Raw genomic sequence first — 138284 nt, forward strand, 5'->3', positions numbered from 1 at the left:
GTCCGCATCCTTTTTGTAGTGAGGGGCCCAAAACTGGACACAATACTCCAGATGTCACCTCTCACAGAGCTTGAGCACCTGCACTTCCCTTCTATGTCCAACCATAGCTCCCTCACCCACAGGAATGTTGGATGCTCTTACTCCATAGGCTGGTGTGTTTGCCTGGGCCAGAGGGAAGCCGCTGCAGCCCCAGGGTTTGCAGGGTGTGGGACAGCCACGTGTGGGGAGCCAGAGCAGGGAGCCAGCAGGGGACTAAAGGGGGCAGGGCTGTGAGAGCCAGAGGGCAGTGAAGGGGGAGCAGGGGATGGGAGGGGCCGTGGGGTGCTAGAGAGAGGCAGGAACACACAAGAATCGGGACTGGGGGAGCAGAACTGGGACAGGGGAAAACTGACACACACACACACATGAATGAAATTAGTTCCTTCTCACCTTTGGTATTTCAAGTTCCCAGATGTGGTATCCCCTGTAAAGAGGGTCTGCACTTAGCTACCCCACCCCCCCCAACCACCTTGTGTCAAAGCATCCTTTATGTAACTGTATTAAAGGTCTCGACCTTATATGGACCTTAGACTCATCACCCCCTTTCCGGGTGTAAGACCCCAAACGTCTGCATGCAAACTTTGCCTTAGCTCAGGGTACAGAATGTGGCCAACATGTCCCTGGCATTACAGCCAGAACTGCTCTAATACACATTTACAAACCTTTTAGAACCTATTGCAACAAAACAAACAGTGAAACATAAAGAAATAGCCCTACTATGGGCTACGGTCCCCTGTATCCGGCACAGCTATCTATCTACCCCACACACCACTACTTGCCAGCCCTGGGGCAAAGGCTGGAGAAAGGCAGAGGGGGGGAAACTACAACAGACGACCCCCCCACCCCACCCTACCCTACCCTACCCTACCCTACCCTAGTAGCCCTGGGCCAGACAATCCGGGGAGAGGCGCCAAACCGGGATAGGACTGTCCCAGCCCGCCCAGATCACTGCCCTGGGGCTTTAGGGCGGGGACAGGCAGAAGCAGCAAATTGCAGGAGGCAGCCAAGGAGGAGGCAGGTGTGAGAGCAGCTCCCAGCAGCAAACGGCAGAAGGGTGAAGGGGGGAGAACTGGAGGGTTTTCCCTACAGCCCCCACAAATATCCAGAGGAGCTGGAGCCATCGCCCTGGCAGCTGCGTGGCCCGCAGGAGGGGAGCAGCCCGCGCAGCTCAGGGCGGGGCTCGCAGCAGGGACACGCGTGGGGGGCAAAGAGCCCCAGATACGACGCAGGCGCTAGGACCCAGGGGGCGCCGGGCGGAGCAGCCCTGTTCCCGCAGCCTGGCCGCAGGGCTCCGCCCCCAGGCAGCCCCGGAGCTGGTGAGCCCCGCCCCCAAGGCGCTGCTCCCTGCAGCCGGTGCGCGGGCCAGAGGGGAGCTGCAGCCCCAGGATCTGCAGGGGGCGGGGCAGCCACGTGGTGAGCCAGAGCTGGGGGGAGAATTCTGGTGCTGGGGGGGGCAGAGCTGGGACACGGGGACACTCGGGAGGGGGGGGGGAGAAGCGGAGGGGCTGTGGGGAGGTTGGAGGGGTAACATGGGACAAGGGCAACCTGGCTGGGGAGAGGAGGAAGGGGGGGATCCAGTAGCAGGAGGAGAGGGGGAGGGGGCTGCTTCACCCAGTCTTCCCTACAACTGGCCAAACAAGCATGGGGGTGGGGGGGACAGTGTCAGGGGAATTCTGCCCTGGGGCTCAGAAATTACAAGGCAAATTCCACCCCCCTCCCTCCCCGTTCCCCCTCCCACTCCCTTATAGCCTCTGCCCTCCCCCTCCCCCCAAACACTGCCCAGCCCTCACAATTCACTCTGTGATTTACAGTCTCCTGCTTTTAGGCTCTGACCCCTCTGTTCAGTGCATGGGGCAGAGCAGGGGCCTGCCCTGGTTCCTGGGCAGGATTCGGTGTCACACCAGAGTCACTGGGAGCAGCAGCAGGGAAGGAATCGAGCGGGCCCGTGTGTATTATTCATTGGTTCCGTTCAGTTCGCCTTTGGTCAATTAAACAACGTTATGAATCGGGTCCAGCTCCACACCGAGTGCAGAGGACCAATGAGCTCAGCATGAGCTGGGCTGACTGAGGGCTGGAGGGGCAGCACAGGGGGGGTGGGTGACTGGCTGCCCCCGGCAGAGGGCTCTGGTCATTGCTAAGGCCGAGGGGGCCGGTGTCAGTCTCTGTGCTCAGGACACTGGCACCTTAGAGCCAACACGCAAGGCCCCTTTGTGATCAGGGGGCCTGGGCTGAGCATCTGCTGCCCCGCAGGGTTTGTGTTGGGAGCTACTCTGGGCAAGCCCCAGCTCTGCCATGGACTCCAAGTGAGGAGAGAGAGCTGGGGGTAAGTGCTGGGGCAGGGCAGGGAAGCCACTCTGCACAAACCTCCTTGCCCCGGCTCTGTTCCCAGATGTCTGTGAGTCCCAGAGCTACTGGCCTGGGTGCATCCTGTCTCTCACTCCTGTGAGCTGGGACAGTCGCTAGAGGAGGGGAAATGCCCCAGAAATGACAGGGCAGTAACCAGATCTTCCCTGCAGGAGTGAGAAGGGGAGAGCCTGGCAAGGGCAGGACTTTAGAACAACCAGACCAAAGGTCCATCTCGCCCAGTATCCTGTCTGCTGACACGCAACAGATAATCATCACCTGTTCCCTCTCCTGTCATCCATTTCCAGAGAAACAGAGGCTAGGGACACCTTTTCTACCCATCCTGGCTAATAGGCACTGATGGACCTCCATAAATCTATCTAGCTCTTTTGAACCCTGTTAAAGTTTTAGTCTTCACCACATCCTCTGGCAAGGAGTTCCACAGGTTGACGGTACACTGAGTGAAGAAAATCTTCATTTTGTTTGTTTTAAACCTGTTGCCTATTCATTTCATATGGTGACCTGCCAAATTTCATTTGGCAGCAGGCATAATAAGTAGGAAGAGAGGTTCCCAGTTCTACCCACTCCACCCAGCTCCATTCCCTGCAGCCCCTTTCCTCGAGCAGATTGACTGTCCTGGGAAGAAGAGAGAGGAAAATCCAGTTCCTGTTGCGCTGGGGAATGGGGTGCTCTGGCAAGGAACTGTCAGGGGATCCCCCAAAGTGGCTCCATTGGTTCTGCCCCTTTCTAGGGTGTGGTTCAGAGATTGTTCCTGGCAGGGTTTGAAAACGTCTCCTGAGAGTATTCCCAGCAGGAGGAGACCGGTCTTGGTTGTTCTGAATCACTGAGGGTTTCCCAGCATGGCGGAGGCTAGAGTGTCTGTCTTCAGGGAAAGCGCCTGGGGGGACCTGGAGTGTGACATGGACTCAGGCTAATTACGACCCCATTTTACTCCAGAAGAATAACGACCAGAAGAATAACGACCCCATTTTATTCCAGATCTTCCCATCTCCCCAGGGAAATGGCTGTGCTGGAGCTGACTCAGGTAGGGGGGTTCTGGAGGGATCTTCTGGGGAGGGTTGCTGTAGAGGGGGAGGGGCAGAAAATACCCAGGGAGGGGACAGGGAGTGATAAACCTGCGGAGACATGCTCAGCCTAGGGCTGTGGTTCTCAACTGGTGGTCCATGGTGACTTTTTCGGTGGTCCCCAGGAACATTGTCCAAAGTCACACGGCGTGAGCAGGCGCCACCATTAATCTGCTTTACGCCGTGTTCACAAGCACGTGGCACGTCCTCCTTAGCGTCACCTGCAAGAAGAATTCTTAGACCTGAAAAATGATTTTGTGGCTCAAGACGTGTACCAGCAGTCTACCATAGAGAAATTTTGGGTCAGCATGACCGAGCGGGAGTTACCCAAATCTGTCAGCACACGCAGTCAGATTTCTTTTGCCATTTGCATCAGCTTATGCAAACACTGGATTTCCGTGTCTGTTGCACATTCAGTCCAAAGAGAGGAATCGGCTTGCAGTGGAAAGCGGTACCACTCCAAACACTGAAAAGCTTGTCAGCGAGAAGAGAATCCAAAAATCTCTTAGTAAGAAATAAATTTCAAACCAAAATGTTTATTGTCTGCTCTTTTTTATCATGTCTCAAAAAGAAGGTGGTCCACGAACATTTTTTGATTGGCCTGGTGATCCGTGGACTGAAACAAGTTGAGAACCACTGGCCCAGGGCCTGATTTATGAACAGATCCAAAGGGGGAGGGGAGGGAGGAGTGAACATCCCGCCCCCATTTCCCAATCGAGAAACAACGACACTGGGTAGAGCAGGGAAAACGGACCAGAGCACTGGAGCTTGAACCCGCTACCTGGAATGGGGAGATGCTGGGATCCCTCTCCCCTGCCCAGAGCTCTGCTTCCCACAGCTAGTATTGGTGGCAAATAGGATTAGCTCCGGCTGCTGGGTGGGACAAGGAGCTCTCCCTTTTCTTTGTTCCCTGCAGTCCCCTGGGCTCTCTGAGCAAGGTGGGGCTGGCTCTTCTGACCTCCTAGAGCTGCCCTATCTTTGTGCTGCTTCCCCCATGACTGGGGGTTGTAGCTGGGGGGACAGGTACTGAGTGGGGGTCCTTGTTGTTTCAGATGCGGGTGACCTTCGAGGAGGTGGCTGTGTATTTCACCGCAGGGCAGGGGGCTCTGCTGGACCCCGCTCAGAGAGCCCTCTACAGGGACGTCATGCAGGAGAACTACGAGACTGTGGCCTCACTGGGTAAGGATTCCTGTCCCCTCAGCTAGCAAAGCCCTGGGGCCGGCATTTCTGTATCTGGTCAGGTTCTTTCCTGGTCAGTTACATGAGAGGGAGGGTGGGTCACAGTCTACAGCCCCAGTGTGTGAGAGCCATTCACCTCCATGCCTCCTTCAGCAGGATAGGAGAGTCATGGACCTAATAGACATGTTAATTCATCCCCTTCCCTCTCCTCCAGCTGTTCCTGGGGCCGGAGCAGTGTATGATCCTCTCTGCGTTAATTGTCACGCGCGCACACAAGATCTCGGTGCATCTTCCTTCCTGGGACTGGCTCCATCTGTGGGGAGAGCTCTGGGGGTTCTGGCATAGGCAGAGTTTTAACTGCAGAGCTGTGTGTGCCTCAGCCAGTCCCCTGCACATGCAGATCCTGACAATTCCTCCCCCCCTCCCCCCCACAGACATCCCCTCTCCCACAACCCTCAGGAAAGTCACGGGGTGAGTTTAAACTCCAGCTATGCCCTTTGAGAAATAGAGCCCCAGGCTTCAGTCCCCTCAGCTCAGGCCTGATTTCATCCCCGAGCAGGACTCCCCGTTCCCAAACCTGCCCTGATCGCCCGGCTGGAAGCAGGGGAAGAGCTGTGGGTCCCGGATCTCCAGACCTCCGAGGAAAGGAAGATCCCAAGAGGCTCCAGTGAGGCAGGTGAGGGGTCAGTGACACTGACACAAAAAGTATCCGACAAATGGAGGAAAAAGCTGAAATTCCCCCACGCGTGGTGTGAATCCCCTGAGCTCTGACCTCCTCTTGCCCAGGTCAGGTTGTGAGCAGCAGGGGCCAATCCTTGCTTCCTAGCCCCCTGTTTACTGTCAGGAGTTTTCTCCTTGTCTTCACTTTCTTGGGAGGGTTTGGGTGGGATGTGAAGGCAGAATTGAATATCTCAGTTTCCCCTACAGTGACTGTTGTGCTTCCCCCTTTGCTATTCCCCTTTCTGTCCTTTGTACCAACCCAGACAATGACACCTTGCTTGGATTAATTCTTTCCCCCAGCAGGTGATGAGACCATGAGTGAGAATAAGGAGAATAATCCACAGCAGGAAGGTGCTAAAAAACACAGGTCAGAGAGGAAACTGGGAAAGTGTGCATGGAAGAAAGTGGCCCAATCAACTGAATGTAGTGGAAGAGGCAAGGATCCCAAAGAATCCACAGCTCAGCAGGCAAATCCCAAGGAAAAGAAATCTTATAAATGCTTTGACTGTGGCAGTCTCTTCAGTTACCCCTCAGTCCTCAATAATCATAGGAGAATCCATACAGGGGAGAGACCTTTTAAATGCCTTGAGTGCGGGAAAAGCTTCAATCACAACTCAAATCTTATTACCCACCAGAAAGTGCACACAGGGGAGAGACCCTATAAATGTTTGGACTGTGGGATTAGCTTCAGTTACCGTTCAGTCTTTCTTAAGCACAGGAGAATCCATACAGGGGAGAGACCTTATAAATGCCTAGAGTGTGGGAAAAGTTACAGACGAAGTTCATATCTTTCTACACATCAGAGAGTGCACACGGGAGAGAGACCCTATAAATGCTTGGAGTGTGGGAAAACCTTCAGTGTGAGCACAAATCTTAACAGGCATCAGAGAGAGCACACGGGAAAGAGACCGTATACATGCCTTGACTGTGGGAAAAGCTTCAGTCGGCGCTCAAGTCTTAATAGACATCGGATATTGCACATGGAAGAGAGAGCCTAGAAATGCTGAGCGTGTGAGATGAAAGCTCACTACACCTCAAAGAATCTAGACACTAGAGAAATAAAAGTATACATTTATGGATTTTTAAATGCCTTGAGACTGGAACAAGTTCCATGCAATGATCAAATCTTGGTTCAGAAGAGACAAGCTACAGACTGGAGAGAGCCCAGACCTGCTTGGATTGTGGGAAAGACTTCAGTAACTGCTGGAAGAGACACAGTCAGAGATCCTGATGGGTACGTCTACACTGCATGCTTAATTCAGAATAAGCTATTCCAGAAAAAATACTCTGAAATAGCATATTTCGAAATAGCACATCTACACTACAAGGAAGCCTCGAAATTAGTGCAAGGCTGGCTCCCCTCATGTGGACTTGCTACCTCGATGTAGAGCCCCAGGAAGCATTAGAGAGTAATTACTGTGAATGGCCCTTAGGAGGAGCTATTCTGAAATAGCAGTAGTATGGATGCTCCACTGCTTCTATTTCAAAATAGCTATTTCAGAAGAGGTCTTACTCCTCGGGGAATGAGGTGTCCAGAAGTTGGAATAAGCCATCCGTTATTTTGGATCTGTTTTGAAATAACAGAAGTGCTGTGTAGTTGTTGGCTGCCTGGGGGCGAAGGGAGCCCCATTGGTCTGCGGGCAAGCGCCCCCCCGCCCTTGCTCTTTTCTTCAAGATGGATTGTGCTGACTGGTCCTAATTCCTGTAACAAGAAATCTGGGCTACGCTGTGTCCCTGTGAACCAATAAACGTCTGTTCTACCTGCCGGCTGAGAATCACATGTGACTGTGGATGTGGGTGCAGGGCCCGGTGGCTCCCCTGCACTCCGTGACCAGGGTGCGGGTGGGAAACTCACTCCCAGGGCCAGGCAGAACAGGGGAGCTGGGGAACACGCTCCTAGAGCTGGGTGGGGGTGGGGAGGGGACTGGGGAACACACTCCAAGGGTCTGGCTGGATGAGGAGCTGGATGAGGAGCTAGGGAACACACTCCAAAGGCCAGGTGTGTGTGTGGCAGGGGGCTAGGAACACACTCCAAGGGCCGGGTGGGAGACTGGGAACATACCCCCAGGGCCAGGCAGGGCTGGGGGGGAAGGGGAGCTGGGCTGGGAAACACACAACCAGGGCCAGGTGGGGGCTGGGGAACACACTCCCAGGGCCAGGCTAGGTGGGAGAGGGGGTGGGGAGGGCTGGAAACCTACTCCCAGGGCCAGGTTAGGACAGGAAACTGGGAAGACACTCCCAGGGTCAGACTGGGGGGGGTGTATGTGTGAGGAAATGGAGAGTTTTGGGGCGTTCAAAGGGGGGGCTGCATGCGGTGGGGGGGGGGGCACTCAGTGCCCCAGGATGTTACTGGTTTAATGTGACAAGGGGAGAGAGACTTTGTTATTGCAGGGAACAGCAGAGAACTGACGCCCCGGCGTCTGGTGCCCTGGTGACCGGCAGACCCGCTCAGAGAACACAACTGGTTCTGGTCAGAGGACGGAGAGGAGAGCCCCGTGCCCTGCCCAGCTGGTTCCAGCCGAGAGGCGGAGAAGAGAGGGGCCCAGGCGACCTGGTTACCTGGAGAGAAGACAATGGACAGGGATGGGCTGTTGCTGGTGATATGGGAAGCGCTGTTGGAAGACAGAGCTTCTGATCTGGAGCAGAGCAGGCAAAGCCCATTGGGCTGCAGGGGAAACTCAGACGTGAGGGCCCAGACCTGAGAGATCCTTTGCTGCGTTCAAAGCGGAAACCCTCCTGTTTGGAACCAGCTGATAGTCTAGACCGGCTCTGGTCTAGAGAACAGGGTGGCACTTTTCCCTCCAGGAGCGGAGGCCCCGGGGGTCGAGAGGGAGTGGACCCCCGAAGGGGCTCACAGCGGAGGCGGAAGGGCAGACTCCCCCAGGTGAGAGAAGGCACCCCAAGAGAGGGTGGACCCTCCGAGAAAGGGCTGTTTTGCTGCTGCTGGACTGGAGTGGGCTACCCAGGAAGAGGCTGCTGCAACGGAGAGGGGGATCCTGCCCAGGGACCCACGGGGCACGTGGGGGCACGGCCTGTAAGTCATGACACACCCTCCCGCGGGGTTCTTGCTGGGAGATACTGATCGTTTTCATTAGTCGAACACAGGCTCATGACCGAGGGAAAGGAGATTTGGGGATAGGCAGCTCCAGCTCCCCCCACCCCACCCCTCCACCATTGGGTAGGGTTGAGGCCAGGTCAACCCAGGCTTCCCCCTGCCCCCCCCCCCCCCCCCCGCACACACATACTTGTACTTCGATTTGAAGGAAGGGCCAGATCAGAGCCCTAGGCAGGCTGTGCCACTTCCCAGCAGCTGGTAGGATTGAACTAATTCCCGCGCTGGATGGGCGCGGGTCCTAGGGGCTGCTCTGCTCCCCCCCCCAAGTGTCACTGGCAGCTGGTTAGGCCTCCCTAACTGCTTGCGGGTACAGCCAGTGCTAGGCTGGGGAATTCACAGCAACATCCTGCAAAGTGTGGGGCCCAAGGCCACAGCCTCGCCCTAAGGCCAGGCCTGGCGGAGCGCCTGGGGCAAGGCGTAGGGTTGCCAGGGGTCCGGTTTTGAACAGGACAGTCCAGGAGTCCAGCTTTCTGTTGGGGAAACAAAGGGAGACAATGGAAACCAGACAATGGAAATGTTCTGAACGTTCTAAATAGGCTGTAAGGGAGATTGTGATGTCACGGCGAGTGTGTCCCCTATTTGTGTTGAAATCCGCTGGCAACCCCAGGCCAGGGGCTGCAGCCCACGAGTGTTTATTTCACGGACCCCCCCCCCGCAGGAAGGCAGAGCGAACGCTCAGGCGGGGGCCCGGCCGGGGCGCGCAGCGGCCACAGCGAGGGGCGCGGAGCCCGCAGGCGGGCCTGGAACGGGACAGCAGCAGCAGCAGGCGCCGGGCGGGCGGACCCGGGCCAGGCGCGGCCCGCGCTAGGACCCAACGGAGCCAGCCCCGCTCCCGCAGCCCGGCTGCAGGAAGTGAGTGAAACGCGAGCGCTGCAGGGACACGGGCCGGGGCGCCCCTCGCTGCCCCCCGGGCTCCGCTGCGCTCCGAGCGGGACAGGCTCCCAGCGCGGGGCCCTTCCCGCTGCGCCCCAGAGACTCCCCCGCCCCCCAGCGCGCCCCCCGCCCCCCGCCGGGAGAAGGTGAGACCCGGCCCCAGGGAGCCCCCCGGCTGCTCCCCGGGGGGCTGCGGCCAGCCCCTGCCCGGGGCGGAGGGAAGCGGCTGCAGCCCCAGGACTTGCAGGGGGTGGGGCAGCCACGTGTGGGGAGACCGTAGGGGGCGGGGCTGTGGGAGCCAGGGGGCAGGTAGTGGGGATCGGGGCTGTGGGGAACACGCAGGGATCGGGGCGGGGGGGGGGGGGCAGAGCCGGGACAGGGGGACACTGAGTGGGAGGGATGAAGAGAAGCAAAGAGGCGGGGGGGGGGGGAGAGTCTGGAAGAGGAACATGGGACAAGTGCAGCCTGTGGGGGAGGGGGAGCCAAGGGGCAGGCGAGGGAGATGGGGAGAGAGACACTGGCCCCTCCCCCAGGCTGTGGGGTAAGAGAGGAGGGTGCTGCCGATGGTGGCCATTGGCAGGGGACTTCTGAGGGCTCTGAATTTACAAGGCAAAAATCTCCCCCCCCGCCCCCCACACCCACTCTCACACATACATCCTGTTCCCTGCTCACAATTCAGTCTTTATCAGAGGGGTAGCCGTGTTAGTCTGAATCTGCAGAAGCAACGAGGAGTCCTGTGGCATCTTATAGACTAACTGAAGTGTGGGAGCATAAGCTTTCGTGGGCAAAGACCCACTTCATCAGATGCATGTAGTCATCTAAGTTATCTTCAGTTAGTCTATAAGGTGCCACAGGACTTAATTCAGTCTGTGATTTACTTAAGACAGACCCAGGGATGTTCAGTGTCTGGGGCTGAGGAGGGTCCTGCCTTATTCTTGTGCGGGGGATTCTGCATCCAGCCAGGGCCATGGAGAGCAGCAGGGAAGGGGTACAACCGATGTTTAGTTTGAGGGGGCATTTTTCCCTGTGCGGGTTCAGTTGGTGCGGATTTACGGCTCAGGTTTGGTTCTGGTTCAAGTACAAAACCCTGTGTGAACTGGGTCTCTAGGTCCACACCGAGTGCAGCGAGTAAGTGAGCTCAGCATGGGCCAGGGGCTGCACAGGGCAGCTGGGTCACTGGCTGCTCCCGGCAGAGGGCTCTGGTCATTGCTAAGGCTGAGGGGACCAGTGTCAGTCTCTGTGCTCAGGGCACTGAAGCCCAAGAGCCAGCTGGGCGCCTGGGGCAGAGGCTGCTGCCTCCATTGTGGTCTGGGGGCCACGGCTGAGCAGCTGCTGCCCAGCTGGGTCTGTGCTGGGACAAACCATCACTAATTCTGTCCCCAGCTGGGGGAGGGAGGTGGCTTTCTGTTGTGTCTGGAGTCAGGATGCTGGGTCAGCCGCAGGCAGGCTGCCGGTGATGAGAGCTAGAACTTGGGGAAAGTGCTGGGGCCAGACCCCATCTCTGCTCCCAGGAGTCTTAGAGCTGCTCCCTCCCCCATAGGCAGGCTCCCACAATGGGGAGGAAATGCCTCCAGGACAGTAACCAGTTCGTTCAGGCAGAAGCAGACAGGGGAGGCTGCTTGGAGCAGCAGGAGCAGTCAGTGGCGAGGGAGGTTCCCAGCTGGCTGTCCTCCCTGCAGCTCCATTCCCTGCAGTCTCCAGGGCACAGTGCCGGCAGATTGAGGGTCCTGGGGAGAAGGGGAGGGGCAGGGAGAGGAAAAGCCAGTTTCTGTCTCTGCCTTGTCCCCTGCATCACTGGGGGAATGTGCGGCCCTGGGAGCAAGGGTGGTCCAGAAAAGCGACTCCTTCAGTTGTGCTCCTTTCTGGCATTCGGCTCAGAGGCTCTGTTGCTGGGAGGGATTGTCTTGTGTGTTTAGTCCCAAAGCCAGGGGGCAAGTCTGTGATGTATAATGGTCCCTGAGGGTTTCCCAGCATGGGGGAGGCTAGAGCATCTGTCTGCAGGGAAAGAGCCTGTGGGGAATCGGGTATGACATGGACGACAGCTAAATCAGAAACTTCCCCAGTTGCCCTTCTCACCCGTTTTGTTCCAGATCACCAACGTGCAGACCGTTGTGTTCCAGATCAGCCCATCTCCCCAGGGGGCCGGGCAGGGAAATGGCTGTGCTGGAGCCAGCTCAGGTAGGGTTGTTTGGGGAGCTTCTGGGGGAGGCTGTGGGAGAGGCTGCAGCCCTTTTTATATGTAAAGTAAATTGTGTAAAGGAGTGTTACATCACTGTGGGCTCTACACCCTGGGAAGCGACAGGTTCAAGCAGAGTGAAAGTTTTGTTACTTGCTTCCAATTTAGAGTATCTCAGAGGGGTAGCTGTGTTACTCTGTAACTTAAAAAAAAAAAAAGAGTAGTTAGTCTCTAGGGTGCTACAGGACTACTCATTTTTTTAGAGTCTCTAGGAAGACATAAAGAGCAAAGGGAGTGGCCACGCAGAGGTTCACCAGTGCAAGGGTTAGTCTATTTTATGTTTCATTAAAGTCCTGGTTATCCAAGCCTGTAAAAATTCCCTAGGCCCAGGTTACAAATGTAGTTGTACTCACATTCCTGACGTTTGTGTCAGCAGCTGATGGGTCTCTCCTGGGTTGATCATCAGCGCTTCTCACTGGAGTCTCACAGAGGGAACCCAGTTTTCTCACACTGGGCACCCCCTTTTCATACCAAGTATCAGAGGGGTAGCCCTGTTAGTCTGGATCTACAAAAGCGACAAGGAGTTCCGTGGCACCTTATAGACTAACAGATTTATTGGAGCATAAGCTTTCGTGGGCAAAGACCCACTGGCAAAGACCCACTGCCACAGGACTCCTCGCCCCTTTTCATACCTTAATTCTGTCTATACCTACATTCTACACTAGGGATGGGAGATCCCAGTTAATTAAATGGGAGTGGGAGAGGGGCTGAAGATCTCCCTGCCCATGGTACAGTGGGCCCTGCAAGGCTAGAGCAGCCCCCTACCCGTGGCTGGTTAACCATAACCATCACCCAGTAAGAGTATAATACTTGTGGTTAACCATTCTCATCCCTACTCTGCATGTGTCCATAAAAATGTCCGCGGCTTTTCTCTTACTGGATTGTGTCCCTGGAAACTTAAGGGACCCCAATTTTTTATAGGGTGAGTACGTCCCCTTATTAGCATTGATATCATGATTGAGACTCCTGTGTGAAGCTTTGTTTACATGTGCAAGGTCAGAGCGGTCTTGTGAAGGGTGTCGCTAACCGTGCATTGGCACTTCAGAATGCTGATACCTGCATCGCTGAAGTGTTTTTTCACACCCCCGAACAAGAAAGTTTCTGCTCTGTAAAAAGCCAGTGTACACAAGGCCTGAGACATACTGTTAAAGTGCCTCTTTTTATAACTTAATATTAACTTTCTGGATAATATTTTGCAATATTATTACTTTGTACTTCTTGTCCCATAATTTTAGGGCACTGGATAATTTCCAGTCACTTATGTCATTATTTCTTGTCTTCAAGACCTAAAAATAACTAAGCTAGTCTTGAGGTCTTAACCTGGGGGTTCTTATGTTTCAGCTTTTGTTACTTACAACTAATGCATGTGTGGTATTTAGAGGAACTACTTTATACTTTTTTAATCCCACAAATTAACTCGTTTTACATAGTGACTGTGTCTAGACTGGCAAGTTTTTCCGCAAAATCATCTGCTTTTGCGGAAAAACTTGCCAGCTGTCTACACTGGCCTCTTGAATTTCCAGAAAAGCACTGACAATCTCATGTAAGATCGTCAGTGCTTTTCTGGAAATACTATGCTGCTCCCATTCGGGCAAAAGTCTTTTTCCAAAAGACTTTTGTGCAAAAGGGCCAGTGTAGACAGCATAGTGCTGTTTTCCGCAAAAAAGCCCCGATTGCGAAAATGGCGATCGGGGCTTTTTTGCGGAAAACCGCGTCTAGATTGGCCACGGACGCTTTTCCTCAAAAAGTGCTTTTGAGGAAAAGCGTCCTGCCAATCTAGATGTGCTTTTCCAAAAATGCTTTTAACAGAAAGCTTTTCCGTTAAAAGCATTTTCGGAAAATCATGCCAGTGTAGATGTAGCCACAGTGTATATACAGATTGGACTTCCCTGGGCTGGCCCCCTTGGGACCTGGTCGGTCCTGGATGAGGAATTTTGCCAGACCAGGGCTGGTAATTTCTGGCCCCCCTGCAACCACCCCCTCCCCAGCCCTAGCCCTGCCTGCCTGCTGGGCAGCTGCTACACACCTGGGCTCTCGACCCCAGCGGACCTCTGCTGCTGTGGTTCCCAGCCCTGCTGGGCAGCACAGCTACTGCATGCTCAGCAGCCCTGCCAGCAGCTCCCTGCTGCTGGTGCTCCACCAGGACTTCCTGGTCCTGCAACATCCATGGATTTTTCCAGACCGGAGAGTCCTGGTTTAGAGTGTTAAGCTGTATATTATAACCATCACACATAATATAAACATCAGAAAATGAAAAATAACAAAAAATAATTGTCTAGAAGTGGCAGGTGCAAGAATCATAGAACACTAGAACTGGAAGAGACCTTGAGAGGTCATCGAGACCAGACCCCTGCCTTCACGGCAGGACCCAGTACTGTCTAGATCATCCCTGATGGATGTCTGTCTAACCTACTCTTAAATATCTCCAGAGATGGAGATTCCACAACCTCCCTAGGCAATTTATTCCAGTGTTTAACCACTCAGACAGTTAGGAAGTTTTTCCTAATGTCCAACCTAAACTTACCTTGCTGCAGTTTAAGGCCCTTGCTTCTTCTTCTATCCTCAGAGACCAAGGAGAACAATTTTTTTCCTCCTTCTTGTGACACCCTTTTAGATACCTGAAAACTGCTATCATGTCCCCTCTCAGTCTTCTCTTTTCCAAACTAAACAAGCCCAATTCTTTCAGTTTTCCTTCGTAGGTCATGTTCTTTAGACCTTCAATGATTCTTGTTGCTCTTCTCTAGACCTCCAATTTCTCCACATCTTTCTTGAAATGCGGTGCCCAGGACTGGATACAATACTCCAATTGAGGCCTAATCAGCACAGAGTAGAGTGGAAGAACGACTTCTCGTGTCTTGCTCACAACACTCCTGTTAATGCAGCCCAGAATCATGTTTGCTTTTTTTCCTACAGCATCACACTGTTGGCTCATATTTAGCTTGTGGTCCACTACGAACCTTAGATCCCTTTCTGCATTACAGGCAGTCCCCGGGTTACGTACAAGATAGGGACTGGACTGTAGGTTTGTTCTTAAGTTGAATTTGTATGTAAGTCGGAACTGGTACATATTGTAGGGGAAACTCTAGCCAAACATTTCTCCAGAGCTCAGTTTTATTCTCCCACACCTCACTTCCCTCAGTCCTTTATTCTGAAGCTGAGGTGTCTGCTGAGAAAAGCCGCTCCGCGTCTCCCTGGTCTGCTTTGGGGGGGCGCTAACTTCGCGTCTCCCTGGTCTGCTGGGGGGAAGCAGCTAGTGCAGGGTTGCCTCACCCCGTTTGTAAGTAGGGATTCGATGTAAGTCGGATCCATGTAACCCGGGGACTGCCTGTACTCTTTCCTAGACAGTTACTTCCCATTCTGTATGTGTGACATGGATTGTTCCTTTCTAAGTGGAGTACTTTTTATTTGTCCTTATTAAACTTCATCCTGTTACCTCAGACCATTTCTCCAGTTTGTCCAGATCATTTTGAATTATGACCCAGAGCAGTTGCAACCTCTCTCAGCTTGGTATCATCTGCAAACTTAATAAGCGCCCTCTCTATGCCGAGATCTAAATCGTTGAAGAAGATATCAGACAGAGCTGGTCCCAAAAAGAAATACACGAGGATGAGCCAGGGATGGGTTGTGTTAAACCTTCTGGGGTACGCTCAGCCTAGGGGCTGTTTTATGAACAGGTACATTGGTGCAGGTGTATGAAGGGGGTGTGGTGAACATTCCCTTGTTTCTGAAACTGGAAACAGCCCCCTGGGCAAACAGACCAGAATGCAGGGGCCTGAACCTCCCACCAGAGGCTGGGCTGAGATACAAAGGGGAGGTGCTGGGATGCCTGTCCCTGTTGCCTGCCCAGAGCTCTGCTTCCCATATCAGCCTGTGGCTGGCAGGTGGGTGACTGAGAAGACCCTGCCCGGCTCTGTCTGCTGGGAGGCACGAGGAGCTCTCCCCTTCCCTCTGCTCCCTGGAGCCTTCTGGCCGCTCTGAGGAGGGTGGGGGGGTGGGATTCTGCTCCTCCGCTCCTCCCAGAGCTGCCCTGTTTTTATGGTGCTTCCCCCATGACTAGGGGGGGTTGTGGCTGGGGCGGCAGGCACTGAATGGGGGACCCCTGTTGTTTCAGATGCGGGTGACCTTCGAGGAGGTGGCTGTGTATTTCACCGCAGGGCAGGGGGCTCTGCTGGACCCCGCTCAGAGAGCCCTCTACAGGGACGTCATGCAGGAGAACTACGAGACTGTGGCCTCGCTGGGTAAGGATTCCTGTCCCCTCAGCTAGCCAAGCCCTGGGGCAGGCATTTTTGTATTGGATCAGGTTTTTCCCTGGTCACTGAGATAACAGGAGAGTGGGTCTCACAGCCCACAGCTCCAGTGTTTGAGCCGCTAACGTCCATACCATCTTCAGCAGGCAAGGGGGGCTATGAACATGATGGATGTGCTAATTCAACCCAGTCCCTCCAGCTGTTCCTGAGGCAGGTGCAGAGTATGACCCCCTCTGCGTTAATTCTCACACACAAGAGCTCTGTGCACCTCCCTTCCTGGGACTAGCTCCATCTGTGGGGAGGGCTCGGGGCTCTTGAGGCTTAGACGTAGGGAAGGGTTGAATCCCAGACCTGTGTGCGCCTCAAGACCCCCAGAGCCTACAGATCGGGGTGGGCAAAAGGGCCCGGGAGCCTTGCAAAGTTTCCTCCCACCCTGCCAGGAGTGCGTGGCACTTCTAAGCACCGTGTGCTCCTTGCAGGGCGAAGGAAACTTTGTGCCCTGCTCCTGCCCCCAGACTCTGGCCTGGGGGTGAAGGGGGAGCATGCAAAGTCTCCTCCCACCCCAGGGGAATGGGCGCCTGGGGGGAACCTCAGTGGGGGGCAAAGACTTAACATGCTCCCACACCCCCAGACTAATCATGGTCTGTGGATGGGAAAGCAGGGAAGCATCCGGGGCCCGCCCCTTTCCAGTGTGGCCTGGGGCCACTTCAAACATTTTTGAAGTGGCTCCTGGCAAAAAATTATTGCCTACCCCTGCTATAGATCCTGGTGATCATGTGACAGGTTTCCCTTCCCCAGATATCAGCCTCTCCCGAGAGAGCTCAGTGACCATGTTCTCATTTGTTCATATCTGAGGAAATTCACAGGAGTGAGTTTAAACTCCAGCTGTGCCCTTTGTGAGAAATAGAGCCCCCAGCCTCAGTGCCCTCAGCTCAGGCCTGATTTCACCTTCCAGCAGGACTCCCCATTCCCAAACCTGCCCTGATCGTCCGGCTGGATGCAGGGGAAGAGCCATGGGTCCCGGATCTCCAGGCCTCCGAGGAAAGGAAGATCCCAAGAGGCTCCAATGAAGCAGGTGAGGGGTCAGTGACACTGACACAGAAAGTATCCAGCAAACGGAGGAAAAAAGTTTAAAATCCCCGACGTGTGGTGTGAGACCCCTGAGCTCTGCCTCCTCTCACCCTGGACAGACTGTGGGCAGCAGGTGCCATGTCATCATGGCAAGTATCACTATACTTACCCACTTCTCATGGCAGGGATCACTTACGGCTTCTCACCCTCCTTGTTTTCTGTCAGGATTTTTCTCCCCAACTTCACTTCCCAGGGAGTGTCTGGGTGGGATGTGGGGACAGAATTCACTTTCTCAGTCTCCCCAAAGTGTCTGTGTTGTGTTTTCCCTCTTTGCGATTCCCCTTTCGGTCCTTTGTACCAGTCCAGACCATGATTCCTGCCTGGATTCTCTCCCTCCTCCAGCAGGTCAGGACACCACGCACGAGAGCGAGGAGATTAATCTACGGAAGGGAGGTGCCGAACAAGTGGAACTGCAGGGGGCTTGTTTGAGAAGAGCTGAATTGTTTTATCGCCATTGCTTGAAACAGGAAAAAACCTGGAGTGATGGGCATAGGTCAGAGAGGAAGCTGGGAAACCGTACAAGGAAGAAAGCAGATGAATCAGTTGAATGTAGTGGAGGAGGCAAGGATCCCAAAGAAACCAAAGCCCAGCAGGCAAATCATAATAAAAAGAAACCCTACAAATGCTTGGACTGTGGGAAGAGCTTCAGGTACCCCTCAGCCCTCGTTAACCATGGGAGAATCCACACAGGAGACAAGCCATATAAATGCCTTGAGTGTGGGAAAAGCTACCGTCAGAGCTCCCATCTTATTACACATCGAACTGTGCACACAGGAGAGAAACCATATAAATGTTTGGACTGCGGGAAAAGCTTCACTCAGCGCTCAGCCCTTATTACCCATGAGAAAATCCACACAGGGGAGAGACCTTATAAATGCCTTGACTGTGGGAAAAGCTACCATCGGAGCTCACACCTCATTGCACATCAGAGAGTGCACACAGGAGTGAGACCCTATAAATGTTTGGACTGTGGAAAGAGCTTCACTCAGCGCTCAGCTCTTGTTACCCATGAGAAAATCCACACAGGGGAGAGACCTTATAAATGCCTTGACTGTGGGAAAAGCTACCATCGGAGCTCACACCTTATTGCACATCAGAGTGTGCACACAGGAGAGAGACCATATAAATGTTTGGACTGTGGAAAAAGCTTCAGTCAGCGTTCAGCCCTTATTACCCATAGGAGAATCCACACGGGGGAGAGACCCTACAAATGCCTTGAGTGTGGGAAGAACTTTAGTGTGAGCTCACATCTTACTACGCACCGGAGAGTGCACACAGGAGAGAGACCGTATAAATGCTTGGACTGTGGGAAAATCTTTAGTCGAAGCTCACATCTTACTACACATCGGAGACAGCACACAGGGGAGAGACCCTACAAATGCTTGGACTGTGGGAAAAGCTTCAGTCAGCAGTCAGTCCTTATTAACCATGGGAGAATCCACACAGGGGAGAGACCCTATAAATGCCTGGATTGTGGAAAAAGCTTTAGCGTGAGCTCACAACTTATTACCCATCGGAGAGTGCACACAGGAGAGAGACCGTATAAATGCTTTGACTGTGGGAAAAGCTTCAATCATAGCTCACATCTTACTAAACACCGGAGAGTGCACACGGGAGAGAGACCATATAAATGCCTTCAGTGTGGGAAAAGCTTCAGTCAAAGCTCAAGTCTGAATAAACATTGGAGACTGCACAAGGGAGAGAGAGCCTAGAAGTGTCTTGTATGTGGGGAAAAACTTCAGTGATGGATCAAACCCATAACTACCTGGATGATGGGAAAAACTTAAGTTCCAGCTCACATCTTTCTAAACGTCAGACAGTATCTGTAGATGCTTTCACGGTGGAAAGAGTTTCATTCAAAGATCAAAACTTGATTTGCATCAGGCAAACGACACAAAGTAGAGAGCCCATACATGCTTGAGTTGCGGGAAAAGCTTCAATCACCGCAGGAAGAGATACAGTCTGAGCTCACACATGACTCCCAGTCCAGTGATTCACACAAGAAAGAGCTTGAACGTGGGGGGTATCTTCATTTGCTGCTCGTGTGGCATCAAGCACCAGCAAATCCACACGTCCTCAGCATGGAAAATGCTTCAGTTGGTGCAAACACCACATTTTCCATTGGAGACTGCTCCATGCAGGAGAGTAAAGCTCTCGGTGCCCTGGCTAGGGCTGGCCGTAGCAAAAACTCAGTTTCCCAATTCCCACACACACTGGTAGCATTTCGCTCCTAGATCTCCCGCTGTCTATGGCTGGAGCAGGATTCCAGCAGTAGGAGTTCCCAAACTGTGGGTCAGGCCCCAAAGTGATTCACCATGACCCCATGTTAATGGAATTCCAGGGCTGGCGTTAGACCTACTGGAGCCCGTGGCCAAAGGTGGCAGAGCCACTTCAGCCCTTGTTGACAGAGCTCAGGTTACAGGCCCCCTGCCTGGGGCTGATGTCCTTGGGCTTTGGCCCCCAGACCTGCGGCAGTGGGTTCAAGCGGGCATCAGAAGGGGTTTGAGAACCCTTGGCCTAAGCAAACCCCTTGCAGAGGAGAAGTTCCCATCAGCCCCTCCCTCTCCTGCAGCCCTGGCTGCTGAACTGATGGGCTGCCAGCCCTCTCTTCACCTGCTGGAGGAGGGAGAGAGAAATTCCTGCAGAAACCCCCCCTGCCTGGATGTAGTTCTCCCATCGCCCTTCCCTTCCCAGGTGGGATCCTCCTGCCATGGGACCAGAAGAGGGATCCTTGGGTCAGGCACCCCCTTCACTTTGGACACCTGAACCGATCCTTCATGTTCCAGCTGCCCATGGGCTGGGATCTCCCCCCCGCCCCTCCCCCGTGCTAGGCCCTGCAGGCTGAGTGTCGCTGGGGCTAGCAGCTCCTCCATTCTCCAAATCCATGAGCTGCCAGGCTTGGGGGAGTGAGTGTGAGGGGCCCAGGAGGGGTGGGTTTAAGGAGGACACTGGGGGATTGACTGGCTGGGTATGGTGGAAGCAGGAGGTGCTGCTGTGGAAATCAAGTGCTAATGGCCATGGGATGAGGGAGGGAAGCACGGAGAGAGAGGTGCTGCCTCTTATCGCTCACTTCCTCTGCATCCAGACAGCACACGCTGCTGGGCGTCATGTGGGAGGCCCAAAGACCTCGGCTCCCATCTCTGCCCCTGCAGCATCAGCCTCCAGGGGCCGTGTATGGTGGGAAAAGTGGCTGAGATTAGCCAGCAAATCTCCTCTCACCCTCCCCCACTTTTCCTAGTCTAGACTGACCCCAACCATCTTATCTATGCTGCTCCATCCCCCCCGCCCGCCTTCCCTGTAGCAGAGTGATTGTGAGAGTCCCTGAGTTCCCCTTTGGGGAGAGATTCTCTCATTCCCACAGAGTCTCACCTGCTCCGGGTTATGCCACACTCATTTATTTGTTGTGCATTGACGCCCTTAGAGACGGGAATTACATAGATTCTAAACATGCTGGAGCAGGCCTATGAAAATGTGGGGTTTGGGGCCTGTGTGATTTGAGGGTGAAGGGGTGAGTTGGAGGGATTCCCTCCTATCCCTTCACTGTCACACTCCACCCCCACATAGCAGCCTCTGCCAGAGCGTAGGAGAGTTTATCCTCTCTCCCTTCTTCCCCTCCCCACAACACCTGGGTCTTGCCACAATGTTCCTTGCTCTCCATGCTTAGGAATCTCTCTGATCCTGATTCAAACTCCTGAGGGCTAGAGATAAATGTGTCCCAGAGCAGGAGAGGGAATTGAAATGAAGCCCAAACCTCTGAGTTGTGTGAGCCTAAATCTCTATTCCCATCTGTTGATAAAACGGCTTTAGAATTTTTTCCAGCCAAATCCAGATCATTTGTAACTTGGTAGATGTTACCTTTGGTTTGTTTTTATTTCTTTTTTGCAGTAGGACAATGAGGGCAGGTTTTTTTTGTTGGTTTGTTTTTTGTATATGACCCAACCAAGTAACGAGGAGGTGCTGAGTACATCAGGTTTAGCCGGTTCAGAAGCAAATGGTCCATGAGTTTTCTTTCTTTTTGAAGTTATGATTCTGTGGGGTTTCACTATGAACCTGGAAGCGGTTTATAGCTCATCTTGTAGTTAGTGTTGCCTTTTCTTTCTGAAGAGTATAAGAATCCTTTTTTAAATTTCATTTTAACTGTAATTGTGGATAATAGCTTTTTCTGTGGCCATCATCTGCTTCTCCGCTACATAGCAGCTGCTCTTTCAAACTGGATGCAGAAAGTCTCATCCTTTCCTCACATTTTATCTAAATTACATTAATGTAGTGTTATATCAGGCTGTAATATCCCAGTGGCACCTGCTATCACCATATGAAGAAATAGATCTTAAGATGGTTAAGAAAACTTGGTTGGTCAGCATTTTGTCTGGCAAGAAACTACTTATCAAGAATTGGGATTGTGAAATCCTCATTTCTTTACTGTTTTATCATTATGGTCACCACTTCCTTATTTTGTCTGTATGATCGCTGTCTGATTCTTTAATTGCTTGTCTGCAGTTTGATTAATTTTTGTTAGGTTTAAATCAATTAAGGTGGTGGGGTTTGATTGGCTAGATAATTCTGTTACGGTATGTTAGGATTTGTTAGTAAAATACTTGGCAAAGGTAGAGCTAAAGCAGGACTCCTGTTTCACTATATAAACTGGGGCCCAAAAGGAAGTGCTTTGGGAACCCATTCCAGGATACAGCTCCAAGATCAGAGCTGCCAGACTTCAAGCTTGTGCCAATGACACTGTGCTGAAACTGGAGACCCCCAGAGGGACCTGATCCTGACGGGCCAGCAAGACAAGTTCAGCTGTCTCATTGGGAGTGGTGAACACCCTGGCGTGGGTGCTCTGCTTTGGGTGATTGTTAATAAATAGAAGGCAAGAAAGACATTGCCACAAAAGGTTTTTTTGACTGGTAAACACCCCACAGACTTGCAGAGCGTAAGCTTACGCCTGGGCCCTAGGAACGGGTAAGGTTGGGTGCCACTAAAGCAGTGTTACTTAAACTTTTTAAGACCAAGGAACACCAAACAATAATTTTTTTTATGAGGAACACCAAGGATTTTTTAGTGCAAAAAAAAAAAAAGTCACCTGCCCCTTTAAGGGTCGCCATTTTGAACTCTGTTCTCCATGGCACACCGGTGTTCCTGGGAACACAGTTTAAGAAACACTGCACTAAAGTATGCGAGTGACACAGAATATTGTGCAAGTAACATCTTTCTTTATCCCTTCATCATGAGATTTTTTTTTGGTATGTTTGCACAATGACAAATTATCAGTATCTCTCTGTATGAACACAGAGGGTGGGAGCTAGATTTGTGCACTGAGACGACGTGGGACATGGAATTCCTGCCTGGTCCTTGCAGAGATGTCAGATGAGGGAGAGGATGGGGAATCAGAGCGGGGAAACCACAGGGCTTTCTCTTGAGAGCTGGACAGCTGGGGCTGAGAGCAGTGAACTTGCTGCCCCAGAGCCGGAGAGAGGCGGGAATTTCCCTGTGAGTGCTGGGGGAAGCCACCCCTGGAGTCTGAACGGCTACAAATGATGCTCTGAGAGGAATGCAGAAGGGAGCTGACAGCAGAGATGAGGGAAACAGAGGAAGTCAACCGGCCTGCCTTGAAACCAGTCTGACCCCATCATAAACGTAAGAGGGAGATGAGGAGCCTGACAGCCCAGCTGGCCACCCCTCCCCATGGATCCGTGTTGTCTTTGGGGGATGACAAGAGACTGCCCTGTTCACCCCACCCTGTCCCCCTCTGGTCTCAGCTCCTTGGATTCCCTGCCCTCTGGGTTTGCTTTGTGCCTGGCCTCAGCATCTCCCACAGGCACTCTCCATTTCCCTACCAGTGGGTAAATGTTGCTCTGTGGCTGGTGCTTGGGGAATTTGGGTCCAGCCTTGGGCTGGGGGTGGGGGGGCAGAGTCTGTGTTCGTGCTTTGGAACAATAAAGTAGAATTTAGTTTCTCACACGCCAGGTGTGGTTTGTTTTGCATTAAATACCCGGCAGATACAGAGTGGCCGCTGCCAAGTCTGAGATGTAATCTCTTGCGTCTCAGTCATCTGCCTCTCAGCTCTCATCAAAAGCTTCATGCAGATGCTCTGCCACCTTTCTCCTCAGATGATCTGGCAGCGCAAACGTGGTATTTGGCCCCTGAAGATGGACATTCCCTCCCCTTTGTGCCATCCTCGGGGTGGTGGGGGGACCATGGCTGCACAAAGACAAGCTGGCTACGTCTACACTGGCATGATTTTCTGGAAATGCTTTTAACAGAAAAGTTTTCCGTTAAAAGCATTTTCGGAAAAGCTCGTCTAGATTGGCAGGACGCTTTTCCGCAAAAGCACTTTTTGCGGAAAAGCGCCCATGGCCAATCTAGACGCACTTTTCCACAAAAAAGCCCCGATCGCCATTTTCGCGATCGGGGCTTTTTTGCGGAAAACAAATCTCTGCTGTCTACACGGGCCCTTTTGCGCAAAAGTTTTTCGGAAAAAGACTTTTGCCCGAATGAGAGCAGCATAGTATTTCCGCAAAAGCACTGACAATCTTACATGAGATCGTCAGTGATTTTGCAGAAATTCAAGCGGCCAGTGTAGACAGCTGGCAAGTTTTTCTGCAGAAGCAGATGATTTTGCGGAAAAACTTGCCAGTCTAGACACAGCCACTGTGTATAGTCCCAGGTGGAATCTGCAGTCTAGTAAAAGACCCTTCTTGACTTCCCTGCTCACCCGAAGCAGTGAAATGTCTCCCAGGGAGCACTCAGCCTGTGGAAGTGAGTGGCCATCAATAGCACTTTGGCTTCCCTTCCCAGTTCTCCCCTGCCCAGAACGCAGTATGGCCATGCACAAATGATAATCCCTGCTCTCTGGCATGGTTCTGCAGCAAGGGGTTCCCCTGCCGGACTGCACAAAGGGGCACCCCCCAAACATGCCACCACACCAAGTGTTTTCTCGCCTTTTCCCCCGGGCCGCTGCATCTAGGGTTTCCCTGAGTGGTGAACTCACCATTGTGGGGTTCACGTATGTTTGCTCACCAGACAGTACCAGGTGCATGGAGGACCTCCAAGGATCACAATGGGCGCTTCCATTTCCCTCCCTGGGGGTGAGCTTTTAGTCCTGGAAGAAAGTCCCCACTCACAGTTCCCTGAACAGGCCAGGCATCGTGCACCTCTCCAGAGCAGCCTGTGTTAATGGCCATGAAACGCCCATGGGGTACGTCTAAACTACATGCCTCCGTCGACGGAGGCATGTAGATTAGACAGATCGGCAGAGGGAAATGAAGCCGCGATTAAAATAATCGCGGCTTCATTTAAATTTAAATGGCTGCCCCGCTCTGCCGATCAGCTGTTTGTCGGCAGATCGGGGCAGTCTGGACGCGCCGCATCGACAAAGAAGCCTTTCTTGATCGGCACAGGTAAACCGGCATGTAGTCTAGACACACCCATGGTGATCTCCAAGCTCCGGCAGCCCCTTGGAGAAATACCCCTGGCCGTTAATGTTCTCAGAGGCTGGGTGGTCTGTGTAGTCAGGAGGATTTACTGCCGTGGTGTCCTCACAGGTCTCTGGCTCCGTCAGTGATGATAAGCAGAAAGCTGCTTGCGTGTGTGCTCAGTGATGTGGGCCCAATGACCACCGCAGACCCTGAGAGGGCCTCCAAAGACCACATGTCAGATGAGAATCGAAGGCGCCCAGCCAGGTTTATTGTTACATGAAGTACAGTCATAGACTCTGTTGAACCACTACGCACATGTATTTACAACAATGGCCTCAGCTCAACTAGTGGGAAACCCCCATTGCCCCCCCAAGACACCACTTTATATACAGGTACAAACAAGTTACACAGGTTACCACCCTCTTACACTTCCTGGACAGCACCCATCGCCCTGTACCTCGTGAGCTGATTAGATCCTTTCCTGAATCTGGGTCAGTATCTGTGGGGGAGTGAGTACCAAGGTCATCTTTAATGCCCTGGTGGTGTCATGTGCTTTCCACTTATGACCAGTAGCAATGACTGTTCTACAGCTGGGTCTATTACCAAGTGAGTGAACACTCCCAGGCTACGTGTACACTAGCGGCTGTTCTTCCACAGAGTGTCCACACTCCCCACCCGCTCTTGCGCAAGAAGGTTTACAGTAGGGCGTAGGAAGAGAGGACTTCTTGCGCAAGAGCAATGCTCTTTTGACAGGTATAAGCCCTCTTGCACAGGAGCTCTTGCGCAAGAAGGCAATGTGGATGCGTGGCTCTCAGAACTAAAATGGCCATCAGAACTTTCTTGCACAAGCGAGCGTCCACACTGCCATGGGTGCTCTTGTGTAAAAGCACATGGCAAGTGTGGACGTGTTCTTGCGCAAGAGTTTTTGCACAAGAACCCTTGTGCAAGATGTTCTTGCGCAAGAACCTGTGGCTGTGTCTACACTGGCCACTTATTCCGGAAAGTCAGCCGCTTTTCCGGAATAACTTGCCAGCTGTCTACACTGGCCGCTTGATTTTCCGGAAAAGCAATGACGATCTACTGTACGAAATCAGCCGCTTTTCCGGAAAAGCTTTGCCGCTCCCGTTCGGGCAAAAGTCCTTTTTCCGGAAAAACTCCACGGGGCCAGGACACAGACCAGTGCTTACAATACTGGAGGGGGGACCCTACTCCAGGGGCAGTCCTCCTTGCAAACATACAACACGGGGGGCAGGGCGGGAACCGAGTGGGCCCAAGCCACACAACTGTGGGGTCACCTGGGCTCAGGGGTGGAGGGCATGAGGTGTGGGGACAGTGGACAGCCTGCCTGACTGACCAGTCCTTTCTTCTCTTCCCTGCAGCGGGACCGAGCACCAGACCCCCCGCTCCGGCAGCAGCGGCACCCCCAGCTGGCCAACCCCGGAGGCGCAGGCTGCGACAGAGGGACCAGCTTCTGCGCCGCCATGTCAATGCCGTGGAGGCAATCCAGGCCTCCATTGCCAAGCGGGTGCAGGGGGACCTGCAGTGGCGGCAGGAGGGCTGGGCTGCCTTCCTCACAGAGTGCCGAGGGATGCGCAGCTCAATGGACATCCTCACGGCACATTTAGTGCACGCCATCCATTATGGCATGGCCGGACCCCATGTCCCCGCCATCCCTCCCGTAGCACAGCCCAGGCCCCCTCCTATCCCAGCTCCTGCCCCTGCCGCCCCTGCTCCTATGCCCCCAGCTCCTGCCCCTGCCGCCCCTGCTCCTATGCCCCCAGCTCCTGCCCCTGCTCCTGCCACCCCTGCTCCTATGACCCCTGCTCCTGCCCACCTCCCCGTGCGGCCTGCCCTGATGCGGCCTGCCCCGCATGTGCAGGTCCGCCCCCGAAGGAGTGCTCGCAGGGGACACCCATCCCAGTAGCTCCCCCCACTCCCTGTCCCAGTTGAAGGTTTCCCCCCCCGTCCCCGTCCCAGTTGAAGGTCTCCTCCCCCTCCCCCTTGTAAATAAAAAGTCTATTTTTCAGTTGATTCTTGTGTTGGTTATTATGTTACTCGAGGAAACTGTAAGAAATGATTTGAGATGCCAATTAGCCACCTAAATTTAAAAGGGTGACAAACTGTGGACACCAAATTCTGTATTCTATCACCGGGGGTCCCTTTTTAAGTGGTCATTGGTTTGTGGCGCATAAATAAATACTGAGACTTTTCAGTAAAATTTAAACCACAAACTATATTTAACATAGCTAACAAACAAGCAAGAACGGTTAAAAGACACACACTAAAGATTATGTAACATAGTCTAGGCGCAGGGAGGACGATTGTTGGTGTTGCTGGCAACCTCAATCTTTTGGTCCTTCCGGGCCTCGGGAGAGGAACAGCCAGGAGATCCCTCGACGGAAGATGACGGCGAAGCTGGCAACCTCAATCCTTTGGTCCTTCCGGGCCTTGGGAGAGGAACAGCCAGGAGATCCCTCGACTGGAATCAGGTACGCTGACTTGAGCCTTCCACACGAACCCCGAATCCTCTTCCCTGTTCTTCGGGACAGGTGATGGTGGCCTAAACCCTAGCCTAAACTAAAAAGAAAACCCTAACTACATCCGACGCACCCAATGAACAGTCACGATGACGGCCGATGTGCTTTACAATTGGGGGGAGGTAAGGGTAGTGGGTGGGGAAGGGTAGGGGATGGGAGGGAGTAGTCTGGGGAGGCCCAGGTGACCCTACTACGGGGCTTGGGCAAACATGTCCACCAGGGCCTCTCTGATGCGCACCCCATCCTGGCACGCCTGGCAGAAGGCAGCTGTGTGGGGCTGGTCGAACGTCTGTGCCTCGGCTGCCATCCATGCAGGGAGGAGGGCCACCATGGCCTCCCTGGTGAGGGAATCCAATGCGATCTCTGCCTCCTGGTCCATGAACAGCAGGCCACCGGCCTGCAGCACGAGCTGCAGGCACTTGTACATCTCCAACAGGGGCCCGAGCAGGCACATGGCCACCCACGGCTCCATGGCAGACAGGGCAGGGCAGAAGAAACAAAACGCAGGAAAAAGCAGTTGGGGGCCAAAGGGCGGTGTCCCCAAAAGTCAGAGGGCAACCACCAAACCTGCTAAGGGCGTCAGTCCCTGCCAGAGGTCCCAACACACGGGAGCACGAGACAAATGGCTGTCTGGCGAGACCCCTTTAAGCACGTGTCTGAACGGAGCCCCGCCCCCGCCCCCGCCCCCGGAAAGGTTTGGTGGCCTTTGCCCTGCTTCAAAATGGTTCCGGGCTTCTGCTTTTCCGAAAAAGCGTGCTGCCAATCTAGACGCGCTTTTCCAGCTCCTGACTCAGAGCTGCCCTCCCTGTTGAACCCCAGAAAGAAGCTTTGAAGTCATGCGTGCCTTTCCCAGGGCCCATCAGCGTCTCTCACACCCACAGCCGCTCACTAAGGAGAGTCTGCACCATAAGGCCCCAGCAGGAAAAGCCCAGGACCAAATGGCTGCCCGGCCTACCTAGGAAGGCATGGCTGGTAACACTCTACAGCTGCGTCTAGACTACATCCCTTTTTCAGAAAAGGGATGTAAATTAGACGTATCGCAATTGCTAATGAAGCGGGGATTTAAATCTCCCCCGCTTCATTAGCATAAAAATGGCTGCCGCTTTTTTTCAGCACGGAGCTTTGCCGGAGACAAGTGCCAGTCTAGACGCTGATCTTTCGAAAAATAAAGCCTTTTCCGAAAGATCCCTTATCCCTCTTGATATAAGGGATAAGGGATCTTTCTGAAAAGGCTTTATTTTTCGAAAGATCAGCATCTAGATTGGCGCTTTTCTCCGGCAAAGCTCCGTGCCGAAAAAAAGCGGCAGCCATTTTTATGCTAATGAGATTTAAATCCCCGCTTCATTAGCCATTGCGATACGTCTAATTTACATCCCTTTTCCGGAAAAGGGATGTAGTCTAGACGTAGCCTAGGAAGCTGGAGGGAAATCATCCACTGTAGGTGTTTCGGCTCCCTTGCACTTCTAACTGGAACTTTTTGGCAACGATATTCCCCAAGGGTACTGACACACACATGTGGCACCACTCACAATGTAGCGAGCGTGCTGACACATGCACACTGTCAACCATCACCTCAGTTCCTTCTCACCTGCTCCTGGTTCGGTCAGAACAGAGCAGCGCTCCGTGATAGAACAGCTAGAGTTGATAGATTTGTGTTGGCTGTTAGTTATTAGCGTAGAGTTTATTCACGTTCCCCCTCCCCACTAGTGTTAGTTTAAAAAAAAAAACCTTTTTTATTCAATCGTTCTAAGAGTTTAGATATGCCAGGTTCACCAGGCTTCAACAGATGCCTCAGCTGCAGGATGTCCATTCCTATTATCTCGGATGGACAGGCCCAGTACATCGGATGCCTGGGTAATGACCATTCACCAAAATCCTGCCACCACTAGCCAAGTTGCTTCAAAGCAAGAGAGCTCCGGCTTAAGCTGCTTTCTGTGGAAAAGACTGGAAGACCAATGTCAGAACCGCCTTCAACTACATCGCCGCTTTGTACATCTGCAACAGCGGTATCAGACCAGGATCCGGCACTGAGGGACAAGCCCTCCAAAAAAATGGCATTTAGAACATTCTGGCCGTGCCAGTAGCACCCCTAAGAAAATCAGGAATAGTAATCATCCCTTACCTGGATGATTGCCTGAGAGTAGCTCCAATGGAACAGCAGGCCAAACAGTCCACAGAGGCCACAATCAGACTTTTTATGGAGCTGGAGCTACACCTCAGGTGAAGGGACCTCTTGGGGGTTGGATGTGTCTGGGGCAGGCAGGAGGGGCACTGAAGCAGGGTCATAGTTAGCAGAGGGGACAGGAGGAGGGGCCATGGGCATCACTTGGGGAGGGGGCAGAGGCATAGCAGGGTGGGTGGACAAATGGGCAATGGCCATAGGAGTGGGGGCAGGAGGGTGGAAGGCAGGACCAGTGGCATCAGGCGAATGTTCCCCCACAAGGGACAGGAAGTTGCACATGGTAGCACACCGCACCATCATGTCGGTCCAGGCACATTCCCGCCATTTCAGGGCGATATTCAGCCTGTGCGACAGGGTCTCGTGGATGTTGCGCAGGATGCTGATGTGTTGCCACATGAGGTCCTCCGGCACGCTGGCTCGTCTGCGGGTTCCCCAGACTCTGGCAGGTGGTGTGGCTGGACCCTTCCTCCTGGCTGTTCCGGCTGTGGACAACACACTAGAGGGAGAGGCCATCAGTCATCCCTGCACACACATTCCCTGAGGCCATGCCATCGTCTGTGAGTGGAGACTGCACCAATCCGCGGTCCACAGGAGGGGGATGTCCCAGGTGCAAGGCCATGTGTGGCCTGTACTGCGCACCCTCTGTCACAGGGGCCCTGATGTGGCCAGAGGACTGTGGTGCCCTCTTTTCCCTCCTTTTCCCCCCATACACACACCACAGCCAAGCAGGCAAGAGAAGTGTGCCGCCACAGTGGGATCCCCTCATGGGCGGCAGAGGAGCCATGAGCAGCCTGGCCCTCCCTGGGATCTGCACACACAGCTGCGGCTCGCTGGGCTATCTGTGGGAGTGGCTGCTGCCTCACACATGCAGGCAGGCCCGTGTGCTGTGCGCAGTGCCCCAGTGTGTGTGTGGGGGAGGGTGGGGGGATTGTGCCTGCACCCTTGCAGCTAGCCTGCTTACAGCTGGATGCGCCCCCTTCTCCTCTGGGGGCAGAACGTGTGTGCCCAGGCATGAGGCTGGCAGCAGGATCCTGGCCATGTTCAGGGGCTGCCTGCTGTGCCCGTGTGCCACACCCTCCTGCTGCACGTGGTTGCATGTGCACAGACTGCAGCAGCATGTGCTGGCCGAGGTGTCCAAGCTACAATGTGCCCCTGCTCCCTGTGCGCCCGACTCCCCTGCCCTGTGTGTGTGAGAAAGCGAGACCACTCACCTGGAGATTTCCTGGCTGGCGGGGAATGGCTCAAGGGACAGGGTGATGGTCCCTGGATCCTGCTCCTCCTTCTCCTCTGTCTGGGGCTGGACCTGTCCCTCCAGCTCCTCCTCAGGGGTGACCTCTGGGCAGACGACCACCGGAGTTTCTAGCCCTTAGTCCATCACGACGGGGGGGGGGGGGGATTTTCCTCACCCCGCAAGATGTGGTGGAACTTGCTGTAGTAAGGCCATGTGTGGGGTCCTGCCCCTGAGCACGCACTATGCTCGGTGGCCCTGTCGTACCCCTGACGGAGCCCCTTCCCCTTTGCCCAGACTTGCCCCATGGTCTAGGCAGGCTGACCTTGCTCCGCCAGGGACATGGCCATATGAGAGAAGATCTCCACATTGTGGTGCTTGGCCCGGGGACCCTACAGCGACTCCTCCATGCACCACAACTCGAAAAGGGTCATGATTCCAGGGCCACTCCAGGTGGGGGGACACATTTTTATCCCCCTGCGATGGTCCTGGGACCCCTGGGGCTGCTCCCTGGAAGGGTCAGGGAGGGTCTCAGGTAGCTCGCTGGGATGCCATTTGTGGCAGAAGCAGAGCCACAAGGTGAAGGCACCTGCTCCCTGCCAACTTCCTGCCATGAGGCTTATCATAGAACCATAGAACCACAGAGCTGGAAGAGACCTCAGAAGGTCGTCAAGTCCAGCCCCCTGCCCTAGGCAGGACCAATCCCATCTAAATCAACCCAGCCAGGGCTTTGTCAAGCTGAGACTTAAACACCTCTAGGGATGGAGACTCCACTACTTCCCTAGGTAACCCATTCCAGTGCTTCACCACCCTCCTAGTGAAATAGTTTTCCCCTAATCATTTTGGTTGCCCTCTGCTGGACCCTCTCCAATGCATCCACCTCCCTTTTGTAGTGGGGGGCCCAGAACTTGACACAATACTCCAGATATGGCCTCACCAGAGCCGAATAAAGGGGAATAATCACTTCTCTGGATCTGCTGGCAATGGTCCTCTTAATGCAACCTAATAGGCCATTAGTTGGCTACAAGGGCACACTGTTGACTCATATCCAGCTTCTCATCCACTGTAACCCCCAGGTCCTTTTCTACAGAACTACTACTTAGCTGGTTGGTCCCCAGCCTGTAACAATGCTTGGGATTCTTCCGTCCCAAGTGCAGGACTCTGCATTTTTCCTTGTTGAACCTCATCAGATTTCTTGTGGCCCAATCCTCCAATTTGTCTAAGTCACTCTGGACCCTATCCCTGCCCTCCAGTGTATCTACCTCTCCCCCTAGCTTAGTGCCATCTGCAAACTTGCTGAGGGTGCAATCCATCCCCTCATCCAGGTCCTTAATAAAGATATTGAACAAAACCGGTCCTAGAACCGAACCTTGGGGCACTTCGCTAGAAACCAACCGCCATCCTAACATTGAGCCGTTGATCACTACCCGCTGGGCTTGGCCTTCTAGCCAGCTTTCTATCCATCTTACCATCCATTTATCCAATCCATATTCCCTTAACTTGCTGGCAAGAATATTGTGGGAGACAGAATCAAAAGCCTTGCTAAAGTCAAGGTATATCACATCCACCGACTTTCCCATGTCCACTCAGGGCCTTGGTGCTTTCTGTAAATTGCCAGATGAAAATAATTCACCCCTCACTCCTCTGGAACCTCTGCTTCTCATGGGATGTCCATTCTCATGCTCGGCTTTGCCTCCAGACAGATCCTGCTCTGTCCTAGCCGCCTCACTCGCTCTGTCTGATGCCCTCCTGGGCCTTCTGGAGCAAATGCTGCCCTGCACGTTCAGCCTAACACCTTACTAGGGCACACAAGAGCCAGCCCAGACACAGAAATTCCTTCTTCCAAATGCACATTCTTCACCTCTTCGGTGCCATTCAAAAGTTGTGGGTTCACATTCCACCAGAGTCACTTTAGCTAATCACCAATTACCAGGGCAGCTTTTACAAAAGAGGCAACCCTTTGATTGTGGCCACATGGGCTCAACATAAGGGAAGAAAGACAGAGCTGGCCACCAGGAGCTACAAGTCTCTGCACAACAGGAAGGTTCGCCAAGGCCCTTGGCCTGACGTTCAAACTCACCATGGCTACGTCTAGACTGGTATGATTTTCCAAAAATGCTTTTAACGGAAAAGTTTTCCATTAAAAGCATTTTTGGAAAAGCACGTCTAGATTGGCAGGATGCTTTTCCGCAAAAGCACTTTTTGTGGAAAAGCGTCCGTGGCCAATCTAGACGCACTTTTCCGCAAAAAAGCCCCGATCGCCATTTTCGCAATTGGGGCTTTTTTGCAGAAAACAGTACTATGCTGTCTACACTGGCCCTTTTGCGCAAAAGTCTTTCGGAAAAAAAAAACTTTTGCCCGAACGGGAGCAGCATAGTATTTCCGGAAAAGCACTGATGATTTTACAGGAGATCGTCAGTGCTTTTCCAGAAATTCAAGCGGCCAGTGTAGACAGCTGGCAAGTTTTTCGGCAAAATAAAATGATTTTGCGGAAAAACTTGCCAGTCTAGACACAGCCCATCAGTCTGGAGTTTCACAACCTCACTGATCAGAATAAAGTGTCTCAAATGAGCTACAGACCCACAGCCCTGCCTAGGGATTGCTCAGCCAATAGTTTAGAAGCACTAGAGCAGTAGAGAGACTCAGGGACTGCTCAGAGACAACCAATGGCGAGAAGCAGAACAATTCCCCAAGCAGACATTTGATTCTGGCTCATTTGCTGGGCCTTAAAGAGAACAACAAAGTCCTGAGTCTCCTCCCTGTGATTGGCCCCTAAGTTCAGCCAATCAGCACTCTGAGGAGCAGGCTGCTGTAGGTTCCCCCCCCCATACACAAATATGGCCCAAGGATGGTTCAGGTCACCACTGGGGGTCACTCTCAGAGCATCTGCCTATCCCATCTCCTTGTGCAGCCCTCTCTCCTCTAGGCTACGTCTACACTGGCCCCTTTTCCGGAAGGGGCATGTAAATTTCAGCAGTCGTCGTAGGGAAATCCGCGGGGGATTTAAATATCCCCCGCGGCATTTAAATAAAAATGTCCGCCGCTTTTTTCCGGCTTTTAAAAAAGCCGGAAAAGAGCGTCTACACTGGCCCCGATCCTCCGGAAAAAGTGCCCTTTTCCGGAGGCTCTTATTCTTATTTCAAAGTAAGAATAAGAGCCTCCGGAAAAGGGCACTCTTTCCGGAGGATCGGGGCCAGTCTAGACGCTCTTTTCCGGCTTTTTTAAAAGCCGGAAAAAAGCGGCGGACATTTTTATTTAAATGCCGCGGGGGATATTTAAATCCCCCGCGGATTTCCCTACGACGACTGCTGAAATTTACATGCCCCTTCCGGAAAAGGGGCCAGTGTAGACGTAGCCCTAGTGTGAAGCATGAAAAAGGGAAACCAAAGAGACAAATCCCAATGTCCCTAATGAGAATAAGGGACAAAGGTCTAGGTGGGAAAATATAACTCCCGATCTAGTTTAGTGTTTCCCAGGCCTTGCATTTGGCCTGCCCCAGGTGGGTCAGTCTTTGTTGGCACCAAAGCTCTTGGAGGCTCCTACCTTCTCCCCAAGGACAACTGTCTTCTAGCTCAATTAGTCATGAGAAAGGAGAAAGCTCCTAAGAAGCATCACCTCATGCTCACGTACATGCCCCTGAATTCTCTCTCTCTGGCCTCAAGGGCAGATTTCAAGAAGGAGACTCCCTGTGACAAAGCCACAGGGGCTCTGAGACGGCCTCTGCTCTGCCACCTGGCCATTGTCATGGACTCTCTATGAGGTCACTGTCTCTCATCCTCCATTAGCCAATAAGCTGAGGCACTGCAAAAGGCTTTGTGATGTCACTGCTACACACACCCCTGCCCTGCAGGGCTACGGTCCTGCCCCTGACAGCCCCTTTTGAATGGTTGCTGCTCCCAGGGGTGAAAATAACACATTTCTTACAGGTACTGACATATTGGGCACCATTCCTTGGGCAGGGGAGAGTCTCAAAGCAGGAGTTTGGGCGTGGAGGGGGATTGTGATAGGACAGTACTTGTAAGAAATTAAAGTGTGGAGTGGTGTGTGGGAGGCTCAGGGTAGGGGGTCAGGATGTGGGCGGGTACAGAAGTCAGGGCATGGGATTCGGGAGGGTGGGGGCGTGGCCCTGGGGTTGTATGTGTGTTGTGGGGTCAATGGCTCTAGAATCCGAGCCTCCTCTGCTCTGGGCTCCCTGAGGCCTTTAACAAACAGGGGCTTTCTCTGCAGGGCACCGAAGAAAGAAACCTCTGAGCCAGTGACACGGACTGACCTGGGTGCAAGCAAATGAGAGGGTTAACAAAGCTAGATATATGTAGATCTATCTAGCAATGACAGCCAACTAGAGAGAGGCGGACTTTAGCCAAGGAAGCAGTAACTCTGAGGAAGAGCTGGTGGTTAATCTGATGTAACCCTTCTGCCGGGTAGGCCTGGCAGTAACCAGGGCTGGGTTCAATATCTTGGGGTCCATCTCACATAGAACTGGCTTGAGCCCCCACCCAGTAATCTGGGAAATTCATGCACCCCTGGGCGCCTCTGAGAGGCAATGCTTCCCCACTCGCAAGCACTGAGTCTGAGTGTAGGAAAGAAACATTTAATGAAACAGAGAGAGAAGTCATACGGCATTAACTTGGGGAAAATACCACAAACAGAGTTCATAACCCAAACATGAGCCAAGCCCTCCCCAGCCAAGAATCGCCTGAATTCCAAAGAGTCTGACACCCCAAAAGTCTCTGTCCCTGGTCTGTGCCACCCAGAGTCCCAAAGTTCACCTGAAGGGTTTCGCCTCCCAACCTGGGTAGAAATGGGGGGATAGATAGGGGGCACCTTATACAAAACTCTGCCACGCTCCACCAGCTGTCTCGTCCCATGCCACTGGACGCTCCTTGTCTGCTGCCACCTCTGGTCACCACTCCCCACCTGCCACCGCTCCACGCCACGCTGCCGATGGCCGTTCCTCGCCTGCCACCACTCCACGCCACACTGTGGCACCACCTCTTCACTGGCTGCAATAGGCCTGGCTCTCAGCCAAACCAGTGATTTCAGCTCTCAGTGATTTCAACTCTTTAGCCACCAACTGGACTGGCAAATGAATTGAGCTTTCACTGGACTAGCAAAAGAAAAGACTCCTCAGGGAGTCTACTTTAGGGCTGTCCTTAAAACAAAGGGGAAAAGGTGCAAGCCAAGCCAAGCCAATCCAATCCAATCCAATCCAATCCAATCTTAGAGCTCACACCTGGCAGGTGTGAAGCAGGCTGACTCAAGCCCTTTAGCCCTTCCCCCCAGCTCAGTTCACTCAACTCTGGAAGGGGGGAGGCTTGTTCTTCCGAGACCTCTAACCATGATGGTGGTGTCTTTCCTGCAAGCACTGGTGGCCTGTTTTACAGTTCCCACATTTAGGGGTAGCATGATTAGTGACCCCCACAACAGTCCCAAATTATATACAATTCTCCACATTCCATTCCAACACTGACCCTCCATCAGCCCTGGCTGAATGGGATTTACATAGCCACACCTTGGATTCTCTCCTGAGCTGTATTTACATATCAACAGTTAACTACCTTGCAGAGCTAAACAACTGTAGTGGGCACACCCACCCCTCCTTTTAGCTGGCTGATAGCAAGCAACAGTTCAGCCCCTGCTTACACTGGCATTCACAGTGTCTAAGGAAGATACACAAACATCTCAAGGGGAGCAGGCAGGAGCCTGCTTTACCTAGTCACATACCAAAGCCTGGGCTTGAACCAGGAACCTTTAGAGCATCAGTCCCATCAGCTTCCAACCAAGCTACTTCAGCTGCACCAAAGAGCTTTTCTTGGCCTATAATTCTTTGCCCGAGAATGTTGGCAGCTGTGCCACAAAAAGGATGTTGTTGTGCACTGCCTAGGAAGGCAAGACCAGTGTTTCCTGCCAGTCACGTTTTGGCTTGCTTCCTCCCCCCATTCCTGCCTTAGCTCATGGGTTGACTTAGTGGCTGAACTAGATGGAGGCCCAGCATCATGGGGAGGAAGCTAGACAGCAAGGCTACATCTACACTGGCCCCTTTTTCAAAAGGGGCATGCTAATTTTAAACTTCGGAATAGGGAAATCCGCGGGGGATTTAAATATCCCCCGCGGGATTTAAATAAAGATGTCCGTCGCTTTTTTCCGGCTTGGGGAAAAGCCGGAAAAAAGCGTCTAGACTGGCCCGATCCTCCGGAATAAAGCCCTTTTCCGGAGGATCTCTTATTCCTACTTCAAAGGAATTCCCTATTCCGAAGTTTAAAATTAGCATGCCCCCCTTTCAAAAAAGGGGCCAGTGTAGATGTAGCCCAAGACCCTGGTGGCAAGAGTCATGGTGCTACCTGCTTCCCAGCCCCTTGGAGCCCCTCACTCCCCACCTGCAGCCCCCTGCTTCATGTCTAGGCACCTCTCAGGTCAATGGTGCTCTGACTCCTGTTGTGCAGCTCCTGCCAGCTTGGCCCTGTGGTGCCCCTTACTTCCAGGTTGCAGCGCCTGCTACCTGTCTGTGTATCTCCCAGCACCACAGTGCCCCTCACTCCCAACCCAGAGCCCAAGTTCTTTCTAACTGTGTGGCAGCCCCACCCAGCCAGGGACTCCGGACTGTGAACTGCCTGGTTGGAGGAGGGACACTTCTCCCTCAGCTATGTCAGCAAAACTCTCCCAGACAGCTGGACTCTCTTGCCAGCTGGGGCTCACTGCCCATTCCCTTCCCTCCACCCATAGAGCTAGCCAGCCCACAGGAAACAGCCTCACAAGTGGCTCTTTCAGAAAGGTGCTTTGGGCAGGTGCAGGGAGGTTGTGGCCTCTGGAACAAGGTGGGTGGCTCAGGAGAGCTAGTCACAGATGGGGGAATTAGCTCAAGTGGCAGAGTGCTCACTTAGCATGCAAGAGGCAATGGGATCAATACCTACCTTCTCCAGTAATTGGGGAGACCTTGTTTTTCTTTTCACAGGCAGAACCAGCCAGGGGGCTAAGGGCCTCCAGTTGCCTCTCCCTCTTCCCTACTTACTCTGCCCAAAAGCCAGCCCTCCTGTGCCTGGCAGTGGCAGGAGCACTGGAGACAGGTTGCCTGAGGATGGGAGAGGAGACAAGAGGCCTCATCTCTCACATACTTTCCCTTTACTTTCATGCCAGGAATCACAGGTGACAGGGAGCTCCCTGGCCAGCCTCAGCCACTTCCTGCTTCATGGCCTAGGCCCAGGCAGCCCATCGGGGGTCTCTGTGTGGCCCCCCAGAACTTTTGTTTGCCGTTGCCCTCCCACAACACTTACACGGCTCACAGGTGGATGCTGGCTTGATACTTAACCCCACGGCTCAGCAATGAGCCCCCCAAATTCCCCCTGTGCTCTGGGAGCCAGGTTTGCTGTTTGAATTCTGTGAAGCAGTTAACGTCAGGCCTGGGATAATTGACCGATTTCCCTAGCCCTGGAGCACTGTTGCACTCACAGCTGTGATGGCCAAATGGTGAAGGGAGTGGATTTGAACATTCAATATGGGTTCCCTGTGCAGGTTCAAATGCTGCTCACAAGGAGGCCTGTGTTTTTCCCCTCCCCCACCAAGCTCCAGCAACACAGCTACATAACCCCTGAGACACACTCCACCCACCCATCTCTGTAAATCCCCTTCTGCTCCTTTCAGAGAGATGCCTGAGATGATCCCTCACGCTGGGTCATTCAGGTCTCAGCACCTGCCACTCACCCAGCACCCCATGGCTCAGCCCTACCGCTGGGGCTGTTCCATTTTAGAGTGGGACAGAAGCTGAGCAAGAGGCCCTTCATGCAGGGGTGGAGAGGAGCCAGCAGCAAGGACAATCTGGGGGGAAGGGGGCGAATAACCAGAGAGGAACAAGGGGCAGGCGGGGAACTTTTGGAGGGCAAAGGGAGGGAGGAAATACAAGATGGCTACATCTACACTAGCATGATTTTCCGGAAATGCTTTTAACGGAAAAGTTTTCCGTTAAAAGCATTTTCAGAAAATTTTTCCGTTAAAAGCATTTTCGGAAAAGAGCGTCTAGATTGGCAGGACACTTTTCCGCAAAAGCACTTTTTGCGGAAAAGCGTCCGTGGCCAATCTAGACGCGCTTTTCAGCAAAAAAGCCCCGATCGCCATTTTCGCGATCGGGGCTTTTTTGCGGAAAACAGTACTGTGCTGTCTACACTGTCCCTTTTGTGCAAAAGTCTTTTGGAAAAAGACTTTTGCCCGAACGGGAGCAGCATAGTATTTCTGGAAAAGCACTGACAATCTTACATGAGATCATCAGTGCTTTTCCGGAAATTCAAGCAGCCAGTGTAGACAGCTGGCAAGTTTTTCCACAAAAGCAGATGATTTTGCAGAAAAACTTGCCAGTCTAGACACAGCCGATGGGTGAGGCCTCAGGGTAGGCAGCAGTAAGAGCCACAGTGTGGGCGGGGCCTCAGGGGAAGAACGTTCCTGGAGGGGGTGAGGCATGTTAAGACAATAGCGGCCAGAGGAGAGAACTGAGCAGCCTTTCTTTACAGCTCTATTCACACGCAGGGCGGCTCTGAGTGATCTGAGCCAGGGATTGTCCGAGGAGCCTCCTGGTGATATTCCAATGTCCCTACAGCACAGAGATTCCCTACATGAAATTTTAGCAATAACCATTGTTTTTCTAATCCACTGTGAACTTTTTAGCAGCTGGAATTTCTGGAATCTTCTTCGTGACAGGAGTTAGGGTTTTGTCTCTAGGGAAATATAAGAGTCTTCAGAGCAAAAAGAAATATAAGAGTCTTCAGAGCAAAAAGACTGGATTCAGGGATCCTCCTACATGGGTGCCCTAACTGTGGGTCTTTCCCTCTCTGTCCTCACCGAATGACTTAGGATTTATACACAATGGAACTGTTTCACTAGCAGACTGAGGAACCCACATCAGATCAGCTGATAGCTGTGAGGCTCAGGTACTCTCCTGAGGGGTGGTAGAACTCTGTTCTAAACCCTTAGCTTCATTAAAGGGAGAGGAAGGGCAGACATAAAATAGTCTCCCACATCCTGGGTGAGTATCCTGATGACTGGCCAAAAGGTTATAAAGAGCCCCACACTGCAGAGTTCGGCAGCCTCTAAGAACATCTACTGGACTGGGCCCTGTTGTCAGAGGATCATTTCGCTTCCATGATTCATGAGTTGGAAAAATTATGCACCTATTTCCATAAAAGGGGCAGGGCTTAGGACATGCCACAGTAGCTATTTTACATGGTTCCCCATGTAATGTGGAGATTTAGAGATCCAAGTTAAGGCACCTGTCCCTCCTCATTCATTTAATAAGGAACATTGTCACATTATTCAGTCTTTATTGATCCACTGCCATTTTCCTGATATTGTATGAACAAAAACATGGGGCATGTCAGTGTCATAAAACCACTATCAGAGAGGAATGAGAAATCACGGCAGACAAGAAAAAGATGGGCTTAGGTGTGTAACATCAAATGTAAATAAAGTGACCGAACACAAAACATTCAGATTTCCCAACAACTTATACTCAAGTCCTGTCATAATGTGGGAATCTTATCTCAGCCTCTCGCTCTGCATGGCTCTGTTCTTGGAAGAACATTTCATCTCCAGTTTTAATAATGCTGCATGTCCTCACTACACAGCCAAAGTAGGCGTGCTGGACTCTTAGATTTGTTGGAAGAAGGAAGAATTATATTCTCTTGGCCCATCCCTAGCCAGCACATTTCTCCTGTGTGCGTCTTGAGTGGATGTGCTTACATCTCAGGAGGGATAAGCAGCGCTAGAAGGCTTTCCAGCACACTTTCCATCTCTGTAGATTCTCTGTTTATTAAGAGCTGTGCTCTCACTGAATATGGCACATTTAAAGGATTCTTTCCTGTGTGGATTCTCTAGTGGACAACAAGGATTGACCTCCAACAGAGGCCTTTCCTGTCCTTAGAAAATCATAGTCTCTTTCTCATCTTTGGGTTCTCTAATGTGATAGAATGTGTGACCACTGACTAATTTTTTTTTTATTGCACTGCATGTGTCACGTTTCTCTCCTGACAGATGTTGAATGAGGTGTCAGCTCCAAGTGATCTTAAGCCCGCCATCAGTGCAGTTACAGGGGTTTTGTCTTGTGTGAACTGTCTGATGTACAATAGAGTGTGAGTGTTCACTGAAGCGTCTCACAGAGCAGCTTTACACAGTGTTCTATACAATTTTTCCCACACAGGTGCAGAATGAATTTTGTTATGGGCACCAAGAGGGAGGGAATGTGACACACATCATCTCCATATTGGTGCACAGAACAAAAATCATGTGGTAGGGGTGGGGCTCAGAGGTTTGGATTGTGGGAAGGGAGCTCAAGGGTGGGGCAAAGTGTTGGATAGCAGGGGTCAAGTTGGGAGTGTGGGCCCTCAGGTGGCAAAATGGGCTTTAGGTGCAGGCCACTCAAGGACTGAAGCAAGGGGAGAAGACTCCCATGAGTTCTCTCTTCCCCAGCTCAAGTGCTGCTGGGAATAGGGGGGAAAGGCATCTCTCCCTGCCATAGCAGCTTTGGGGTTGGGGCTGCAGGACTGTCCCCCAGCCATGGCAAGTCTGAGCCAGCATTGAGATAGTGTGTACAGGTATCTCCCCCCCCCGACCATAGCCCTAAGCTCCTGTATGGCATTTAATAGGCTGCTGCATGGCCACATGACCACACAACTTAAAGGGAACTTAGGTCATAGGATTTCTCTCCACATTAATTATTTGATGTTCAATGAGGGTTTTGTCCATAGTCAGAGCCGTTGAAGAGGGTCTCGTCAATGTGGATTCTCTGATGTTTAATCAAGTGTGCGTTCTGACTGAAGCTTTTGCCACAGCGAGAGCAGATGTAGGGTTTCTCTCCGGTGTGAATTCTCTGATGACTAATCAGATGTGAACGCTGATTGAAGCTTTTCCCACAGTCAGAGCAGTCAAAGGGTTTCTCCCCTGTATGGATTCTCTGATGTTTAATTAGGTTTGCGCGTTGACAGAAGCTTTTCCCACACTCAGAGCAGATGTAGGGCTTCTCTCCTGTGTGGGTTCTCTGATGATTAATAAGACTTGAACGCCCACTGAAGCTTTTCCCACAGTCAGAGCAGTAAAAGGGTTTCTCCCCTGTGTGGGTTCTCTGATGTATAACCAGGTGTGCATTCATAGAGAAGCTTTTCCCACAATCAGAACAGTGAAAGGGTTTCTCTCCTGTGTGGGTTCTCTGATGTATAACCAAGTATCCATTCCCACTGAAGCTTTTCCCACAGTGAGAGCAGTTGAAAGGTTTCTCTCTTGTGTGGATTCTCCCATGTCTAACAAAGTCTGTCCTCTGACTGAAGCTTCTCCCACAGTCAGAACAATTAAAGGGTTTCTCCCCTGTGTGAATTCTCCTATGTGTAACCAGGTTTGAGCGACGAGAGAAGCTTTTCCCACAGTCAGAGCAGTTGAACGGCTTCTCTCCGGTGTGGATTCTCCTATGTCTAACAAAGTCTGTCCTCTGACTGAAGTTCTTCCCACAGTCAGAGCAGTTAAAGGGTTTCTCTCCTGTGTGGATTCTCTTATGTGTAACCAGGTTTGAATGATGACAGAAACTTTTCCCACAGTCAGAGCAGTTAAATGGCTTCTCTCCTGTGTGGATTCTCTGGTGTAAATTAAAGGCCTGTCTCCGTTGGAAGACTTTCCCACAGTCACTGCAAGTGTAGGGTGTCTCTGGATGGGAGATTTTCTGTTGAACAGTTTCTGTGTTTCTTTTCACTCCCCTGCTTCTGTGACTGGATTTATCTTGTCCCTCCACTGGACAGTTTCCCTGGACAGTTTCCCTTTCTTGGCTACACTGATTCTCACAGGTCTTGCCCTGCTCAGGTCTCTGGGAAACTTGCCCTTCAGATCTTTCCAATAACAGCCCACATGGAGGCACTTGCTCCTGCAGAAGACTCTTCTCATTGTTCTCACTCAGCGTCCCATCACCTACTGGAGCAGAGAGAAAATCGAGACAGGAGTCATTCTCTCTGCTGAGCTAAAAGGAAAACTCTGAAAGAGGAACAGAAAAGGGAGAACACATCCAATACTGGCTGAAAAGGTTGAATAATCATGAGCTGAGTTCATCCTCTTTCCTCACAACCCTTCCCAAGGTGACATATCCAGCCTCCCCCGCCCACCTTGTGACTGGAGTTGAAGAGTCAGACTTGATGAAACTGCACAAGTGACACTTGCTATGAGGACACAGAAATTAGTTTCTGAGTCAGGCTAGTCGAATGCTCAGCTGTGTGGGTGTCACTGATGAACCCCCCTTACGGTCTGTGCCATTACTGCTTCCAGAGCCAGGATCTGAGTTGCCCACCCAAAGAGGATCCTTCCCCACCTTGCACAGACTGGGCTCTGGCTGGTAGAAGATCCCAGGACACACCCACCTGCAGTAAAGGTGCATCCCCCCTGCATCAGGAATGGCCCAGGTGATTTATCAGGGGAGCTGAACACTCTGCTGAGCTCTCTAGGGTACAACTCAGTCTCCTTCATGACCCATTCCATCCCCCCATCCCAGGGCCAGACAGGAACACACTGCTCAGAAGAGGAGCTCTAGTGAGGGCTGGCAGGTGTGACAGTGAGGCCCTCAGGCAGGGCTCAGATGGCAGCAGCCACATGGCAGGTCACTAGAACTTGGAGAGAAAAGACCCAGCAGAGCTCTAGCTTCCCAAGGGTTCTGTCCACAAAACTCCTGGCTGGAGGGCTCGGCTCACCCTGCTCTTTGGCTCAGGTGCTCTTCTTCAGTGTTTCTTAAACTTTTTAAGACTGAGGAACACCAAACACACCAAAAAATATTTTTTTTTATGAGAAACACTATTTTTTTTTTTGAGAAAAAAAAATCAAACCCAAAACCAAAATGTTGCCTGCCCCTTTAAGGGCAGCCATTTTGAACTCTATTGTTCTCTGCAGCACACCTTCGACTGTCTCACGGCACAGTGGTGTGCCATGGAACAGTTTAAGAAACACTGCTCTATTTGAACCAGAAGGAGGCAGAGGAAGTTGTCTAAGCAGCTAAGTTAGGGCTACTCAACACATGGCCCGTGAATTGGAGCCAAAAAAAAAAGCCATCAATATAACGGTCTTCTGTTGATATGCATTTTAGTAGTTAAATTCCTGCCCTGTCATTGCTCATTAAAAGTGCTGTCATATGGGTAGAAATCGGGTAAATATTGATTTTTATTAATATCAGCAGAACTGACTTAAATGGGGCTTGCATGTTGTGTAGTCCTGCCTTAATCTGTGTATTCATGCCTATCAGTGTGACAGAAGCTATTTGCATATATTTGCACATATATTTGCATGTATATGCAAACACACTTAAGTTGAGGCCCTCGCCAAGTGCTGAGAGTATCACTGTGGCCCCCGGGACTTTCAAAGTTGAGTAGCTCTGAACTAAGTGAATCCTTGGTGGCTGTTTCAGACTCTGCCTACGTTCCACACCCCTGACACCAACTGCCTGTTCTTTGGTGGGTCCTGTCAGTTGCCCACAATAACTGCTGCTCCTGAGGCTGGCCCTGGTGGTGTTGGGCTGTGCTGCTTTTTCAGGGTGTGTGGTCAATACTGCACCTGAGCGCTCTGTCTGCTGCCTTGATTCTACTCTGCCAGCAGCAGCAGCTGCTTTGTGTGGTTTCCCCACCTTCCTCTTGTGGCCAGCCTGGCCTCCCGTATATTCTCCCTCCTTCCTCCCCAGCTCAGCTGCACAGAATCTGCCATTCACATTTTCCCATCTTGTGGGCGCATTCCTGACATCTACAGCCAGACCCCTGCTGGGACCGACATTTAGTGCTGGGAAGATCCCTCTGTGATGTTATAAGATTAAAATATGACCATGTAGGTCATTGTGCTACCACAGTTACACAACTGCAATAAACCTTGTGCAAAGTGTATCACACGCGATGTCAGTGGGAATGTTCTGATGTGGCGACTGTGATCATCCCTGTCTGTATGTGGACATCATTTTTGTAAATCACGTTATGAATATGGACCATACACCTGAATTTCAAATATGGCTGCTGCTGTGGAAACACCCACAAGGTAGTTTTCATCCAGGCCAGCCAGCACACTGCGAATGGAGCAGTCAGAGTGATGGTCCAACAACAAAACCCACGGCCCATGGAAATCTCATCGCACCAACCGGACTTTCCTATGGACTTTCAGCCAGACAGTGGGCAATGCCAGGGCTCATCAGAGCAGGCAAGGGCATGTGACCAGCTCATGTGACACAAAACTCCATCTCGCCCCTGTGCTTTTCAGCTCACAGTGCTAGAGGCTTTGCTTGGAACAATGAGCTCCCTGTAAGCTGTGCAGACGTGCGGCTGCACAGGAGAGATTCACACCTCGCCCAGCAGATCAGCACCGCGTGCACAGCTGGCAGCAGGTGCCCCTCCCCCCTCTTGCACTATCCTGCCGCTGCTCCTAGGAGGGACCCTCCTGCTAGCTGGGGGGGGGGGGTGGCAGCGCTGACGTCAGGATGTCCCCCTGCACCTGTACCCCAACTCCGCAGAGCAGGGCAGAGGGGACACAGCCTGGCTCCAGAGACCACTGAACGGTGACAGGCTGCCTCTCTGACAGAGGCAGTGCTCTGCGTGTGCAATGTCCCCAGCAGCCACTTCAAACGGCCTATCACACACACACACACACACACACACACACACACACACACACACACACACACACACAGTGAGTGACACACAAAAACACACACCCTGTGTCATACACACACCTTCCCCCCCCCCTCGCTCTTGTGCCACATCTGCACAGGGGTCAGGGACAGGGCAGGACAGCTTGCTGTGCCTTAAAGAGACAGCGCATGGGGTTTCCCAGAAACTGGCCCCACAGGAGCCATCACACACACAGACTTTGCCCCCCTTCCCTCTCACACACACACACAACTGATCTGAGTCACTGACAAACACAGCTATGATGCCACACATACACAACACTGTTTCTGTGTCACACACACAGTCATGACTTTTTAAAAATAGGTATTAATCCTAGGGTGTTTTGTTTCTACTGGTGGTGCACAAGAGCACGTGCCAGTGGCCACAACAACATGTTTCCTACACATGGGCGGAAAAAATGAAGGGAACCCTGCCATCCACATGCCAGAGAGCTATACGCCATTTGGCCTCTTCCCTGCTTTGATCTCCATCCGTATTTGATTTCTTTCCCCACTTGTAACTCCTACCTCTTTCTCTTCACTTCCATACAAACCGTGAAAGAATTGGTAACTGTGTGACTCTGGGGTTCAGATCTGAGTTATTTATTGGCCTGGGTGTGTGGCTGGTCCTTTGGCATCAGGAGAAGCCTTTGGTTAATGAAACTTGTTTTAAAACACCGCTCCTCATTAAGTCGAGTGTCTGGGCACTGAAACAAGGCCTGGAATATTACGGAGGCTGCATTCCTGACTTGTGGTTAGCCAGTGTGGTGAGACAGAAGAATATATTTGTTGCTGGCAGAATGCATCTTATGGGAGAACCACCACTAGGTTTGTGGTATGTCTGCCCGATTTCTCAGCAAACTGTCCTGAGCGTGGTATTCCCAGATGTGACCCACTGAGGCACAGTGACACCCCTGCGAGCTGAGCAGCTCAGGCCGGCTTGCTTGCGTTGTAAGAATGCCCTGTAGGAGGATGTTGGCTTTGTGGAGTCCTTCGGGTGGTGGGCTGGGCTGGCGAGGAGAGGCACATCTTCCCTCGGCTCAGAGATGGGGACGGACAGAGAAGGCGTGTGCCACACAGTACTCCTGCACCTACCCCAGCCCTGCAGCTGCTCCTGCCCAGCACTCCTGCCCCCTAACCAGTGGGCCAGGCTGCCTGCTGCCCTGCCAGTTTTTAAGCCCAGTAGCAACAGTAGCTGAGTGCATGTGGCCATGGCCTGGCTGCCTCATTGCCTAATCAAGTCATGGGGGTTGAAAGATACGTGGCTCCCGATCCTGAACGTCTCTGTCTCCACAGCGAGTGCTGCGAGAAATGGGAAGTACCTTGGGGTCCTGCACAAACCCTGAGCCCATGTTGCTTTTGTCAAGTGATGGATGAAACACCTGAGGGGATGCGGTGTGCCTCCTGCTTCTTGTGAGCTTTGGAGAATAGGAAGAGAAAAGTCACCTGTCTCCTAGCAGAGGACAGCACCGCTCTTATGGCCCTAGAGCAGATGAGATAAAGGGCGAGAGTTTTCTATAGCAGCCTTTTCTCTCCACACTGACCAATCTCTGAGTGGCCCTAATGGAGAGCATGGGTGCCCAAGCTCTGGCCAAGCTCTCAGAAGGGCTCTGTGTGATGCCCACGAACCAATCTGCAGGCACCAACAGCTGATCCCGCAGCTCTACCTCACGTTCTGGGATGTCCTGGCCCCGGGCCTTGCCATGAACTGGGCAGAGCCCCATGGCAGTGTGTGACTCCTCTCACAGAGGGGCCCTGTGCACCCTGCTGCTGGAGAAGCGGGACCTCCATGCCCTGAGGAATTGGTGCTCAGCGTCGCTACTGACCATGGACTCTATGGGCGCAGCCAGTCACAGAGCTGTGACGCACCAGTGTAAAGGCGCCCCCGGTGCTGTGAGCTGCTCCCCTCCTGGAGGTGGTTCGTCGAGAGCTCACCGCACCACTGATGAGGAATAAATGGGCCATGGCAGAATGGAGAGGGGCAAGTAGAGGAATCCTCCAGGGCCACTTCCATAGTCTTGTGGTCTTACACCTGCCTCCACTGCCTGCCAGTTTTCTGATACCACTAGCAGCTTGCTGTGCTCCCTCTGAGGTGTTTCCTCTGAAATCACTCAGAGCTGCAGAGATCTCCTCAGCTCCTGAAAGCTGATCTCTGCAACCAGATCTGCCCCATGACCCATGCGTGGAGCCCTCCTGTCCGAACTCCTCTTGCACAGCTCCCATTTTGTGGAGGTTCCTCAGTTGCCACAGAGGCTGGTCTGGTGTCACCAAAGTCAATGACCTCCTGGACGATGGTTGGCAGCCCCACTGGGTGGATGGTGGATCCCACTATGATTGCCCAGTACATAGCGCTGCCGACCCGACGTCCTCCACTCTGTGCTCCAAGAAGTAAAGCCTGCCTTGCCCCTGCCACTGTGGCTCTTCTCAGGCAAGGTGTTCCCCACCTGCCCGTGTCACCCAGCTCGCTGGCGCCGGATAGGCCCCTGCACATCAGCTCCCACCCATCGCTCAGAACCTCTCATTTCAGCTGACTCATATTGAGAATCTCTGTGTCATCCCCAGAGAAGCTCTGCATACTCACATTGCCCTAGTCATCCCCTTGGACTCGTGTCCTGCCCAGACACACACTGGCTGGACGTGCAGCCTCCTCTTCAGGATGAGGCACTCTCGGGGGCCAGCCTGTGTTCTGCCTTCATCCCACGGCCCAGCAGGAATTAGAGTTGGCTGGGCTCTGCCATGGAGCACGGGCATGTTGCTGACTCCATTTTCAGCCTTCCCTGGTGCTTCGTTTGTTCTGGGTGACAGGGAGGCCCAGGCCTGTCTGTATCTAGAGTGTGGCAGGGTTACAGCCCCTTTTCTGTCTCCTCTGGAACCCCTTGCTGAGACTCTTCCTGCACTTTTGTCTTCACATTTGTATTGACTCACTGCCCACATAAGGCCCCACAAGTCTTCAGGCCTCCTCGTTGGCCACCGGTAAAGGCAGCCACACGTCACTGCAGGACAAGGGCATGGCAGGGGTGTGTTCTGTGATTTGGGTCAGTACGATTGTATCTTGAGGCCCATGTTACCCCCAAACCATCCTGCTCAGTGTCCAGTCACCAACACTCAGTCCTGACAAAGCAACATTGGATAACTGAAAACAGTGGCAGAAATAACTGTCCACAGACAGCATGAGGTAACGTGGAAATCACCGGACACAGGGGGCATGAATGTCCGGAGGGATGAAGCAAAATGCCCAAGAAGCAATGTTTATCCTGGTGCGTATTTTCAGTTCATGCTTTTCCAGGATGACAAGTAAAAACCCTCCAGTAAAAACAAGAAGGGGAAGGGAGGCCCTCGGTATAACAGTACTGATCAATGGCTGGGAACCAGAACAGGCCGGGCCTTGGCAGAATGGTAGCACACTAGGTCCCAACTAACCATGTAAGCACATTCCAGATGGGGAAAGAGGATAGAAAACACACTGATCTCTGCAGTAACTACAAACACACACTCCTAAGAGATGGCAGAGGAACACACTGACGCCCTATGCAAACCAGGGGAGATAAGGGTATAATAGATATGGATATTTTTTTCAAATGAGCAGGTACAAAGATAGGGGGTAACAACACAATAAATCTGGCTGAGCGCCTTAGCCCCCAAATGCAGCCTGGGTCATTCTTTGGCTACGACCCTGAACTGTGCTATATGGGCAAGCCGGATGCTCTAACTCCAGAGACAGACACCCTGAGTAGCTGTAATGACTCTCTTTGACACTAGCAGCAATTCACATGGCACTGCAGCTGCTATGGGAAGCAAAGATTATCAGTTACAGCAGTACCTAGGATCTCCGGTATCAATCAAGACCCCACTGGGCTATAGGGGTGCTTATATGGAGCTGAGCATCTCTCCTATTTAATGTATTTATCCTTCTCCAACCCTGTGAAACAGGAACATACTATAATAGCTATTGCAGAGACCGGGGACTGGACACAGTCTAAGAGACTTTACCAATATCACAGCAGAGCAGGAAATTGAATGCAAGTCTCCTGAAGCCAGACACTCACATAGGAAGAAAAAGTCCGTATCCAAATATATTTCACTCTAGTCAGACGACAAGACAGTTGACGTGATTATCTCCATTGCACACAGAGGCAAGTGAGCCCCAGATAGAATAAAGCTGGACTTTTCAAAGAACACAGGCCCTGTGCATGCAAAGCATGTTTATCTACTACAGAGCTACTCCACCACCCCCACCACAGAGCGTGAACTGCCTCATCCATCCTCCCTCAGCCCCAGAATCCAGCCCCTCTCACGGGCAGGAACCAGCATGTCACAGAGATCAGCCACAGGCAGGCAAGGACTCCAGGAACCGCACCCTCCTTCCAAGTGGCTCAGCCCAGTGGCACAAGGAGGACCCCGTAGGCACTAACAGCAGCTGCACTCAGACCCAGAACTCTGGTACCTTCTGTTCCTGTCTGGACCCTTCCACTGACACCTCCGGCCAAGGTACAACATGGGCAAGATGGTGGGGAAGCACATTGAGACCTTGGCTGTAGGAAGAGCCGCACCATTATGTCATGTCTCTGAACCTGCTTCCCCTGGGAGGGGGCGTGGAGGGGACAGTCTCTCACATGGGAGCCAGGATTATTGGGGCTGATACTCCTGACACTAGCGTACAGGGGGAAAGGCGGGACTCTGAACCAAACCCACCTCAGCTGCTCTAGAGCCCACCTAGCCTCTGATACCCACAGGAACAGGAATCCTTACCCAGCCAGCTCACAGCCTCATAATTCTCCTGCATCACATCCCAGTAGAGGGCTCTCTGGTCCGGGTCCAGTAGAGCCCATTCCTCCTCAGAGAAATACACAGCTACCTCCTCGAAGGTCACCGTCTCTGCCACAGCCATTTCCTTTCCCTGGTTCTGCAGGCCATGGGCTGCGCTGGAGTAAGACCTGGGTGTTCTGCAGCCTGTCAGGGGGAGAAGGGCAATTGGAGACATTTCAGAAGGAGCTTTAATCCTTTCCACACCCCCATTCTCCTCAGACTCTGTCCGTAGTGACACACATGCTAGACCCTGGCATTTGGGGCAAATGCTTGAGTCTAGATATCCATAAACAGCACACACCAGTTAGATCCCAAATCTATATTCATTTCTCCGAATACCTGGCTTGAGTTATAACATTACTGCACCTGCAACGATGGGATTCATTCCAGTGTATCCAGTGTTTCTGATGAACAAGACATTTATTCACCTGGATGTAGGTGTCTAAATTCAGGCGCCCATCTTTAAAGCCCCCTAGTCTTCATGATTTTATTTGTAGCACAGACCTAGGCACTCTCATCAGGACTAATCTGACAGAGATTTTATAATCCCTCTCCACAACAGAAATTAAGTGAAGTGAATACGACTATGCAGATGCTTATTATTAAACACACGTGCTGAGTGTTTGCAGGATGAGATCCTAAAATTCATGGATTCAGAAGATATCACGCAGTCATATCCCCTCTGCGGCACAGGCCATTACACTTAGCCCAGTTACCCACACACAAAGCTCTGTTTCCCCAGAGCATGTTTTCTAGAGTCACACAGTGTTGATATGAAGACATCAAGGCTGTGTCTAGACTGGCAAGTTTTTCCACAAAAGCACCTGCTTTTGAGGAAAGACTTGCCAGCTGTCTACACTGACCACTTGAATTTCTGCAAGAACACTGACGATCTAATGTAAGAAATCAGTGCTTCGTGCGGAAATACTATGCTGCTCCCATTCGGGCAAAAGTCCTTTTGTGCAAAAGCTTTTGCGCAAAAGGGCCAGTGTAGACAGCTTAGATTTGTTTTGCACAAAAAAGCCCAATTGTGAAAATGGCGATTGGGGCTTTTTTGCGCAAAAGCGCGTCTAGATTGGCCACGGATGCTTTTGCGCAAAAGTGCGTTTGCGGAAAAGCACCTGTGCCAATCTAGATGCTCTTTTCCTCAAATGCTTTTAACGGAAAACTTTTCCGTTAAAAGCATTTGCGGAACATCATGCCAGTCTAGACGTAGCCCAAGAGATGGCGAATCCACCGTCTCCTCTGGCCATTTGTTTCAGTGGCTAATCCTCTTCCCTATGGAACATTTGTGCCTCCTTTCTAGCCTGAAATTGTCTGGCTTCACATTGGTGGTTCTCACTGAGCTGTATCCACTAGACTGAAGAGCCCTTGGGGATCCAGCAGTTTCTCTCCATGAGCAGACTGATACAGTGGAAGCCAGTCAGCTCTCAGCCTATTTATTGGTTTAGACCAACCCCACATTGAAACTGAACTGACAGAGCAGTGAAATAGACAAGATTGAAGGTGCTTTACATTGTGTGCTTTAACTTCACACCCCATAGACAACCCCTTACTGCAGACAGGGAGTTGCAGGCATACAAATGCAAATACCTGTCACAGCAAAGCAGCAGTGTCAGGGGGGATATAGAAGGAGCAGGGGGCCACTGGACACTGCTACCTGGGTAGCAGGTTTAAAACTAATAAAAGGAAGTTCTTCTTCACACAGCGTGTTGTCAACCTGTGGAACTCCTTGCCAGAGGAGGCGGTGAAGGCTAGGACTATAATAGAGTTTAAAGAGAAGCTGGATAAATTCATGGAGGTTAGGTCCATAAAAGGCTATTAGCCAGTGGATAAAATGGTGTCCTTGGCCTCTGTTTGTCAGAGGCTGGAGAGGGATGGCAGGAGACAAATCGCTTGATCATTGTCTTCGGTCAATCCTCTCTGGGGTACCTGGTGCTGGCCACTGTCGGTAGACAGGATACTGGGCTAGATGGACCTTTGGTCTGACCCAGTACGGCCGTTCTTATGTTCTTATGACACTCCACTCCCTGCTGGCAAACAGGGATCTGGAAGCAGCCGGACCCCCCCAGCACTGATGGAGACAGAAAACACGGGACAACTTGCCTGCTTTTAAGAACAAGGCAGGATCTTGCAGCAGGGCTTAAACCCAGTCCTGTCCCTTCCGCCCGGGGCGCTGCTCGCCCTGGCCGAGGTGCTGGGCAGGAGGAAAACAGCAGCTCCCCAGCCACGGACTCTCACCTGCTTTGGCAGCGCCTCCCGGCTCCCAGCGGTACCTGCTGCAGGCACCGGCCCAGCCCTAGGAAGTGGGCGCTGCTGCACCCCCATCCTGGTAGTGGGGAAACTGCTCTGCCCCCTCTACCGTGCAAACGCGGGGAAACTGCTCTGCCCCCCCTACCGTGCAAACGCTCCCCCCACGGGGGTAGTTTTGTTTGCGCCGTGCCCAGACTCTGTTCTCGACCCCGCTGCCTGCCCCTGGCTTTGCCCCTGGGCCCCGCAACCAGCTGCGCGATCTCCCCGCCCAGGCGCAGACTTTGCCCCCCTGCGATTTCATGCATCAATGTCCTGCCCCACAAGCTCCACGCGCCAGAGCCCGAAGGGGGGGGGGGGGGTGTTGCACAGACCCCCCCTGCGAGATGCCCGGGCTGCGAACCCCCCATCAGGCCCGGTTTGCAGGGGATGCTCCGGCCCCGCCCCCAGCAGCTGCTGCCCGGCCCGGCCCTTTGCCCGGGGCGCGCCCCGCACCTGCAGCCTGTAGCGCGGGTCCCTGCCCCGGGGAGCCCAACCCCGCTGGGCGGGGGCGTGGCCAGGCAGCTCCCGGTCTGAGCTACGCCCTGGAGCTGACCCCGGACCGGAGTCACAGCGCACGCGCAGTCTGACCCCCCCTCCGCCATTCCGCTTCGCCCCGGCCGGGTTTTCAGTGCGTCACCCTCCCGCACTAGTCACTTCCTGCCCCTCCTCCGGCCCCGCCCACTAGGGACGAGGCCGCCGTAGCGCCTGATTCTGCGCGCGGGCAGAGGGAGGTAGCAGCTCTTCCTCCCCCCCCCCCCCCGCGCTAGCGCCGCGCGCCCCGAGACGAGAATTCTGAGGGAGCCGTTAGTGTCGTTACTCGCCGCGCTGCGGCTTCCGCTTCCGGTCCCCGTCAGCGCCGGGGGTGGGGAGAAATCGGAGGAGCCGAGGTGAGACGGGGGAGGCAGGGCAGGTGAAGTGTCAGACGGGGGGGGGGGCGATAAGGGGCTGTGGGGACTTGGGGGGGGTTGATAAATCGCTGGGGGAGGGTAATGGGGGAGGGGAGGTTTTGCCCTGGGACCCAAATCACTGGCTGCGTGTGGGGGTATGGGGGGGGGGGGGGGGGGGGGCGGCTCCTTGTCACACGTGTGTGTGTGTGTGTGTGTGTGTCAGAGATCACGTGACACCGTCTCCAGCCTGGTGACGCGGTGGGCGGGGCGATGACGTTTGCTGAGGGGGGAGGGCGATGACGTTTGTTGGGAGGGCGATGACGTTTGCTGAGGGGGGGAGGGCGATGACGTTTGTTGGGAGGGCGATGACGTTTGCTGGGGGGGGGCTCCCGAATTTTTGCCACAGCTGGGATGCTCTTTCCATTCCATCAGACCATGCACCTGCCTAAGGGCACATCCAGGCCACCTGGGCTGCACCCTGGGCCTGAGGTGCCCCACCCCCGGCTAAGGGCTTCCCCAAACGTCCAGGTTCACTCTTCTGGGGCTCAGGGCTGATAACAGATGTTGTGGTACATTCGGCTCTGGGGCTTGGTAAAAACTAAAGGGTTCGGTGAGCTGTAAGCAGCCATTGGAGAGCAGGCTGGAGTAGGGGCGTGGGGTTTGCCAGGCTGGGGTGGGGATGTGCAGGGGTGGGATGTCAGGGTGCAGGAGCGGGCTTGGGGTAGTGGAGATTCAGGATCTGGCTGGGGCATAGGGTACAAGATCAGGGTGAAGGTGGGTGGTCTGGGCAGGAATTGGGGTTCAAGAGCGGGCTGCGGGTGGAGGTGCAGGGTCTGGGAGGGTGTGGGTCTGCAAGGTCTGGTCAGCATGGGATAGGGGACTGATTACCTGGGACACCTCCCAGAGGTGTGCAAATGGATGTATATTAGGGAGATAAACTCCGGATAAAATGTAAGCATGTGACTGTTAAAAATCCTACCAGTTACACAGCTACATGCACTGCAGATTGTGCAGCTTTGTACTGCGGAGCCTGCAGCACGTTGGGCTGCCCTGGAGCAGGGTTGGGAGCTGCAAGCCGGTGCACGCTGAGAGTGCTCTCTAAGTACGCACCAGCTCCTAACTGTGGGACCCGCTCCTGATGCTGGTTGACGGCGGGCTCTGCAGTATGAGCTATATACGACAGCACGCAGCACAGGATCCAGCCCATGAAGCTCAGGGTCCTTGGCCCCCTGCAGCAGGACAAGATGTGCTGGTGCTCCAGCCACAAGGGGTAGAGACGGCAACAAGCCTCAGAGCCCCTCCCCAGCATGGCTTGAGCACCGGTGCCAAGTTGCCCTGTTGCAGGGGGCGGGAGGGAGTCCAAAGCAGCCCAGCCTGTGGGTCGTAGGTTCTCCATCACTGCCTTAGAGAGACCTCATAATTCAATTAGACAGCTTTAGTATTTTGGATATGGTAGAGGATTTTTTCCCTAGAATTAGCCTGATAGTGATTTGGATGCGAGTAGGCAAGGGGTCATTACCATCTGGAGCAGGGATTTCCCATCAGGCCATGCTACCCTGCTTTCTGTGTCCCAGAGTTCAGTGCAGTTCTTGTGTTGGACTTTGTGTTCTTCATTCTGTATATGAATAGAATGATGCACATGAGGCTCTGGGAGCTTTTTTTAGGGGGGGGGGTTAGGTGTGCCTTCCCCCTTCTCTGATGATTGGCTTTGATTCAAGCAGACACTGGAAGGGAGGATAGTGGGAAGGTTTTTCATTAGTGTGCATGGCTGGATATTTTGCCCTCAAGAAGGCAGGGCTATAACAATAAAAAATAAAAGGTTGCAAACGCTATAAGAGAATCACAGAAAAAATTGCTAAAATCTGTAACTACTATGTACTTATGTGTTTCTGAGCATTAGCTATTAAAACCAAAACAAATAGTACATGACAAGCATTGCACAGAGTAATAAAAGTAATAGAAATAACATTTGCAAAGGAGCAAAGCTTAGGTACAATTCAAATGGGATACAGTGATGGGAGTGTGGTTCAGTGATTCATGGACAGCAGAAAAGACAAATCTGTGAAATGTTATGAGACTTCATGTTCTCTCTTTAGCCCCCTTTTTTCCATTTTTAACCCCCTGTAAAATGTAGTTAGCAGAAACTTATCCATAGTAGGGCTTGCTGGTTTTTTTTATTTTATTTTTTATTTTTTGTAAATTAAAACAAAATCGGGTTTAAACAAATTTAAAAAGCCCCTCTGCCACAGTCACACTTTGGTGCCTCATTCCCACTAGGGTTATTGTTTTTACCCCTTCTGCTCTACGTGTACTGGTGCTTTGCCCTCTGTTTTGCTGCAGCAGCGGAGTTTACCTGCTACTTCTCCCCCCCCCTCCCCAGCAGCCTTAAGGAGTGAAATCTGAGACCAGTGGCTCATGTCGCTACAGCCCTGTATGTGAGGGGCAATGGTGGGAGGGAGGGCTGTTCAGGGGTCAAATGGGGCAGAGGGGATGGAAGTGACAGGGTAGGGGGAGGAGCCATCTGCAGTGTTTGCAAAACCAGCAAGTGGGGCAGGTGTGGAGTGTTTCCCATTTCCAGGGTATCTCAGGGCCTCTTCCCAGGGCTGTGATCTGAATGGCACAATGTCCCCCAGGTACTGGCTTCCCTGCTGCATAAGGTGGATTTGCCTGTGTCATGGCTCCTTCCCCACTCTGGCATGATAAATGCAGAAGTGGGGGTCAGCAAGTGTACCCCAAAGCCTTATCTACCAGGCTTTGGTATAAAACTTCTCCCAAAATCTTAAAAACCTAGATTTTGGGAATAAAACTTCTGCTGCCACCACCCACATATTAATAACAAGATTAGGGGAAAGATCATTTGGGAAATCTCACCCCTATTATAAAAATCAGGACACACAAGTAACCAAAGCCAGGTTAATGAAAAGAAAAGAGAAAACTTTTATTATTACAACAATATTCCTGTTGCAAGCATAAGGATCAGATGGAAAGGTAACAAAATATACTCATGAAGGAATTACACCATGAGCTAGAACTTAGTTAAAAAGAAAAGCCAAGCATCTCTTAAGCAGTGCCAGATATCAGATCCCATACCCAACAATAAAGCCTAACGAAACTACCTAAACTTTACCCTACTTACAGAAAGTGAAGAATTGTTTCTTGGAGAGAGAGAGACATGCTTGTCCCTCCCTATAGCTGCAGAGGACTCTCCCCAAGAGACAAAAGAGGAAAAAATCCAAGTTCCTTTGTCCCAGTTTGAAAGTCCTACCTACATTCCTATTGGCCACTCCACCTGGCTAGGTGTAGTTAATCATGACAGCCTGCTAAAGGGGTGAATGCAGGGAAATGTTTTAGATAACAGCCCCTTCCACACATGGCCATAGCTAGACCTGGTTTTAGGATCTAAAGAATCCTTGATCCGCTTCTGTGTCTGTGTAAAGCTGCCTGTCTCACTATAAAGCAGAGGTGGGTAACTTCAGGCCTGGGGGCTGGAGGTGTCCCCAGCTTGCCTGGATCTAGACCCCGAAGTTCAGAGACCCTTCCCCTCAGCATTGGGGAGCCTGCACTGGCTTTCTAGCCCCCCGCCACTCCCCGTGGGGCTGGAACACACAAAATCTACCAGGTTGGGCCTCCCTAAGCTCTGGTGTGTGAGGGGAATATGGGGAGTGTCTGCATTTCAGTCAGGGGCCACGTCAGTGAGGGGTTATTTATTCATTTGTTTCTCACTTGTGTGCAACCCCTGACTGATTTTTCTGTGGGTCATTGGCCCCCAATCCAAAAAAAGGTTCCCCACCCCCAAGTTTATCAAAGGAAATTGATGCATGAAATCGCAGGGGAGGCAAACTCTATGCAGGGGCCAAACTGACTGTATGGGGAGGCAGATCACACAACTGGCTGCAGGGCCAAGACGGGGGCCACAGGGTGAAATTGGGACAGGCAGTGGAGTTAAGAACAGAATCTGGGCACTTCCAAAAACGTACCCCAGTGGGGGCAGCATTTGCAGTGTTTGTAAAAATATGGATGGGGGGAGGGAGAGGGTTTTTTCCCTCCCTGCCAGGATAGGGGGTGGCAGTGCCCACTTGCCAGGGCTGTGTGGGTGGCCAGTGCCTGGAGAAGGTGCCTTTTCCCTACCTGAGAGGCAGGACTCTGCAACAGGGGGTGAGATTCAGTGGCTAAGGGCTGCCTGTGCTAGCTGCTGTTTTGCCATGTGCCCAACACCCTAGTGAGGATGAGCAGATGCCCCAGATTAAAGCCCTGCTGCAGCATGTTGACTCTTTCTTAAAAATGGGCAAATTGTCCTGTATTTTCTGTCTCCCTCCTCATCAGTGCTGGCAGGTCCTGCTGCCGCCGCCACATGGCCACTCACCAGCTGCCCACCCATCAACAGGGAGTAGGGGGGTCCAGTGGCTGCTCCCCCAGTTGGTCCATCAGCACAGCCTGTGCTTTATGTCAGCATCAGCCAGCAGGAGGGCCCCTCCACATCCCCTTCCTGTTGTGTGCTAACTGCACTGCCAGCTGCAATGGCTGGTCAGTGTGACCAGGAACGAGATGGCAGCTGCCCACCCATTGGTCCTTTCCATTCTCCCCCTCTTGCTGCCTTCTCCCTGCTTGGCCCCTTCATGCCTCATAGCCCCCCTGTTCCTTCATCTCCCCCTGTGGAGTATGGCCCTGCCCATGTATTACCTCAGAGAGATGTGATTCCAGGTACCAGGAGAGGGAAGTGTGTCCTCCCTCCTTACCAGACTGGGCTCAGAGGAGAGCTCCAGGGTCAGTTCTATCAGACACCTCGGTCGTGTGAGAGAGGTGTAAGTAGGGGGTGTCCCCCACTCCCTTTTGAACCCTAAAGCCTTAAAGATAAGAAGGCTCCAGCTAAACAGTAATTGGGCTCGTCTACACTGGCCCCTTTTCTGAAAGGGGCATGTTAATTTCACAGATCGCAATAGGGAAATCCGCGGGGGATTTAAATATCCCCCGCGGCATTTAAATAAAATGTCCCCCGCTTTTTTCCGGCTTTTAGAAAAGCCGGAAAAGAGCGTCTACACTGGCCCCGATCCTTCAAAGTAGGAATAAGATCCTCCGGAAAAGGGCTTTTTTTCCGGAGGATCGGGGCCAGTGTAGATGCTCTTTTCCGGCTTTTCTAAAAGCCGGAAAAAAGCGGCGGACATTTTTATTTAAATGCCGCGGGGGATATTTAAATCCCCCGCGGATTTCCCTATTGCGATCTGTGAAATTAACATGCCCCTTTCGGAAAAGGGGCCAGTGTAGACGTAGCCATTATGTTTAACAGGGATTTGCTGTTAATTTGAATCTGTGTACTGCTTGGTTCTGATTGATTTCCATTGAGCTCTCTTGAATATAAACAGTTTTACCAGGTGTCCAGTATTCAACAAAGGGAAATATGGTCACTGTAACCCTAGTGCTTTTTCACATCACTTGCCACTTGGGTAGGTTTTGCTTTCTGAATATTTACTACAGGTTAGATGATTAAATGTCAAACCACTGAGATATTGTTGAAAATAATTTTGTACTTGAAAACTTCTATATTTCTATAAGTAATTCCCCATCCTACAAACACTGAAGTACACACTTACATTTTCTGTTACTTTTTTTATTGCATATATAAATATTTGGATTTATACTCATATACTTGTACTTCAAACCACATATTTCAGTTTCATAGCTTTTCTGTGCGCTACATCTATTGTAAGAATACATTCCAATGGTGCTCTTCACTCTGACAGCCCTACTGTTCTGTGTTACCAAATTCCAGGGTTTTTAAAATAAATTATCTTTTTTGAAAGGGTCCAGGATACTGTGCTGACCTCACCAGAGGTATCTCCCCCCTGGTTCTCTGCAGGGGAACAGCTAATGCATGTTCACCTATGTTTGTAAAACACACAGCTTAGCAGTGGCCCAGGTCACAATGCTTCCCCGGTTCCCCTTGGCTGTAAACAGCTAACCGCAGCCAATGGGAGCTGTGAGACTCTATGGCTGTGGAGCCAGTAAGTAAACAACCTGGAGCGACCCATTAGTGAGTTTCTCAGAGTGAGTCCCTGAACCACTTTGAGAAACACTGGTATATGGGGTATAATGCTAAAGGTGTGAAGGTAAAGCACACAATGTAAAGCACCTTCAGTCTTGGCTATTTCACTGCTCTGTCAGTTCAGTTTCAACATGGGGTTAGTTTAATTTAAAACAATAAATAGGCTGAGAGCTGACTGGCTTCCACTGTATCAGTCTATTCATGGAGAGAAACTGCTGGATCCCCAAGGGCTCCTGAGTCTAATGAAGACAGCTCAGCGAGAACCAATAACTGAAAGCTGAAGCCAGACAATTTCAGGTTAGAAAGGAGGCACAAATGTTTGATGGGGAAGAGGATTAGTCACTGAAACCAATGGTCACAGGATATTGTGGATTCTCCATCTTTTGATGTCTTCAAATCAACACTGGACGACTCTTTAGAAAACATTCTTTGGGGAAACAGAGCTTTGTGCCTAGATAGCTGGGTTAAGTTTAATGGCTTGTGCCACAGAGGAGGTCCGACTGCATGACTAAGGATATCTTCTGATCCCATGAATCCATGAATTTTAGGATCTCAGCCTGCAAACACTTAGTGCACATGTTTAAAAATAAGCATCTGCATAGTCTTATTATCGTCACTTAATTTCTGTTGGGGAGAGGATTTATAATTTGCCTGTCAGATGAAAGAACCAAGCTCTGTGCTGCAAATAAATGGATGAAGATTAGGGGTTTTAAATACAGCAGCCTAAATTTAAACAACTACAACTCAGACATGTGAATATGCAGCTTGTTTATAAGAAACACTGGATACACCAGACTGAATCCCATTGTTGCAGGTGCAGTAATGTTATAATTCAAGCCAGGTATTGAGATAAATGAATGTGGTTTTGGGATCTAACTTGTATGCGCTGTTTATGGAATATCTAGACTCAAACATTTGCCCAAAATGTCCAGTACTAGTATGCCTGTCACCAGGGACAGAGTCTGGGGAGAATGGTGGTATGGAAAGGATTAAAGCCCCTTCTGAAATGTCTCCAATTGCCCTTCTCCCCCTGACAGGCTACAGAACAGCTATATTTGTCTCCAGCTCAGCCCATGGCCTGCAAAGCCAGGGAAAGGAAATGGCTGTGGTGGAGCCAGTGACCTTCGAGGAGGTGGCTGTGTATTTCTCTGAGGAGGAATGGGCTCTGCTGGACCCAGGTCAGAGAGCCCTCTATTGGGATGTGATGCAGGAGAATTATGAGGCCGTGAGCTGGCTGGGTAAGGATTCCTGTCCCCTCAGGTATCAGAAGCTGGGTGGGCTCTGGAGCAGCTGGGTTAGGTTTGGTTCAGGCCCCTCAATGTTCTCTTCCCCGCCAATATCAGGAGTATGAGCCCCAGTGATCCTGGCTCCTGTGTGAGAGACTGTCCCCTCCATGGTCCCTCCCAGGGGAAGCAGGTTCAGGATCATAACAATGGTGCTGCTCTTCCCACAGCCAATGTGCTTTCCCTCCATCTTGCACATTTTCTGTCTTGGTGAAGGTGTCAGTGGAAGAGCCCAAGCAAGAACGGCTCCAGGCTTGTCGGGGCTTGATCCAGCTGCTGTTAGTGCCCACAAGGTACCCCCTAGCAGGGTCTGAAGCAGCCAGCCAAGGACTCACTTAGCTGATCTGACTACTTCCTCCTCCTATTTCTGGTTCAAGTAGAGCATCCAAGCCAAAGAGCAGGGCGAGCCGAGCCCCCAGCCAGGAGTTTTGTGGACAGAGCCCTTGAGGAGCTAGAGCTCTGCTGGGTCCTTTCTCTCCAAGTTCTAGTGACCTGCCATGTGGCAGCTGCAGTCTGAGCCCTGCCTGTGGGCCTCGGTGTCAGACCTGCCAGCCCTCACTGGACCTCCCCTTCTGAGAAGTGTGTTCCTGACCTGCCCTGGGACGGGAGGGATGGAACGGGCCATGAGGGAGACTTGGTTATACTGTACACAGTGCAGCAGAGTGCTCAGCTTCCCTGGGGAATCAGCTGGGCCATTCCCTGGGCGGGGGGAGGGGGGGAATACACCTTTACTGCAGGTGAGTGTGTCCTGTTGGAAGAAGGAAACTCGAGAGGATGGAGTAAGTGGGACCAATTTATCACCCCCTCATGTTTATCTCAGACCCCCAACACAATGTTCTGAGTGACAGTGATTTGGCAGCAGTTACACTCCTTTATCTATTTTAGTATGTAAATTTACACAACTATCACTACTTTCCATAAGCCCACTGGTCAGTGAGAAGGGAGAAACAATAACAGGAAACTTGGAAATGGCAGAGGTACTTAATGACTTCTTTGTTTCGGTCTTCACCAAGGAATGTCTAACATAGTGAATGTTAGAGAGAAAGGGGATGGGTTTATAAGATAAAAGAAAAAAGAAAAAAAGAAAAAGTTAAAAATCACTTAGAAAAGTTAGATGTCTGCAAGTCACGTGTGCCTGATTAAATGCATCCTAGACTACTCAAGGAGCTGATAGGAGGTATCTGAGCCTTTAGTTATTATCTTTGAAAAATCATGGAAGACAGGACAGATTCCAGAAGACTGGAAAAGGGCAAATATAGTGCCCATCTATAAAAAGGGAAATAAGAACAACCCAGGAAAGTACAAGCCACTCAGTTTAATGTCTGTGACAGGAAAGATAATAGAGCAAGTAATTAAAGGAATTCATCTGCAAACACTTGGAAGTTAAGAAGGAGATAGGTAACAGCCAGCATGGATTTGTAAAGAACAAATCATGTGAAACCAATCCACTAGCTTTCTTTGCTAGGGATAAGGAGTCTTGTGGTTAAGGTGGAAGTAGCAGGCGGGGGAGGCTTTCTAAGCCCTGATTGTCCTGGAGGCAGAAGTGGGAGCACGCGAAGTCTCCTCCCACTGCTGGGGCATGGGCTGAGGGGGGAGTGGGCAAAGACTTCATGTGCTCCCCCACCACCAGACCAATCATGGTCTGTGTGTGGGGAAGCAGAGAAGTATCCTGGCCCTGCCCCTTCTAGAGTGGCCCCTTGTTTAAAAAAAAAAAAAATTATTGCCCACACCTGGTCTAGGATGAATTATCCCACTGTTAAATTAATTAGGTGATGTACTTCAGTTTTCTTCTTATGCTGCAGACCAGGTGTGTTTCCAACTACTATTCCAGCATGCTTAAAGGCTCTTCCTTTTCCAAAAGATAATCATATACATTCTTACAGGGTTACTTATGAACCTTAAATTTATCCCAGGATTAAACAGTAACATTATCATAAAGTCTCTTACAAGTGGGTTTTTACCATGCCTTTTATTAGATGATTTATCTTTGAGGCCAGATTGGTTTGACATGATTTGTTCTTTACAAATCCATGCTGACTGTTATCTATTATCTTCTTATCTTCCAGGTGTTTGCAGATGAATTCCTTGATTACTTGCTCCATTATCTTTCCTGGCATAGAAGTTAAACTGACTGGCCTGTAGTTTCCTGGGTTGTTCTTATTTCCATTTTTCTAGATGGGCACTATATGTGCCCTTTTCCAATATTCTGGAATCGCTCCATGATTTTTCAAAGATGATAGCTAAAGGCTCAGATACTTCCTCTATCAGCTCCTTGAGTATTCTAGGATGCATTTCATCAGACACTAGTGACTTGCAGAAATATAACTTTTCTAAATGATTTTTAACTTGTTCCTTTTTTTTTATTTGATCTTTTAAACCTACCCCATTCCCAATAGCATTCACTATGTTAGGCATTCCTTCATCATCAGACTTCTTGGTGAAAACTGAAACAAAAGTCATTAAGCACCTCTGCCATTTCCAAGTTTCCGGTTACTGTTTCTCCCTCCTCACTGAGTAATGGGCCTATCTTGTCCTTGGTCTTCCTCTTACTTCTAATATATTTATAGAAAGTCTTCTTGTTACCCTTTTTGTCTGTCTAGTTTGAGCTCATTTTATACCTTTGCCTTTCTAATCTTGCCCTTGCATACCAGTGTTGTTTGCTTATATTCATCCTTTGTACTTTATCCTAGTTTTCACTTTTTACATTACTCCTTTTTGATTTTTAGATCATGCAAGATCTCCTGGTTAAGCCAAGTCATTTTTTTGCCACATTTTCTATTTTTTCCTCCGCAGTGGAATATCTTGCTTTTGGGCCCTTAATAATGTCCCTTTGAAAAACTGCCAACTTTCGTCAGTTGTTTTCCCCCTTAGTCTTGCTTCCCATGGGACCCTTACTTACCTGCTCTTAGCTTACCAAAATCTGTCTTCCTGAAAACCATTATCTCTATTTTTCTGTTCTCCCTTTTACCATTCCTTAGAATCATGAACTCTGTGATTTAATGATCACTTTCACTGAAGCTGCCTTCTACTTTCAAATTCTCTACCAGTTTCTTCCTATTTGTTAAAATCAAATCTAGAACAGCTTCCCCCCCCAGTAGCTTTTTCAACCATCTGAAATAAACAGTTGTCTTCAATGCAGTCCAATAACTTATTGGATCGTCTGTGCCCTGCTATTTTAGTTTCCCAGCACATGTCTGGATAGTTGAAGTCCCCCATCACCACCAAATCCTGTGCTTTGGATGATTTTGTTAGTTGTTTAAAATGTCTCATCCACCTCTTCCACCTGGGTAGGTGGTCTGTAGTAGACCCCTAGCATGACATCATCCCTGTTTTTTTTATCCCTTTTAACCTAACCCAGAAACTCTCAACACATCTGTCTCTATGTTCATCTACACCTCAGTCCAACTGTATACATTTTTAGTATATAAGGCAGCACCTCTACCCTTTTTTCCCCACCTATCCTTCCTGAGCGTGACGGACCGGGCCGAGCCTGGGCACTACTGAGGGTGTCTGCTCAGGGCAAATTACTCAAAATCAGGGCTTCTCACAGCCCCTGACTGGAGGCCTTTCCCAAATAGGCCACAAACCAGTCACACCGAGCACTTCATCTGCTAATCCAGCCAGCAGGAAGCCTCACAAGCAAAACCCCTGTGATACCCCAGCTCTCCCTGTGCCACAATCAGCCCTGGGCCGAAACACAGATGAGGGGTTATAGAACCCAATCTCACCTGCCCTGAATGGGTTCTCCTGATCCCAAAAGACCAGCCACAGTTCCCAGTCAATTTACCCACAAGATCATGCTGGGCCAATCCTTTAGAATAAAAAAATCTAAAGGTTTATTAAAAAAAGAAAGACAAGATGGAGAGTAAGGTTGTTAAAGAAAATACATGACATGCACCAATCACCAAGTTCTTGATGCAGGCTCTCAGCAGAGATGTTACAAACTTCTAGCTTAAAAGTCTCTGGTGTACATCCTATGTCAGGACGGGTGACAATCCTTCCCGGCTTGCTGTCCCTCGCAAGGCTGCATCTGGGGTCAGTGGCAGAATTGAAGATATGACGGAGTTTGCTTCATGGCACTTTATAATCATCCCTGGTATCTTCCAAGCAGGCGCAGGTCACATGGCCAAGTGACCTATCCCTGTGTCCCATGTCAGCAGCCATTAGATACTGACTGATTTGCAGATTCCAGACGCATTCCTCAGGTATGTTTTGGGCACCTTGAGAGCCATTGTCCCTGGAACTGTGCTAAATAGTACAGTCATTCACTGGATGTTCCTGGCCTATTGCTCTGTCTCAGACAGAGAACCTTTCAGCATAAGCACAGAGTACATATTTATAATTCCACATACAGATATAACATAAGTACATGAATAGCATACATAGAATCAGTAGAACATAAGCTTTCATTTGACACCTCACATGGCCCCCTTTGTATAGATTTTGGGGCAAACACCCCATTGGAGGCGCAGCAGTTATCTGGCTTCTCCCCTTAAAATCCAATAATGTGACAGTAAGCTTTACCCCTCCATATCAATATTCCAATCGTGTGTATTATTCCATCAAGTCTCTAATTCCAATGATGTCGTAGTTATGTTTATTTATTAGCACTTCCAGTTCTTCCTGCTTATTACCCATACTTCTTGCATTTGTATATAAAAACAGGACTATGTAGCACTTTAAAGACTAACAAGATGGTTTATTAGGTGATGAGCTTTTGTGGGCCAGACCCACTTCCTCAGAGGCATCTAAGATACTGATTTGATCTTGCTTCCTAATTCTGCTGCTTTGTCCCTTTTTCTCTGCTATTATAGCCCATTTGTGACCCAACACTCAGGTCTCCATGTTCTTTGCTTGCCTGTGTGCTTTGGTCACCTGCCCCTGTCGATCCTAGTTTAAAGCCCTCCTCACTAGGTTAGACAGTCTGCATCCAAATACAATCTTCCCCTTCCTCAAAAGGTGAACCTCATCCCTGTTTAGCAGTCCTCCTTGAAATAGCATCCTGTGGCTAAGGAAGCCAAAGCCCTCCCCGCGATGCCATCTTCGCAGCCAGGAATTCACCTCCAGGATGCACCTGTCTCTGCCTGGGTCCCTACCTTTGACAGGAAGGACTGAAGAGAACACTCCCTGCACTCCAGACTCCTTCACCCGTACTCCCAGTGCCCTGTGGTCATTCTTGATCTACTCAGTATCACACCTTGCAGTATCATTAGTGCCCATACGGATATGTAGCATGGGGTAGTAGTCAGAGGGCCAGATAATCCTCTACAATGCATCTGTAACATAACTTCTTCCCTTATCAACTGATCATGTAGTCCAGGGCTATTCAACACCCTGGTGTAGTTGATAAAAATGTTATTGACTACACGATTAGTTAAATACCCACTTCTTAACATCCCTAGAACAGACTTGTTAGCACAGGAACCAGGAGCAGTCATGAGGAGATGGGGCCCTGCTTCCCCCACCCCTCATCTCTGCCCCATAGCCATCAAGACTCACTTCCACTCTCCTCAGCTCGTCCCTGGCTACAGCCAGCCCCATCTCAAGTCTTTGTCCTGCCTCCAGGGCAAAAAGTGTCACCTGATCACACACCCCTCCAGGCTCAAATTACCATGAGCCTGGGCCATTGTGGACGTGCTGGACTAGGCATTCTCCAACAGTGAGGCACCCCCATGTTCTCATCTCCATCTAGATAGGGGTCAGTGCCCAGGGAAATAGGCACATACACAGGGTTACCGTAAATTAGTGTATATAACCCGTGGGTTATACACGTTTTTACAACCCCCCCCCCCATGTGGTATACATGTCCGTGGGGTATACAAGTTTATTTTTACTCACAAGCAGCTCCCCCGCCTGGAGGAGGGTGGGTTGTGCCTGGCTGTGGCTGTGCAGGACCTGGGTTTGAGTGTGGTGAATGGATGAATGCAGGACCCACAGGCTATATATGTCCCTGGGTAATCAAGTTTTTTTTTTAATACAAAAAAGAAAAAACGCAGGTTATACATGGGTGCATGTTATATTCGCTAAACTGTAGTATTAAATGGTGTAGAAATCACATGCAACATAACTGAGTGAATACTATTCTGACTTTGTCATATCCCCCACCCCATTCTGACCCAGAAGTTTGCGGCTGCTCAAGTTGTCTGAGTTACCATAGTCCCATGTTGGATCAGATTGAACTCGGGGAATGTTCCTTGTGACATATACTCTGCCCAGATTCTGTGTGCCTTCACCTAGCCTGATTTCACCCCTGTGCAGGATTCTCCATTCCAAAACCTGACCTGATCACCTGGCTAGAACGAGGGAAAGAGCCGTGGGTCCCAGATCTCCAGGCTACCAAAGAAATAGAGATCCTGAGAGGCACCTGCACAGGTGAGGAGTCAGGGAAACTGACACAGAAACCTTCTGTTGAGTGCAGGAAAAAGCTGGGACAACCAAAAATGAGCAGTGAGTGAGAGCCCTCACTTCTGCCCCATATCTCCCAGGTAGGAATGCAGGTGTCATCCTGGCAAATACCTGTCACAACTCCCCAGCCATCCTGTCATCTGTCAAGAGTTTCCTCCCTACGTTTTCTTCCCTGGGAATGTTTGAGTGGGATGTGGAGATAGAATTCAATGTCTCAGTCTCCTTAACTATTATTGTGTGGTGCTTTCTGTCTTTGCCATTTTCCTGTCAGTCCCTTCTCCTCAGCACAGACAGTAACTATAGCCTGGATTCTCTCTCTCTCTCTCTCTCTCCCAGCAGGTGATAGAACAGCGAGGGAGAACAATAAGAAGAATCGACAGCAGGAAGCTCCTGAACCAGTAGAATCTCAGGGAACGTTTGTGGAAGGAGCTAAAGGGGATTTTTCCCAGTGTGTAGAACAGGGGGAAGCCTGGGAAAATCGACACAGGGGAGAGAGGCAGCTGGAGAACAATCCAAGCAGGAAAGCAGAGGAATCCATTGAATGTGGGGGAGGATCCAAGGATCCCAAGGAAACTCCAGTCCAGGAGTCAAATCACAATCAAAAGAAACCTTGTGAATGCTCAGACACTGGGAACAAAATCAGTGAGAAGTCAGGCCTTATTTTGCCCCAGAGAGGGCACACAGGAGAGAGACTCTGCAAGTGCCTTGACTGTCGAAAATGTTTGATTGAACTGTCATCCTGTATTGAACATGAGATTATCCACATGGGAGGAAAATCCCATACGTGCTTTGAGTGTGGGAAGAGCTTCACTTTGAGATCACACCTTAGTATACATCAGCAAACCCACACAGGTGAGAGGCCATATAGATGTTTGGAATGTGGGAGAAACTTCATTAAGAGGTCACACCTCAGTGTACATCAGAGAATTCACACAGGAGAGAAACCATATAAATGCCATGAGTGTGGGAAAGGATTCACTGACCGATCAACCCTCACTAAACATGTGAGAACCCACACGGGAGAGAGACCATACAAGTGCCATGAGTGTGGGAAAAGCTTCAGTCAGAGTTCAAACCTTACTCTTCATCAGAGAGTACACACAGGAGAGAGACCATACAAATGTCATGAATGTGGGAAAGATTTTACTGAGCGCTCAGCCCTTATTGTCCATGAGCGAATCCACACGGGAGAGAGACCGTTTAAATGCCACAAGTGTGAGAAAGATTTCACTGAGCAATCAGCCCTTACTGTACACGAGAGAATCCACACAGGAGAGAGACCATATAAATGCCATGTGTGTGGGAAAGGATTCACTGAGCGATCGGCCCTTATTGTCCATGAGAGAATCCACACGGGAGAGAGACCATATAAATGCCATGTATGTGGGAAAGGTTTCACAACACGATCAGCCCTTACTGTCCATGAGAGAAGCCACACAGGAGAGAGACCATACAAATGCCTTGAGTGTGCAAAAGGTTTCACTATGCGATCAGCCCTCATTAGACATGAGAGAACCCACACAGGAGAGAGACCATATCAGTGCTTCGACTGTGGGAAAAGCTTCAGTCAGACTTCATATCTTATTAGCCATCAGAGAGTGCATACAGGAGAGAGACCATATAAATGCCGTGAGTGTGGGAAAGGTTTCACTCGTCAGTCAGCCCTTACTGTCCATGAGAGAACCCACACTGGAGAGAGACCGTATAAATGTACTGAATGTGGGAAAGGTTTCACTGAGCAATCAGCCCTTACTGTCCATGAGCGAACCCACACAGGGGAGAGACCATATAAATGCGTTGACTGTGGGAAAAGCTTCCGGCACACCTCACACCTTAGTAGGCATCAGAGAATCCACACAGCTCCTGAATCAGCAAATCCCCCAGCGAAGAAACTGCAGATTTCATTAGCTGGCATGTAAAACACTTCTGTTAGAGCCTGGGCACCTGAGACTGCTCTACATATGAGGGAAATTCTCCAAGCACCCTGCCTAATTTCCACGCAGATGAGTGGCACTTGGCTCCCAGGGATCCAGCTGTCCAGTGCTGGAGTGAGGAGACAGCAGCACCCAACAATCAACTGGTCAGTGACCCGCTGGCTCTGCCTGGTCTGAGCAAACCCCAAGCAGGGGACCCCAATCACCCCTCGTGCCAGCTGCAGCCCTGGCTGCTGATCTGATGGGACACAAACTCCTCCAGATGCTCCCCGAGCCTGCCTCAAGTTCTCCCTCTCCCTTCCTGACCCGGCTGGGATCCTCCTGCCATGGACATTATGAGAAGAACACTTGGGCAAGGCCCCACTTTCTCTCTGAACACCCATTTCCCACCCCCATCATACATCTCCCCGCTTGGCTGGGCTCCCCCACTGCCCTAGAGCTGTTCCCTGGAAGGGGCACGTGCAGAAAGGCTGCTAAATCCTCCTCTCCCCAAATCCCAGAGGGGGCACTGGGATTCTGCCCCCCCTTAAGCGGAGTGATTGCTAGTCCCCTAGTGCCCTGTGAGGGCAGATTGGCTCATTCCCAGACACTCTCATATGACCCCAGACTATGCTGAAATGTGTTTTGTATTTGTCCTTTTCCTGCCTGATGGGCTAGAACTCACTGGATCAGGGGTCGGCAACCTTTCCAAAGGTCCCATCCTGTTTCACAGCCCTGGTTCCATCTCTGGGTACAGTTGCTGCTGGACTTTTCTGGGCAACTGTAGCTCATGTGTTCATGGGAACTTGAGGGCTTTTTTTTATTTTAGTATAATGACATATAGAACTTTTGTAACTAATACAGTCAAGTAATGAGAAGTAAATCAGGTTTAGCCATTTCTGAAGAAAATGGGTAAATTGTATTTATTTCCTTGATTCTGAGACTTAAAAGATTCCTTGATGTTTCACTCTATGGATGTGAAAGTGATTAACGGCCCACCCTGTATCATGGGGTTTTCTTTCCTTGTGAAGGCTGTTGGGTCACACACTTTGATATCCGGTTAGTTAGATGTGCAGACGTCACAACTCAAATGATCATTTGCCAAAATTTTAATTGTATTTTCACCATGTTCTTTGGTGCCTTTGCCACAAGCTCTTTGTGTGATTTGAGCAATGACAATGGTCAGTATCTCTGAGTGGGGTGAGCAGGGGAAGTTATGGGGTAGGGGAGCTGCCCTGACACTGCACCACCACCACCCCGGAGGGATTGCTCTGGCTGCAGTTTTCTAATCTCCTAACCCAAGCCCTGCAGGCCGTATACTGCTGAGCTGGGCCAGCTGCAGCCTTGCCAAAGGGCTATTATCTCAGTGCAGACTCACCCGCAGAGTTTCCTTTTGTATTGGCCCCTCAGGGGTTCTCTCCACTTTTCAGCCACCCATGTGTGAATGCTGCTCTCTAGCAGGTGCCAGGCTGAGCGGGGTGCGGACAGGAGTCTGTCTTTATTCCTCCTTTGCAAATGAAGCAGATTTTTAGTTTCTCCCACTTGTGGTGGTGTTTGTTTTTAATTAACTGGCTCCCACTACCACATGGCTGCTGCTGGGGATCCCCAGCTAAGAGCCCTTTTCCTGGAGGCTGGGGCTTGTGCTGTTCCACACAGGAAACCCCCTCCAATGGGAAGCAGGGGTGGTTCTGTGGTGTCCCTCAGAACATTCAGCCCACTCGTCTGCTTGCCTACAGAGCAGCCTCCCGGGGCTCATTTCCCCTTCCTCTCTCGGGTGGGGACACGGCTCTGAACGAGAGTCTCCCATCTCTCGGGGGAGCTCCGACCACTGAACTTGGCAGAAATCTCTCCCAGAGACTTGCAGGCTGGACAGATGTTTGTTGTGAAGCATTTTGTAAATGTCGATTGATTTAAACGATTTCCTCTAGTGGTAGGTTTGTTACAATTTTTCTCTATTCAGATGTTTGCAGTTGTACGGAATTAGTGGGGGTTGGAGGGTGTCAGACAAGGGGGAGCAACGAATAATGATTTACTGGCAGTGATACTGTCACTCACAAAGCTTTACAGCCATAGATAGATGTAACTATGGAAAGCAAAGGGGCCCAGGGCTGTGCTGGGCTCCACTTCCCACAGCCCATTGGCCAGGAACAGGGAACCACGGCCACTGGGAGCTGCAGGGGCGGTGCCTGCGGAGTGACAACACTAGCATAAGGCCTGGCGGCTGCACTCACATTGCCCTGATGGGCGGCATGCACCACAGGCTCCTCACCACTGTTCTCAGGGGGAACTTTTATGCCCTTGGGTTCTGCTTGGGGAAGGAGGCACCAGCCATGCAACAGATGCCCAGTGTGAGGAGCAGCCCTGAAGCTCCTCTCCCCCAGCTGCCTTGCTGTGGGGGGTGGAATCCAGGCAGTGAGGGGTGGGGTGGTTTCCCCCAGCTGGATGTATTTATTGTTCTTCTGCGCAGCCCATCCTAAGGAACTGCCAATGGGCATTCACATTACACCCTTTTTTAAACGATGGAAATAGAAACCAGACACATACTGGGTTTTGAACTGGTTTCAGCTGAGGGACAGGTTTGCGTGCATTGGCACAGGAAAGCATTAAGGGTTCGTAGTCATTTAAAGAATTCCCCAAACAACATAAATCCAGAATGAGATGGAACTGGAGAAGCAAATGTTTCCATTAAAGGAAGTTTTCAAGAGGACACTCGGGCTATGTCTACACAGCTTCCCTCTTCCACAGAGGCCTATGCAAATGCAGCATGTATTAGCATATTGCCATACTTCATTTGCATAATTAATGAGCAGCCGTTTTTGCGCAAAAGGCTTTTGCGCAAAAAAGCTGTGTAGTTGGCTCCTTTTTGCTCCAAAAAACCCACCTTGCGCAAGAGCCGTTCTTCCTCATTTTTTTCAGGAAGAATGGCACTTGCACGAGAGGGAGTTTTTGCACAAAAAGAAGCTGTGTAGATGTCTCCCTGTGCTGCCCCTGCAGCCCCCAGGCCAACCCGGCTCATGCTCAACTTATTGGCCCTCTGCAGTCGGTGTGGAGCCAGAGACCCAGTGTGCGGCCTGGGATTTCATGCAGGAACCAGAGCCAGGCATTTGTTTTACTGAATGAACCTCCATGGAGCTGAATCCAAAAGTCGGGGGAGAGGGGGAGGGCACCAGTTAAAATAAAGATTGTCCGTTTTAAATCTCATTATTGAAAAACAAACCCCAGAGACTTGGGTAAGAGCAGACAACAAAATAACCAAAGCCTGGGGATGGCCCCAGAGCAGCCTGCCCAGGGTAGAGAGATGGGAATGAGAACCAAAGGGGCCAGCCCACAAGCTCAGGGCCGGAGGAGGGAGCTTGGGAGCTGCCACAGACTTTGGGAGGTAGCCGGGGCCCAGCGGTACAGGAGCCACCTCTGAGGCGCCCCCTTGGGGAGAGGAGATCTGGGACGCTCCCGGGACCCTGAAGTCCATAATAAATCTGCAAGTCCAAGGGCAAAGGTAACAGCCCCCCCAACCTTCACCCTTTAGACAAGCCGCTGCCCAGCTCTCCCAGGCAGCTCCTCCCTCCATTTAACCCCCCCCTTGAGACATGGCTCATGCTCCAAGCTCCCTTCCCCACTGAAAGGGCCCCCAGCTGCCTCCCAGCACCGCCTGATACCCACATTCACCCCCACCCTGCCCAGACACACGCCCCTCTCGCAGGGAAATCTGGGTCCTGGGCAGCAACAGGGCGCAGGGTGGGGGACAGGATGGAGACATTTGCCTTGTAAATTCTGAGCCCCCTAAGTCACCTGCCCCCTGCTTGGGTCACCAGCTCTGGGGGAGGGGGAAGATCCCAACACCCTCACCCCCCTTGCTGGGCCCCCTTTCCTACCCCACAGCCTGGGGGAGCTGCCAGTGCCCTCCCCAGCCAGGCTGCACATTTCCCACGTTCCCCCCCCCCCAGGCACTTTGCTTCCCTTCACCCCCCCCACTCAGAGTATCCCCCTGTCCCAGCTCTGCCCCCCCCAGCCCCAGAATTCTCCACCCCCCCATTCCTGTGAGTCCCCGCCCTCTGGCTCCCATAGCCACGCCCCTTTCAGCTCCCCCCCATTCCTGTGTCCCCGCCCCCTGGCTCCCATAGCCCCGCCCCTTTCAGCTCCCCCCCCATTCCTGTGAGTCCCCGCCCTCTGGCTCCCATAGCCACGCCCCTTTCAGCTCCCTCCCCCCGCGTGGCTCACCACGTGGCTGCCCCGCCCCTGCAAGCGCTGGGGGCGGGGCTCACTGTCTCCCCCGGGAAGGGGTGGGCGCTGCCTGGGGGCGGGGCTGGGCTTCTGCGCGGGGAGAGAGTCTCAGCGGGAAGGAGCCTGGTTTGCGCAGAGCCCTGGAGCCGGGCCGCGAGCGGAGTCACTTGACCCGCTGTGCGCACGCGCGGCCTCACGCTCCCAGCCAGTCCGCGTCGCCCCGGCCGGGTTTTCCAAGTCACTCCCTGTCCCTGCTCAGGCCCCGCCCACCCGGCTGCGATTGGCCCCAGCCAGGGTAATCCCCCCCCCCGCCCCCTCCCGCGCCGCAGACAGAGGGGAGGTGCCAACCCCCTTCTCCCTCCCGACGCTGCCGCGCGGCCTGAATTCTGAGCGAGCGGTTGGTGCCGTTACTCGCCGCGCGGCTACTTCCGGTTCCGGCAAGGCGGGGTGTGGGGGGGGGGTGTGGTGAGGTGAATCCCGCCCTGCGGAGCCGCAGACTCTGCCCTTAGGGAGCCTCCCGATCGGGGGACACGCTCCTGCAGAGGGGCCCGCGGGGCACATGGGCCCAGCGCCCTGGGGGCTGGAACCTTCCCTGGGGCGGCTCCGCGCCCCCCCCCCCAGGCGGTTTCCTGCAGCGACCCCTGCGAGAGGGTCCGCCCCGCCCCTCCAGAGCCTCCCTCCATTTTTCTTGGGCCCCTCTTCCACGCCCCCCTCTCTCCCCCAAGACGGCTGCCAAATTTGCAGCCGGTCTGTTTTCGAACCGCGCCAAGAGATCGCCTGCACGCGCTCGTGCGCTCGTGCGATACGTTTCCTCCCCCCGCGTGTCCCGCCCTGGCACCAAGTGGCGGGACTGTCTAAGCCCGTTAGGCTACGTCTACACTGGCACCTTTTTCCGGAAATGCTTAAAACGGAACGGTTTTCCGTTATAAGCATTTTTGGAAAAAGCGCGTCTACGTTGGCAGGCTGCTTTTCCGGAAAAGCACTTTTTGCGGAAAAGCGTCCGTGGCCAATGTAGACGCGCTTTTCCGCAAAAAAGCCCCGATCGTCATTTTCGCGATCGGGGCTTTTTTGCGGAAAAGACTACTGTGCTGTCTACACTGGCCCTTTTCCGGAAAAGGACTTTTGCCCGAATGGGAGCAGCATAGTTTTTCCGGAAAAACACTTGACAATTTTACAGTAGATCGTCAGTGCTTTTCTGGAAATTCAAGGGGCCAGTGTAGACAGCTGGCAAATTATCCTGGAAAATCAGCCACCTTTCCGGAATAAGTGGTCAGTGTAGACACAGCCGTAGAGAGTGGGCAACCCCAAGGGGCCAGCCTGTGTTCCACCCTGGTCCCGCGGCCCATCGGGGACATCAATTGGCGGCTCCTTCACGGAGCCATGGGCTCTTGGCATGGTTCACCCCCTGTCTCAGACACCTGGCCCTTCTGCAGCATGAGGGACAACCTAGAGCACGCCTATCTGGAATGTGCCACGTTGCAGCCCCTATTCCAGCTCCTCCAGAACCTGTTATTGACGTGCTGGCTGCACTTTTCCCCACACCTTTTTATTTCTGCACACCCCGTTCGTGGCCCCACAAAGTTGCTTAACCTCTTCATCAACCTCCTCCTGGTCCTGGCGAAAGCTACTATATATAATACCAGGAGGAGGATGCTAGGTGAGGTGCTCTGCAACTGTGGGGTCTACTTCTGTTCCTCCCTTATATCATGTATTTGGGCAGAGTTCCTCTGGGCGGCATCCACCGGCTCCATCCACAGCTTTGAGAAGCAGTGGGCGCGATCCAGAGTTCTCCGCTAAGTGTCCCTGTCCAGTTCCCTTGTTCTAAACCTTTGACCTGCACTCCTTGACCCTGTTTTTTATTAGTTGCCCCAAGTAATCAGTTGAGTCCCAGGTCCAGTGGTCCCTCCCACAAAGCTTTTAGAAGTGGGCAGGCATGGATTTGGCTTTCGGGCCCAGTGGCAGCTGCTGGTCCTGCCCCTGACTTCTGCTTTGCCCCGCTGTGGCTGTGGCTGTGGAGCCAGGCTCAGGTCCAGGGAAACCTTGTTTGTGGGGTGGCAGCTGCTGGGTGCGTGGCTATGCCTGGCTCGTGGCAGGAAGGTGGTTTTGAGGGGCAGAGGACTGGGGGGGTGTTGGGTTTTGAGGGGCGGCAGCAGTAACTGCAGCAGTGCAGCATCCGTTTACCTGCCCTTGCCTTGCTTACTTGGCACTTGCAGGGAATTCGTGTGGCGGGGGCGGAGTCTGTCAGTGGAGCACACGCAGGCTGTGGGGGAGGGAACGGGGGGGCTGCAGCTTGGCTTGTGGGAGTTGGGGGGGAATTGGCACAGCTCAGCTGGGGGAGGGGACAGGAGGCAGCAAAGCTGGGGAGGCTGCAACACAGCGTGAGGGAGTTGGGGGGATTGGCCAGGCTGGGGAGGGGTTGTGACCCACCATTCTGTGCTGCTTATTGGTCAGGCTTTGGGTATCAGGGTGCACCAGCTGGAGGCAGAATCTAGGGGGAGCTGCTCCAGCTGTGCAGTGGCCATGCCTTGGGCCGGCCTGGTGCTGCCTCGTTTCTTCTCTATTGTTGAATTATAAAAATTCAGATCAATGCGTGTTGCTCCTTGCCTTGGTGCTTCCTAATGCTCACACTGGGCTGAGGGTGGTGGTGGCGGCTGAGAGGGGAGCTGGGTGCTGGCAGAGGGGGGCATACAGAGATGCTGTGAGAGGGGACTGCAGAGTGTGCAGGGGGAAGGATTTGAACACAGCATGAGGAAGGGGCCCTGGCATTAGTGGCGCAGAGATGGGGGCGTTTCTGGCTGGGGCAGGTGGTTGAGGGTGCACAATGGAGGCTCTAGCATGGGCTATGGGTGAGCAAAGCTTTTGGATTTTTTGGTTTTTAATTTGGATTTTTTTTTAAATCATCAGTGCCGTCTGGACCTGCCCCTACATTGCTGAGCTCAGGAAAGTGAAACTACTCCTGTTCCCTAGACCAAAGGCAGCCATGGCTGCAGAGAGCCCCATGGAAAGGCTTTGGGGGGAAGCGACGCGTCCTGTCTCGCTGGAGGATTTCACAGCCCCTGTCACTCTGAAGTGTGGGCACAATTTCTGCCAGGCCTGCCTCAGCCAGTGCTGGGAGGCACCTGACCCTCTCGCCTCCTGTCCTCGGTGCAGAGATACTGTGCAACAGAGACCACTCCGGCCCAAAAGACAGCCAGCAAACGTGGTAGAACTAGCCAAGTGGCTGAGTTTCCAGGCAGCAAAGAGATCAAGATGGGGCAGGATGTGTGGGGAACATCAGGAGGCTCTGAAGCTGTTTTATGAAGAGGATCAAACTCCCATCTGTGCAGTGTGTGACAGATCTCGGGCTCTCTCAGTCGTGCCTATAGAGGAGTCTGCCCAGGAGTACAAGGTACAGAGTTGCTGTCGAGTATAATGGGAAATAACTTTGGGTTTTAATTACAGGCTAATTTCACTGATTGTTACCTGGCACAGGTGTGATACAGCTTTCTAAAGCCTTCATGGTATGAGAAATGTAAAAAGTAAATGCTCTGGCTGTGTGGCAACTTATGTCAAGTCGTTACACATACCTGTTGTGGGAATTTTTTCTCTGAGAGCCTAAATCCTGAAACCCAGTCCTTACTGGTGGCAGGAGGGATTTTTACACAAGATGCTAACTATCAGAGAGGTTTAGATCACAGGAGCTGCTGGCCACTCTATGGGAGTGAGCTGCCTTGGAACTGGAGAAGAGGCGGTTACACACTGTTACTGATTGGATTAACAGCAGTAATAATCTGTCATTTGCCTTATAGGCCCGCAATGATATCTGGGCCCTGCACAACACCCAGCAAGGGACAATCCCTGCCCTGAGCAGGTAATAGTCTAGTTAGTCTAGAGCAGCAAGTTGCTCTTAATCACCAAGCACGTCAGTGATCGAGTTTAGTCCAGAACCCTGGTCTTTCCAGTCTGTCCAAGGCCATAACCACGAGGCTCCACTCCCTCCTGCCCCTCAGCATCACTGAACAGTGATGAAGTGTGGCCCTTAGGAGGGAAAGACGCCAGGCCCAGCAGGGAGAGGAGGTTTCCCACTGGGATGCTGAATTCCTGATCTGCTCCATGAGGGGTTAAACTCAGGCATTGCAGCTGGCACTAGAGGAGGTCGCTGGGCTGGATGCTGTGTGGGACCCTTGAGTTCACCCACAGCAAGGCTCCAGGCAGCGCGGGTCCATGCCAGGCACCACTGGGACTCGATTGGGTTGTAGCAAGAGTTCAAACTGGTTACCTGATGAGAGAATGCTTATCGGTGCCAGTTACCGGTTAAACTCCCTGCTGCCTTGGCAGTGCCCACTTGCCTCAGGCAGCTAATGTCAGTCTGCAACTGTTGGGAGTCTCCACCTGCCAGCGGTCCTTGTGGCCACCCCTGCAGTCCCTGTGAGGGAGCCCCGCCCCAGAAGAGCCCCCATCTGCTACTGGCCCTGCCTGTCACATTGTTTTTAACTTGCTAACTGACTAAATTGTAATCAGTTACACGATTAGTATTTTTAACCCTATTTACTGTCTTAATCCCCACCTGCATCATTCTTTACGAAGTTGCCACCAGTGATCCATCGCTCACCCTCGCAGGTGTCCTGCTGCATCTGCAGTCTACTCCTGTCTCTTTTTCAATGGACAAAGCCCCATCCAGGGCTGAGTCCCTCCTGGTCAGGAACAGCTCCACAAAACTGGGACTTTGCAGCTTAAAGGCAGACAGATGGGTTCCCAATATCTCATGGGGTTTGCCCTGGTGCTCATTTCTGTTTCTTCAGGAAAAAATTGAAACCCTTTTGAAGACTCTGAGAGAAGACAGAGAAAAGCTGCTGCAATGGAAAGCAACGGGAGAGGGGAAAAGCCAGGAGTGTATGGTAAGTGCCTGTGGGTATGAACCGGCAGGGACTGGCAGTGGGAGGATTGTGTTAGGAGGCAGACTCCTATGTGGCTTGGTGAGGTAGGGCTTGTTTGTAGGGCTTGTTTGTTGTAGGGCTTGTTGGTTAGATCCATGTGTAGACAGGCCCTGAGCCTGTGGATAAGTTAATGTTCTAGGGACAGGGACTTTCCCAGAAATCCTCCCCAAGGCTGCTGAATGCCCCAGTGAAGGGCTGTCTGCGGTGTCTGGTCGCTTTGTGCATTAACATGTTTGTTTCTTTTTCCTCCCTGGATATCTCTGTCCATGTGGGACTGAGTCCTGCCTCCTGTGCTCTGGGTCTGAACACCTAGTACCTATCAATAACAGAACATGCTGTCCTGGAAACATCCTTTTCAGAGGGTCACAGCTGCCAAAGGGCTTGTACCCACAGAGTAGAATCAAATTTCACAAATTGTAGGGTTTTCCAAAAAGTTCTGCCTGCTGCGGACTCAGCTCCCCATGAAAGGGCCCCAGCTCCATCTATGTCCCTGACCAGCCCTTTCCCTGTTTTCATACAGAAACAGACACAAAGCAAGAGGCAGAAGATTGTGGCCGAGTTTCAGCAGCTGTTGCAGTTCCTGGGAGAACAAGAGCGACTCCTGCTGGCCCAAATGAAAAAGCAGGAGGAGGAAATTGTGAGGCTTCAGACTGACACTATCAGGAAATTCTCAGCACAGATTTCCCATCTCAGTGAGCTGATCGGGGAGCTGGAGGGGAAGTGTCAGAAGCCAGCAAGTGAATTCCTCCAGGTGAGACTCTGGGAGAAACATCCCAGCTCTCCACACAGGGAAGAGAGGCTCCTGAATCCCAAGCTCTGGGATCCAGTAGTCAGATCTGGGTGTAACTCGGCGTGTGCATTGCTGATGTGTGAGTGATACTTGAGCTCTGCACAGTTACAGAGATATTAGAGATGGCAAAGCCCCATTTGCTCCGGGGGCCCTGGGGCCAGGGCAATGTTTCTCTTCCCCATTTTGCAAAATTTCTTCCCTGGGATCCCCTCTGTGTGTGTCCAATGGAGCTGAGATTCTTTTCTGTCTCTTTTCTCTAGGATGTCAGAAGCACCTTGAGGTACGTGGCTCTCTCTCCTCTCATGTTGCACAACACAGGGAAAGAGCTTGGAGCTGATGTTAGCACCACATCTCCCCAGGGCTCTACAGCCAGATGTTGGATACACATCTCTGAGTTATTTAATTCTGAGGGTTTCACCCTCACACAGAAGACTCTGAAATTCCCCGTTCAGAGGCACAGTCTCAAGTGATTCCTAGAGCTGTCACCTCCCTGGGGACTGGCTGCCTCAGGTCTGTGGGGATGGAACATGGGCCTGTCACTATTGGGCACCATTCAGCCAGGGTAGCAGGGATCAAGAGTCTTTCCCCCCAAGGTCTGTTTAGAGATTGGTATAGAACAAGCTGGGGGGGGGGGAGAGGAGGGGGAAGAGGAGAGTTGGTATCTCAATCTAGTTCCTAGTGGGCAGATTTCTACGGCCCTTCATCTTGAGAACCTCCTGTCCCTCAGCACCTGGAGGCCAAGGAATGAGTTGGGCATGGAGACTCCATTCCCCTTTTGTCCCCCAGCTGGTCTTTTCAAGCCAGAGGTAAAGAACAGTAATGGGACGTTTCAGGGTAACATTGCACAGCGATGGACTGTGTTGCCCTTGCTCTCAGGCTGGGAGAATTCGAGGAATTCTAACCTGCAGGCCTGGTAGAGCTGAGACTCATAAGCCAGAACTTATAATCAGTCAATGAAACACAATCACATGAAATTGTTTCTGTGCAGGTGTGAAACAGGGCAGTTCCAGCAGCCAGAGGAGATTTCTCCTGAACTGGAAGAACAAGTCAGTGGTTTCTCCCAGAAAATGATTGAGCTGTTGGAGACTCTGAGGAAGTTCAAAGGTACCTAGAAGGGATGGAGGAGGGGAAAGTGGTTTAAGAATCTGAGACTATTGAATCTGGCCGATGGAGCCAACCTTCCCCTGCCTCGATTCCCACATGGAGAATGACGGCCCCATCGTGCTGCTCTCCGTAGAGATGCTGAGCGAACAGACCCAACTGCTTGCAACTGGAGCCAGGAGTTTGCAAACTCTGAACCTCCTGTTAGTGTTATGGGATCAAAATGGGTAAAGTTATTGTCATGGCAACATCTTCCCTGAGTGCAGGTCTAGGTTATGACAAGTGGCAGTAAGTGAATGAGAGAAACCAAATGGGAGGGGATGAGGAGGGAAAAGAAAATCTCACTTACAGCTTGTCTCTCCTGGGACGGGTGTGAGGCTGCAGGGATGTTGGTTCCATTGCTGGGAAATGCCTGAGTGAGAGGAAATAGAAGGTTTCAGATTTTTTCATATTAAACAGCTAAGTGTCTGTCTGGTTTCTGATATAATTGAAATGCAGGGTCAGAGTGGGGAAATTGTTATAAATATGAGAGCCTGGAATCTCACCTCTCTTATCCCTTCCCCCACCAGACACTCCACCCTCTGCACTGGAGAGAGCAAGAGAAAAATCCCTGGGAGCTTTCAGACAGGGTGGGTTTGCAGGTGGAGATGGTCTTTAAATGATAAGAACATTCCCATGAAAACATCTTCATGGGATTGTTTTTAAAGTTACCAGCCAAACCCACAGTGACCACGGCACTCACAGCCCTAAATCTAACCAACTGATCAGTTGATCAGTGAGGAGGCCCAGGGTTAGGGGACCTGCAAACCACTTTGAGAAGCACTGGACTGTGGGGTGTGAAGTTAAAGCACACAGAGACAGTTCCGTCAGTCTCAGATTTCACTGCTCAGTTCAGTTTCAATATGGGGTTGGTTTCAAACAATAAATAGGCTGAGAGCTGACTGGCTTCCGCTATATCAGTCTGTTCATGGTGAGAAACTCTGGATCCCCAAGGGCTCTTCAGTAGTGCAGGCCTGGGCAAAATACGGCCCATGGGCCAGATCCAGCCTGCCAAACCACCGGATCCGAACTGCAGATGCTGGGGGAGCCCCAGGCAGGCTCCCTGCTTACTGCGCCTCATCCACATTGTAGGGATAACATATTAATGTATTGAAAATGATTCCTCCAAATGGAAGTGACTCCCCATAATTTGTTCCCCACAACTTAAAGTATTTAGATTTATTATTAATTCTTCTTATTATTATTATTTGTTAAGATTGTTAAATGTTTAGATTTATTATTATTATTGCCCCCTTTAGAATATAATGTATTAGGTAATGTAACTTAGAACTGTTAAAAATATAATCCTATGTAACCAGAAACAGCCCCCCCCCCCCCCCCTCTGTGCTCCAGGGCATGCTCAAGCTTGTGCAAGGGGCTGCTTGAAATTGACATTGCAGAGATACATTGTAACAATGCATTGTCAAGCCACTAACTCTGCTATGGGAGCCAAGCCCTGTAATTGACTAAGGCCATTGTTACTTAATTGAGGCCTGTTCTCTTTAAAACATTGTAACTTTATTCAGCACTCAGAGAATGTTTTAAGCAATACCACCCAGAAACTTTCTGTAACTACAACTCTGATATATGTAAAGTTATTATTACCAGAAACTTTTTGTAACTACAACTCTGATATATGTAAAGTTATTATTATACAAAAACATTGTATGGGAAACATTAAGGAATGTATGTAAGAGAGAGAGAGTGCTTGGATGATGAGTGAATGGTTCTAAGAGGTGCCAGCCTGAGAATACAGCAACAAAGGGCTGAAGAAGGCGTCAGGTGCCAGTGCAACCAAAAGGTGTCAAGTGGAGAAACTGGAGGTCCACCCGATGAGATCACTGATGAGCACCTGGCAGCCACCCTGGAGACATCAGCATGATACAGCAATTTCCATAGACTGGCATAGGAAGAAATTCCTATAAGAACTGGACTAAAAAACTATGGAATCAGAGTCCAAGGTTCTGCTGCCAGCCCACCAGGAGCTTCAGATGCGCATCTGATCAGGACTTCGCTCCCCACTACCATCACTTGTGTACAGAGTACCTGGCCAGTATTCTGTCACAAGCAACTTCCAGGCTGGTAACTATACACAGAACTTGAATGAATGGATGTATGAATGAATGGTTATATATATATATATACACAAGTGTATAAGGGTTAAGTAGTGATAGGAATAAGTAGTTAAACAACGTTGTTTGCTTCTATCTTTTCTTTATTTTTTATTATTATCTTTACAATAAATGTGGCTTTTTGCCTTATCCCCCTCATAAGATCCTGCTTGCTTTTATTTGGTACAACAACATGTCAGTCGGAAAGCATCTGCCAGGCCATTTCTCTTAAACTGTGAGCCTGGAGGGGAGGGGAGAAGACTTCAGGTGCTGTTACCAGCCCCAGCACAATCCTATTAATAGAATCATAGAACCATAGAGCTGGAGGAGACCTCAGAAGGTTGTCAACTCCAGCCCCCTGCTCTAGGCAGGACCAATCCCAACTAAATCAACCCGGCCAGGGCTTTGTCAAGCCGAGACTTAAACACCTCTAGGGATGGAGACTCCACTACTTCTCTAGGTAACCCACTACCGTCCTAGTGAAAAAGTTTTTCCTAATATCCAACCTGGACCTCTCCCACCACAACTTGAGACCATTGCTCCGTGTTCTGCCATCTGTCACTACTGAGAACAGCCTCTCTCCATCCTCTTTGAAACCTCCCTTCAAGAAGTTGAAGGCTGCTATCAAATCCCCCCTCACTCTTCGCTTCTGCAGACTAAACAGACCCAACTCCCTCAGCCTCTCCTCATAAGTCATATGCTCCAGCCCCCTAATCATTTTGGTTGCCCTCCGCTGGACCCTCTTCAATGTATCCACATCCTTTTTGAAGTGGGGAGCCCAGAACTGGACACAATACTCCAGATGCGGCCTCACCAAAGCCGAATAAAGGGGAATGATGACATCTCTGGATCTGCTGGCAATGCTCCTCTTAATGCAACCTAATATGCCATTAGCCTTCTTGGCTACAAGGGCACACTGTTGACTCATATCCAGCTTCTCATCCACTCTAACCCCCAGGTCCTTTTCTACAGAACTACTATTTAACTGATTGGTCCCCAGCTTGTAACTATGCTTGGGATTCTTCCGTCCCAAGTGCAGGACTCTGCATTTGTCCTTGTTGAACCTCATCAGATTTCTTTTGGCTCAATCCTCCAATTTGTCTAAGTCACTCTGGACTCCATCTCTGCCCTCCAGCATATCTACCTCTCCCTATAGCTTAGTGTCATCTGCAAACTTTCTGAGGGTGCAATCCATCCCCTCATCCAGGTCATTAATAAAGATATTGAACAAAACCGGTCATAGAACCAAACATTGGGGCACTCTGCTGGAAACTGACCGCCATCCTGACATCGAGCCGTTGATCACTACCCGCTGAGCCCGGCCTTCTAGCCATCTTTCTATCCATCTTACTGTCCATTTATCCAATCCACATTCCCTTAACTTGCTGGCAAGAGTATTGTGGGAGACTGTATCAAAAGCCTTGCTAAAGTCAAGGTATATCACATCCACTGACTTTCCCACATCCACAGAGCCAGTTACCTCATCATAGAAGCTAATCAGATTGGTCAGGCACAACTTGCCCCTTGTGAATCTATGCTATTGGCCGGGTTCTGGCCAGAAACGAAGCACCACATCCCCCTTCTCTCCGGCTCATAGTTAATCACACACATGTGGCCCTGCAGCCTGTGCCAGGGCGGGGCAGTCTCCCTGGCTGCCTGCCTGAGAAAAGTGCTTGGCTGCTGGCTGAGAGTTACTCAGGTAGGTGTCCTGGCTAGAGCCTGCCTCTAGAACCCCAACCTCTCCCTTCCCCTCCCAACCCTCTACCCTCCTCCTGCTTCCATATATGCAAGAGCTCTCAGTGGTCAGAAACTCCCAGTCCCTTATTTGTCCACTCAGCCACTTCTCTAAAATAAAGTTAGTTTCAATAATCTAATGAGTAGCTGGCCAGCCTAGTGCCCCAGGTCACAACTGCCTCCTTCACCCAAATTCCCTTCCAGACTCCTCTCCCTCCTGCATCCAAGCCCTTACCCCAAGCTCTCTTCTGCACCCTGCCTCCATCCCCGACCCTGCATTTCCTCCATTAATGTCATGGAAGAGTGCCGCCCTTGATCACTTTCCAAAATTTTGGCTACCCATCAAAAATTATTGCCCATCCCTGGTCTAGTGGATACAGCTCAGTGAGAGCCAATAACTGAAAGCTGAAGCCAGACAGTTTCAGGCTAGAAAGGAGGCACAAATGTTTGATAGGGAAGATGATTAGCTGCTGAAACAAATGAGCAAAGAACTGGTGGATTCTCCATCTCTTGATGTATTCAAGTCAACACACGGTGACTTTCTAGAAAACATGCTTTGGGGAAACAGAGCTTTGTGCCTGGGTTAAGCATAATGGCTTGTGCCACGGAGGAGGTCAGACTGCATGACTAAGGATATCTTCTGATCCCATGAATTTTAGGGTCTCATATTGCAAATGCTCAGCAACATGTTTAATAATAAGTATCTGAATAGTTGTATTAACATTATTTAACCCCTCCTTACAAGAGAGATTATAAGTCTCTCTCAGATGAGAGAATCAAAGTCTGTGCTACAAATAAATGGATGAAGACTAGAGCATTTTAAATACAGCAGCCTAAATATAAACACCTACATCCATCCATGTTCAGGCAAGTGAATATGAGGCTTGTTTATCAGAAACACCGGGTGCTCAGAACCGAATCCTGTTGTTACAGGCGCAGGAATAGTTACAGGCGCAGGAATAATGTAACTCAGGCCAGGTGTTGAAAGAAAGAAATGTGGATTTGGGATCTGACTTGTGTGTGCTCTTTTTGGAATATCGAGACTCAACCATTTGCCCAGTATTGCAGGGTCTAGCATGTGTGTCACTAGGGTCAGAGTCTGGGGAGAATGGGGGTGTGGAAAGGATTAAAACCCCTTCTGAAATGTCTCCCATTGCCCTTCTCCCCCTGACAGGCTGCAGAACACCCATGTCTCGCTCCAGTGCAGCCCATGGCCTGACAAACCAGGAACAGGAAATGGCTGTGGCGGAGCGGGTGAGCTTTGAGGAGGTGGCTGTGTATTTCTCTGAGGAGGAATGGGCTCTGCTGGACCCGGGTCAGAGAGCCTTCTACTGGGCTGTGATGCAGGAGAATTATGAGGCTGCAAGCTGGCTGGGTAAGGATTCCTGTCCCCTTGGGTATTAGAGGCTGGTTGGGCTCTGGGGCAGCAAGGTTGTCTTAGTTCGTGGCCCCACTCCTGGGAACTCCCTGTCACCTTGTGCTGCTGCCTCTGTATCAGAGCTTAAAAACCAGCTCCCCATGCAGTCCAACTGCCTGCCACCCCCTCACTGCTGCCTTAGCTACCTGGTCCAAGCTGCTGCAGGGAGGGGAGAGAGTGAGGTGATAGAGGAGGATCCCATGAATCAGCCCCTGTGTGCAGCAACCCAGGTTGGCTGCAGACAGAGGCTGGTCCAGCAGCAGCCCCTGACCATCCGCAGGGAGTCTGAAGTTTCCACAGACAGAGATGAGCCTGTGCCCACTGCGGACAGAGGCTTGTCCAGCAGCAGCCCCTGTCTGCCGGGGGTCCCAGCTCCCCATGGACAGAGGCTGCTCCATGGGATGCATAGCAACCTGTGTCCGTGGGAAGCTCAAGCCCTCCATGGACAGAAGCAGCTTGATGGCAGCCTCCCCTAGCCTCCTTCCATGCTACTGCCTCTGATACAGGGGAACATGCAAATACTTGACAAGATTAACCAATAAGCCTGATCTGTTAATTGTATAGTTGACAACTCCCCTTGTTGATGTTGTACAGCAACAGCCCTAGCTCAGATAACTTTCTCTGCCTCCTTCTGGATCAAGTAGAGCATCCAAGTCAAAGAGCAGGGCGAGCCAAGGCCCCCAGCCAGGAACTTGGTGGACAGAGCCCTTGGGAAGCTAGAGCTCCGCTGGGTCCTTTCTCTCCAAGTCCCAGTGACCTGCCATGGCTCAGACTGCAGCTGACACCTGCCTGTGAACCTCAGTGTCAGGCCTGCCAGCCCTCACTAGAGCTCCCCTTCTGAACAATGTGTTCCTGTCCTGCCCTGAAATGGAACGGTCTGCGAGGGAGACTTAGTTGTACCCTAGAGAGTGCAGCAGAGTGCTCAGCTCTCTTGGGAAATCCCCTCCTACGCGCCCCCAGGTAGCGGGGGATGCACCTTTACTGCAAGTGAGTGTGTCATGAGATCCTGTATCATTCAAAGCCCAGTCTCTGCAAAATGGGAAAGAGGCCTCTCGGACTGGGCAAGTCCGATCCTGGGTCTGGAAGTAGTAATGGCATGAACCTTAATGCATAAGAATAGCACTTGGTTAATTGCTCCCCCATGCAGGATTTCCAGTCTCCAAAGCTCATGTGATCTCCTGGGTGGACCGAGGGGAGGAGCTGCCAATCCCAGATCTCCAGGACTGTGAGGAAGGAGAGATCATCAGACACACCCACATAGGTGAGCAATCAGTTAAACGGACTCAGAAACCAATTTGTGTGTCCTCGTAGCAGGTGTCACTTGTGCATTTTCATTGTTGGACTGCCCCTTTAGCCCTTGATCAACTTCAGTCGGGTGGGGAGGATGGATTGTCTCCTCTGGGGAAGGGTTATGAGGAAGGAGGATGAACTCACTCATGAATATTCAACCTTTCCAGACATTATTTGGGTCTCTTCCCCCTTTTCTGTTCCCCTTTCGGAGTTTTCCTTTCAGCTCAGCACAGAGAATGACTCTTGTCTGGATTCTCTCTCTATTCCAGCAGCTGATGGGATGGTGAGTGAGAACAATGAGGAGAGTCTTCAACAGGACGGACCAGAACAAGTGACTCCACATAGGATGTTACTAGGAAGATCTGAAAAACATGTTTCCCAGAGTTCTGAGCAGGGAGAAACCTGTAAGAGTCAGCATAGCCCAGACAGGCAGCAGGGAAACCATCCAGTGGAAGGACGGGATAAATCCCATCGCAGGAGCAGAAGGGTGAAAAGAAACACGGAAACCATTCAACAGATGATTCCTCATCAAGAAGCACCCTCCGCTTACAGTGACTGTGCAACTCTTATTGAGCATCAGAGAATCCACACAAAAAAGAAGCCTTTCAAATGCTCTAACTGTGGGAAAAGCTTCAGTAGGCGCGCAAGTCTTATTAAACATAGGAGAATCCACACAAGGGAGAAACCCTTTTACTGCTCTGACTGTGGGAAAAGCTTCAATCAGAGGTCAGATCTTGACAGACATAGCAGAGTCCATACAGGAGAGAAACGCTTCAAGTGCTCTGACTGTGGGAAAAGCTTCCGTGACAGGTCAGACCTTGTTAGACATAGGAGAATCCACACAGGGGAGAGACCCTTCAGCTGCTCTGACTGTGGGAAAAGTTTTGGTAGGAGTTCACATCTTGTTAGACATAAGAGAACCCACACAGGAGTGAAACATTTCAATTGCTCTGACTGCAGGAAAAGCTTCTGTTATAGGTCAGATCTTGTTAGACATGGGAGAATCCACACGGGAGAGAAACCCTTCAGCTGCTCTGACTGTGGGAAAAGTTTCAATAGGAGATCATATCTTGTTAAACATAGGAGAATCCATGCCAGGGAGAAACCCTTTTGGGGAAAAAATTGAGTAAGTGTTCAAATCTTAACAATCATCATACAATCCACACAGACGAATCATAAAACCATAGAACACTAGAACTAGAAGGGACTTCGGGAGGTCATCAGTTTCACCCTCTTCCCTACCCTCACAGCAGGACCAACCATCATCTCGGTCTTAGCTCTGTGGTCACCAACCCGTCGATTGTGATTGACCGGTCAATCGTGAGGCATTTGGCCCCTCTTCCGTCCCCCTTCCCCGAGAAGCTCCACTACCTGCCTCCAGTGAAAATTGAGGTAGTGCCAGCTTCCTGCGGAGTGGACAGAAGTCCTGCAGCTGTGCGCAACTTCTGGGGGTTCCAGAAGTGCACTGAGTGCTCCCCTCCCTCAGGTCTGTGGCAGGCTGGGAACTTGCGGCGGGAGAGGGGTGAGTCCCCAGAGGAGGCACATGGGGGCTTCCTTGTGCCGCAGGAGGGGGAGTTGGCCCCAGCGGAAGTGTGTGTGGGGGCTTCCCTTTTCTGTGGGTGGGGGGTAGGGGAGAGTCCTGGGAACAGATTGGTGCAGGGTACTCCCTGCCCCCACTGGCACCCTGTCCCCTGCTGCAGAACCGTGTCCCTTGTCCCCCACTGGCACCCTGTCCCCTGCTGCAGAACCCTGCCCCCACCCCAGCACTCTGTCTCCTGCCCTAGCACCCTTCTGCAGTATCATGTCCCCTGCTCCCACCAGCACAGTTGGGGCACATTAGTGAGACTGGGGGGGGCGGGGTTTGGAGGAGATTTTTTTTGCATCTCCGTTGTGTGGCCCCCACTGACTTTTCTGTGGCCCCCTAACTCATAACAGGTTCCCTGCCCTTCTCATAAATAAAGACAATGCAGAAACGTTTTGTGTTTGACATAGTATTTTATTTAAAAATGAAGCCTGGCCAACAAACCCCTAAATGGGGACAACCCACCATATGGCCACAGCATTATAACACTCCTGCACCCCCCAGACTCTAGATCTGAGCCTATCATACACTGGAACCCCCTGCCCTGGGCCCATCACATACCCCCGTCCAAATTCCTGCACCCTCACAGCCACAAGCCTGTGGCTTGCATAGTACCACAATTCTCCATCTGACCCCAACATTCCCCCTCCCCAGCCAGCATCCCCTTCTCTACCTCCTCCTGCATCCAAATTTCCTCTCAGATCATGCACCTCTCACCCCTTCCCACACCCAAATTCCTCATTCCCACTCCAGAGCCCACACATCCTGTCTCAACCTAGTGAGGGTACAGCTAGACTGCAGGAGTTTCCAAGATTCCAGAGTTATCCCAGAAAAACTCTTCCACATCCAGGGATGCATTTGTTCTTCCACTTTTGTTAGTGGAAGAGCAAACATGCTCTTTCGGTAACCCCTATATTCCTCGTTCCATGAGGAAAAAGGGGGATTCCAAAAGAAGGGGTTTTTCTGACATTTGGTCCAATCTAGACAGGCCAAATGTTGGAAAAACCTCTTCCTACATAAGAATTGGAAAAAAGTGGCAGTGTAGAGTGTATAAGGGCTGGGGATAGCAAGTGATTGACAGGAGAAGAATGGGGGGGGAGACTTGGGGGAAGGATGGGGGTCGATCTTTGCTTGTTCTGAGATTTAAAAAGTGATCTTGGGTGTAAAAAGGTTGGAGACCACTGATCTAGGTCATCCCTAATCAATTTCTATCCAACTTGCTCTTAAATATCTTCAAGGATGGAGATTTCACAATCTCCCCATGCAATTTATTCCTGTGTTTAATCATCCTGACAGGAAGTTTTTCTAATGTCCAAACTAACCTCCCTTGCTGCAATTTAAGCCCATTGCTTCATTCCTATCATGAGAGCACAAGGAGAACAATTTTTTCCCCTCCTCCTTGTAAAACCCTCGTAGGGACTTGAAAACTGCTATTATGTCTGTCTTCAGTCTTCTTCTCCCTCCCCCCCGCCCAAACTAAACAAACCCAATACTTTCTGTGTTCCCTCATAGGCCATGTCTCCTAGATCTTTAATCAGTGTTGCTGCTCTTCTCTGGATCTTCTCCAAATCTTTCTTGAAATATGGTGCCCAAACTGGACACAGTACTCCAATTGAGGCCTAATCAGTGCAGAGTAGAGCTGCAGGCCAACATGATGGACAAGACAGGCAGGCTAATGAAGGAGCCAGGATGCATGAGGGTGGGTTTTGTCCCCCATGTGAGCTGCAGTTGTCTGGGTCAGACAGAGTGGGGCTGATCTAAGGAGAAAGCAGGGACCTGAGCTGAGCTGTGGGCAGAGCCAGGCCAACCAGGCTATGTCTACACAGCAGTATTAATTTGGAATAACTGATATTATTCCAAACTAACAAAGAGCATGTCTACACTACAAGCCTTTATTAATGTTGAGCTGGAGGACCCCTGACCCCTACCCCTGTAACCCTCTGTGACGGCGCGTTGGGGGTCCCCCGTCTCCTGCACCCCAAAATGGCATGAACAGACTTCACCAGCCAGTAGAATGGAGGTTGTTTATTGTTCCTCCAGCACAGTGCAGCACAGATGTAATCTGGTTACAGGAACTGGGGCTAAGAGGCCCCAGTGCCCCCCTTGAGATAGGGGAGTCCCAGCCCCCCTCCCCAGCTCCTTCTTCCCTGCCTTCCAGCCAGGAACTAACTAACTCTCCTCCAGCCCTGCCCCCCAGCCAGGGCAGCATCCACCTTCCTTTGTTCCTCTCCATGGGGGGTGTCTGGTTCAACAAGTTTGGCATTACCTTTGCATAGTGAGGTTTTCCCTGCTGGGTCTTGCTCCAGACAGCAGGGGTCACCACAGCCCAGCAAGTACCCCCACTACGTCACACCCTCATTTCACGAGGAGTAAGAGAAGTCGAAGATAGAATGTTCTTCATTCAACTTCCTGTTGTGTAGACAGCACCAAAAGCCAGAATAAGCTATTTTGATTTGAGCTACGCAATTGATATAGCTGAAGTTGAGTATCTTATTCTGACTTTAGCCCTGCTGTGTAGCTGTACCCCCGGAGTGCACCTACATTGCACTGTAGCTCAAAATAAGGCACGCAATTTGAGCTACACAAATTGCATTATCTTATTTCAATCTCATTTCGAAATAGCTTATTTCATAGCCAGCACCAAATTTTGAAATAAGCTGTTCTTCTGAAACGTCTCTTACTCCTTGCAGAATGGTTTATAGGGACATTGGAATGGCGAGCCCGAAATAACAGGCTTGCTCTGAAGACTTGGGCTAGTTATTTTGGGATACTCCAGTATCCCGAAATAGCATTGCAGCATAGACAGAGCCCCAGAGAGAGACAGAAAGCAGACCAGGCAGCAGGATGGGGCTGGGAGGAAGGCTGCAGAAGCAGCCCAGATAGCTCATCTTTGTTGGGAGCAGAGTGCAGCCACCAGAGCCAGGAGAGAAGCAGCAGAGTGGAGCTGGGACTGAAGCAATTCAGTGCTGGGTGCTGTGAGCAGCTGGCGAGAGTGAGGGAGGACCCTGGGCTGAAGGCCCGGCACAGGGAGACCTCACTGGTTCCGCAACCTGGCAGGCCACACTTGGAGGGGATCATTACCCCATTGGGGGGCAGCTGACACTGGGGAAAAGGTTCCTACCACTTACAGCCTGAAGGCCTATGGCCACTGCCAGAGCAGTTGTCTGACCCGCAGTATAGCTGCGGGCCGGGAAGGAGACCTGGGACATGTGAGGAACAGACTGTGAACTTCCTGAACATTTCAGAGCTGGATGGGTGTGATGTCCCCCGGCCACAGAGCAGGGCTGTGTGTTTTCTTTTAACCTTTCTCGTTTTTCCTTATTTTCTTACATTTATTGCTGTTTAATAAATGGCATTTGCTATGAGCTGTATCTAACCAAAGAATCATAGAACTGGATGGGACCTTGAGAGGTCATCAAGTCCAATTCCCTCCCGTCATGGGAGGACCAAGCACCACCTAGACCAGGGCTACTCAACACACGGCCTGTGGGTGGGATCCTTTGAACATGAGCTCCACTGGGAACACGCTTCACGAAGGCGAGGCGTCTCCCAGGTGGGGTGAGCACTGAAAGATGCAAGCAGACAGGGCCAGCTGGAACAGACAGGTACAGGGTGTCAGCATTTCTAGCACGCAGGGAGGAGGTGCCTGGTTGTAGGAAGTGCTGGCTGCTTAGCCTTGTGAGCAGAGCATGAGAGGTGCTGACAGGCTCCCACCAGCCATGTTTGGGTCTGGCACCATGGCTTAAGGCTTTAATCTTTGTATTCATGCCCATCAGTGTGAAAGAAGCTATTTGCATGTCTATGCAACCACATTTAAGTTGCAGCCCTGGGCATGTGCTGTGAGTATCGTTGTGGCCCTCAGGGCTACCAAAGTTGAGTAGCCCTGATCTAGGCCATCCCTGACAGATGACTGTGTAATCTTCTCTTTAAAAATCTCCAGTGATGGTGTCAAGGCTGTTCCCCACTACAACACTCCGGCTACGTCTAGACTGGCATGATTTTCTGGAAATGCTTTTAACGGAAAAGTTTTCCGTTAAAAGCATTTGCGGAAAAGAGCGTCTAGATTGGCACGGACGCTTTTCCGCAAAAGCACTTTTTGCGGAAAAGCGTCAGTGGCAATCTAGACGCGCTTTTCCACAAAAAAGACCCGATCGCCATTTTCACAATCGGGGCTCTTTTGCAGAAAAGCGCATCTAGACTGACCACGGACGCTTTTCCGCAAAAAGTGCTTTTGCAGAAAAGCATCCGTGCCAATCTAGATGCTCTTTTCCGCAAATGCTTTTAACAAAAAACTTTTCCGTTAAAAGCATTTCCGGAAAATCATGCCAGTCTAGATCTAGCCTTCATCTTTAGGAAGAACTCCATCTCATCCTTAGTTAGAGGTCTGCCTGCCTTAAGGACACTCTTCCACCTTTAGGACTGTGGTATGGGAGAGGCATGGCTGCCACCCTCTGCTCCCAACCCCACAAGGTTACATTTTGGGTATTTTTATTTGCCTTTTTTTCCAGGTCAGTAAGTAGAATTAACCTCATTGCTTAGCTTTCACTACCCAGCATCTTATACATTTAAAAAATGCCAAATATTGCCAGAATTATGCCAGAATCAGAAGAGCTGGTGATACTTGTGGTATGTATTTCACACTTTGACACACATGGGCTTGGTAACTGTGGGAATACCTGAATGGCAGAAAGTTACAGAATTGTTCAATATATTTTCTGGATCCAGGCCTTTGCAGTCTGATTTTGCATCCATTGCTTAGTGACACAGAGTCTGGCTCCGGAGATAACCTCCTGTGCATCATGGGGCCCTAGGGATCAGCTTGGCTATGTCTACACTATACTGTTCTTCCAGAAAAAGCATAGCTTTGTCCACTTCTTTTTTTGGAAGAGGATTTTCTAACATTTGGCCCATCTACACTGGGCCAAATGTCAGAAACCTCCCCTTTTTCAGAACATCACTTCTTCCTCATAAAATGAGGTTTACAGGGATGCCAAAAAAGTGCATCTGCTCTTCTGAAAAAAATTCTGGAAGAGCAGACTTGTTCCCTGGACGTGACAGAGTTTTTCCAGGATCCCAGAAAAACTTTGTAGTCTGTGTCTAGACTGGCAAGTTTTTCCGCAAAAGCAGGTGCTTTTGCGGAAAAACTTGCCAGCTGTCTACACTGGCCGCTTGAATTTCCACAAGAACACTGACGATCTCATGTAAGAAATCAGTGCTTCTTGCAGAAATACTATGCTGCTCCCATTCGGGCAAAAGTCCTTTTGTGCAAAAGCTTTTGTGCAAAAGGGCTAGTGTAGACAGCTCAGATTTGTTTTGCGCAAAAAAGCCCCGATCGTGAAAATGGCGATTGGGGCTTTTTTGCGCAAAAGCGCATCTAGATTGGCATGGATACTTTTCCACAAAAAGTGCTTTTGCGGAAAAGCGCCCGTGCCAATCTAGATGCTCTTTTCCGCAAATGCTTTTAACGGAAAACTTTTCTGTTAAAAGCATTTGCGGAAAATCATGCCAGTCTAGATGTAGCCTGTAGTGTAGACACTGCCTGACTGGGATGATTTAGTTAGGGTTGGTCCTGCTTTGGGCAAGGGGCTGGATTCGATGACCTCCTGAGGTCTCTTCCAGCCCTAGGATTCTATGAATCACCTGCTCTACAGATAAGTGGTGTATGTGTACATTTAGTGCAAGGAACTTCTGGCCCTCAGAGACCATGTACCGAGTGTGAAGACCAGGGTGACTGAATTGGAGGAGCTAAGATAGACAGAGACGTATATAGATGAGACTTTCTGGGACCCAGTAGAACAGTTTCACCCCCAGTCAGGCAGCCTCCATTGTTGAGGGGGGTGGAAGGGTCAGGGAAAGAGAACATCCAACTGGAAACCACCTTCCAGATGATGTTATTATACCTTCTCACACTGAGGATACCTCTCCAGGGGAGGGAATGCCAGTTATGAGGGAAAGACAAGTGTTAGTAATAGGGAATTTGATCATTAGAAACATAGACAGCTGAGTGTGTGATGACTAGGAGAACCGTATGGTAACTTGCCTGTCTCATTCATGGGTTGCGGATCTATTGAGACATCTAGATAAACTTATGTGTAGTGCTGAGGACGAGCCTGTGGTCATGGTACATGTAGGTACCAATGGCACAGGGGAGGACAGGTAAGAGGTCCTGGAAGTAAATTTAGGTTGCCAGGTAAGAGATTGAAATCCAGGGCCTCAATGTTACGTGTTCTCTGAAATGCTTCCAGTTCCACAGGCAGGATCAGGTTGACAGGCAGAACTGCAGGGCCTCAGTGCCTGGCTGAGAAAATTGTGTAACTTATTTTAGAGGGACTGTGGTATTGCCACCTTTACTTCTGCACAGCCTTCAAAGCAAGATGGCCAGAGTGTGGTGGCTGCTAGCTAGGTGCCCCGATCCGCATGCAGTACAGAATGGTGGCAGTAACAAAACTCTTTGAACACTAATCTTGTGATAACGTCTCTCTCTGAATTCCTTTATTGATCAGGACCCCAACAATCACACCACCATGACATTTCAAATGACAATATCTGAAATAAATGAATTTTTTTTTTAAAATTGTGAGACCGCAACATTGACAAAAACGGACCATGAGTTTGATAACTGATTCCACTTTTGTCTTTAAAAGAATTTTTGTACTCATACTCCTCAGAGGCGCCTCAGCTGGGACCGGAGGTGCTGCTTCTGTCACCATGCAGTTTGGAGCCAGCTCCAGAGGCTGGAGGTGCTGCTGCTGCAGCCACGCAGGCCAGGGCTGGTTCCAGGCCACATGTGCTGAAGTAGCGATGCCTCCATGGTTGGCCGTGGACTGTGTGGGCCGCAGCAGCAGCACTTTCGGGCTGGCTCTGCACTACGTGGGCCTTGGCAGCGGGGCCTCCAAGGCTGGACCCAGACCACTTGGGCTCTGGCAGCAGGAGCGGGGCCTCCTCCAGGTGGCTATGGCCATTGCTCAAGGGGGCACAAAGCCAGCTAAGGTACCCCCTCATGCCCAGACTCCCTCCACTTCTCTCACTCCCCTCCCCCCACCAAGACTCCGCATCCCCTGTCTGCTCCAACACCCTCCCTTGTTCCTGCACCCTCCCTCCTGGCCAGACACCATACTCCCAGGCTACGTCTACACTGGCACCCTTTTCCGGAAATGCTTAAAACAGAACAGTTTTCCGTGATAAGTATTTCCGGAAAAAGAGCGTCTATATTGGCAGGATGCTTTTCCGGAAAAGCCCCTTTTCCGGAAAAGCGTCCATGGCCAATGTAGATGCGCTTTTCTAGAAAAAAGCCCCGATCGTCGTTTTCGTGATCGGAGCTTTTTTCCGGAAAAGACTACTGGGCTGTCTACACTGGCCCTTTTCCGGAACAGTTTTCCAGAAAAAGGACTTTTGCCCAAATGAGAGCAGCATAGTTTTTCCGGAAAAACACTGACAATTTTACAGTAGATCGTCAGTGCTTTTCAGGAAATTCAAGGGGCCAGTGTAGACAGCTCGCAGCTTATTCCGGAAAAGCGACTGCTTTTCCGGCATAAGTGGTCCAATGTAGACACAGCCCCAGACTGCTTCTGCATCCTACCTCCCACCCAGATCTTGCAATTTCTCTCCCTTCTGCTGGCAGCCCTGTCTCTCAGGCTCATCTACACTGGCATGAATTTCCGAAAATGCTTTTAATGGAAAAGTTTTCCGTTAAAAGCATTTTCGGAAAAGCACGTCTAGATTGGCAGGATGTTTTTCTGCAAAAGCACTTTTTGCGGAAAAGCGTCTGTGGCCAATCTAGACATGGTTTTCCACAAAAAAAGTCCCGATCGCCATTTTTGCGATCGGGGCTTTTTTGCGGAAAACAATACTATGCTGTCTACACTGGCCCTTTTGTGCAAAAGTCTTTCGGAAAAAGACTTTTGTCCAAACGGGGGAGCAGCATAGTATTTCCGGAAAAGCACTGATGATTTTACAGGAGATCGTCAGTGGTTTTCTGGAAATTCAAGCAGCCAGTGTAGACAGCTGGCAAGTTTTTCCGCAAAATCTGATTTTGCGGAAAAACTTGCCAGTCTAGACACAGCCTCACAGTATACCCCTCATTTTTGTCCCTACCTGAGAGCCTAAGGGGGTCAACAAATCCACTAACTCCCTAACCCAAGAAAAGTAAACCTGGTCTGTGGGAAGCCTTGGACATCAGTCCCCACTCTCTCTTCCCCTCACCCTGTGAGTCTGGGACACCAGAGGAATGAGGTGACTCAGTTGGGGGCCACATTAGTGAGAGTTGGGGTTTTTTTGGAGGTTTTTTTTGCTTCTTACTTATGTGGTCCCCAGCTGATTTTTCTGTGGATCAGTTATCCGCGACCCAACAAAGTTTCCCCACCCCTGCCATAAATAAAGAAAACATTGAAACCTTTTGTGTTGGACATCATATTTTACTTTATTTAAAATGAAGTTTGATAAACTAACATGAGAAAATTAAAATGCGTAATCTGTTTCCTAATTTAAATTAAATCATTCTCCCTAGCTGCAGCTGGTTCAGAAAATAAAGTCACTGTACCCAGCCTGCCCTTGCTTCCCCTTCCTTCTCCTTCCTCTGGCACACAGATCTGTGAATAATTGGTTAAATCTTGGTACGCCACTTCAGAAAAGTTGCCAACCCCTGCACTAAAAGGTAAGATTTACATGTAAATGTATTTATTAAAGAAGCTGCTGTAAATAGGACTATTATTGACTTTAAAAAGTATCACCAGCACTCAGACCCATACATAGAGCTGAATAAGTCAAATCTGAGCACTCCACCTCTGAAAGATTGCTGACGCAGGATCTAAGGTATAAATTGACCTGGAAATGTGGCAGATCCTTGGGGATCATGAGAACCTGTTTGGATTTGGAATGGTGATAGAAATGTAGCCATGTTAGTCTGATGTAGCTGAAACAAAAAACAGGACTATGTAGCACTTTAAAGACTAACAAGATGGTTTATTAGGTGATGAGCTTTCGTGGGCCAGACCCATTTCCTCAGATCAAATAGTGGAAGAAAATTGTCACAACCATATATACCAAAGGATACAATTAAAAAAAATGAACACATATGAAAAGGACCAATCAAATTTCAGAACAGAAGGGCGATGGCCGGGAGGTGGGGGGGGAGAGAAGGTAAATGTCTGTGAGCTAATGATATTAGAGATGATAATTAGGGAAACTATCTTTGTAATGGGTAAGATAATTAGAGTCTTTATTCAAACTTAGGCATAAAGTGTCGAATTTAAGCATGAATGACAGTTCAGAGGATTCTCTTTCAAATGTAGTCTTAAAAGGCCTTTGAAGCAGGATGCAGGTAATCAAGTCATTGAGACAATGTCCTTTCTGGTTGAAATGGCAAGAAACTGTTTTTTCTTTGTGATCCTGTCTAATATCTGTTTTGTGGGCATTGATTCTTTGGCGAAGTGTCTGAGACGTTTGTCCAATGTACATAGCAGACAGACACTTTCGGCACATGATAGCATAAATTGTATTTCTGGATGCGCAGGAATATGTGTTCTTGATCTTATAACTCACTTGGTTAGGTCCAATAATGGTATCAGCAGAGTGAATATGTGGACAAAGCTGGCAACGGGGTTTGTTGCAAGGGAAGGTACCAGGGTTGGTATTTAGTGTGGTATGTCCCGTGCCAGCTTTGTTCAAAGGCCTTTTAAGACTACACTTGAAAGAGAATCCTCTGAACTGTTATTCATGCTTAAATTCGACACTTTACGCCTAAGTTTGAATAAAGACTCTAATTACCTTACCCATTACAAAGATAGCTTCCCCAATTATCACCTCTAATATCATTAACTCACAGACATTTACCTTCCCTCTCCCCCCCCCCCCCGCCATCTCCCTTCTGTTCTGAAATTTGATTTGTCCTTTTCATATGTGTTCATTTTTTTAATTGTATCCTTTGGTATATATGGTTGTGACAATTTTCTTCCACTATTTGATCTGAGGAAGTGGGTCTAGCCCACAAAAGCTCATCACCTAATAAACCATCTTGTTAGTCTTTAAAGTGCTACATAATACTGTTTTTTGTTTGGATTTGATGAGATTGGCTTTGATAACCTTCATCTGTGTAAGGTGCGGTACTGGTTGTGGCACAGGAGAAGTTGAAGGATTTCTCTGAAGTGTGGATTCTCCTATGTCTAACAAGGTCTGAACTCTCACTGAAGCTTTTTTCACACTCAGGTTAGTTATACACAGTGTTCCATTTAATTTTACCCACATGCGTGCAGAATGAGTTTTGTTAGGGGGCACCAATAGGCAGGGAATGTGTGACACACCATCTCAATATTGGTGCACAGAAGTAAGTGGTAGGAATGGGGTTCAGAGGTTTGGATGTGCAAAAGAGGCTCAGGGCTGGGGGAAAGACTCGGGGAGCATGGGTGTGAGGGCTGGCTCTGGGGTGGGGCCAGAGGTGAAGGCCTCAGACAGAGATTTCAGGTGCAGCTCCAGCTGGGGTGAGAGCTCCAGCTGGGGGTGTGATCTCAAGCATGAAAGGCTTTGAAGTATAGGTTACTGAAAAGCTATATTCGGGAAAGAAGACTCCCACCAGCTCACTCCCCCCCAGCTTGGGTGCTGCTGTGAGGATGGGGGAGGCACCTCTCCCTGCAATAGCAGCTGTGGGCAGAACCAAGGGATAGCCAACTGTCCCTGGCCATGGCAGGTGTGAGCTAGGGTTGAGACCAGTGGGTAGAAGTATCTCTCCCCACCACAACTCTAAGCACTTGCATTACATTGAATAGGCTGTGGCACAGTCACATGGCCACACAGCTTAAAGGGAACTCAGGTTATAGGGTCTCTTCCCTATGTGGATTCTCCTATGTTTAATAAGGTCTGAACTCTGAATGAAGCTTTTCCCACAGTCCGAGCAGCAGAAGGGTTTCTCCCCTGTGTGAGTTCTCTTATGTCTAACGAGATTTGAGTGCTGACTGAAGCTTTTCCCACAGTCAGAGCAGTTAAACGGCTTCTCTCCCGTGTGGATTCTCCTATGGGCAACAAGGTCTGAACTCTTACGGAAGCTTTTCCCACAGTCCAAGCAATTGAAGGGTTTCTCCCCCGTGTGGCTTCTCCAATGTGTAATAAGGTCTGAGCCGCAACTGTAGCTTTTCCCACAGTCAGAGCAGCAGAAGGGTTTCTCTCCTGTGTGAATTCTCCTATGTCTAATGAGGTCTGAACTCTGACTGAAGCTTTTCCCGCAGTCAGAGCAGCTGAAGGGCTTCTCTCCTGTGTGAGTTCTCTTATGCTTAATAAAGTCTGACCTGTGTTTGAAGCCTTTACCGCAGTCAGAGCATTTGTGGGGTGTCACTCTTGTGTGTATTATCTGATGGTTAGTAAGGCAGGAACACTGACTGAAGCTTTTCCCACAATCAGAGCAGCTGAAGGGTTTTTTTCCTGTGTGGATCATCTGATGCTTAACAAGATTTGAACTCGTACTGAAGCTTTGCCCACAGTCAGAGCAGCTGAAAGGTTTCTCCCCTGTGTGGATTATCCGATGCTTAACAAGATTTGAACTCTTACTGAAGCTTTTCCCACAGTCAGAGCAATTGAAGGGTTTCTCTCCAGTGTGGGTTCTCTTATGTCTAACAAGATTTGAGCGCTGATTAAAACTTTTCCCACAGTCAGAGCAGTTGAAGGGTTTCTCCCCAGTGTGGATTCTACTATGGGTGATAAGGTGTGAGCTCTTACTGAAGCTTTTCCCACACTCAGAGCAGCTAAAAGATTTCTCTCTTGTATGGATTTTCCTATGTCTAATTAGGTCTGAGCTCTCCCTGAAGCTTTTCCCACAGTCTGAGCATGTGAAGGGCTTCTCTCCTGTGTGGGCTCTTTGATGTTCAATAAAAGTTGCGCCGTCACTGTAAGCAGAGGGTGCTTGTTGATGGAGGATTTTCTGTTCCATGATTTCTGTTTTTCTTTTCTTCCTTCTGCTCCTGTGATTGGATTTAACATGCCCCTCCACCACATGGTTTCCCTGCTGCCTTTCTGGGATATGCTGACTCTCACGGGTCTCTCCTTGCTCAGGACTCCGAGAAACATGCGCTGCAGATCTTCCCAATAACATCCCAAATTGAGACATTTGCTCTGGTCCTTCCTGCTGAAGACTCTCCTCATTATTCTCACTCAGCATCCAATCACCTGCAGGGATAGACACAGAATCCAGACAGGAGTCATTCTCTGTGCTGAGCTGAAAGGAGAATTCTGAAAGGGGAACATAAAAGCGAGAACAGAGAACACATCCAAATAAAGGGTGAATAATCATGACTTGAATTTATCCTCCTTCCTCAAATCTCTTTTTGCAAAGGAGAGAACCCAACCTTCCCCCACACACCTCCCTCTGTTTGGAGTTGAAGACAGGCTGAAGGGTCAGTTAGACCTGATGAAAATGCACAAGTGTCACCTGCTCTGAGGAGACAGAAATTGGTTCCTGAGTCAGTTTAGCTGATTGCTCACCTGTGTGGGGGTCACTGATGATCTCCCCTTCCTCACAGCCCTGGACATCTGGGATCCACAGCTCCTCCCCTTGCTCCACCCAGGAGATCGCATGAGCTGTGGAGGCTGGAAATCCTGCTCAGGGAGCAATTAACCAAGTGCTGATCTTGTTCATTAAGGTCTGTGCCATTATGACTTCCAGACCCAGAATCAGAGTCACCCACCCAGACAGGCTCCTTCCCCACCTTACAGGGACTGGGTTCTGGATGATACAAGATCCCAGGACACACTCACTTGCAGTAAAGGTGCATCCCTCCAGCCTCGGGAATATTCCCTGGGGGATCTGAGTGCTCTGCTGCACTCTCTAGAGCATTGTTTCCCAACATTTTTGATACTACTGAGCAGCAAACCCAGTCATAAACTGTTGGCAGACTGGCAATATTTAATTTGCATGGTTGTATATTCATTACACAAATAAAGAATATGCAAATAAATTGATGTCTGTCCACTTAGCCCCAACCCAGCCCCTTGATTCCCAGTGCCTGACACCCTTTCACCCCCACCACTACATCTGGTGTCCTTTGACCCTTTAACCTGACCCCAACAGCCCATGCTAACACCCTCATGACCCCACCATGCCCTCACCCAACACCTCTTTGCACTTGGACTCTACCCCACCCACCCCCCACACTCCCAGCACAAGGCTGCCCCCTCTAGGGAGCATGACCATTACTGCCATCCAGGTGGGGGAGCAGCTGTTGGTAGCATCTGCGTTCCCTCCTTCTTCACGCCCTCTCTGTCCCCAAGAGCATCTCCATGAGTAGAGGAGAGGGGGTGCAGAGGGGAGAGTCTCTCACACAGGAGCCAGGCTTATTGTGGCAGATAAACCTGACATTAGGGAGCAGGGACCCTGAACCAAACCAACCCAGCTCTTCTAGAGCCCACGCTACTTCTGATACCCGCGGGGACAGGAATCCTTACCCAGCCAGCTCACGGCCTCATAATTCTCCTGCATCACATCCCAGTAGAGGGCTCTCTGACCCGCATCCAGCAGAGCCCATTCCTCCTCAGAGAAATACACAGCCACCTCCTCGAAGCTCACCGGCTCCACCACAGCCATTTCCTGTTCCTGGCTTGTCAGGCCATGGGCCGCGCTGGAGCAAGACATGGGTGTCCTGCAGCCTGTCAGGGAGAAGGGCAATGGGAGACATTTCAGAAGGGGTTTTAATCCTTTCCATACCCCCATCTTTGCCCAGAGTCTGCCCTTGGTGACACACATACTAGACTCTGCCATTCTGGGCAAATGCTTGAATCTCAATATTCCATAAACCACACACACAAAAATAGATCCCAAATCTACATTCATTTCTCTCTATACTTTCAGCTGGGGAGGGCAGGATGGTGGGTATAAGTCCCCACCCCCTCCCGAGAGGGATGGGATGGGATAGCCAACACCCATGCCGCCCTGGTGGAAGGTGGGAGAAGGGACGCCCTGAAGTTAAGGTGGCTTCTGTTTCAGCACTTGCAACAATGGGATTTAGTTCTGCGCACCTAGGCTGTCTACACGGGCGGCTCCTTGCGCAAGAACATCTTGCATAAGAAAACGTCCATACTGACATGTGCGTGCTGTATCTTGTTTAGGCTCCTGTTTTTAAAGCTCCATTTATTTGTAACAGAAGTAAGCCCTCGCATCAAGATCAAACTGACAGAGACTTTATAAAACCTCTCCACAACAGAGATTAAAGTGAAGTTAATACTATTCAGATGCTCATTATTAAATGTGTGTGGTGAATGTTTGTAGGATGAAATTCTAAAATGCAGAGGCTCTGAAGTGGTATAATCTGACCCCCCTCTATGTCATAGACCATTCCATACAACTCAGTTACTGAGGCACAACGCTCTATTTCCCCAAAACGTGTTTCCTGGAAAGTCGACCAGCATTGATTTGAAAACATCAAGAGATGGAGAATCCACCATGAGGGATGGCTAATCTAATAGTCAATTTGCATTGACTATTTGATTAGCTGATAAGGGCTCCTCTGCCTTTGAAGTGTACCAGCAGCCCTGGGATTTCACTTCAAAGGCGAAAGCCCTGCAGGGAGCATAGGGCCAGCGGGGGACTCAAGTGCTGTGTGTACACTGGCAGGTTCTTGCGCAAGAACACATCCACACTGCCATGTACTTTTGCACAAGAGCATCCATGACAGTGTGGACACTCTTTTGCGCAAGAAAGCTCTGAGGGCCATTTTAGCCATAGGGGTTTCTTGCACAAGAAACCCCAGCCATGCGCCCACCCTGCCCTATTGCACAAGAGCTCTTGTGCAAAAGGGCTTGCACTTGTTAGAAAAGAGCGTAGCTCTTGCGCAAGAAGTCCTCTCTTACCACACCTTATTGTAATCTTCTTATGCAAGAGCGGGCGGGCAGTGTGGACGCTCTGCGGAAAAACGGCCATTCTTGCGCAAGAACCCGCCAGCGTAGACATAGCAAGCAGTGCCCTGCTGGCCCAGTGCTCCCCACAGCATTTCAAAGCAGCAGCACCACATGGAGCCTGAGGGCTAGCTCCGGACTCTGCTTGACACTGCAGATTTGAGGCACACCCCTCCCCCCCGCCCCTCCTCTTTCTCATTAAAGGGGAGAGGTTAACAACTAGGCTACGTCTACACTGGCACCCTTTTCTGGAAATGTTTAAAACGGAACAGTTTTCCGTTAGAAGTATTTCCGGAAAAAGCGCGTCTACATTGGCAGGATGCTTTTCTGGAAAAGCACTTTTTGCGGAAAAGCGTCCGTGCCAACGTAGACGCACTTTTCCGCAAAAAAGCCCCGATCGCCATTTTCGCGATCGGGGCTTTTTTGCCGAAAAGAAATCTGTGCTGTCTACACTGGCCCTTTTCCGGAACAGTTTTCCGGAAAAGGACTTTTGCCCGAACGGGAGCAGCATAGTTTTTCCGGAAAAGCACTGATGATTTTACAGTAGATCGTCCGTGCTTTTCCGGAAATTCAAGGGGCCAGTGTAGACAGCTGGCAAATTATTCCGGAAAAGCGGCTGATTTTCCGGAATAAGTGGCCAGTGTAGACACAGCCCTAGTGTACCACGATCTGATAAGCTGCATGCACTAGCCCCACCCTTGCAACACTGCCTGCTCCAGCCCTAGGTAGGCATGCCCCCCCTCACATGGGAATGGGGGAGCCCCCCCTTCCCCAGATTACACATGCTGCAAATGCCCCACCTGGGTCAGCTTGATCCTTGCAGGGCCGGACCCAGCTCCTGCTCCTCAAGGTGCCCAGCACCCCCCAGCGCGGAGGGCTCAGCCCCTGCACAGACCCCTCCCCCCCCAGGCTTGCAAGGCGGGTTCCAGCCCCGCCCGCCACAGCTGCTGCCCGGGACTCGCGCCGCACCTGCAACCTGCCGCGCGGCCTGGCCCGGCGAAGCCCAACCCCTCTGGGCCGGGGCGTGGCCAGGCAGCTCCGGGTGCGAGCTACGCCCTGGCGCTGATCCCGAACCGGAGTCACCGACCCGCTGCGCATGCGCGGTCCCCCCCCCCCCCCCTCCGCGCCATTCCGCCTCGCCCCGGCCGGGTTTTCAATGCGTCTCCCTCCCTCCCAGACCCCGTCAGTCACGCCCGGCTCCGAACCAGCCCCTCTGTGATTGGCCCCTGGGCGGAGCCCGCCGCAGCGTCATACTCCGCGCGCCCTCCCCCCCCCCCTTCGAATTCTCGGGGAGCCGTTGGGGAGCCGTTACTCGCTGCCCGGGAAATGGAGCAGCCGAGGTGAGGGCTGGGCCCTGCGGCAAGATACGGGGGGGGGGTCTGGGGTGTGTGACGAGGCATCAAACTCTCGCCCCCGCCAGGGGCAACTCAGCCCCTCCCCCTCCGCAGCGGGGCTGAGGCAAGGCGGGGTGGGCGCTGCCTGAGGGAGTCTGGGGGGTTGGTGGATTGTGACTCTGCTGGGCCGGTGGCGGTTGAATCCAAACCGTCCCCAGCGAGGTACGTGGGGGGGGGGGGGGGGGTTGTGCTGAAAGGCTTCAGGCGCCCTCAGACCCTTTCGTCCTGCCCGGTCTCGCCCCGGCGCTGAGCAGCCCCCAGGGGCTGTGTCTACACTGGCGCCATCTCGCTGCTGTGGTGGGTGGGGGGGGGGCGCTCACTTCTAGCGCCTCCTGGGCAGGCTCTTGCCACGGAGACGCGTCCCAGAGCAGGACGGATGCTCGGCCCGACACTGAGGCGATGTCGATGCTGGTGCCATCTGGCACCAGAAGGATGCAATTGAGGCGACACGGGGGAATATCGCCGAGACTCATTTGCATCTCTAATGAGCCGCCTTTTTGCGGCAGAGGCTCTAGCGCAGGCTAACTGTTTTTCTGCTGTCGTCTCAATAACTGCCCTTGTGCTTCTTATAAGTATGACCGAGTTTTGGGGCTAACGGCAGCCCAGGACCTTTGTGAGAAGAGTGGTGGGCGGGGACTTGGCCTTGAGCGGAAGCAGCCACAGTTCAGGTGCTGGTGGCCCCCCACATTGAGGGAGGTTCCACCACTCCTGTACGTATGTCCCATCGGGGTGGGGCTCTGGTCTTGCCCAGGTCCTGCCCAGAGTGGGTGTGGCCCCCAAGAGCAGCCCCCAGCCCATGTCCCTGCCTCCCAGGTTCCCTGCCCAGGGCGAGTGGAGGGTCTGACCACGCAGCTCTGAGCACGGCCTGACTGTGGCTCTTTGGGCCCCTGGCCCAACCGCTGGCCAGGCTGGAAGCTGGAGCTGTAGGCAGAGAGCCCAAAGGGTGGGGGAACAGGCAGGGGGCTGCTCTCTGGGCCCCCCCCAGCTCTGCCACTCCCCACCGATGCCCCGAGTCCCTCAGATTTGCTAGACTGGGCTGCAGCTACCAGCCTGGTCAGGGGGCCAAACCTGGGCTGAAGCGCAGGAGGCAACGACCCCTTGGGCCTCTCTGTCCGGTGCCTCTGTATCCCGCCCAGCAGAGCCATGGCTGATTTGCTCACAGTTAATGCGCTTCCTGCTGGCGCTGCCTGGCCTCCCAGGGGTGCTCTGGGGGCAGCTTGTTCCCGCCATTCCTGGCCAGACAGCAGTAGGGACACGGCATCCTTCAGCCCTGGGTGCCAGGAACATTCCTCCTAGAGCGCTTGAGAGCCCAGCTTTCCCTAGTGAGCCGGGTGGGGTTGGCTGGCTGGGGCAGCAGCAGCACCAAGGCTCCCTGCACCTGCCCAGAGGAGGCACCTGCAGGGCAGAGATTTGTTTGGAGCCATAGAGCAGGGTAAAAAATCTGGGAAACGGGGAGATTCTGGGGCTCAGAGAGACTGAGTATGAACAGGGAAGGTTGGAATTAACCCGCATCCAGAGTGTGTCCTACCGTGTGTCTGGGCAGCCTCATCCAGGAGCAGCACTGGGTGAGACCTGTGCTCCAGCAAACCATGCACCCAGCTTCCCTCTCCTCCTCGCAGAAACAACTGAGAGTCTCTTTGCCTGGTTTGAGATCCTGCTGTCTGAACTTTCCCAGGGCATTTCAGCAGGAGGAGCAGGAGAAGTGGGGCCCACTTGTTCTGTCAGATACTACAAGGCAGATGGGGCATTTGGTTTTCTCTTCCCTGTACAGGAATAGCTCGGTTCTGCCACGACCAGGAGACACTGAGGCTGTGTCTACACTGGCCAGTTATTCCGGAAAATCAGCCGCTTTTCCGGAATAACTTGCCAGCTGTCTACACTGGCTGCTTGAATTTCCGGAAAAGCACTGACGATCTAATGTAAAATCATCAGTGCTTTTCTGGAAAAACTATGCTGCTCCCGTTTGGGCAAAAGTCTTTTTCCAGAAAACTGTTCTGGAAAAGGGCCAGTGTAGACAGCAGAGATTTCTTTTCCGCAAAAAAGCCCCGAAAATGACGATCGGGGCATTTTTGCGGAAAAGTGCGTCTAGATTGGCACGGACGCTTTTCCGCAAAAGTGCCTTTCCAGAAAAGCAACCTGCCAATCTAGGTGCACTTTTTCCGAAAATACTTTTAATGGAAAACTTTTCCGTTAAAAGCATTTCCGGAAAATCATGCCAGTGTAGACGTAGCCTGAGTGTAGGAGTCAGGCGGGGGGTTGATGCAAACTTTTTTATTTGTAACAAAAAAAAAAAGTCCACAAATTCTTGTCTTCTGAATACAGTAGAAAGAAAATTCCTGGAAGATTCTTCACACAGAACTGCTCCTCTGTTTTCCAGAGAACCCTGGGCATGAAGCCAACTGTGTCTCAGGTTCCTGTTTCCTTTGATTCACCAAGGGTGTGATCTTAATGCCCACTGGCAGGCCCATGGCTCCATGGGCTGTGCAGAAGAACAAGAGCCATGTCCAGCTGGAGAGGAATGTTTGCAATTGATCTTCCAGAGTTTGATTTAGCCAGTCCAACTAAGACTTTCTAAATCAAACTCAGAGGCCACCCCCACCAGCTTCCAGTACTTCTGCTCTTTGGTCCCTTTGTCTTCCCGCTGTGGGGACACGGCCAAGCTTGACTGAAGGGAAAGCTGATTCTAGCTACGTATGGAGGGATGGTAGGAAGAGCAGACACATTGACCAGGCACCGCTTGGGGCTGCATCTCTCACCTCCACTGTACCTGGCAGCTTAGCCATGGGACTGCTCTCTGGGACTTTCCTCCCAGCTGCTCCACGTGTTGCCATTGCCCGTCCCAAGGGAGGGGAGGAGAGTAACTGTCCATGGCTGCAGGAACTGCATTCTCAGGATATCTGGGCACTGACATCCCCAGGAAATCACAAGGGCATGTGGTGCTGGCTCTCCTTTCCCAGCAGTTGGAGTCAGAGCTCTGCCTTGCCACTGCCAATCACAGCAGCCTCTGCACCAGGTTTGTGGTTTCCTTCTTTCCAAGGCGCCTCTCTAATCAGCCTTTTCCTGAACAAGCAGCTCCATGGGTGGCCAGGGGAGGCCTCTTCTGTGTCCCAGAAGGCTATGGGAAAATGTGAGCAGAGGCACCACTCAGAGTTGAACCCAAGATCTCATGTTTACTAAACAGATGCTTTAGCCAGCGAAGCCATGGTGCCATCCTTGAAAGTGTCCTTAAAACTGTACTTTATGGTCCCAGGCAACACCTTCAACTTCCAAAGTGCAGCCATTCTTCATTTCCCTCCTGCCTTCCAGCCCTTGCCATGTCTGGCTCCCTGGGCACAGAAAGCTACCGCTCTGAGTAGAGGGCTTTGGCTTCCTTGACCATTGGATGCTGTTGCAGGAAGAGCTGCTCAGCAGAGACGGAGTTTACCTTTCGAGGAAGGGGAAGAGAGTATTGGGACGCAGACTGGCTAACCTAGTAAGGAGGCTTTAAATTAGGTCAATGGGGGGAAGTGACCAAAATCCACAGGTAAGTGAAAAACATGGAGACCTAGGAGATGAGTCAGAAATGGGAGGGATTATGGGCTATAATAGAAGAGATAAAGGAGGGACAAGGGAGCACTGGGAGGCAAAAATCTAATCTGTGTTTTAGATGCCAGTCTACAAACATAAGGGCTGCATCTAGACTGGCATGATCTAGTTTTTCCGTTAGAAGTATTTCTGTAAAAGAGTGTCTAGATTGGCACGGATGCTTTTGTGCAAAAGTGCTTTTGCGCAAAAGCATCCGTGCCCAGTATAGATGCGCTTTTGCGCAAGAAAGCTCCGATGGCCATTTTAGCCATCGGGCTTTCTTGCACAAAAAATTAAGGTGCCTGTCTACCCTGTCTACACTGGCCCTCTTGCGCAAGTGGGCTTATCCTGAGCGGGAGTGTCAAAGTATTCGCGCAAGAAGCACTGAATTCTTACATTAGAACGTCAGTGCTCTTGCGCAAATTCAAGCGGCCAGTCTAGACGCACCCAAGCTGTATGGGGAATAAGCAGGAAGGCCTTGAAGTGCTAATAAATAAACATACCTATGACAGTTGTTGGTAGCACAGGGACTTGGTGGGATAATACACACAATTGGAATATTGGCATAGAAGGATACAGCTTGCTCAGGAAGGATAGGCAGGGGAAAAGGGAAGGAGGTGTTGCCTTGTATATTAAAAATTTTTACACAGACTGAGGTGGAGATGGACATAAGAGACAAACTTGTTAAGAGTCTCCGGGTTAGGCTAAAAGGGGTAAAAACAAGGGTGATGTCATGCTAGGGGTCTATTACAGACACCTCACCAGGCAGAAGAGATGGACAAGGCTTTTTAAACAACTAACAAAATCATCCAAAGCGCAGCTGGTTTCATACACACTCATCCTCACCTACAGTTGCATTGCAGTTTTCAGTGCGCTGACAAGAAACAGAAGAGGGGAAACTGCTGGCTAGCAGAATCAAGGCTTGAGATTCTTCTGTGTTCAGATGTGCTAAGCAGCTGGCAGCCAAGCTCCTAAGCGCTGGTCTGTTCCTTCCCACCCCAGGCAGGTGAATTCCCTTCTCTAGATGTTACAGTCTGCACTTTGCCTGCCTTCCTTTTCACTACCAATGCTGGAAAAAACCCTCTGTTCTTTCAATTTAGTTTTGAAAGAACACAATTACAGTGTGGATGTTGCTCAAGTTTTGTCGGAAACTCTGTAGGGTAGACATACCCTCAGTTTCTACCATGGAAACACTCTTGACTCTATGGTTCCTGTCCTGTGAGGGCCTCTTGGTGCAGCCTTTGAACTCCCAATGCAGGTGTTGACTGAGCAGAGATAGAGAGATGCCAGACACAGCTCTCCAGTGCCTGCAGGCAGCACCATGTTCTCAGGGACTCTGCCGTCAGAGGGTATGTCTACACTACAGCGCTAATTCGAACTAACTTAGTTCGAATTAGTTAATTTGAACTAAGCTAATTCGAACTAACGCATCCAGACTAAAAAACTAGTTCGAATTAGCGTTTTGCTAATTCGAACTAGCATGTCCACACAGAGTGGACCCTGAACCAGGGTTAAGGATGGCCGGAAGCAGTGCCGGCAGGGCATCAGATGAGGACTTAGAGCGTGGAGCTGCTGTCTCAGGCTAGCCGAGGGCTGTGCTTAAAGGGACCCTACCCCCACCCCGGACAGACAGTTCTTCAGGGGTGCCCCGCTTGCAAAGCAGTCCTGGCTTGGATTGCCTGGAGTACCCACACTGGGCACATCACAGCACTCGGCCATCAGACCAGCTGCACTTGCCGCAGGCTGCCATCTGGGGAGAAGGGGCAATTGGGGGGCTGCAGAAGAGGTTCCACCCCCAGAAGCCCGCAGAGCCAGCCCAGTTCTCCCCATCGGGGGCTCGTACCCCATTCCTCCCTCACCTCCTTCCACTTACACCTTCCTAGCCCCCCTTCCTGATGTACAAAATAAAGGACACGTGTGTTCAAAAATAGAAACTCTCTTTATTGAACAAAACTCGGGGAGACTGGGAAAAGGAGGTGGGAGAGGGGAAGAGACAGGTGGGACAAGGGAGGGCAACTACAATGATGAGGGGTTTGAAACAGGTCCTATATGAAGAGAGGCTAAAGAGACTGGGACTTTTCAGCTTAGAAAAGAGGAGACTGAAGGGGGATATGATAGAGGTCTATAAAATCATGAGTGGGGTGGAGAGGGTGCATACAGAAAAGTTCTTCATTAGTTCCCATAATAGAAGGACTAGAGGACAGCAAAGGAAAGGAATGGGTAGCAGGCTTCAAATGAATAACAGAAAGTTCTTCTTCACAGAGCAAATAGTCAACCTGTGGAACTCCTTGCTGCAGGAGGCTGTGAAGGCTAGAACTAGAACAGAGTTTACAGAGAAGTGAATTAAAGTCATGGAGGTTGGGTCCATGGAGTATTAGCCAGGGGGTAAGAATGGTGTCCCTGGCCTCTGTTTGTGGAAGGCTGGAGATGGATGGCACGAGACAAATGGCTTGGTCATTGTCCTCCGTCCATCCCCTCCAGGGTACCTAGTGTTGGCCGCTGTTGGCAGACAGGCTACTGGGCTAGATGGACCTTTGGTCTGACCCAGTACGGCCATTCTAAGCTCAGGGTTGGGGGTCTCAGTGGACCACCTTGATTTTCATGCAAACCTGCTCCTGGGTGGCCAGGCTGGCAGCTCTCCTGCCCTAGACAGCCGCTTTCCTGTGACTAGTGCGGTGGTCGTGGACAAGGTCCACGATGTCTGCACTGGATCAGGCGGGTGCCCACCTCTTGCGGTTCTGGGCAAGCTCCTGGGAGCCGCCAACTTGGTCCCGGGAAGAGGAGTAGGGCTGGGGGCATCGGGTGGGTGGCTTGAGCCGTGCCAGCTGCAGGGTCTGCTGGCTGGGTGCTGGCAGGTTTGCACCTGGCACGGGCACTGTAGCCAACCCGTGCCCCTTTAAGGGCGACCACCAGAGTGACCACCAGGGCAAGCTGGGGAGGGCTAGCCTCCCACTAGTTCGAATTAAGGGGCTACACACCCCTTAATTCGAACTAGTAAGTTCGAACTAGGCTTAGTCCTCGTACAATGAGGTTTACCTAGTTCGAACTAAGCGCTCTGCTAGTTCGAATTAAGTTTGAACTAACGGAGCGCTAGTGTAGCGCCTATCAAAGTTAATTTGAACTAACGTCTGTTAGTTCAAATTAACTTTGTAGTGTAGACATACCCAGAGAGACCCCTGCCAGAGGAAAAAGCCTTTGGGAAAACCCTTCTGCCCCCAGCTGTGGGGCACAGAGCTTAGTGCTCTGCGTTGTAGCTGCAATTGATCTCCTTTGCCTTGTCTCCAGATTTCTTACGTTCCTCCATGTAACACTTGCCAGAAGAAACAGCCAGTCTCATTTGCAAACATTCACATGGCCAACCCCAGGCAGCTTCTCTGCTTCCTCCGAAGATTGACCAGATCGTGGGAGGAGCAGCTGCACCCAGCCCAGCACCTCTTGGTGTCACATCACTCACTTCTACTGGGCCTGGCAGGTGCCTTGGCTAGGAGCAAACAGTGGGGGAACCTCAAACACCTGCAGCCTGGGTCACAGAGTTAAGTAAGCACCCACCAGCTGTGGCCTAAATACAGGCCTCACTGTGAGCAGGATTTGAACGCACACAGGGTGTTTTGGATTTCTAGTTCAACACCTTCACCACTCGGCCATCACAGCTGTGAGCCTGTCACCTCTACCTCCCCAAGGCCTGAAGAATTGAGACACAAGGCCCAGGTTTGAGCCCAACTGCCCCTGCCATCCCAGATCTATGGTGCCCCTCATTCCTGACCCACAGACCCTTGCTATCCCAGCCCTATTGTGCACCCCACTCTTGACCTGCAGTCCCCTGCTGTCTTCCTGGACCCCTCCCAGCCCCACAGTGCTCCTGAGTCCCTGCTGTGTACGCTGTTACTCCCTGCTCCACAGTGCCCCTCATTCCAGAGCTGCAGCCTGTGCCAGCTTGGCACTATGGTGCCCTTCGCTTCTGGCCTGCAAAAGCCAACAGGAAAAAATCATTGGTGCTGAAAGCATTTCTAGGGTAGAAACTGAGCCCTGGTTTATACTAGAGTGTTATTTCGAAAGAACAGGTGGGGCATCCACACAACCAAGTCTATTATTTTGAAATCTGCACTTCTGCTTTCCTCGGGGAATAACGCTTATTTCAAAATAGTTAATTTGAAATAGCAGCAGTGTGGATGCTCTAGTGCCACTATTTTGAAATAGCTATTCGCAGAGTCATTTGAAATAATTACTCCCCAGTGCTTCCTGGGGCTCTAAGTCAAGGTAGCAGATCCACATCATGGACGCCTGACTCAGACTAATTTTGAGACTCCCCCTTAGTGGGAACACGCTAGTTTAGTTATGTCAGTAATTTTGAATTTAGATATTTTGAAATAATTTAAGGTGTAGAATTGTCCCGAGGAACTAATTTTGAGGCCTGCTGACAGGAGGCTGAAACAGGCTCTTGGCTTTAGCTGCCTTGTTAATTCTGTCCCCTCAGGAAGTGACCAAACTGAAGCAGGCAGGGCCCCTATCTGAGGCTCAGGCCCAAACCCAGAGACTAAGAGCCTCACATTCCAGATTATCAGGCTACGTCTACACTACAAGGTTTTTGCACAAAAACTGGCAGAGCGTCTACACCTCAATTGCGCTTTTGTGCAAGAAAATTGGCAGAAGAGAGGGCTTTTTGCGGTAGAGTTATTCCTCTCCTCACTAGGAATAACTCCTTTTTGTGTAAGAGTTTTTGCGCAAAAAGGCAAGTGTGGATGCTCCACGGGGAGTTTTACACAAAAACTGGCCTCCAGAGAAAAACACAGGTTGTCACTTGGATGCTCCATAGCAGCAATCACAACTCTCTTGTTCCTGTCTGCTAGCCTCTCTTAAAGGGGCAGGCACCCTGCACAGCTGTTCTGGCAGGAAGCTTGCCCACAACCAACTGCCTTGCCACGTGGCTGTCTGTTGGCACAGATGGCGGAGCAAGCAGGTGCCCGAGACCCCCCTGGCCCTTACAGGGAGCAGCCACAGGGCTCCCAGGACACCCCCAGGGGCAGCAAGTGCCATGCAGCAGCCTGGTCATCAGCAGAAACTGACCCTCCTCGAAATGTGTGGCGTGGAGGAGTTGCTTCAGGAACCCCAGGCCAAACAGCGAAATGCAGAGATTTTCACCTGCATGGCCATGTCCCTGATGGAGTGAGATCACCCTGCCCGGACCATGGAACAGGTCTGGGCAAAGGTGAAGGATATGGAAAGGCGACGGAGGGGAGAGGTCCCCACACCTGCCCCTACTACAAGGAGCTCCACCACATCCTTGGGGAAGGGGGGGGGGACTTTTCTCCCCCTCCATTGTGGTGGACTCCGGGTTGGAGCAGCTCATCCTCCAGCTCCTGGAGTGTGTTCCCAAGCTGGAGGAGCTGGAGGGCCAGGTCCAGCCACCAATGGAGCAGGGGGATGAGGACGAGGACCAGGAGAGTGGGACCATCACCGAGTCCCTGGAGCCAGTCCGGACATCTCCCAGGCCTCCGAGGAGACTTGGGAGGGATCTTCAGGTACGTTGGCACACACACACACACGGCAGGGGAGGTGGGTGCACAGAGGGTGGGGGACACAGTGTCGCGCGGGCAGGTAGGCCAGCACGTGCTGCTGCAGTCTGGGCACATGCACTCACATACAGTGGGAGGGTGTGGCATGTGGCCACAGCAGCCAGCCCCTCAACCTGCCCGGGAGCCTGCTGCCAGCCTCATGCCTGGCCACGTGAGTCCTGCTCCCAGGAGGTGAAGGAGGGAGGGCACAGCCAGCTGCAAGCAGGCTAGCCTTCAGGGTGGGGGCATCACCCCACACACGTGCCAGAGTGCTGATCACAGCACATGGGCATGCCTCCACATGAGAGGCAGAAGCCACTCCAACTTGATAGTCCAGCTAGTGTCAGCTGTGTGTGTAGATCCCAGGAAGGGGAAAGCTGCTATCGGCTCCTCTGCCGCCCATGAGGGGATCCCACTGTGACCGTACACTTCCCTTCCCTGCCTGGCCCTAGTGTGTGTGCAGGGATGGGGCAGAAAGGACAGCATGGTCCTCTGGCCACCTCGGGGCCCCTGTGACACAGGGTGTGCTGTGCAGGCCACACACGCAGGGTGCACTGACTGCCCCCTCTCTTGTGTCTTCTGCACAGCCGGGACGGAGGGCCCAGCCACACCACCACCGTAGCCACCTTCCAGAATCTGGGGAGCCACAGATGAGGCAGGCCTGAGGCGGAGTTGATGCACGAGCACATAGGGGTGATGCACAATGTACACACCACCCTGTTGCACCAGCTGAACGCTCACCTGGAGTGGCGGCAGCAGGCCTGGAGTGACCTCATGGCACACTGCGACCACCTGGTCAACACCCTGACCCTGGCACCTGCTGCCACTTGGGAGAAGATAAGAGCCTCAGAAAGGTTTGGTACTGGTGCAGCCTGACCCACCTGGCGCCGGCCAAGCACAAGACCTGGGAAACACTAAGAGAAGTTGGGAGTATTATTTCCCCACATAGACCTTTGTCTCTTATTATCATTGAGGAAATTGGGATTTGTCTTTTGGGTTTCCCATTTCCCTGCTTCACACTAGAGGAGAGAGGGCTGCACAAGGAGCTGGGACAGGTAAATGCTCTGGGAGTGATCCCCAGTGGTGACCTGAACCACCCTGGGCTATATATGTGTGTGAGGAGTGGAACCTACAGCTTCCTGCCCCTCGGAGAGGGGATTGGCTGAACGGTAGAAAGGTTTCTACAGGCATGTTAACAAGAAGGTGGTGATCAGAGAGGGTGTGCGGCCCCTACTGGATGAAGGAGGTAACCTAGTGACAGATGATGTGGGGAAAGCTGAAGTACTCACTGCTTTCTTTGCCTCTATTCACGGACAAGGTTGGTTCCCGGACTAATGCGCTAAGTGATGCAAGATGGGCTGAAGACGGACAGCCCTTGGTGGGTAAAGAACAGGTTAGGAACTATTTAGAAAAGCTAAACGTACACAAATCCATGGGTTCGGACTTAATACATCCGAGGGTACTGAGGGAGTTGGCAAATGTCATTGAGGAGCTTTTGGCCATTTTCTCTGAAAAGTCACGGACATCGGGAGAGATCCCGGATGATTGGAAAAAGGCAAATGTAGTGCCCATCTTCAAAAAAAGGGAAGAAGGACGATCCAGGGAACTATAGACTGGTCAGTCTTACCTTGGCTCCTGGAAAAATCATGGAAGGGATCCTTAAGGAATCCATTTTGAGGCACTTGGATGAGAGGAAAGTGATCAGGAATAGTCAGCATGGATTCACAAAGAGCAAGTTCTGCCTGACCAATCTGATTAGCTTCTATGATGAGGTAACTGGCTCTGTGGACATGGGAAAGTCAGTGGATGTGATATACCTTGACTTTAGCAAGGCTTTTGATATGGTCTCCCATAATATTCTTGCCAGCAAGTTAAGGGAATGTGGCTTGGATAAATGGATGGTAAGATGGATAGAAAGATGGCTAGAAGGCCGAGCCCAGCAGTTAGTGATCGATGTCAGGATGGCAGTCGGTTTCTAGCAGAATGCCCCAAGGTTCGGTTCTAGGACTGGTTTTGTTCAATATCTTTATAAGGACCTGGATGAGGGGATGGATTGCACCGTCAGCAAGTTTGCAGATGACACTAAGCTAGGGGGAGAGGTAGATACAGTTGAGGGCAGAGATAGGGTCCAGAGTGACTTAGACAAATTGGAGGATTGGGCCACAAGAAATCTGATGAGGTTCAACAAGGACAAGTGCAGAGTCCTGCATTTGGGACGGAAGAATCCCAAGCATTGTTACAGGCTGACCAACCAACAAAATAGTATTTCTGCAGAAAAGGACCTGGGAGTTACAGTAGATGTGAAGCTGGATATGAGTCAACAGTGTGCCCTTGTAGCCAAGAAGGCTAATGGCATATTAGGGTGCATTAGGAGGAGCATTGCCAGCAGATCCAAAAAAGTGATTATTCCCCTTTATTCAGCTCTGGTGAGGCCACATCTGGAGTATTGTGTCCAGTTCTGGGCCCCCCACTACAAAAAGGATGTGGACGCATTGGAGAGGGTCCAGCGGAGGGCAACCAAAATGATTAGGGGGCTGGAGCATATGACGTATGAGGAGAGGCTGAGGGAGTTGGGTCTGTTTAGTCTGCAGAAGCGAAGAGTGGTGGTGGTGGGAGGGGGGAATTTGATAGCAGCCTTCAACTTCCTGAAGGGAGGTTCCAAAGAGGATGGAGAGAGGCTGTTCTCAGTAGTGACAGATGGCAGAACAAGGAGCAATGGTCTCAAGTTGTGGTGGGAGAGGTCCAGGTTGGATATTAGGAAAAACTATTTCACTAGGAGGGTGGTGAAGCACTGGAATGGGTTCCCTAGGGAAGTAGTGGAGTCTCCATCCCTAGAGGTGTTTAAGTCTCGGCTTGACAAAGCCCTGGCTGGGTTGATTTAGTTGGGATTGGTCCTGCCTAGAGCAGGGGGCTGGACTTGATGACCTCCTGGGGTCTCTTCCAGCTCTGTGGTTCTATGATTCTATGAGCTGGGGGACCAGTCACAGGGAGGAGACTCAGGACTTTGTTGTTCTCTTTAAGTCCCAGTAAATGAGCCAGAACCAATCATCTGCTCAGGGAATTGTTTCACTTCTCACCATTGGTTGTCTCTGAGCAATTCCTGAGTCTCTCTAATGTACTAGTGCTTCTGAACTACTGGCTGAACAATCCTTAGGAAGGTTTGTGCCCATTTTCTCCAACGATGGGGGGAATCCCTATTTCTTTTCACAGACAGAGCCAGTTCGGGGCCTAAGTGCCTTCAGTGGCCCCCTCTCTCTTCCTACTTGCTCTCCCCAAAAGCCAGCCCTGGCAGGGCAGAAAGCTGCAGGGCCCCAGCCCTCCTGGGCCAGGCAGTGGCAGGTGCACTGGAGACAAGTTGCAGGTGGAGCAGAATTAGCTCCATTGGCAAAGTGCTCCCTTTGCACACGAGAGGTAGCGGAATTCACTCCCATCTTTTCCTGCCTGCTCTCTAGTGCTGAGGGGCCAGCCCCTTTCCTGCTGACCCAACTCTTATTATCATGATGCACTTTGTGCAGGGTCCATTGGGCTTTGCCCCAAGGTGCATGGCTGGGATTCAGGACCCTGGACCCTTCCCCAAATACACAAATCCTTCCTTCCTCCACACTCTGTTCCACTTACACTGCCTGGCTGCCTCCAGCATGGGCTGAGCTCAGAGGCTGGGTGGGTGACCTGCCCTGCAGCTATGACAGGATCAGGCCCCTCCCATCAGTCTGCAGACCCAGTTCTAGCGGGCCTCAGACACCCAGCAGCAGAAACAAAATTGCCTTCAGGAAGCCTGAGGACAGAGCACATGAAACAAAGGGGCTACATCTAGATTGCATCCCTTTTTCGTAAAAGGGATGCAAATTAGACGTATCGCAATTGCTAATGAAGCGGAGATTTAAATCTCCCCCGCTTCATTAGCATAAAAATGGCTGCCGCTTTTTTCCAGCACGGAGCTTTGCTGGAAAAAAGCGCCAGTCTAGACACGGATCTTTCGGAAAATAAAGCCTTTTCCGAAAGATGCCTTATCCCTCTTAAAATGAGGGATAAGGGATCTTTCGGAAAAGGCTTTATTTTCCGAAAGATCCCCGTCTAGACTGGCGCTTTTTTCCGGCAAAGCTCCGTGCCGGGAAAAAGCGGCAGCCATGTTTATGCAAATGAAGCGGGGGGGGGATTTAAATCCCCGCTTCATTAGCAATTGCGATGGGTCTAATTTGCATCCCTTTTACGAAAAAGGGATGCAGTCTAGACACAGCCAGGTGGTGCCATTGAAACAACCTTCATTTGCCTGCACCCAGACCATTCAGTGTCACTGGCTCAGGGGTTTCTCTCCACTGCAGAGAACTCCCTTGTTTGTTAAAGGTCCTCTGGGAACGCATAGGAGAGGGAGCTGGGATTCTAGATGCATTAACCCCAAGGACTGCCTATCCTGACTTCTGAGCCCTCCACACTTTAATTTCTGACAGATTCTGTTGTATCACAACCCCCCCCCTCCCACCTTGAGCATCCTTCCGCCCAAGGGGTGTGTGTGTGCCCAATACAACTGTACCGGTAAAAAAAAAATGTTATTTTCTCCTCTAGGAGCAGCTCAACTGTGTAAAGGGGCTGCTGGGACAGGACATTATCCCTGCAGGGCAGGGGTGGGTGTGTCAGTGACATCACAAGGGCCTTTTGCAGCCCCTCAGCTTATTGGTTAAAGGAGGTTGGGAGGTGGTGACCTCACAGAGGGACCATGACAACAACCAGGTGGGACAGGTTGCAGGGCAGGAGCAATCTCAGAGACTTCCCATCGTTTTGCTGCAGGGCGTCTCCTTCCAGAGATCTGCCCCTGAGTCCTGAGAGAGGGTTCAGGAACAGGTACATGAGCATGAGGAAGAGCCTCTTAGGAGTGTTCCCCTTTCCCAGTGGGAAATTGAGCTAGGAGACAGACGTCCCTGTGCAGAAGGCAAGAGCCTGAGAGGTCTGATACTGATACTGCCTGATCCAGCAGTTCCCAACCGCTGGACCAGGCGGCAGGAGTCTGGGAGCCCCTTGCTCACTAGGACCCTGGGGCAGCAACAGGGGCTGGGGGAAGCTCGCTGGCAGCAGGGAGCCACTTGCAGCCTCTGCTTGCGGGAACTCTGGGGCTGGATTCCTGAGCGCCGGGGAGGGGCGGTGCTGCTGGGCCCCACAGCCCAGGCTGCAGCCGGGAGGGGCACGCTCCTGTAGTGCTGTACAAAGCTGCTCCTCAGGCGCTCTCCTAGGGCTGCGGCCCCAGCCTGGCCAGCTCCTGCCCCAGGGTGGGCAGCGCTTGGGGGCAGGTAAGAGAACCCCTCCCCTTCCCACGGGGACAGGAGGGGGATGCAGGAGGTGGTGAAGGGAGGTGGGATCGGGGGTACTTATGGGGTGGCTGGGAGCAGGGTGCAATGGAGGGAAACTAAGGGGGGGTCACAGGGAGGGAAAGGGGGGATATGGGGAGGGGAGGCGTGGGCGGGGGGGGGAGGACTGGGGGAGGAAGAGCAGTCTGGCTGGGGAAGGGAGAGACACAGGGCAGGGGCTGTACAGAAGGAAATGGGGCAGAGACGATGGCAGCTCCGTCACCCCATCAGGCAGGAGGGGCGGAGGGCAAAGGTTACTACTGATGGAAGCACTTGGAGGCACCAGCTCCTATGCCCCTGATAAAATTTCTAAAGTTTCTAAATAGGGTGCTCCAAATGCTCCCTGCCCCTTGTCCCTGTAGGTGCCTCTCCCTGCGCCCCTCCATCTGCAAGCACCCCTAGGGAGAGGCTGCCCCCATCCAGCAGCCAGAGAGGAATTTTTTCTGTGAATGTTGTTTAGTGCAGATATTTGCAAATGCTGATCTGTTAGGTTCTGGTAACATTTTATTTGCATACTTTCATAAGCATGATTTGCATCATGAATATACACGTATGTAAATAAAATGTTACTGGTCTGCCAGAAAGTTTGTGAATGGGTTTGGCAGTCCACCATATAAAAAAGTTTGGAAAACACTGGCTTGATGCACTGGGGGCTGGCCAAATGCAAAGCAGGGAAAACACTAGTTAAGGTGGGGGATATTTTTCCCACCAGGCCTTTGTCCCTTAGAATTCCTGGGGACACTGGGTCTTGTCTTTTTTGGTTTCCCTTTTCCCTGCTTCTCTCCTCATAGGCGGGGAGGGGGCTGCTCTCTAGACCTCATGGTGGGAAGCTCCTACACAGAGATGGGACAGGCAGATGCTCTGAGAGCGAGTCTGTTCCCATGGGACATTTGGGGAAAGAACTTTCACACTTCTGCTCTTCCCCATGCCACCAGTATGGCTGAGTGGTTACGGTGTTGGACTTAAGATCCAATGGGTGTTTGTTTGTTGTTCAAACCCCTCTCCTGTTAGCTCCTGTTTTGAGAGAGACATCTATCAGGGATGATCTAGTCTCATACTTCTAAACTACTGGCTGAACAGTCACTAGGAAGGGCTGTGTGTCTGTAGCTCGTTTGAGACACTTTATTCTGATCAGTTAGGCTATGTCTACACTGCAGGCTTCTTGGGCAAGAACTGTTTTGCACAAGAGTTCTTCTGCAAAAGGTCTTCCACAAGAGTGCGTCCACACTGCCATGTGCTTTTGCACAAGAGCATCCATGGCAGTGTGGACGCTCTCTTGTGCAAGAAAGCTCTGATGGCCATTTTAGCCATAGGGGTTTCTTGCGCAATAAATTCCTATTGCCTGTCTACCCTGCCTTCTTGTGGAAGAGCTCTTGCACAAGAGGGCTTCTTCCTTGTGGGGAGAGGAATAACTATTCCAGAAGAAGCCCTGTTTTCCAACGCTGTACTGTAAATTTACTTACACAAGAACGCGTGTGCAGTGTAGACGCTCTGCAAGTTTTTGCTCAAGAACAGCTGTTCTTGCACAAAAAGCCTACAGTATAGATGTAGCCTTAGTGTGTGAAACTCCAAACTGATGGTGAGTTTGAAAGTCAGGCCTTCTGGGTCCTGTTCCCAGTGCTGGCCCGGACTGGCTGTGTGGTGTGAGACAAGGCCCTTTGCCTTTCTCAGCCTTTGTTTCTCCCTCTGTGAGTTGGGTGTAACAAATCTTCTCCTCTCTGCCCCATGGTAGAGACAGCTGAGGAGCTGTGTGAGGGTGTTGCCAGCAGCAATGTATAATAGGAGGTGTCCTATCGCTTAGTCAGTACAGATGCTGGGGGAGTCAGTACAGATGTTGGGGGCGAGGGTGCAGTAGAGCCCTGTTCTTCCACCCTTCCATTGTGCTGCTTTCCATGTGAACCCACCAACCAGCAACTCTGCCTACGGCCACTAGATGACGCTGCAGCCTCCCACTTCCCCGTTCTCCTGATTATCCGGGATGTTTGATGATCTGATCTGGCCCAATGGGGCTCTGCTGTAGAACAGCTGGAACAGCCAATGGTATTGCCATTTTTTTGCGTATAAATGGACTGTTGGCCTCTCACTAAAACTCAGGGCGGGGGGGGGGGGCGTTGAATAGCCCTCAGCACCAACAGAAAGGGGAAGGGTCGATGGGAATCAAGGACCCTGAAACGGACAGTCCCCAGGGACAATGGGGAGAGGCCAAGACTGCAGGTTAGCATGATGGACAAGGCAGGCAAGCTAATGAAGGAGCCAGGAAGCAAGAATTGGGGTCCTGTCCCCCAAATGAGTGGCAATTGCCTGGGCCAGGCAGAATAGGGCCGCGCTAAGGAGAGAGCAGGAACCTAGCTGAGCTGGAGAGCAGAGCTGGGCCAGCCAGAGAGAGACAGTAGCAGCCAGGCAGCAGGACAGTGCTGGGAGCATTGTTTTGAGGAAGAACGGCTCTTGCACAAAAGGGGTCTACACAGCACTTTTTTGCACAAAAACCTCTTGCGCAAAAGGGAAAGGAAGAGGAAATGCACATGAGAGTGTGACATATGCAAATGAGCGCTCCATTTGCATTTTCTCTTGCGGACGAGGATCATAGTGTAGAGGTAGCCTTGGAGGGGGGAAAAGGGATCCCCAGATCACCCAGATCCCCAGATCACCACTGGGGAAAAGGTTCCTATCTCCTAGCACCTGAAAGCCTGTGGGCACTACCAGAGCAATTGTCCACTTGCAACAGGGCCGAGGACTGGGAGGAAGTCCCGGGACACATGAAGAACAGACTGAATTTGCCATACATTGCAGAGGTGGGTGGGTGTGATGTCCCCATGCCACAGAGCAGGGCTGTATGTGTTCTTTTAACCTTTCTCATTTTCCCTTATTTTCTTAAATTTATTGCTCTTTTATTAAATGGCCCTTACTTTGAGCTGTATGGAGTCATAGAATCATAGAACTGGAAGGGACCTCGAGAGACCAAGCATCATCTAGACTATCCCTGACAGATGTTTGTCTAACCTGCTCTTAAATATCTCCAGTGATGGAGGGAGATTCCACACTCTCCAGAAGCAATTTATTCCAGTGTTTAACCACCTACTCTCCAACCAGTTATGCAACCTCACAGTATCTCCATCTAGATTGTATTTCTCCAATTTGTTACGGTGCGTCTACACAGCAGCATTATTTAGAAATAACAATGCAAGCTTCTGCACAGCAATTCTGTTATTTTGAAATAAATTTGAAATAACGAATGGCCTATTTAAAAATCTGTAAACCTCATTACACGAGGAATACCGCCTCTTTTAAAATAGCTATTTTGGAATAGCAGTAGTGCGGAGGCTCCACTGCTATTTCATAATAGCTCCTCCCTCGGGTCATTGAAAGTAATTATTCCCTAGTGCTTCCTGGGGCTCTAAATCAAGATAGCACATTCACATTAGAAGAGCCTGCCTCGGACTAATTTTAAGACTTCCCTGTAGCGTGGACGTGCTATTTTGAAATAAGCTATTTTTAATTTTTTTTTTCGAAATACAGTAAAACCTGTGTTATCTGGCATGCTCGGGGATTAGGGCGTTCCAGTTATCTAAAAACTCTGGTTATCTGAGGGTCCCATCAACGTAGGAAAAACCAATGGACAATAATAGTAAATAAAACTCAACTTTTTAATATTGGTAGTTTTGAAGTGTGAGGCAGTTGGTCTCACATTTCTATTTTGAGTTAAAGATGATTAGTACTTCTTAAATAAAAAATTGCTAAGTCAATCATGGTAAAACAACCAAGCCTGTGCGCCTGAAGATGTGACAGCATTGTGGCTGGGGGCAATGCTGTTTAACAAAGTTTTCTGGTTAACAGAGTGCCGGATAACAAAGGTTTCACTGTAGCTTATTTTGAAATAAGCATGCTGTGTAGATGTTCCCTTAATGGGAGACTATCAAGTGCTTTACTAAAATCTAGATACACCACATCTATGGCTTCTCCCCTGTCCATGAGACTTATTACCCTGTCAAAGGAAGTTGTCAGGTTGGCGTGTCATGATTGCTCTTGACAATTCCAGTGGGTTAAGGAAGCTTCTAACATGGATACAGCATCCCAGAGCAGGGAAACCCTTGCCTTTATCCTACATGGTGACAAAGTTGAGCCCCCAGGAATCTGTTAGAGGGGTTACCCTTTCACTCTTCCACTATTATGCTTATAAGTAGCACACAGGATCTTTTCAGGGGAAAAGGCAATATGCCACATTTATTGAGACTATAGTAAAAAAACAGTTAGCATATGCTTTATAAGCCAAGTCCCTCCCCCCCCCCCCACACACAAAATCTTGTCGTTGCTTAAAGTTACTAGTCTGTTGCTCACATTGCTTGGCTAGTAAGTCAAGTTAAATGTGAGGGGGAGGAGTGAGGTCTTCTCTCGGTCTGGACTGATGACCTGATGTTGACAAGACGAGACCCAGAGATTCATGCAAGATGCTCCGTCTTTTATAGGACTTTTCTCCCATTCTGCTTAATATCTGTTTATCTGGGAGTTACTCTTTACTCTGACATAAGTATGTTGGTGTCTCCTTCCCAGTGTTATTTCAAGGCTGTCTTGTTTGTAACAGCGCTTGTTTCTTAACACTCCAAGGCCGTCCATATGTCCTCCATTGATCTGCTTTGTATTGTGCCTAATTTATGGTACCTTGACGCCTCTGAGTTTTCCAGCCTCCCCCCTCACCTCCCTTCTTCCACAATCTGGACTCTGAAACTATTGGGCTTACAAGTTGTTTTCTCTCCAAACACTCACATTCCATTCACTCCCCCTCCCCAGGAACTATACAATCATTTCACACATGGGAAAAGGGATACGAAAGGTATCAATATAATTCCTAATACAAAGCTTCTATTAGTACAAACTTTTAATTCATTCATCATCGGGGCTTGATAAATCGCTGTTTCTACTCACCCGTGGCAAGTAGATTTCAGCCGGTAGCTCCTTTTTGTCAAGCCCTGTTCATCATATTTTCTTTATAACACAATCTGTATTCTAATTACTCCTAAGAGCAAGTGTGATCATGCTGAAACACAAGGATCCTTCTGATCCCTGTGGGTGCATCTATACAGCAGGGCTTAACTTAAAAAAAGCTACGCAAATTGAGCTGTGTCAAATTGAGCTCTTATTTCAAAATAGCTTATTTTGAGTTTTGGTGCTGTTTACATAGCACTTATTTCAAAATAGAGCACTCTTCCTCAGATTTCCCTTACTCATAAAATGAGGGTTACAGGAGTCAGAATAAGAAGTTCTCCAGCTTGACAGTATTTTGACATTATTTCAAAAAAACTACCCGCTGTATAGATGCGGACTAAGTTATTTTGAAATAATGTTGCTGTGTATATATAGCCTTTCTGTCTTGACATCAGATACTTCCTGTTTGCTCCAATGTTTGCCCTGCAGGTCAGGCAGGCTCTGGGCAAAGAGAGCAGGAATGAGGACTCAGATCCTGTCACCAGCCCGGTCCACCAGGACAGTGTGTGAGCCAGGAAAGTTCTGCACTGTCGCAGGGCTGTTCCTCTGATTACATAATTATGGAGCTCGCAGCCTGGGTACTGCCTGCTGCTGCGGAGCTGTCTCCCACTTCTGGGCAAAGCTTGCATCAGCAAGGAACTGTCTGTGCAAATCTCTGGAGCGCAGTCAGTCCCTGAGCACATAGGGTATGTCTACACTGCATTCCTCTTTCGAGAGAGGAATGCAAATGCAGGTAAGCGAAACTGCAAATGAAGCATGGATTTGAATTTCCCATGCTTCATTTGCATAATCGCGTTCGGGCATTTTTGAAATAACCCCATCTACACAGCGTTTTCTTTTTCGAAATAGGGTATTTCAAGAAAAAAACCTTCTTTTGAAATAACCCTTAAACCTCATTTTATAAGGCGTAACGGATGTAGTGACGGATGGCAGAACAAGGAACAATGGTCTCAAGTTGCGGTGGGAGAGGTCCAGGTTGGATATTAGGAAAAACTATTTCACTAGGAGGGTGGTGAAGCACTGGAATGGGTTACCTAGGGAAGTAGTGGAGTCTCCATCCCTAGAGGTGTTTGTCTCAGCTGGGTTGATTTAGTTGGGATTGGTCCTGCCTAGGGAAGGGGGCTGGACTTGATGACCTTCTGAAGTCTCTTTCAGCTCTATGGTTCTGTGATTCTATTTTGAAAAAGCAGCTGGCCACGATTATGCAAATGAAGCACGGGAAATTCAAATCTGCGCTTCATTTGCAATTTTGCTCGCCTGCATTTGCATTCCTCTCTCGAAAGAGGAATGCAGTGTAGCTGTACCCATAGCGACTGCATGGAAGGGGAGGATTTTCCTCCACTCTAGGCAAGTTGCTGAAGTCTCCTCTCTGCACATCAGGTAAAGGAGGGCAAAGTATGAAAGAATGGGGCAGACTGGTTCTTATTCAAATAATTCGATTCACCAAGCCAGCAACAAAGCAGCTTCTTCAATACCCTATGGCTACGTCTACACTGGCATGATATTCCGAAAATGCTTTTAACAGAAAAGTTTTCCGTTAAAAGCATTTTCGGAAAAGCGCATCTAGATTGGCAGGATGCTTTTCCGCAAAAGTACTTTTTGCGGAAAAGCGTCCGTGCCCAATCTAGACGCGCTTTTCCGCAAAAAAGCCCCAATTGCCATTTTTGCGATCGGGGCTTTTTTGCAGAAAACAGTACTGTGCTATCTACACTGGCCCTTTTGCGCTAAAGTCTTTTAGAAAAAGACTTTTGCCCGAACGGGAGCAGCATAGTATTTCCGTAAAAGCACTGACGATCTTACATGAGATTGTCAGTGCTTTTCCGGAAATTCAGGCGGCCAGTGTAGACAGCTGGCAAGTTTTTCCGCAAAAGCAGATGATTTTGCGGAAAAACTTGCCAGTCTAGTCACAGCCTACTGGTTACAGAGAGGCAAAGCACAGCTCCCTTAAAGCTATCCAGCTCTGGGCCAGATGTGTTACCCACTAGGTCAGTGAATATCTCAGATCTCGCCCACATACACACATCCAAATCTTATTCACTTAACTCAGATTAAGAACACACAGAGTGTTGTAGATAAAGACCATTACACGTATAGAAATGAAGAGCTAGAGAGCTGCTGAGTTGCAAAAAGTTCTTCCAGAATCAATTCCCTAGGTTACAGTCCAAGCAGGCAGCCTATAGACAGACATTATTCCAATTTTTTCATAGGATTCACAGCATAATCCAGACTGAAGATGGAGTCTTCAGTCTTGCAATTGAAGCTGTCCCTGACCAAGTGTAAACAGATGAGATGACAGGGTCAGGCCCTAGAGAGCTTTGATAGATTTCTAGCAGGCTGTGGCAGCCTCTTGACAGCATGACAATGCAACAGGCATTCTTTGGGTGATGAACAGCCATTGGGCTTGAAAGCCAAATCTGTGCTGGTGCAGCACAGGGCAGTTGTTCAGAGCAGCTGGTGCACTTAGGAGCCAGTCACACGCTGCGGAGGGTAATGAACAAAGCCCAAGCAAAGGGCAAAGCAGAAGCAGTGGCTGCGCCAAGCATCTAGGTCAGGCTGCTGGGCTCTGTCTGGGCCTGCAGCAGCAGTAACACATGTCCCTTCTGGGCCTGGCCCTGGCCCGTGCATGGAGTTGTGAGCACCCTCAGGAACGTTCCAACCAGCAGGGTGCTGTGCACATGTGCCTGTGGTGTCCCTTCGCGGGAGTGTCCCTCCCCCCCCCCCCCGTCGGAAGGCACTGAAGGGGCAGTCTATAGCTACGTAGGGACAGCCATGCCTGGCAGGATTAATTGATGTACATAGGTATAGATATCTGAGGGGTAGCCATGTTAGTCTGAATCTGCAAAAGCGACGAGGAGTCCAGTGACACCTTATCTGTTAGTCTATAAGGTGCCACAGGGCTTCTCGTAGCGGCACTGCTTGATCAAAACTTTTTTTTTTCTGTAATTCTTGAGTTAACTTTTCACAATGGCACAAAAACGTGGGTTTGGGCATTTCTGTTTCCTTGTTACCAATCTGACTTTTCAGATTGGCAGGAAATGAGGGGGGGGAATAGGCCACGAGCGAGTCAGACAACAACGAATGTCAGCAGACACTAGGGTTACGTCTACACTGGCAGTTTCTTCCACAAGAACTCTTTTGCGGAAGAGTTCTTGTGCAAAAACTCTTCCAGAAGAGAGCGTCTACACTGGCATGCGCTTTTGCAGAAGATCATCCATGCCAGTGTAGACGCTCTCTTGCACAAGAAAGCTCTGATGGCCAATTTAACCATAGGGCTTTCTTGCACAATAAATTCATGTTGCCTGTCTACACTGGCCTCTTGCGCAAGAACAGTTGCGCAAAAGGGCTTATTCCTGAGCAGGAGCATCATAGTTCTTGCGCAAGAAGCCCTGATTTTATACAGCAGAATGTCAGTTTACTTGTGTGAAAACACACGGCCAGTGTAGACAGGCAGCAAGTTTTTGCAGACGAGCGGCCGCTTTGGTGCAAGATCGCGCCAGCGTAGAGGCAGCCTGGGATTCGGAAAGTTAAAGCGTTATCGCCGGAGTGGCAGCGTGACCGCTCAAAGGATGCAAAGTCTCTGTCCTCAAACCGAACAAATACTTCTCAGCCTTATTCTTCTCTTGCACCTGGGTCACGCTCCTGCCTTATGCACTGAGGCGCTGTGCCCGGGGGTTGGGTGTAGAGTGGGGAATGGAAGCGACTAGCCCCCCCCAGGCAGCAAGGGCGCGGCGGGGGAGAAGCAGGAGCCAGTGCAAGGAGGGGGGGGCGGAGCTGCACGTGCGATGCAGGACGAGCAGCTGGGGCGGGCACGTGCCCAGCGCAGCTGGAGCCCCCTCGGCCAGGCGGGTCAGCAGGATTCCATCGGCCCCTCGACCCGTCAGTCACTTGCCGTCACGTGCCCGCTCCGCTCCGCCCCCCCCCCCGCGCTGTGTCTCGCGCCGCTCCGCCCCGCCCCGCCCCCCGCGCTGTGTCTCGCGCAGAAAACCCCGCCCCCTACCATTGTTCCCCACGTGCCCCGCCCCGCGGGGCAGGAGCGTTTCCAACACCCCTCCCCTCCCCCCCGCAGCCAGTGATTTGGGTTCCAGGGGAAAACCCCCCCCCCACCCCCCCAGCGATTTACTGCCCCGGCCTAACCCCCCCCTTTAACGCCCCCCCAGAGCTGACACGTCACCTGCCCCGCCCCCACCCGCACTTCCGCTACCCCGCCAAACCCCCCCCCCTTCCCGGAAACGGAAGCAGAGGCAGAGCGAGTAACGGCACAAACGGCTCTCTCAGAATTCGGTCCTGAGAGCGCCGGGCTCATGCGCAGTGACGGCGGAGGGAGGGGGGGGGGTGTATTGCCGACTCAGAAGCGGCTGCAGGCTACGCCCAGGGGCCAATCGCAGAGGGGTGGGCGGAGCTTAATCAGGGGCAGGGAGTGACAGACGGAGCGGGGGGGGGGGGACGTCCTGAAAACTCGACCGGATCGGTGAGGAATGGGATTGGGGGGGGGGTGATCAAACTGCGCGTGCGCACTGGGTCAGTGACTCCCGTCGTCAGCCAGCGCCAGGGCTTAGCTCAGACCGGGAGCTGCCTGGCCACGCCCCCGCCCAGCGGGCTCTGCGCAAACCAGGCTTCCGGCGCGGGGCCCTTCCCGCTGCGCCCCAGAGACTCTCCCCGCGCAGAGCCCCAGCCCCGCCCCCTGGCTGGGCTCCGAGCCCCGCCCCCAGGCGGCCCCTCCCTCGCGCGGGGCGAAGGTGAGTCCCGCCCCCCCCCCCCAGGCCTTGCAGGGGCGGGGCACTGGAGGGGGCGGGGCTGCGCGAGCCAGGATGGGGGGGCACTGTGGGGGGGGAGCAAAGTGGCTGTGGGGGGGGGGCTGGAGGGAAACATGGGGGAAGCGCAGCCTGGGGGGGACACTGTGGGGGGGGAGCAAAGTGGCTGTGGGGGGGCTGGAGGGAAACATGGGGGAAGCGCATCCTGGGGGGGACACTGGGGGGGGAGCAAAGTGGCTGTGGGGGGGGCTGGAGGGGAACATGGGGGAAGCGCAGCCTGGGGGGGAGACACTGTGGGGGGGGGAGCAAAGTGGCTGTGGGGGGGCTGGAGGGAAACATGGGGGAAGTGCAGCCTGGGGGGAGGACACTGTGGGGGGGGAGCAAAGTGGCTGTGGGGGGGGGGGCTGGAGGGAAACATGGGGGAAGCGCAGCCTGGGGGGGACACTGTGGGGGGGGGAGCAAACTGGCTGTGGGGGGGCTGGAGGGGAACATGGGGGAAGCGCAGCCTGGGGGGGACACCGTGGGGGGGGGGAGCAAAGTGGCTGTGGGGGGGCTGGAGGGGAACATGGGGGAAGCGCAGCCTGGGGGGGACACCGTGGGGGGAGCAAAGTGGCTGTGGGGGGGCTGGAGGGGAACATGGGGGAAGCGCAGCCTGGGGGGGAGACACTGGGGGGGGGAGCAAAGTGGCTGTGGGGGGCTGGAGGGAAACATGGGGGAAGTGCAGCCTGGGGGGAGGACACTGTGGGGGGGGAGCAAAGTGGCTGTGGGGGGGGGGGGCTGGAGGGAAACATGGGGGAAGCGCAGCCTGGGGGGGGACACTGTGGGGGGGGGGAGCAAACTGGCTGTGGGGGGGCTGGAGGGGAACATGGGGGAAGCGCAGCCTGGGGGGGAGACACTGGCAGCTCCCCCAGGCTGTGGGGTGGGGGAGGGGCCCAGCAGCAGGAGGGGGCATCTCCCCCCCCCCCGAGCTGGTGACCCAAGCAGGGGGCAGGTGACTTAGGGGGCTCAGAATTTACAAGGCAAATGTCTCCGGCCCGTCCCCCACCCTGCGCCCTGTTGCTGCCCGGGACCCAGATTTCCCTGCGAGAGGGGCGTGTGCCTGGGCAGGGTGGGGGTGAATGTGGGTATCAGGTGGTGCTGGGAGGCGGCTGGGGGCCCTTTCAGTGGGGAAGGGAGCTTGGCGCATGAGCCTTGTCTAAAGGGGGGTAACTGGATCCTGAACCCGCCACCAGAGGCTGGGCTGAGATACAAAGGGGAGGTGCTGGGATTCCTGCCCCTGTTCCCTGCCCAGAGCTCTGCTCCCCATATCAGCTTGTGGCTGGCAGGTGGGTGACTGAGAAGACCCTGCCCAGCTCTGTCTGCTGGGAGGCACGAGGAGCGCTCCCCTTCCCTCTGCTCCCTGGAGCCTTCTGGCCGCTCTGAGGAGGGTGGAGGGGATGAGATTCTGCTCCTCTGCCCCTCCCAGAGCTGCCCTGTTTCTGTGTGTCTTCTCCCCTGACAAGTGGGATTTTGGCTGGGGCGGCAGGCACTGAATGGGGGACCCCTGTTGTTTCAGATGTGGGTGACCTTCGAGGAGGTGGCTGTGTATTTCACCGTGGGGCAGGGGGCGCTGCTGGACCCCGCTCAGAGAGCCCTCTACAGGGACGTCATGCAGGAGAACTATGAGACTGTGGCCTCGCTGGGTAAGGATTCCTGTTCCCTCAGCTAGCAAAGCCCTGGGGCCGGCATTTCTGCATCTTGTCAGGTTCTTCCGAGTCAGTTACATGACAGAGGGGGGTGGGCGACACAGCCCCCATATGAGAGACACTTTCATAGCCATGCCCTCTTCTGGGGAACGGGGGAGTCAGACACCTAGGGGACATGCTAATTCATCCCCATCTCCCCAGTTTTCGGGGCCAGTCTCAGAGAGCTATTCAGCTCCATAGCAGGTTATGGGAGCCATGGGCTAATTCATCCCCATCCCTCCAGCTGTCATGGGAGCAGAAATATTGTGTTACCCTCTGTGCATCAATTCTCACTCGCATCCAGAGCCTCTGTGCGCCTTCCTTCATGGGACTGGCTCTTTCTATGGAGTGGGCTTTAGGGGTTCAGACATAGGCAGGGGTTTAACACCAGAGCTGTATGTGTCTCAGCAAGTTCCCCAGAGCCCACAGATCCTGACAGTCCCGTCCCCCCCTCACCACCACAGACATCTGCTCTCCTACAACCCTCAGAAAAGTCATGGGGTGAGTTTAAACTCCAGCTGTGTCCTTTGTGAGAAATAGAGCCCCAGTCCACAGTGCCCTTGTCTCAGGCCTGATTTCATCCCCTGAACAGGACTCCCCATTCCCAAACCTGCACTGATTGCCCGGCTGGAAGCAGGGGAAGAGCCGTGGGTTCCAGATCTCCAGGCCTCCGAGGAAAGCAAGATCCCAAAAGGCTCCAGCACAGGTGAGGAGTCAGTGACACAGAAAGTGTCTGACAAATGGAGAAAAAAGTTTAAAATCCCCAGCATGTGGTCTGAGCCCCCTCAGCTCTGCCTCCTCTCACCCAGGTCAGGCTGTGATCAGTACTTGCTATGTCATCCCAGCAGATATCGCTCATAGCTTCCTGCTCTTTGGCTATGTCTCCACTGCAGGCTTTTTGTGCAAGAACAGGTGTTCTTGTGCAAAAACTTGTGGCACGTCTACATTGCATGCATGTTCTTGCACAAGTAAATTTACAGTAAAGCATCAGAAGAGAGGGCTTCTTGTGCAAGAGTTATTCTTCTCCCCACGAGGAATAAGCCCTCTTGTGTAATAGCTCTTGCACAAGAAACCCCTATGCCTAAAATGGCCATCAGTTTTCTTGTGGAAGAGAGCGTCTACACTGTCATGGATGCTCTTGCGCAAAAGCACGTGGCAATAGAACTCTTGCACAAAACAGTTCTTGCACAAGAAGTCTGCAGTGTAGACGTAGCCCTCCTGTTTGCTGTCAGGAGTTTTCTCCTTGTCTTCACTGCCCTGGGACTTTTTGGACGGCATGTGGTGGCAGTGTCCAATTCCTTAGTCTCCCCAGCAGTGACTATTGTGTTTTCCCTCTTTGCTTTTTCCTTTCTTGTCCTTTGTACAACCCAGGAACTGACTTCTGCCTGGATTTATTCTTTCCCCAGCAGGTGCTGAGACTGTGAGTGAGAACGAGGAGGATAAACCTCAGCAGGAAGGTCCTAAAACACTGCAGAGGACCTTTTTGAGAAGAGCTGAACAGTGTGTTCCCCATTCCTTGGAACAGAGCAAAGTCTGGAGTGATGAGCACATGTCAGGGAGGAAGCTGGGAGGCCGCACAAGGAAGACAGTGTATGAATCAATTGGCTGTAGTGGAGGAGGCAAAGATCCCAAAGAAACCACAGTGGAGTGGACAAATCACAATGAAAAGAAACCCTATAAGTGCTTGGACTGTGGGAACAGCTTCAGTTACCACTCGTACCTTATTAAGCACAGGAGAATACACACGGGGGAGAGACCGTATAAATGCCATGAGTGTGGGAAAAGCTATATACAGAGCTCAAGTCTTACTACACACCACAGAGTGCACACAGGGGAGAGGCCCTATGCATGCTTGGACTGTGGGAAAAGCTTCAGTATGAGTTCACATCTGATTATACATCAGAGACTACATAGCGGAGAAAGACCCTATAAATGCTTGGATTGTGGGAAAAGCTTCAATGTGAGAGGGAATCTTATTGCACATCAGAGAGTGCACACAGGAGAGAGACCATATGCATGCCTTGAGTGTGGGAAAAGCTTCAATCGTAGCTCAAGTCTTAATAGACATCGGCGACTGCACACAGGAGAGAGCCTAGAAGTGCCTTGAGTGTAGGAAAAGGTTCAGTGATGGATCAAAACCCATTACACATCAGAGAACACACACGGGCGAGAAACCACGTAAATCCCTGGATGACGGGGAAAGCTTTAGTTCCAGCTGCTCCTACTTTCCTAAACATCCGAGAGTCCATATGGGACAGAATTAATAAATGCCTGGACAGTGGAAAAAACTTCATGTAAAGATCAAAATCTTGATTCACGTGACACAAACCACACACTGAAGAGAGCCCAGACCTGCTTGGATTGTGGGAAAGCCTTCAGTAACTGCAGGAAGAGACAGTCTGAGTTCTCTGACTCCCAATCCTGCACATCAGTCACCAGGAAATCCACATGGGGAAGAGCCTTTCACATACCCTCAGCATAGAAAATGCTTTACTCTGTGCTAACACTACATTGGCCATCAGAGACTGCTCCACATGGGAGTAAAGCTTTCAGTGCCCTGGCTGGGACTGGCCTTAGCAAAACTCAATTTCCTCATTCCCACACACACTGGTGGCAAGTGGCTCCCAGGTCTCCTTCGGCCCATATCTGGGCAGGATTCCAGCAGTAGCTGACTTGAAGGTGATCAGGGACGCTCTGTCTTTTTCTAGTCTAAGTCAATGGGTCTTATAGTCTTGGTTGGGACACAAAGTGAGTAGTAACCCCATTTTAATGGGGTCACTAGACCAGGCCTACATCTACACTGGCATGAATTTCCGGAAATGCTTAAAACACAACAGTCTACATTGGCAGGATGAGCGTCTACATTGGCAGGATGCTTTTCCGGAAAAGCACGTTTTCTGGAAAAGCATCTGTGGCCAATGTAGACGCGCTTTTCCGCACAAAAGCCCCGATCGTCATTTTCGTGATTGGGGCTTTTTTGCGGAAAAGACTATTGGGCTGTCTACACTGGCCCTTTTCCGGAACAGTTTTCCAGAAAAAGGACTTTTGCCCGAACTGGAGCAGCATAGTATTTCCGGAAAAGCAGCTGATTTCTTACAGTAGATCGTCAGTGCTTTTCCGGAAATTCAAGGGGCCAGTGTAGACAGCTGGCAAGTTATTCTGGAAAAGCGGCTGCTTTTCCGGAATAAGTGGCCCAGTGTAGACACAGCCCTGGTGTTAGACCTCATGAGGGCCCAAGCCAAAGCCCAAATTGAGGGGCACCATATCAGATTTTGGTGGTGGGGCAACCTGTGCATGTCATGATGGGAGGAGGAAGAGTGAGAGTATGAGGGGAACGGACTCAGAGGCTTCAGCAGTGTTATTGAGCATGCTCAGTACAAGCCAAGCACCAAATGCGAGGCGGGGGGAACCACATCCATCTGCCCTTCCCTCACGCATATCTCTATCCAGGGGCTACTTGGACATTGGAATCTCTACTTTTTTGGCAGACAACTTAGTAGTTGGCTGACAGGAGCACTGTATCTAATTCCTATATAAAAGAAAGAAAAGTAAATAAATATTAGAGTGACTCAGCTCTAACATTAACGTATTTTGACATCTTGTGGCAAGTCACTTGAGGGAGACTGATTGGTCTTATAATTTTAATGTATATTCTCACTTCATTACTAACTGGAGAGAGAGGATGTGTCTACACTGCACCCATAGCTTGAAATAAGCTCCACAATTTGAGCTATGCAAATTCTCTGTGCCACTTGGTCTGGCTGCATGTAGGGTTGCTGGATGGTTTCAACAAAAGTACTAGACACACTTGATATTACATGGTAGTCTACGTTACATCTTAGTTAAAAAATACCAGACGTATATTTTCTCATTTATATCCTCTCAATTTGTTTCCTGAACAGAAAGCTCAGACTGGACTATCCTGGCAACCCTAGCTGCATGAGGTTGCACGTGCCATGTGCTGCTACCTCTCCCCGCCCCCCCAGCACACTGCAAATGGTAGCCACTGCACTCACCAGACAATCCCTCGCCAGCTTTGGAGGATGCCCGGGACACATCCTGACTGCTGCTGGGCCAGGATGGTGAGGTCTGGCTGCTGTCCTCTGCCACCTCCTTCTCCTCATCCGAGGACGGTCTCCCTCCTCCTCATCCTTCGGTGGCCTGGGTTGGACCACTGGGGTGGCCACTGCTATGTCTACCTGGGACAGCAGGGGAGTGGCCCCTTTGTCCCCCAAGATCTGGTGCAGGCGGTGATACTGGGGACAGGCAGTGGCTCCGCCACCCCCATGCTCTCTGGCCCGCATGTAGGTGAGGTGCAGGTCCTTCACCTTGGCCTGGACCTGTTCCAGGGTCCGGGCCGGGTGTTCCTTTGTGGCGAGTGCTTGGGCCATCTGGGCAAAAATGTGCTCATTTCTTCTCTGGGGCTTGGGGTCCCGGAGGGCCTCCTCCTTTCCCCAGAGGTCCAGGAAGGCAGTCACCTTGGCGGTGCTCCAGCATGGAGCCTGCCGCTTGGTGCCCCTTCGGGCCTGCTGGGTGCTCTGGGGTGGCTCCTCCATGGGGTCTGAGGGACCTGGCTGAGGTTGGGCAGCTGCCATTCCTCCCTCTGGCTGCTACCCAGGCTGCATGTGACAAATGGTTGTGCTCCGTGCCTGTGCCTTTAAAGGGGGGCCAATTAGGGGGAACCAACGAGTGGTGATTGCCTGTACGGCGTGTCAGAGAGGCCACCTGTGTTTTCACTGGAGGCCAAGTCTTGCGCAGGAACGCACTTGCCGAACGTCCACACTGCCCTCTTGTGCAAGAGCGCCTGTGCAAGAGAGCTTAAGCCTGATAGAAAACAGCGTAGCTCTTGCGCAAGGAGCTGTCTCTTATCACACCGTACTGTACATTTACTTGCGCAAGAGCGGATGGGCAATGTAGATGCTGTGCGGATTCTTGCGCAAGAACGGTCACGTGTGTAGATGTAGCCAAAGAGTGCTACTGTTTGCCACACTGGCCTGCAAGAAGACACACAAGCAATCCCCATTGGACACTCCAGTTCTCCTGTGCCACAACCAGCACCGCTCTTTACACAGGGGAGGGGTCTTTAAACCAATCTCACCAAATCCGAACAGGTTCTTCCAATCCCAAAGGACCAGCCACATTCCCAGGCCACTTTATACCTTAAATCTTACCCCCAAAGAGCATTCTGAGCCAACCCTTTTAGAATCTAACACCTAAAGGTTTATTAGAAAGAAAGAAAGAAAGAAAGAAAGAAAGAAAGAAAGAAAGAAAGAAAGAAAGAAAAGGAAATAGGTGGGAGCAGGTGAGAGTGAATCCCGCTACCTCTCACATACAAAGAACGTACTTTTCCAGTGGAGTTAACTCAGCCCCCTAGGCCTGATTCTGGTGCTCCTGCCACTACCAGGAACAGGGGGGCTGGCACCCAGCAGCTTTCTGCCCTGCCAGGGCTGGCTTTTGGGTGGCTGAGTAGGAAGAGTGAAGGGGCCTCTGGAAGCGCTTAGCCCCCTGGCTGGATCTGCCTGTGAAAAGGAGGAATAAGGACCCCCAACACTATGCCACTGGAGAACAGGTACATCAATCCCATGGCCTCTTGTATAGCAAGCAAGCGTTCTGCCACTTGAGCTAATTCCCCAACCTTTGAACAGGGCTCCTACTCCATCCACCTTGTTCCAGAGCCCACAAGGTCCCGGCAGCTGCCTGATGCTCCTTTCTGAAAGGGTCACTTGGGTGCCACTTTGCTGTGGGCTGGCTTGCACGGTGACAGAGCCATCAAAGGCTCAATTCCCACAGAGAAAAGAGACCCACAAAAATCCTGTCGGCTGCACTTCAGCGGCTCCATGGGAAATGTCAAACACTCAGCTCTATACAAGGTTCTTTCCACGAGCCATTTGTGTTCCAGAATCATTGGGGTGCAGGGGCTGCAGAGCCACCAAAAAACAGAAGTTTTCACGAGTCTTAAGCTAGCCCAGAGGCGGGCAATAAGTTTTGATGGGGGGGGACACGTTAAGGTTTTGCTAAGCGGTCAAGGGCTGCACTTTTTTACGGAGGGGATGCGGGGTCTGGGCAGAGGTTGGGTGCGGAAGGGAGCTCAGGGTAGGGTACTGGGGGTGCAGGAGAGGGTGTGGGATCTGAGAGGGAGTTTGGGTGAAGGAGGGAGTTGTGACCTTGAGCAGGAGATTGGGGTCAGTGTCCAAGAGAGGATTCTGGCCTAGGGGAAGGGGTGCAGGGTCTAGGAAAGAGTCATGACCTTTTGCAAGGGGGCTGCAGAGGGTTTGGGTGGTGACCTGGGATGGCAGAGGCAGGGTCTGGCAGGGAGGTGCTTATTTAGGCAGCTCACAGCCAGCAGCTCATTGGAAACCTCTGCCAGGCTCCCTGCCTGCTCCCTTTTCTGGCCTCTCTGACCATCACAGTCAGCTGGAGGGAGACCGGCCACTTAGCGAGATAGCCCCATGAAAAGCGTGGGGCTTGAAGCCATCAGCTTGGTGTGAGTAGCAGCCGAGCTAGTCTCCCAACAGAGCCTGCTGTCAGAAGGAGCCTCGGCAGCTGCAGGAACGTTGTGGGGTCTAGAAAAAGATGGGTTGGGCAGGAGAAGTGCCCATAGGTGGGGAAATTAGCTGAAGTGGCAGAGTGCTCGCTTAGCATGGAGAAGCCAGTGGGATTGATGTCCATGCTCTCTGGAGAGAGGGGTGTCCTTATTTCATCTTTTCACAGGCAGAGCCAGGCAGGCAGCTAAGCACCTCCAGCTTAGCACCTCCCTCTTCCTACTTAGTCTCCCAAAAGCTTCCCCTAGCAGACATGCCCCACAACGGCAGAGTTGGGAAAGTGCCTGCTTCACCTGTGAGAGGCAGGGGCTGGCTCCACATGATCTCCAGCCGGCTTCCTTGGGGTGAGGTGTTGGCTGCTCTCCTGGGCTATGTCTAGACTGCAAGCCTCTTTCGAAAGAGAGCGTCTAGACTGCACGCGGAACTTTCGAAAGAGCGAGCCACTTTTTCGAAAGAAAGCACCCAGTGAGTCTGGATGCTCTCTTTCGAAGAAGCCCTATTTACATTCAAGAACGCCTTCTTTCGAAAGAAGTACTTTCGAAAGAAGGCGTTCTTCCTCGTGAAATGAGGTTTACCGCCGTCGAAAGAAAAGCCGCGTTCTTTCGATTTAATTTCGAAAGAACGCGGCTGCAGTCTAGACGCAGGTGAAGTTTTTTCGGAAAAAGGCTACTTTTCCCGAAAAAAACCCCTGAGTCTGGACACAGCCCTGCTGATGTAGCACCAGAGCCCCAGCCCTGTGCCCCTCCTCTGTACTCCTCCCCACAAAACTGATTGGCTAGCAGAGAGTGCCACTCAAGGGCACAATCACTCCATTCCCCAGCATGCACTGGGGCTACGTCTAGACTGCAGGCTTCTTTTGGAAGAAGCTTTTTTCGGAAGAGATCTTCCGGAAAAACTTCTTCCGAAAGACAGCGTCCACACTCCAAGGCTATGTCTACACTGGTGCGGTCTTGTGCTAGAAGTATGCAAATGAGGCTAAGCGTGGAACATTGCTGAGCCTCATTTGCATATCTAATTGAGCCGCCATTTTTGTGGAAGAGGCTCTTGCGCCAGAAGGAGCTGTCTACCCTGCCCCTTCTTGCACAAGAAAACCCTCTTGTGCAATGCCATTATTCCTGAAAATAATCCGTGTAATGGCATTGCACAAGAGGGTTTTCCTGTGCAAGAAGGGGCAGGGTAGACAGCTCCTTCTGGCGCAAGAGCCTCTTCCACAAAAATGGCGGCTCATTAGATATGCAAATGAGGCTCGGCGATATTCTATGCTTAGCCTCATTTGCATAGTTCTGGCGCAAGATTGCACCAGTGTAGACATAGCCCAAAAGTGCATCGAAAAAGCGATCAGCTTTTTTGAAAGAGAGCGTCCAGACTGAATGGACACACTCTCTCTCATGTAAGCTGATTGCTATGGATGGAGTGGCCACTAGGGCACCTGTGCTTTTTTCTCTTCTTTCTTCTTGCAAAAAAACTCCCTCTTCCCTGTCCACACACACCTCTTTGCAAAAGAGCTCTTTCTCAAAAAGGCTTCTTCCTCGGAGCACGGCAATTGCTGGGGAAAAAGAGATGGAACAACGCAACTGGCATCTCATTCCACAGCCCGCAACATCCCTGCAGCTGCCTGTGGCTCTTCTTTGAAAGGCCACTAAGTGACTCATTTTGTTGTGGGCTGGCTACCTCAGCTGGTTAGATTTTGGTGCTAATAACTTCAAGGGGCTGGATTCAAGCCCTTTGCTGGGCACTGCAGCCTTTTGCCAAGGTGGCCTGTTCTT

General features: G+C 51.4%; 7 protein-coding genes and 1 long non-coding RNA gene across 23 annotated transcripts; 5 read left to right on the plus strand and 3 right to left on the minus strand.

The window, feature by feature from the left end:
- The first annotated feature begins 1064 nt into the window (after positions 1-1064).
- Positions 1065-7131, plus strand: LOC102459072 (zinc finger protein 688-like). 2 transcript variants are annotated; one of them, XM_089770870.1, is made up of 5 exons: positions 1065-1452; positions 3340-3427; positions 4520-4646; positions 5206-5322; positions 5670-7131. In XM_089770870.1, the coding sequence occupies exons 2-5, from the start codon at positions 3404-3406 to the stop codon at positions 6362-6364; spliced, it is 963 nt and encodes a 320-aa protein (XP_089626996.1). In that variant the 5' UTR covers positions 1065-1452; positions 3340-3403; the 3' UTR covers positions 6365-7131. The 2 variants fall into 2 exon arrangements, with proteins under 2 accessions (XP_089626996.1, XP_089626995.1); XM_089770869.1 differs by having other exon boundaries at positions 1068-1452; positions 5667-7131.
- Positions 7132-10143: 3012 nt separating this feature from the next.
- On the plus strand, positions 10144-22923 carry LOC149522145 (uncharacterized). Its single transcript, XM_089770816.1, has 4 exons — positions 10144-11532; positions 15702-15828; positions 16793-16912; positions 17311-22923. The coding sequence occupies exons 1-4, from the start codon at positions 11509-11511 to the stop codon at positions 18678-18680; spliced, it is 1641 nt and encodes a 546-aa protein (XP_089626942.1). The 5' UTR covers positions 10144-11508; the 3' UTR covers positions 18681-22923.
- Positions 22924-28270: 5347 nt separating this feature from the next.
- Positions 28271-35505, minus strand: LOC142823272 (uncharacterized). Of its 2 annotated transcripts, none has more exons than XR_016347321.1 (3): positions 33958-35505; positions 30311-30434; positions 28271-29595 (listed from the first exon to the last, which is right to left on the minus strand). It is a non-coding gene; the product is annotated as an uncharacterized LOC142823272 (long non-coding RNA). The 2 variants fall into 2 exon arrangements; XR_012898543.2 differs by having other exon boundaries at positions 33871-35505.
- Positions 35506-39080: 3575 nt separating this feature from the next.
- LOC102457366 (uncharacterized) lies at positions 39081-52719 on the minus strand. 5 transcript variants are annotated; one of them, XM_089770806.1, is made up of 3 exons: positions 52526-52719; positions 49830-49924; positions 39081-42261 (listed from the first exon to the last, which is right to left on the minus strand). In XM_089770806.1, exons 1-3 carry the CDS (start codon positions 52672-52674, stop codon positions 41033-41035), a joined length of 1473 nt encoding a protein of 490 aa, XP_089626932.1. In that variant the 5' UTR covers positions 52675-52719; the 3' UTR covers positions 39081-41032. The 5 variants fall into 5 exon arrangements, with proteins under 5 accessions (XP_089626932.1, XP_075770180.2, XP_089626931.1 ...); XM_075914065.2 differs by having other exon boundaries at positions 49724-49924; positions 52526-52654; XM_089770805.1 differs by lacking the exon at positions 52526-52719 and adding an exon at positions 52022-52486.
- Positions 52720-52821: 102 nt separating this feature from the next.
- On the plus strand, positions 52822-69647 carry LOC106732075 (uncharacterized). 7 transcript variants are annotated; one of them, XM_075913967.2, is made up of 4 exons: positions 52822-52959; positions 60037-60237; positions 66541-66654; positions 67024-69647. In XM_075913967.2, the coding sequence occupies exons 2-4, from the start codon at positions 60099-60101 to the stop codon at positions 68604-68606; spliced, it is 1836 nt and encodes a 611-aa protein (XP_075770082.2). In that variant the 5' UTR covers positions 52822-52959; positions 60037-60098; the 3' UTR covers positions 68607-69647. The 7 variants fall into 7 exon arrangements, with proteins under 7 accessions (XP_075770082.2, XP_089626912.1, XP_089626914.1 ...); XM_089770786.1 differs by lacking the exon at positions 52822-52959 and having other exon boundaries at positions 58192-60237; XM_089770788.1 differs by lacking the exon at positions 52822-52959 and having other exon boundaries at positions 58192-60177.
- A 3490-nt stretch (positions 69648-73137) lies between these two features.
- Positions 73138-88873, plus strand: LOC102460271 (uncharacterized). 4 transcript variants are annotated; one of them, XM_089770784.1, is made up of 10 exons: positions 73138-73218; positions 75726-76209; positions 77603-77698; positions 78258-78488; positions 78788-78807; positions 79516-79631; positions 80198-80257; positions 84687-84887; positions 86077-86190; positions 86492-88873. In XM_089770784.1, exons 2-10 carry the CDS (start codon positions 75802-75804, stop codon positions 87343-87345), a joined length of 2100 nt encoding a protein of 699 aa, XP_089626910.1. In that variant the 5' UTR covers positions 73138-73218; positions 75726-75801; the 3' UTR covers positions 87346-88873. The 4 variants fall into 4 exon arrangements, with proteins under 4 accessions (XP_089626910.1, XP_089626908.1, XP_089626911.1 ...); XM_089770782.1 differs by having other exon boundaries at positions 86489-88871; XM_089770783.1 differs by lacking the exon at positions 73138-73218 and adding an exon at positions 73887-74478 and having other exon boundaries at positions 86489-88871.
- An 8892-nt stretch (positions 88874-97765) lies between these two features.
- On the minus strand, positions 97766-101445 carry LOC102458839 (uncharacterized). Its single transcript, XM_075913994.2, has 3 exons — positions 101227-101445; positions 100267-100380; positions 97766-99951 (listed from the first exon to the last, which is right to left on the minus strand). Exons 1-3 carry the CDS (start codon positions 101411-101413, stop codon positions 98591-98593), a joined length of 1662 nt encoding a protein of 553 aa, XP_075770109.2. The 5' UTR covers positions 101414-101445; the 3' UTR covers positions 97766-98590.
- Positions 101446-127941: 26496 nt separating this feature from the next.
- Positions 127942-133565, plus strand: LOC112545944 (zinc finger protein 724-like). The gene is given in 5 exon segments (XM_089770867.1): positions 127942-127969; positions 129808-129934; positions 130569-130682; positions 131383-132070; positions 132072-133565. Coding segments are annotated over 4 exon segments (1098 nt in total). The 5' UTR covers positions 127942-127969; the 3' UTR covers positions 132241-133565.
- The last annotated feature ends 4719 nt before the right edge of the window (positions 133566-138284 follow it).

This window comes from Pelodiscus sinensis, chromosome 19 (genome assembly GCF_052426305.1).
Source record: "Pelodiscus sinensis isolate ZL-2025 chromosome 19, ASM5242630v1, whole genome shotgun sequence".
In the NCBI taxonomy this organism is placed as follows: Eukaryota; Metazoa; Chordata; order Testudines; family Trionychidae; genus Pelodiscus; species Pelodiscus sinensis.

Bases quoted from the DNA above. Each gene is read 5' to 3' on its own strand.
- LOC102459072 (XM_089770869.1), top strand. From the start codon at position 3,404: ATGGCTGTGCTGGAGCTGACTCAG. The intron at 4,647-5,205 runs GTAAGGATTCCT...ATCCCCGAGCAG, and splicing joins CGAGACTGTGGCCTCACTGG to GACTCCCCGTTCCCAAACCT. The intron at 5,323-5,666 runs GTGAGGGGTCAG...TCTTTCCCCCAG, and splicing joins AAGAGGCTCCAGTGAGGCAG to CAGGTGATGAGACCATGAGT.
- LOC149522145 (XM_089770816.1), top strand. From the start codon at position 11,509: ATGGCTGTGCTGGAGCCAGCTCAG. The intron at 11,533-15,701 runs GTAGGGTTGTTT...CTGTTGTTTCAG, and splicing joins CTGTGCTGGAGCCAGCTCAG to ATGCGGGTGACCTTCGAGGA. The intron at 16,913-17,310 runs GTGAGGGGTCAG...TCCCTCCTCCAG, and splicing joins AAGAGGCTCCAATGAAGCAG to CAGGTCAGGACACCACGCAC.
- LOC102460271 (XM_089770782.1), top strand. From the start codon at position 75,802: ATGGCTGCAGAGAGCCCCATGGAAAGGCTTTGGGGGGAAGCGACGCGT. The intron at 76,210-77,602 runs GTACAGAGTTGC...CTGTTTCTTCAG, and splicing joins AGTCTGCCCAGGAGTACAAG to GAAAAAATTGAAACCCTTTT. The intron at 86,191-86,488 runs GTGAGCAATCAG...TCTCTATTCCAG, and splicing joins CATCAGACACACCCACATAG to CAGCTGATGGGATGGTGAGT.
- LOC106732075 (XM_089770786.1), top strand. From the start codon at position 59,853: ATGAATGTGGTTTTGGGATCTAACTTGTATGCGCTGTTTATGGAATAT. The intron at 60,238-66,540 runs GTAAGGATTCCT...ACCCCTGTGCAG, and splicing joins TGAGGCCGTGAGCTGGCTGG to GATTCTCCATTCCAAAACCT. The intron at 66,655-67,023 runs GTGAGGAGTCAG...TCTCTCTCCCAG, and splicing joins CCTGAGAGGCACCTGCACAG to CAGGTGATAGAACAGCGAGG.
- LOC102457366 (XM_089770805.1), bottom strand. From the start codon at position 52,440: ATGGGGGGTTCGCAGCCCGGGCATCTCGCAGGGGGGGTCTGTGCAACA. The intron at 49,925-52,021 runs GTGAGAGTCCGT...TCCCCCTGACAG, and splicing joins GGGAGGCGCTGCCAAAGCAG to GCTGCAGAACACCCAGGTCT. The intron at 42,262-49,829 runs GTAGCTGTGTAT...TCTCTGCTCCAG, and splicing joins AGACGGTGACCTTCGAGGAG to TAGGTGATGGGACGCTGAGT.
- LOC102458839 (XM_075913994.2), bottom strand. From the start codon at position 101,413: ATGTCTTGCTCCAGCGCGGCCCATGGCCTGACAAGCCAGGAACAGGAA. The intron at 100,381-101,226 runs GTAAGGATTCCT...CTCCCTGAGCAG, and splicing joins TGAGGCCGTGAGCTGGCTGG to GATTTCCAGCCTCCACAGCT. The intron at 99,952-100,266 runs GTGAGCAATCAG...CTATCCCTGCAG, and splicing joins CATCAGTGACCCCCACACAG to GTGATTGGATGCTGAGTGAG.